The sequence below is a fragment of the Salvelinus namaycush genome, unplaced genomic scaffold (assembly GCF_016432855.1).
Source record: "Salvelinus namaycush isolate Seneca unplaced genomic scaffold, SaNama_1.0 Scaffold865, whole genome shotgun sequence".
Taxonomy (NCBI): Eukaryota; Metazoa; Chordata; class Actinopteri; order Salmoniformes; family Salmonidae; genus Salvelinus; species Salvelinus namaycush.
In genome coordinates this window covers 1-109,602 of record NW_024061603.1, presented here as the reverse complement: position 1 = coordinate 109,602, position 109,602 = coordinate 1, and the positions used below count along the sequence as shown (strand labels likewise).

At 45.4% G+C, this 109,602-nt stretch overlaps 1 protein-coding gene across 1 annotated transcript; it reads right to left on the bottom strand.

Annotated features, from left to right (window-relative positions):
* Positions 1-15,247: 15,247 nt before the first annotated feature.
* On the bottom strand, positions 15,248-86,381 carry grin3a (glutamate receptor, ionotropic, N-methyl-D-aspartate 3A; the record flags this gene model as incomplete). The annotated part of the gene is made up of 8 exons (XM_038987819.1): positions 85,626-86,381; positions 62,374-63,014; positions 53,400-53,595; positions 51,991-52,845; positions 43,979-44,124; positions 31,790-31,905; positions 24,054-24,205; positions 15,248-15,409 (listed from the first exon to the last, which is right to left on the bottom strand). Coding segments are annotated over exons 1-8 (3,024 nt in total), but the record flags the coding sequence as incomplete, so codon positions are not given.
* Positions 86,382-109,602: the final 23,221 nt, after the last annotated feature.

The following is a 109,602-nucleotide window of genomic DNA, read 5'->3' as shown; positions in this document are numbered from 1 at the left end:
AATAGTAATAATAATAAAACTAATATGAATACTACTATTAATAAAAATAATAACAATACTACTACAACTACTAATACTAATATCAATAATAATAATAATGATAATACTACTACTAATAATAATACTAATAATAATAATATTACTAATAATAAAATAACGAATACATTTCTTTGATCTAGAATCTAGCTAATAAATCAACTTGCTTTTAAGGTTTAGGGTTTAGGGGGTAGTGGCGTCCCAAGGATCCATGATTGCACTAAACCTGCTCTCGGATAGTGTCCGCGATGGTGCCAAACGCCAGTTATGTTTGTGCAGGACACCTCATTTCCATATGTCGGGTAGATTTGAAATCCATTATTTTGTGTTTGAATTACAGAAAATCATTCTCCTCCTTGGCAGAAAGAGCTGTTAGATGTAATCTCTATTTAATCCTTATCTCTGTTGCTGTAGTCAGTATGTCTAGTGGTGTTGCTGTAGTCAGTAGGTCTAGTGGTGTTGCTGTAGTCAGTAGACCTAGTGGTGTTGCTGTAGTCAGTAGGTCTAGTGGTGTTGCTGTAGTCAGTAGACCTAGTGGTGTTGCTGTAGTCAGTAGACCTAGTGGTGTTGCTGTAGTCAGTAGACCTAGTGGTGTTGCTGTAGTCAGTAGACCTAGTGGTGTTGCTGTAGTCAGTAGACCTAGTGGTGTTGCTGTAGTCAGTAGACCTAGTGGTGTTGCTGTAGTCAGTAGACCTAGTGGTGTTGCTGTAGTCAGTAGACCTAGTGGTGTTGCTGTAGTCAGTAGACCTAGTGGTGTTGCTGTAGTCAGTAGACCTAGTGGTGTTGCTGTAGTCAGTAGGTCTAGTGGTGTTGCTGTAGTCAGTAGACCTAGTGGTGTTGCTGTAGTCAGTAGACCTAGTGGTGTTGCTGTAGTCAGTAGACCTAGTGGTGTTGCTGTAGTCAGTAGACCTAGTGGTGTTGCTGTAGTCAGTAGACCTAGTGGTGTTGCTGTAGTCAGTAGACCTAGTGGTGTTGCTGTAGTCAGTAGACCTAGTGGTGTTGCTGTAGTCAGTAGACCTAGTGGTGTTGCTGTAGTCAGTAGGTCTAGTGGTGTTGCTGTAGTCAGTAGACCTAGTGGTGTTGCTGTAGTCAGTAGACCTAGTGATGTTGCTGTAGTCAGTAGACCTAGTGATGTTGCTGTAGTCAGTAGACCTAGTGGTGTTGCTGTAGTCAGTAGACCTAGTGGTGTTGCTGTAGTCAGTAGACCTAGTGGTGTTGCTGTAGTCAGTAGACCTAGTGATGTTGCTGTAGTCAGTAGACCTAGTGATGTTGCTGTAGTCAGTAGACCTAGTGGTGTTGCTGTAGTCAGTAGACCTAGTGGTGTTGCTGTAGTCAGTAGACCTAGTGGTGTTGCTGTAGTCAGTAGACCTAGTGATGTTGCTGTAGTCAGTAGACCTAGTGATGTTGCTGTAGTCAGTAGACCTAGTGGTGTTGCTGTAGTCAGTAGACCTAGTGATGTTGCTGTAGTCAGTAGACCTAGTGATGTTGCTGTAGTCAGTAGACCTAGTGATGTTGCTGTAGTCAGTAGACCTAGTGATGTTGCTGTAGTCAGTAGGTCTAGTGGTGTTGCTGTAGTCAGTAGACCTAGTGATGTTGCTGTAGTCAGTAGACCTAGTGATGTTGCTGTAGTCAGTAGACCTAGTGATGTTGCTGTAGTCAGTAGACCTAGTGATGTTGCTGTAGTCAGTAGGTCTAGTGGTGTTGCTGTAGTCAGTAGGTCTAGTGGTGTTGCTGTAGTCAGTAGGTCTAGTGGTGTTGCTGTAGTCAGTAGGTCTAGTGGTGTTGCTGTAGTCAGTAGGTCTAGTGGTGTTGCTGTAGTCAGTAGGTCTAGTGGTGTTGCTGTAGTCAGTAGACCTAGTGATGTTGCTGTAGTCAGTAGACCTAGTGATGTTGCTGTAGTCAGTAGACCTAGTGGTGTTGCTGTAGTCAGTAGACCTAGTGGTGTTGCTGTAGTCAGTAGACCTAGTGGTGTTGCTGTAGTCAGTAGACCTAGTGGTGTTGCTGTAGTCAGTAGACCTAGTGGTGTTGCTGTAGTCAGTAGACCTAGTGGTGTTGCTGTAGTCAGTAGGTCTAGTGGTGTTGCTGTAGTCAGTAGGTCTAGTGGTGTTGCTGTAGTCAGTAGGTCTAGTGGTGTTGCTGTAGTCAGTAGACCTAGTGATGTTGCTGTAGTCAGTAGACCTAGTGGTGTTGCTGTAGTCAGTAGACCTAGTGGTGTTGCTGTAGTCAGTAGACCTAGTGGTGTTGCTGTAGTCAGTAGGTCTAGTGGTGTTGCTGTAGTCAGTAGACCTAGTGGTGTTGCTGTAGTCAGTAGACCTAGTGGTGTTGCTGTAGTCAGTAGACCTAGTGGTGTTGCTGTAGTCAGTAGGTCTAGTGGTGTTGCTGTAGTCAGTAGGTCTAGTGGTGTTGCTGTAGTCAGTAGGTCTAGTGGTGTTGCTGTAGTCAGTAGACCTAGTGATGTTGCTGTAGTCAGTAGACCTAGTGGTGTTGCTGTAGTCAGTAGACCTAGTGGTGTTGCTGTAGTCAGTAGACCTAGTGGTGTTGCTGTAGTCAGTAGACCTAGTGGTGTTGCTGTAGTCAGTAGACCTAGTGGTGTTGCTGTAGTCAGTAGACCTAGTGGTGTTGCTGTAGTCAGTAGGTCTAGTGGTGTTGCTGTAGTCAGTAGACCTAGTGGTGTTGCTGTAGTCAGTAGACCTAGTGGTGTTGCTGTAGTCAGTAGGTCTAGTGGTGTTGCTGTAGTCAGTAGACCTAGTGGTGTTGCTGTAGTCAGTAGACCTAGTGATGTTGCTGTAGTCAGTAGACCTAGTGATGTTGCTGTAGTCAGTAGACCTAGTGGTGTTGCTGTAGTCAGTAGGTCTAGTGGTGTTGCTGTAGTCAGTAGGTCTAGTGGTGTTGCTGTAGTCAGTAGGTCTAGTGGTGTTGCTGTAGTCAGTAGGTCTAGTGGTGTTGCTGTAGTCAGTAGACCTAGTGGTGTTGCTGTAGTCAGTAGACCTAGTGGTGTTGCTGTAGTCAGTAGGTCTAGTGATGTTGCTGTAGTCAGTAGGTCTAGTGGTGTTGCTGTAGTCAGTAGACCTAGTGGTGTTGCTGTAGTCAGTAGACCTAGTGGTGTTGCTGTAGTCAGTAGACCTAGTGGTGTTGCTGTAGTCAGTAGGTCTAGTGGTGTTGCTGTAGTCAGTAGGTCTAGTGGTGTTGCTGTAGTCAGTAGGTCTAGTGGTGTTGCTGTAGTCAGTAGGTCTAGTGGTGTTGCTGTAGTCAGTAGACCTAGTGGTGTTGCTGTAGTCAGTAGACCTAGTGGTGTTGCTGTAGTCAGTAGACCTAGTGGTGTTGCTGTAGTCAGTAGGTCTAGTGGTGTTGCTGTAGTCAGTAGGTCTAGTGATGTTGCTGTAGTCAGTAGGTCTAGTGGTGTTGCTGTAGTCAGTAGGTCTAGTGGTGTTGCTGTAGTCAGTAGACCTAGTGGTGTTGCTGTAGTCAGTAGACCTAGTGGTGTTGCTGTAGTCAGTAGGTCTAGTGATGTTGCTGTAGTCAGTAGGTCTAGTGGTGTTGCTGTAGTCAGTAGACCTAGTGGTGTTGCTGTAGTCAGTAGACCTAGTGGTGTTGCTGTAGTCAGTAGACCTAGTGGTGTTGCTGTAGTCAGTAGGTCTAGTGGTGTTGCTGTAGTCAGTAGGTCTAGTGGTGTTGCTGTAGTCAGTAGGTCTAGTGGTGTTGCTGTAGTCAGTAGGTCTAGTGGTGTTGCTGTAGTCAGTAGACCTAGTGGTGTTGCTGTAGTCAGTAGACCTAGTGGTGTTGCTGTAGTCAGTAGGTCTAGTGATGTTGCTGTAGTCAGTAGGTCTAGTGGTGTTGCTGTAGTCAGTAGACCTAGTGGTGTTGCTGTAGTCAGTAGACCTAGTGGTGTTGCTGTAGTCAGTAGACCTAGTGGTGTTGCTGTAGTCAGTAGGTCTAGTGGTGTTGCTGTAGTCAGTAGGTCTAGTGGTGTTGCTGTAGTCAGTAGGTCTAGTGGTGTTGCTGTAGTCAGTAGGTCTAGTGGTGTTGCTGTAGTCAGTAGACCTAGTGGTGTTGCTGTAGTCAGTAGACCTAGTGGTGTTGCTGTAGTCAGTAGACCTAGTGGTGTTGCTGTAGTCAGTAGGTCTAGTGGTGTTGCTGTAGTCAGTAGACCTAGTGGTGTTGCTGTAGTCAGTAGACCTAGTGGTGTTGCTGTAGTCAGTAGACCTAGTGGTGTTGCTGTAGTCAACAGGTCTAGTGGTGTTGCTGTAGTCAGTAGGTCTAGTGGTGTTGCTGTAGTCAGTAGACCTAGTGGTGTTGCTATAGTCAGTAGACCTAGTGGTGTTGCTGTAGTCAGTAGACCTTGTGGTGTTGCTGTAGTCAGTAGACCTAGTGGTGTTGCTGTAGTCAGTAGGTCTAGTGGTGTTGCTGTAGTCAGTAGACCTAGTGGTGTTGCTGTAGTCAGCAGGTCTAGTGGTGTTGCTGTAGTCAGCAGGTCTAGTGGTGTTGCTGTAGTCAGTAGGTCTTGTGGTGTTGCTGTAGTCAGTAGGTCTAGTGGTGTTGCTGTAGTCAGTAGGTCTAGTGGTGTTGCTGTAGTCAGTAGACCTAGTGGTGTTGCTGTAGTCAGTAGACCTAGTGGTGTTGCTGTAGTCAGTAGGTCTAGTGATGTTGCTGTAGTCAGTAGGTATAGTGGTGTTGCTGTAGTCAGTAGGTCTAGTGGTGTTGCTGTAGTCAGTATACCTAGTGGTGTTGCTGTAGTCAGTAGACCTAGTGGTGTTGCTGTAGTCAGTAGGTCTAGTGATGTTGCTGTAGTCAGTAGGTCTAGTGGTGTTGCTGTAGTCAGTAGACCTAGTGGTGTTGCTGTAGTCAGTAGACCTAGTGGTGTTGCTGTAGTCAGTAGACCTAGTGGTGTTGCTGTAGTCAGTAGGTCTAGTGGTGTTGCTGTAGTCAGTAGGTCTAGTGGTGTTGCTGTAGTCAGTAGACCTAGTGGTGTTGCTGTAGTCAGTAGACCTAGTGGTGTTGCTGTAGTCAGTAGGTCTAGTGGTGTTGCTGTAGTCAGCAGACCTAGTGGTGTTGCTGTAGTCAGTAGACCTAGTGGTGTTGCTGTAGTCAGTAGACCTAGTGGTGTTGCTGTAGTCAGTAGGTCTAGTGGTGTTGCTGTAGTCAGTAGGTCTAGTGGTGTTGCTGTAGTCAGTAGGTCTAGTGGTGTTGCTGTAGTCAGTAGACCTAGTGGTGTTGCTGTAGTCAGTAGGTCTAGTGGTGTTGCTGTAGTCAGTAGACCTAGTGGTGTTGCTGTAGGCAGTAGACCTAGTGATGTTGCTGTAGTCAGTAGACCTAGTGGTGTTGCTGTAGTCAGTAGACCTAGTGGTGTTGCTGTAGTCAGTAGACCTAGTGGTGTTGCTGTAGTCAGTAGGTCTAGTGGTGTTGCTGTAGTCAGTAGACCTAGTGGTGTTGCTGTAGTCAGTAGACCTAGTGGTGTTGCTGTAGTCAGTAGGTCTAGTGGTGTTGCTGTAGTCAGTAGGTCTAGTGGTGTTGCTGTAGTCAGTAGGTCTAGTGGTGTTGCTGTAGTCAGTAGGTCTAGTGGTGTTGCTGTAGTCAGTAGACCTAGTGGTGTTGCTGTAGTCAGTAGACCTAGTGGTGTTGCTGTAGTCAGTAGACCTAGTGGTGTTGCTGTAGTCAGTATGTCTAGTGGTGTTGCTGTAGTCAGTAGACCTAGTGGTGTTGCTGTAGTCAGTAGACCTAGTGGTGTTGCTGTAGTCAGTAGACCTAGTGGTGTTGCTGTAGTCAGCAGGTCTAGTGGTGTTGCTGTAGTCAGTAGGTCTAGTGGTGTTGCTGTAGTCAGTAGACCTAGTGGTGTTGCTATAGTCAGTAGACCTAGTGGTGTTGCTGTAGTCAGTAGGTCTAGTGGTGTTGCTGTAGTCAGCAGGTCTAGTGGTGTTGCTGTAGTCAGCAGGTCTAGTGGTGTTGCTGTAGTCAGTAGGTCTAGTGGTGTTGCTGTAGTCAGTAGGTCTAGTCAGTAGGTCTAGTGGTGTTGCTGTAGTCAGTAGGTCTAGTGGTGTTGCTGTAGTCAGTAGGTCTAGTGGTGTTGCTGTAGTCAGTAGGTCTAGTGGTGTTGCTGTAGTCAGTAGACCTAGTGGTGTTGCTATAGTCAGTAGACCTAGTGGTGTTGCTGTAGTCAGTAGACCTAGTGGTGTTGCTATAGTCAGTAGGTCTAGTGGTGTTGCTGTAGTCAGTAGACCTAGTGGTGTTGCTATAGTCAGTAGACCTAGTGGTGTTGCTGTAGTCAGTAAACCTAGTGGTGTTGCTGTAGTCAGTAGACCTAGTGGTGTTGCTGTAGTCAGTAGACCTAGTGGTGTTGCTGTAGTCAGTATGTCTAGTGGTGTTGCTGTAGTCAGTAGGTCTAGTGGTGTTGCTGTAGTCAGTAGGTCTAGTGGTGTTGCTGTAGTCAGTAGGTCTAGTGGTGTTGCTGTAGTCAGTAGGTCTAGTGGTGTTGCTGTAGTCAGTAGGTCTAGTGGTGTTGCTGTAGTCAGTAGACCTAGTGGTGTTGCTGTAGTCAGTAGGTCTAGTGGTGTTGCTGTAGTCAGTAGACCTAGTGGTGTTGCTGTAGTCAGTAGACCTAGCGGTGTTGCTGTAGTCAGTAGGTCTAGTTGTGTTGCTGTAGTCAGTAGACCTAGTGCTGTTGCTGTAGTCAGTAGACCTAGTGGTGTTGCTGTAGTCAGTAGACCTAGTGGTGTTGCTGTAGTCAGTAGGTCTAGTGGTGTTGCTGTAGTCAGTAGGTCTAGTGGTGTTGCTGTAGTCAGTAGACCTAGTGGTGTTGCTGTAGTTAGTAGACCCAGTGGTGTTGCTGTAGTCAGTAGACCTAGTGGTGTTGCTGTAGTCAGTAGGTCTAGTGGTGTTGCTGTAGTCAGTAGGTCTAGTGGTGTTGCTGTAGTCAGTAGGTCTAGTGGTGTTGCTGTAGTCAGTAGGTCTAGTGGTGTTGCTGTAGTCAGTAGGTCTAGTGGTGTTGCTTTAGTCAGTAGACCTAGTGGTGTTGCTGTAGTCAGTAGACCTAGTGGTGTTGCTGTAGTCAGTAGGTCTAGTGGTGTTGCTGTAGTCAGTAGGTCTAGTGGTGTTGCTGTAGTCAGTAGGTCTAGTGGTGTTGCTGTAGTCAGTAGACCTAGTGGTGTTGCTGTAGTCAGTAGACCTAGTGGTGTTGCTGTAGTCAGTAGGTCTAGTGGTGTTGCTGTAGTCAGTAGGTCTAGTGGTGTTGCTGTAGTCAGTAGACCTAGTGGTGTTGCTGTAGTCAGTAGGTCTAGTGGTGTTGCTGTAGTCAGTAGGTCTAGTGGTGTTGCTGTAGTCAGTAGGTCTAGTGTTGTTGCTGTAGCCAGTAGGTCTAGTGGTGTTGCTGTAGTCAGTAGGTCTAGTGGTGTTGCTGTAGTCAGTAGGTCTAGTGGTGTTGCTGTAGTCAGTAGGTCTAGTGGTGTTGCTGTAGTCAGTAGGTCTAGTGATGTTGCTGTAGTCAGCAGGTCTAGTGGTGTTGCTGTAGTCAGTAGGTCTAGTGCTGTTGCTGTAGTCAGTAGACCTAGTGGTGTTGCTGTAGTCAGTAGACCTAGTGGTGCTGCTGTAGTCAGTAGGTCTAGTGGTGTTGCTGTAGTCAGTAGGTCTAGTGGTGTTGCTGTAGTCAGTAGGTCTAGTGATGTTGCTGTAGTCAGTAGACCTAGTGGTGTTGCTGTAGTCAGTAGGTCTAGTGGTGTTGCTGTAGTCAGTAGACCTAGTGGTGTTGCTGTAGTCAGTAGGTCTAGTGGTGTTGCTGTAGTCAGTAGGTCTAGTGGTGTTGCTGTAGTCAGTAGGTCTAGTGGTGTTGCTGTAGTCAGTAGACCTAGTGGTGTTGCTGTAGTCAGTAGGTCTAGTGGTGTTGCTGTAGTCAGTAGACCTAGTGGTGTTGCTGTAGTCAGTAGACCAAGTGGTGTTGCTGTAGTCAAATCAAATCAAATCAAATTTTATTTGTCACATACACATGGTTAGCAGATGTTAATGCGAGTGTAGCGAAATGCTTGTGCTTCTAGTTCCGACAATGCAGTAATAACCAACAAGTAATCTAACCTAACAATTCCACAACTACTACCTTATACACACAAGTGTAAAGGGATAAAGAATATGTACATAAAGATATATGAATGAGTGATGGTACAGAACGGCATAGGCAAGATGCAGTAGATGGTATAGAGTACAGTATATACATATGAGATGAGTAATGTAGTGTATGTAAACATAAAGTGGCATAGTTTAAAGTGGCTAGTGATACATGTATTACATAGAGATGGCAAGATGCAGTAGATGATATAGAGTACAGTATATACATATACATATGAGATGAGTAATGTAGGGTATGTAAACATTATATTAAGTGGCATTGTTTAAAGTGGCTAGTGGTACATTTTTACATAATTTCCATCAATTCCCATTATTAAAGTGGCTGGAGTTGAGTCAGTATGTTGGCAGCGGCCGCTAAATGTTAGTGGTGGCTGTTTAACAGTCTGATGGCCTTGAGATAGAAGCTGTTTTTCAGTCTCTCGGTCCCTGCTTTGATGCACCTGTACTGACCTCGCCTTCTGGATGATAGCGGGGTGAACAGGCAGTGGCTTGGGTGGTTGTTGTCCTTGATGATCTTTATGGCCTTCCTGTGACATCGGGTGGTGTAGGTGTCCTGGAGGGCAGGTAGTTTGCCCCCGGTGATGCGTTGTGCAGACCTCACTACCCTCTGGAGAGCCTTACGGTTGTGGGCGGAGCAGTTGCCGTACCAGGCGGTGATACAGCCCAACAGGATGCTCTCGATTGTGCATCTGTAGAAGTTTGTGAGTGCTTTTGGTGACAAGCCGAATTTCTTCAGCCTCCTGAGGTTGAAGAGGCGCTGCTGCGCCTTCTTCACAACGCTGTCTGTGTGGGTGGACCAATTCAGTTTGTCTGTGATGTGTACACCGAGGAACTTAAAACTTTCCACCTTCTCCACTACTGACCCGTCGATGTGGATAGGGGGGTGCTCCCTCTGCTGTTTCCTGAAGTCCAGAATCATCTCCTTTGTTTTGTTGACGTTGAGTGTGAGGTTATTTTCCTGACACCACACTCCGAGGGCCCTCACCTCCTCCCTGTAGGCAGTCTCGTCGTTGTTGGTAATCAAGCCTACCACTGTAGTGTCATCCGCAAACTTGATGATTGAGTTGGAGGCGTGCATGGCCACGCAGTCGTGGGTGAACAGGGAGTACAGGAGAGGGCTCAGAACGCACCCTTGTGGGGCCCCAGTGTTGAGGATCAGCGGGGTGGAGATGTTGTTACCTACCCTCACCACCTGGGGGCGGCCCGTCAGGAAGTCCAGGATCCAGTTGCACAGGGCGGGGTCGAGACCCAGGGTCTCGAGCTTGATGACGAGTTTGGAGGGTACTATGGTGTTAAATGCTGAGCTGTAGTCGATGAACAGCATTCTCACATAGGTATTCCTCTTGTCCAGATGGGTTAGGGCAGTGTGCAGTGTGGTTGCGATTGCGTCGTCTGTGGACCTATTGGGTCGGTAAGCAAATTGGAGTGGGTCTAGGGTGTCCGGTAGGGTGGAGGTGATATGGTCCTTGACTAGTCTCTCAAAGCACTTCATGATGACGGAAGTGAGTGCTACGGGGCGGTAGTCGATTAGCTCAGTTACCTTAGCTTTCTTGGGAACAGGAACAATGGTTGCCCTCTTGAAGCATGTGGGAACAGCAGACTGGGATAAGGATTGATTGAATATGTCCGTAAACACACCAGCCAGCTGGTCTGCGCATGCTCTGAGGACGCGGCTGGGAATGCCGTCTGGGCCTGCAGCCTTGCGAGGGTTAACACGTTTAAATGTTTTACTCACCTCGGGTGCAGTGAAGGAGAGCCCACAGGTTTTGGTAGCGGGCCGTGTCAGTGGCACTGTATTGTCCTCAAAGCGAGCAAAAAAGTTATTAAGCCTGTCTGGGAGCAAGACATCCTGGTCCGCGACGGGGCTGGTTTTCTTTTTGTAATCCGTGATTGACTGTAGACCCTGCCACATACCTCTTGTGTCTGAGCTGTTGAATTGCGACTATTTTGTCTCTGTACTGGGACTTAGCTAGTTTGATTGCCTTGTGGAGAGAATAGCTACACTGTTTGTATTCGGTCATGTTTCCGGTCACCTTGCTCTGGTTAAAAGCAGTGGTTCGCGCTTTCATTTTCACGCGAATGCTGCCGTCAATCCACGGTTTCTGGTTTGGGAATGTTTTAATCGTTCCTGTGGGTACGACATCGTCAATGCACTTTCTAATGAACTCGCTCACCGAATCAGCATATTCGTCAATGTTGTTGTTGGACGCAATGCGGAACATATTCCAATCCGCGTGATCGAAGCAGTCTTGAAGCGTGGAATCAGATTGGTCGGACCAGCGTTGAACAGACCTGAGTGAGGGAGCTTGTTGTTTTAGTTTCTGTTTGTAGGCTGGAAGCAACAAAATGGAGCCGTGGTCAGCTTTTCCGAAAGGAGGGCGGGGGAGGGCCTTATATGCGTCGCGGAAGTTAGTATAACAATGACCCAAGGTTTTACCAGCCCTGGTAGCACAATCGATATGCTGATAGAATTTAGGGAGTTTTGTTTTCAGATTGGCCTTGTTAAAATCCCCAGCTACGATGAATACAGCCTCAGGGTGTGTGGTTTCCAGTTTACAAAGAGTCAGATAAAGTTCGTTCAGGGCCATCGTTGTGTCTGCTTGGGGGGGGAATATATACGGCTGTGATTATAATCGAAGAGAATTCCCTTGGTAGATAATGCGGTCGACATTTGATTGTGAGGAGTTCTAGATCAGGTGAACAGAATGACTTGAGTTCCTGTATGTTGTTATGATCACACCACGTCTCGTTAATCATAAGGCATACACCCCCCGGCCCCTCTTCTTACCAGAAAGATGTTTGTTTCTGTCGGCGCGATGCGTGAAGAAAACCAGCTGGCTGCACCGACTCCGTTAGCGTCTCTTGAGTTAGCCATGTTTCCGTGAAGCAGAGAACGTTACAATCTCTGATGTCCCTCTGGAATGTTACCCGTGCTCGGATTTCATCAACCTTATTGTCAAGAGACTGGACATTGGCGAGTAGTATGCTAGGGAGTGGAGCGCGATGTGCCCGTCTCCGAAGCCTGACCAGGAGACCGCTTCGTTAGCCCCTTTTACGGCGTCGCATAGGGTCGCCGGCTGGGATCAGATCCATTGTATTGGGTGGAAGGCAAAACACTGGATCCGTTTCGGGAAAGTCATATTCCTGGTTGGAACGATGGTGAGTTGACGTTGCTCTTATATTCAGTAGTTCCTCCCGACTGTATGTAATGAAACCTAAGATTACCTGGGGTACCAATGTAAGGAATAACACATAAAAAAACAAAATACTGCATATTTTCCAAGGAACGCGAAGCGAGGCGGCCATCTTGGTCAGCGCCGGAAGTAGGTCTAGTGGTGTTGCTGTAGTCAGTAGGTCTAGTGGTGTTGATGTAGTCAGTAGACCTAGTGGTGTTGCTGTAGTCAGTATGTCTAGTGGTGTTGCTGTAGTCAGTAGGTCTAGTGGTGTTGCTGTAGTCAGTAGACCTAGTGGTGTTGCTGTAGTCAGTAGGTCTAGTGGTGTTGCTGTAGTCAGTAGGTCTAGTGGTGTTGCTGTAGTCAGTAGGTCTAGTGGTGTTGCTGTAGTCAGTAGACCTAGTGGTGTTGCTGTAGTCAGTAGGTCTAGTGGTGTTGCTGTAGTCAGTAGGTCTAGTGATGTTGCTGTAGTCAGTAGGTCTAGTGATGTTGCTGTAGTCAGTAGGTCTAGTGGTGTTGCTGTAGTCAGTAGGTCTAGTGGTGTTGCTGTAGTCAGTAAGTCTAGTGGTGTTGCTGTAGTCAGTAGGTCTAGTGGTGTTGCTGTAGTCAGTAGGTCTAGTGGTGTTGCTGTAGTCAGTAAGTCTAGTGGTGTTGCTGTAGTCAGTAGGTCTAGTGGTGTTGCTGTAGTCAGTAGGTCTAGTGGTGTTGCTGTAGTCAGTAGGTCTAGTGGTGTTGCTGTAGTCAGTAGGTCTAGTGGTGTTGCTGTAGTCAGTAGGTCTAGTGGTGTTGCTGTAGTCAGTAGACCTAGTGGTGTTGCTGTAGTCAGTAGACCTAGTGGTGTTGCTGTAGTCAGTAGACCTAGTGGTGTTGCTGTAGTCAGTAGGTCTAGTGGTGTTGCTGTAGTCAGTAGGTCTAGTGGTGTTGCTGTAGTCAGTAGACCTAGTGGTGTTGCTGTAGTCAGTAGGTCTAGTGGTGTTGCTGTAGTCAGTAGGTCTAGTGGTGTTGCTGTAGTCAGTAGGTCTAGTGGTGTTGCTGTAGTCAGTAGGTCTAGTGGTGTTGCTGTAGTCAGTAGGTCTAGTGGTGTTGCTGTAGTCAGTAGACCTAGTGGTGTTGCTGTAGTCAGTATGTCTAGTGGTGTTGCTGTAGTCAGTAGGTCTAGTGGTGTTGCTGTAGTCAGTAGACCTAGTGGTGTTGCTGTAGTCAGTATGTCTAGTGGTGTTGCTGTAGTCAGTAGGTCTAGTGGTGTTGCTGTAGTCAGTAGGTCTAGTGGTGTTGCTGTAGTCAGTAGGTCTAGTGGTGTTGCTGTAGTCAGTAGACCTAGTGGTGTTGCTGTAGTCAGTAGGTCTAGTGGTGTTGCTGTAGTCAGTAGACCTAGTGGTGTTGCTGTAGTCAGTAGGTCTAGTGGTGTTGCTGTAGTCAGTAGGTCTAGTGGTGTTGCTGTAGTCAGTAGACCTAGTGGTGTTGCTGTAGTCAGTAGGTCTAGTGGTGTTGCTGTAGTCAGTAGACCTAGTGGTGTTGCTGTAGTCAGTAGACCTAGTGGTGTTGCTGTAGTCAGTAGGTCTAGTGGTGTTGCTGTAGTCAGTAGGTCTAGTGGTGTTGCTGTAGTCAGTAGACCTAGTGGTGTTGCTGTAGTCAGTAGGTCTAGTGGTGTTGCTGTAGTCAGTAGACCTAGTGGTGTTGCTGTAGTCAGTAGACCTAGTGGTGTTGCTGTAGTCAGTAGGTCTAGTGATGTTGCTGTAGTCAGTAGGTCTAGTGGTGTTGCTGTAGTCAGTAGGTCTAGTGGTGTTGCTGTAGTCAGTAGACCTAGTGGTGTTGCTGTAGTCAGTAGGTCTAGTGGTGTTGCTGTAGTCAGTAGGTCTAGTGGTGTTGCTGTAGTCAGTAGACCTAGTGGTGTTGCTGTAGTCAGTAGACCTAGTGGTGTTGCTGTAGTCAGTAGGTCTAGTGGTGTTGCTGTAGTCAGTAGGTCTAGTGGTGTTGCTGTAGTCAGTAGGTCTAGTGGTGTTGCTGTAGCCAGTAGACCTAGTGGTGTTGCTGTAGTCAGTAGGTCTAGTGGTGTTGCTGTAGTCAGTAGGTCTAGTGGTGTTGCTGTAGTCAGTAGGTCTAGTGGTGTTGCTGTAGTCAGTAGACCTAGTGGTGTTGCTGTAGTCAGTAGGTCTAGTGGTGTTGCTGTAGTCAGTAGGTCTAGTGGTGTTGCTGTAGTCAGTAGGTCTAGTGGTGTTGCTGTAGTCAGTAGGTCTAGTGGTGTTGCTGTAGTCAGTAGACCTAGTGGTGTTGCTGTAGTCAGTAGGTCTAGTGGTGTTGCTGTAGTCAGTAGGTCTAGTGGTGTTGCTGTAGTCAGTAGGTCTAGTGGTGTTGCTGTAGTCAGTAGACCTAGTGGTGTTGCTGTAGTCAGTAGACCTAGTGGTGTTGCTGTAGTCAGTAGACCTAGTGGTGTTGCTGTAGTCAGTAGGTCTAGTGGTGTTGCTGTAGTCAGTAGGTCTAGTGGTGTTGCTGTAGTCAGTAGACCTAGTGGTGTTGCTGTAGTCAGTATGTCTAGTGGTGTTGCTGTAGTCAGTAGGTCTAGTGGTGTTGCTGTAGTCAGTAGGTCTAGTGGTGTTGCTGTAGTCAGTAGACCTAGTGGTGTTGCTGTAGTCAGTAGGTCTAGTGGTGTTGCTGTAGTCAGTAGACCTAGTGGTGTTGCTGTAGTCAGTATGTCTAGTGGTGTTGCTGTAGTCAGTAGGTCTAGTGGTGTTGCTGTAGTCAGTAGACCTAGTGGTGTTGCTGTAGTCAGTAGGTCTAGTGGTGTTGCTGTAGTCAGTAGGTCTAGTGGTGTTGCTGTAGTCAGTAGGTCTAGTGGTGTTGCTGTAGTCAGTAGGTCTAGTGGTGTTGCTGTAGTCAGTAGACCTAGTGGTGTTGCTGTAGTCAGTAGACCTAGTGGTGTTGCTGTAGTCAGTAGACCTAGTGGTGTTGCTGTAGTCAGTAGGTCTAGTGGTGTTGCTGTAGTCAGTAGGTCTAGTGGTGTTGCTGTAGTCAGTAGGTCTAGTGGTGTTGCTGTAGTCAGTAGGTCTAGTGGTGTTGCTGTAGTCAGTAGACCTAGTGGTGTTGCTGTAGTCAGTAGGTCTAGTGGTGTTGCTGTAGTCAGTAGACCTAGTGGTGTTGCTGTAGTCAGTAGGTCTAGTGGTGTTGCTGTAGTCAGTAGGTCTAGTGGTGTTGCTGTAGTCAGTAGGTCTAGTGGTGTTGCTGTAGTCAGTAGGTCTAGTGGTGTTGCTGTAGTCAGTAGGTCTAGTGGTGTTGCTGTAGTCAGTAGACCTAGTGGCGTTGCTGTCTTGTTTAAGCAGTGAAGAGTGATTTGTCTAAATATTGTTACGGATTGAGTTTTTTATTGGATAATTATTTTATCGCTACGGTGCTCCCAAAATAAAAGTACCCCATTGGTCGTAGTTTATAGCCCTGGACGTACACTACACAAAGTTTTTGATATTGGAGACAAAACATCCACATCGTTGCTCGGGTTAATGTGAGCAGGTCAGAGATGAATCCTGTGCTTTTCTAAACCAAAGCCAAAGTGTCAAACGTCCTTTCAACTCTGAAGTTAAACAAGCACTGTCATTCAATTCAAAATGTATTGGCTCTGTATGGCAGGCGTCAACGTCTTACTGGAAACGTCTCTGAGACTGCTTTGAGCCACAGCTCCTTGTTGCTACATCAACAATCTAATCACATCATCACATAATTGTTTTATAGAGACAGGGTGGTATTGAAAATCCTCATGACCAAGTGAAGAATCTTGTAGTGTGTGACTGCCTGTCTGTGGCACAATGTTTAGTGTGAGCAACACTATGTAAACAAGACAAAAAAAAAAAACTACAGGAAAGATGTTTGTTTAATGTGAGAGGCTCAGCAATGTTATGATTTTGCAAGTCGTGTAGTGTATGTATGCCCGGCATTACCTGACTAGTATGCAGCCAATACTTGAACTTGGGGTCCTTGACTCTGGGTATGACAAAGCGGTAGATGATGTGTTCAGCCAGGGTGGTGAGGAGAGACAGAACCAATCCGACACACAGCATCAAAAACAGGCCTGAGAAATGCTTTATGCCCATTTGTAAGGTCTGGAAAGAGACAAGACAGACAGGATCAGCATATGTCCCATCCAAACGGTCGGAAGAGAATAGAGCCAAACACACAGGATCTATTTAAGAGTAAAGTGTAATGTATTGATTCAGCAGCACATCACTATTACACATCACCATTACACATCACTGTTTACTATTACACATCACTGTACACTATTACACATCACTGTACACTATTACACATCACTATTACACATCACTATACACTATCACACATCCCTATTACACATCACTGTTACACATCCCTATTACACATCCCTATTACACATCCCTATTACACATCCCTATTACACATCCCCATTACACATCACTATCACACATCCCTGTCACACATCACTGTTACACATCACCGTTACACATCACTATTACACATCACCGTTACACATCACTATACACATCACCGTTACACGTCGCTTTTACACATCACTATTACACATCGCTATTACACGTCGCTATTACACGTCGCTATTACACATCACTATTACACATCGCCATTACACTATCACACATTGCTTTTACACATCACTATTACACATCACTATTGCACATCGCTATTACACGTCGCTATTACACATCGCTATTACACTATTACACATCGCTATTACACTATTACACATCACTATACACATTACTATTACACATCACTGTTTACTATTACACAACACTATTACACATCACTATTACACATCACTGTTTACTATTACACAACACTATTACACATCACTATTACACATCACTGTTTACTATTACACAACACTATTACACATCACTATTACACATCACTGTTTACTATTACACAACACTATTACACATCACTATTACACATCACTGTTTACTATTACACAACACTATTACACATCACTATTACACATCACTGTTTACTATTACACAACACTATTACACATCACTATTACACATCACTGTTTACTATTACACAACACTATTACACATCCCTATTACACATCACTGTTTACTATTACACAACACTATTACACATCACTATTACACATCACTGTTTACTATTACACAACACTATTACACATCACTATTACACATCACTGTTTACTATTACACAACACTATTACACATCACTATTACACATCCCTATTACACATCCCTGTTTACTATTACACATCACTATTACACATCCCTATTACACATCCCTGTTTACTATTACACATCACTATTACACACCACTGTTTACTATTACACATCCCCATTACACATCCCCATTACACATCCCCATTACACATCACTATTACACATCCCTGTTACACATCACTATTACACATCACTATTACACATCACTGTTGCACATCGCTATTACACATCACTGTTGCACATCACTATTACACATCACTGTTTACTATAACACACCACTGTTTACTATTACACATCACTATTACACATCACTATTACACATCACTGTACTCTATTACACATCACTGTACTCTATTACACATCACTGTTTACAATAACACATCACTATTACACATCCCTGTTACACATCCCTATTACACATCCCTATTACACATCACTGTACTCTATTACACATCACTGTACTCTATTACACATCACTGTTTACAATAACACATCACTATTACACATCACTGTTTACAATAACACATCACTATTACACATCACTGTTTACAATAACACATCACTATTACACATCACTGTTTACAATTACACATCCTATTACACATCACTATTACACATCACTGTACTCTATTACACATCACTATTACACATCACTGTACTCTATTACACATCACTATTACACATCACTGTACTCTATTACACATCACAATTACACGAGTACACATTACTATTACACATCACTATTAGACATCACTGTACACTATTACACATCGCTGTACACTATTACACATACACATACACATACACATACACATACACTATTACACATCGCTGTACTCTATTACACATCACAATTACACGAGTACACATCACTATTACACATCACTATTACACATCACTGTACACTATTACACATCGCTGTACACTATTACACATCGCTGTACACTATTACACATCGCTGTACACCATCACACATCACTGTACAATATCACACATCGCTGTACACTATTACACATTGCTGTACACCATCACACATCGCTGTACACTATTACACATCACTGTACACTATTACACATCGCTGTACACTATTACACATCGCTGTACACTATTACACATCACTATACACTATTACACATCACCATACACTATTACACATCACTATTACACATCACTATACACTATTACACATCACTATACACATCACTATACAATCTATACTATTACACATCACTATTACACATCACTATATACTATTACACATCGATATTACACATCACCGTACACTATTACACATCACTATTACACATCACTATACACTATTACACATCACTATACACATCGATATTACACATCACTATCCACAATTACACATCACTATATACTATCCCACATCACTATCTACTTTTACACATCACTACACACTATTACACATCACTATTACACCGTTACACATCGCTATACACTATTACACATCAATATTACACATCACTATACACTATTACACATCACCTATTACACATAACTATTGCACATCGCTATACACTATTACACATCACCTATTACACATCACTATACACTATTACACATCACCTATTACACATCACTATACACTATTACACATCACCTATTACACATCACTATGCACTATTACACATCACCTATTACACATAACTATTGCACATCGCTATACACTATTACACATCACCTATTACACATCACTATACACTATTACACATCACTGTACACACCACTATTACGGTTCACCGTACACTATACACTACTATACATCACTGTACACTATTACACATCACTATACATCACTGTACACACCAATATACACTATTACACATCACTATTACTACAATATCTATTATTTAGGCCCATTTTTAGTAAGCTTCCATCATTTATAATGGACTCCATCATTAGTAAGCTTCCATCATTTATAATGGACTCCATCATTAGTAAGCTTCCATCATTTATAATGGACTCCATCATTAGTAAGCTTCCATCATTTATAATGGACTCCATCATTAGTAAGCTTCCATCATTTATAATGGACTCCATCATTAGTAAGCTTCCATCATTTATAATGGACTCCATCATTAGTAAGCTTCCATCATTTATAATGGACTCCATCATTAGTAAGCTTCCATCATTTATAATGGACTCCATCATTAGTAAGCTTCCATCATTTATAATGGACTCCATCATTAGTAAGCTTCCATCATTTATAATGGACTCCATCATTAGTAAGCTTCCATCATTTATAATGGACTCCATCATTAGTAAGCTTCCATCATTTATAATGGACTCCATCATTAGTAAGCTTCCATCATTTATAATGGACTCCATCATTAGTAAGCTTCCATCATTTATAATGGACTCCATCATTAGTAAGCTTCCATCATTTATAATGGACTCCATCATTAGTAAGCTTCCATCATTTATAATGGACTCCATCATTAGTAAGCTTCCATCATTTATAATGGACTCCATCATTAGTAAGCTTCCATCATTTATAATGGACTCCATCATTAGTAAGCTTCCATCATTTATAATGGACTCCATCATTAGTAAGCTTCCATCATTTATAATGGACTCCATCATTAGTAAGCTTCCATCATTTATAATGGACTCCATCATTAGTAAGCTTCCATCATTTATAATGGACTCCATCATTAGTAAGCTTCCATCATTTATAATGGACTCCATCATTAGTAAGCTTCCATCATTTATAATGGACTCCATCATTAGTAAGCTTCCATCATTTATAATGGACTCCATCATTAGTAAGCTTCCACAATTTATAATGGACTCCATCATTAAGACTTCAAAACACACAAATAAACACAGACTGATGAAGATGATTAAGTATTGACATGTATTTCATTAATATTGAAGTAGTGTGATGTACAGTGCCTTGCAAAAGTATTCATCCCCCTTGGCGTTTTTCCTATTTTGCTGCATTACAACCTGTAATTTAAACGGATTTTTATGTGGATGTCATGTAATGGACATACACAAAATAATTCAAATCCGTGAAGCAAAAAGAAAAAAAAAACATTTGTTCAAAAATAATTACAAAAATTCAAAACGGAAAGTGGTGCGTGCATATGTATTCACCCCTTTGCTATGAAGCCCCTAAATAAGATCTGGTGCAACCAATTACCTGTGTGCAATCTAAGTATCACATGATCTGTCACATGATCTCAGTATATATACACCTGTTCTGGGTCTGCAACACCACCAAGCAATGGGCACCACCAAGCAAGGGGCACCACCAAGCAAGGGGCACCACCAAGCAAACAGGTCAGGGACAAAGTTGTTGAGAAGTACAGATCAGGGTTGGGTTATAAAAAATATCCAAAACTTTGAATATCCCACGGAGCACTATTAAATCCATCATTAAAAATGGAAAGAATATGGAACCACAACAAACCTGCCAAGAGAGGGCTGCCCACCAAAACTCACGGACCAGGTAAGGAGGGCATTAATCAGACAGGCAACAAAGAGACCAAAGATAACCCTGAAGGAGCTGCAAAGCTCCACCGCGGAGATTGGAGTATCTGTCCATAGGACCACTTTAAGCCGTACACTCCACAGAGCTGGGCTTTATGGAAGAGTGGCCAAAAAAAAGACATTACTTAAGGAAAAAAATGTGCAAACATGTTTGGTTTTCATCAAAACATATGTGGGAGACTCCCCAAACATATGAAAGAAGGTACTGGTCAGATGAGACTAAAACGTAGCTTTTAGACTATCAAGGAAAATGCTATGTCTGGCACAAACCCAACACCTCTCATCACCCCGAGAGCACCACCCCTACAGTGAAGCACGGTGGTGGCAGCATTATGCTGTGGGGATGTGTCACGTTCCTGACCTGTTTTCTCTTGTTTTTGTATGTGTTTAGTTGGTCAGGGCGTGAGTTGGGGTGGGCATTCTATGTATTGTGTTTCTATGTTGGGTTTAATGTGTTGCCTGATATGGTTCTCAATTAGAGGCAGGTGTTTGACGTTTCCTCTGATTGAGAACCATATTAAGGTAGGCTGTTCTCACTGTTTGTTTGTGGGTGATTGTCTTCCGTGTCTGTATGTATGTTCGTACCACATGGGACTGTAGCGTTTGTTTGTAGTCTGTACCTGTTCGTGCGTTCTTCGTGTATTTGTAAGTTCTCATGTTTTAGGTCAGTCTACGTCGTTTATTTGTTTTGTAGTTTGTTTAAGAGTTTTCGTGTTTCGTTGTTCTGTTAATAAATATTCATTATGTCTTCATCACCCGCTGCGCCTTGGTCCGCTCATTCACCACAAGACGACCGTTACAGAATCACCCACCAACGAAGGATCAAGCAGCGTGAGAAGCAACAGCAGCGATCGCAGGATTTCTGGACATGGGAGGAAATACTGGACGGGAAAGGTCCATGGGCTCAACCTGGAGAATATCGCCGCCCTCGTGAAGAGCTGGAGGCAGCTAAAGCCGAGAGGCGGCGGTATGAGGAGGCAGCACGGAAGCAGGAGAAGGATCTGGGCTACACTACGTGGGAGGAGATCGACAGGTGGGCAATCGACCCAAGGAGAGTGCCGGAGCCCGCCTGGGATTCTCTGGCACAGTGTGAGGAGGGATACCGGCGAATGGAGGCAGCACGACGACGCGGTAGGAAGCCTGTTAGTCAAGCCCAAAAATTTCTTGGGGGGGGGGGGGCTAAAGGGTAGTGTGGCGAAGTCAGGTAGGAGACCTGCGCCAACTTCCCGATCTTACCGTGGAGAGCGAGAGTACGGGCAGACACCGTGTTATGCGGTAGAGCGCACGGTGTCTCCTGTACGTGTGCATAGCCCGGTGCGGGTTATTCCACCTCCCCGCACTGGCCGGGCCAGATTGAGCATTGAGCCAAGTGCCATGAAGCCGGCTCTACATATCTGGCCTCCAGTACGTCTCCTCGGGCCGGCATACATGGCACCAGCCTTACGTATGGTGTCCCCGGTTCGCCTACATAGCCCAGTGCGGGTTATTCCACCTCCCCGCACTGGTCGGGCTACGGGGAGCATACAACCAGGTAAGGTTGGGCAGGCTCAGTGCTCAAGGGAGCCAGTACGCCTGCATGGTCCGGTATATCCGGCGCCACCTCCCCGCCCCAGCCCATTACCACCAGTGCCTACACCACGCACCAAGCCTCCTGTGCGTCTCCAGAGTCCTGTGCGTCCTGTTGCTGCTCCCCGCACTAGCCTGAAGGTGCGTGTCCTTGTTCCGGTACCACGCACCAGGCCTACAGTGCGCCTCAGCCGGCCAGAGTCTGCCGTCTGCCCAGCGGCGCCTGAACTGCCCGTCTGCCCAACGCCGTCTGAGCTGTCCGTCTGCCAAGCGCCACCTGAACTGCCCGTCTGTCCTGAGCCTTCAAAGCCGCCCGTCTGTCCTGAGCCTTCAAAGCCGCCCGTCTGCCCTGAGCCTTCAAAGCCGCCCGTCTGCCCTGAGCCTTCAAAGCCGCCCGTCTGCACTGAGCCTTCAAAGCCGCCCGTCTGTCCTGAGCCTTCAGAGCCGTCAGCCAGACAGGAGCCGCTAGAGCCGTCCGCCAGACAGGAGCCGCTAGAGCCGTCCGCCAGACAGGAGCCGCTAGAGCCTTCCGCCAGACAGGAGCCGCTAGAGCCTTCCGCCAGACAGGAGCCGCCAGAGCCTTCCGCCAGACAGGAGCCGCCAGAGCCTTCCGCCAGACAGGAGCCGCCAGAGCCTTCCGCCAGACAGGAGCCGCCAGAGCCTTCCGCCAGACAGGAGCAGCCAGAGCCTTCAGCCAGCCGTGACCTGCCAGAGCCGTCAGCCAGCCATGACCGGCCAGAGCCGTCAGCCAGCCATGACCGGCCAGAGCCGTCAGCCAGCCATGACCGGCCAGAGCCGTCAGCCAGCCATGACCAGCCAGAGCCGTCAGCCAGCCATGAGCAGCCAGAGCCGTCAGCCAGCCATGAGCAGCCAGAGCCGTCAGCCAGCCATGAGCAGCCAGAGCCGTCAGCCAGCCATGAGCAGCCAGAGCCGTCAGCCAGCCATGAGCAGCCAGAGCCGTCAGCCAGCCATGAGCAGCCAGAGCCGTCAGCCAGCCATGAGCAGCCAGAGCCGTCAGCCAGCCATGAACAGCCGTCCCTCAGTCCGGAGCTGCCGTCCCTCAGTCCGGAGCTGCCGTCCCTCAGTCCGGAGCTGCCGTCCCTTAGTCCGGAGCTTCCCCTCATTCCGGTATTGCCCCTTAGTCCGGTGCTGCCCCTTAGTCCAGTGGGGTTAATTTGGAGGGTGGTCATTGGGAGGAGGCTACAAAAGCGGGGATTGACTATGGTGGGATGGGGACCACGCCCAGAGCCTGAGCCGCCACCGTGGACAGATGCCCACCCAGACCCTCCCCTAGACTTTTGGTGGTGCGCCCGGAGTTCGCACCTTGAGGGGGGGGTTATGTCACGTTCCTGACCTGTTTTCTCTTGTTTTTGTATGTGTTTAGTTGGTCAGGGCGTGAGTTGGGGTGGGCATTCTATGTATTGTGTTTCTATGTTGGGTTTAATGTGTTGCCTGATATGGTTCTCAATTAGAGGCAGGTGTTTGACGTTTCCTCTGATTGAGAACCATATTAAGGTAGGCTGTTCTCACTGTTTGTTTGTGGGTGATTGTCTTCCGTGTCTGTATGTATGTTCGTACCACATGGGACTGTAGCGTTTGTTTGTAGTCTGTACCTGTTCGTACGTTCTTCGTGTATTTGTAAGTTCTCATGTTTTAGGTCAGTCTACGTCGTTTATTTGTTTTGTAGTTTGTTTAATAAATATTCATTATGTCTTCATCACCCGCTGCGCCTTGGTCCGCTCATTCACCACAAGACGACCGTTACAGGATGTTTTTTCACGGCAGGGACATGGAAACTGGTCAGAAATGAAGCAATTATGGATGGCGCTAAATACAGGGAAATTCTTGAAGGAAACCTGTTTCAGTCTTCCAGAGATTTGACACTGGGACGGAGGTTCACCGTCCAGCTGGACAATGACCCTAAGCATACTGCTAAAGCAACACTCGAGTGGTTTAAGGGGAAACATTTAAATGTCTTGGAATGGCCTAGTCAAAGCCCAGACCTCAATCCAATTGAGAATCTGTGGTATGACTTAAAGATTGCTGTACACCAGCAGAACCCATCCAACTTGAAGGAGCTGGAGGAGTTTTGCCTTGAAGAATGGGCAAAAATCCCAGTGGCTAGATGTGCCAAGTTTACAAAGACATACCCCAAGAGACTTGCAGCTGTAATTGCTGCAAAACGTGGCTATAAGTATTGACTTTGGGGGGGTGAATAGTTTTGCATGCTCAAGTTCTTTTTTTTGTCATATTTCTTGTTTGTTTCACAAGAAAAAATATTTTGCGTCTTCAAAGTGGTTGTAAATCAAATGATACAAAAAATATATTTTAATTCCAAGTTGTAAGGCAACAAAATAGTAAAAATGCCAAGGGGGTGAATACTTTCGCTTGCTACTGTATTTCATTAATATTAAAGTGGTACGATGTACATTACCTCAGTGACGGCGAAGCTCCGTTTTCCACAGGGCACCACCTTGTACCACTTGTCATGCAGCATATCCATGAAGCCGTCTGACTTGTACTGGCTCACCAGCTCTGAGATGTTAGAGGACAGGGGAGAGTTCTGACGCAGGCCGATGCCATAACCTGAGAACAGATACACACATAGAATGACTTAGACAACACAGCAGGCCGATGCCATAACCTGGGAACAGATACACACACAGAATGACTTAGACAACACAGCAGGCCGACGCCATAACCTGGGAACAGATACACACACAGAATGACTTAGACAACATAATCGTCCCTGTCTTCCTCTGTACTATGGGTATGGTATGGGTGATGAAGACATCATCGTCCCTGTCTTCCTCTGTACTATGGGTATGGTACGGGTGATGAAGACATCAACCTCCCTGTCTTCCTCTGTACTATGGGTATGGTACGGGTGATGAAGACATCATCGTCCCTGTCTTCCTCTGTACTATGGGTATGGTATGGGTGATGAAGACATCAACCTCCCTGTCTTCCTCTGTACTATGGGTATGGTATGGGTGATGAAGACATCATCGTCCCTGTCTTCCTCTGTACTATGGGTATGGTACGGGTGATGAAGACATCATCGTCCCTGTCTTCCTCTGTACTATGGGTATGGTACGGGTGATGAAGACATCATCGTCCCTGTCTTCCTCTGTACTATGGGTATGGTACGGGTGATGAAGACATCAACCTCCCTGTCTTCCTCTGTACTATGGGTATGGTACGGGTGATGAAGACATTAACCTCCCTGTCTTCCTCTGTACTATGGGTATGGTACGGGTGATTAAGACATCATCGTCCCTGTCTTCCTCTGTACTATGGGTATGGTACGGGTGATGAAGACATCAACCTCCCTGTCTTCCTCTGTACTATGGGTATGGTACGGGTGATGAAGACATCATCGTCCCTGTCTTCCTCTGTACTATGGGTATGGTATGGGTGATGAAGACATCATCGTCCCTGTCTTCCTCTGTACTATGGGTATGGTATGGGTGATGAAGACATGATCGTCCCTGTCTTCCTCTGTACTATGGGTATGGTATGGGTGATGAAGACATCATCGTCCCTGTCTTCCTCTGTACTATGGGTATGGTACGGGTGATGAAGACATCAACCTCCCTGTCTTCCTCTGTACTATGGGTATGGTACGGGTGATGAAGACATCATCGTCCCTCTCTTCCTCTGTACTATGGGTATGGTATGGGTGATGAAGACATCAACCTCCCTGTCTTCCTCTGTACTATGGGTATGGTATGGGTGATGAAGACATCATCGTCCCTGTCTTCCTCTGTACTATGGGTATGGTACGGGTGATGAAGACATCATCGTCCCTGTCTTCCTCTGTACTATGGGTATGGTACGGGTGATGAAGACATCATCGTCCCTGTCTTCCTCTGTACTATGGGTATGGTATGGGTGATGAAGACATGATCGTCCCTGTCTTCCTCTGTACTATGGGTATGGTATGGGTGATGAAGACATCATCGTCCCTGTCTTCCTCTGTACTATGGGTATGGTACGGGTGATGAAGACATCATCGTCCCTGTCTTCCTCTGTACTATGGGTATGGTACGGGTGATGAAGACATCATCGTCCCTGTCTTCCTCTGTACTATGGGTATGGTACGGGTGATGAAGACATTAACCTCCAAGTCTTCCTCTGTACTATGGGTATGGTACGGGTGATGAAGACATCATCGTCCCTGTCTTCCTCTGTACTATGGGTATGGTACGGGTGATGAAGACATCAACCTCCCTGTCTTCCTCTGTACTATGGGTATGGTATGGGTGATGAAGACATCATCGTCCCTGTCTTCCTCTGTACTATGGGTATGGTACGGGTGATGAAGACATCAACCTCCCTGTCTTCCTCTGTACTATGGGTATGGTACGGGTGATGAAGACATCATTGTCCCTGTCTTCCTCTGTACTATGGGTATGGTATGGGTGAATAAGACATCATCGTCCCTGTCTTCCTCTGTACTATGGGTATGGTACGGGTGATGAAGACATCAACCTCCCTGTCTTCCTCTGTACTATGGGTATGGTACGGGTGATGAAGACATCATCGTCCCTCTCTTCCTCTGTACTATGGGTATGGTATGGGTGATGAAGACATCATCGTCCCTGTCTTCCTCTGTACTATGGGTATGATATGGGTGATGAAGACATCATCGTCCCTGTCTTCCTCTGTACTATGGGTATGGTACGGGTGATGAAGACATCAACCTCCCTGTCTTCCTCTGTACTATGGGTATGGTACGGGTGATGAAGACATCATCGTCCCTGTCTTCCTCTGTACTATGGGTATGGTACGGGTGATGAAGACATCAACCTCCCTGTCTTCCTCTGTACTATGGGTATGGTACGGGTGATGAAGACATCATCGTCCCTCTCTTCCTCTGTACTATGGGTATGGTATGGGTGATGAAGACATCAACCTCCCTGTCTTCCTCTGTACTATGGGTATGGTATGGGTGATGAAGACATCATCGTCCCTGTCTTCCTCTGTACTATGGGTATGGTACGGGTGATGAAGACATCATCGTCCCTGTCTTCCTCTGTACTATGGGTATGGTACGGGTGATGAAGACATCATCGTCCCTGTCTTCCTCTGTACTATGGGTATGGTATGGGTGATGAAGACATGATCGTCCCTGTCTTCCTCTGTACTATGGGTATGGTATGGGTGATGAAGACATCATCGTCCCTGTCTTCCTCTGTACTATGGGTATGGTACGGGTGATGAAGACATCAACCTCCCTGTCTTCCTCTGTACTATGGGTATGGTACGGGTGATGAAGACATCATCGTCCCTCTCTTCCTCTGTACTATGGGTATGGTATGGGTGATGAAGACATCAACCTCCCTGTCTTCCTCTGTACTATGGGTATGGTATGGGTGATGAAGACATCATCGTCCCTGTCTTCCTCTGTACTATGGGTATGGTATGGGTGATGAAGACATCATCGTCCCTGTCTTCCTCTGTACTATGGGTATGGTACGGGTGATGAAGACATCATCGTCCCTGTCTTCCTCTGTACTATGGGTATGGTACGGGTGATGAAGACATTAACCTCCCTGTCTTCCTCTGTACTATGGGTATGGTATGGGTGATTAAGACATCATCGTCCCTGTCTTCCTCTGTACTATGGGTATGGTACGGGTGATGAAGACATCATCGTCCCTGTCTTCCTCTGTACTATGGGTATGGTACGGTTGATGAAGACATTAACCTCCCTGTCTTCCTCTGTACTATGGGTATGGTACGGGTGATGAAGACATCATCGTCCCTGTCTTCCTCTGTACTATGGGTATGGTACGGGTGATGAAGACATCAACCTCCCTGTCTTCCTCTGTACTATGGGTATGGTATGGGTGATGAAGACATCATCGTCCCTGTCTTCCTCTGTACTATGGGTATGGTACGGGTGATGAAGACATCAACCTCCCTGTCTTCCTCTGTACTATGGGTATGGTACGGGTGATGAAGACATCATTGTCCCTGTCTTCCTCTGTACTATGGGTATGGTACGGGTGATGAAGACATCAACCTCCCTGTCTTCCTCTGTACTATGGGTATGGTACGGGTGATGAAGACATCATCGTCCCTCTCTTCCTCTGTACTATGGGTATGGTATGGGTGATGAAGACATCATCGTCCCTGTCTTCCTCTGTACTATGGGTATGATATGGGTGATGAAGACATCATCGTCCCTGTCTTCCTCTGTACTATGGGTATGGTACGGGTGATGAAGACATCAACCTCCCTGTCTTCCTCTGTACTATGGGTATGGTACGGGTGATGAAGACATCATCGTCCCTCTCTTCCTCTGTACTATGGGTATGGTATGGGTGATGAAGACATCATCGTCCCTGTCTTCCTCTGTACTATGGGTATGGTATGGGTGATGAAGACATCATCGTCCCTGTCTTCCTCTGTAATATGGGTATGGTACGGGTGATGAAGACATCATCGTCCCTGTCTTCCTCTGTACTATGGGTATGGTACGGGTGATGAAGACATCATCGTCCCTGTCTTCCTCTGTACTATGGGTATGGTACGGGTGATGAAGACATCAACCTCCCTCTCTTCCTCTGTACTATGGGTATGGTACGGGTGATGAAGACATCAACCTCCCTGTCTTCCTCTGTACTATGGGTATGGTATGGGTGATGAAGACATCATCGTCCCTGTCTTCCTCTGTACTATGGGTATGGTACGGGTGATGAAGACATCAACCTCCCTCTCTTCCTCTGTACTATGGGTATGGTACGGGTGATGAAGACATCATCGTCCCTGTCTTCCTCTGTACTATGGGTATGGTATGGGTGATGAAGACATCATCGTCCCAGTCTTCCTCTGTACTATGGGTATGGTATGGGTGATGAAGACATCATCGTCCCTGTCTTCCTCTGTACTATGGGTATGGTATGGGTGATGAAGACATCATCGTCCCTGTCTTCCTCTGTACTATGGGTATGATATGGGTGATGAAGACATCATCGTCCCTGTCTTCCTCTGTACTATGGGTATGGTATGGGTGATGAAGACATCAACCTCCCTGTCTTCCTCTGTACTATGGGTATGGTACGGGTGATGAAGACATCATCGTCCCTCTCTTCCTCTGTACTATGGGTATGGTACGGGTGATGAAGACATCAACCTCCCTCTCTTCCTCTGTACTACTACCCTGAAGGGGGGGAGAACCCCCCCCTTCAGCCACCCCCCTCCCCCCCAAAAAACACCATTCTGAACTATCTGTAATTTTAATTCAGACATTTGAACAAAACAAAATAAATAATCATAATATTTAAAACTATATAAATATAAAAATATATACAATAAATAAGTCAAAAATATCAAAAATAACTAACAGACAAATAGAAACACATTTTAGTATATAAATACAAATAAAAAAGAGAATTGAGTTATTACACTATTACCCTATTACAAAAAACATACAAATAAAATAAAATTGCACAAATCCTACATCACACAAATACACAAATAGAATAACACACTTATAAAGAAGAGAACCTGATTATTACACTATTGGTCTCCAAACAAGAAACACACAAACTAAATTGCACACCTAATTGCATTACTAATTGCATTAGTACTGTACAAAGTTAGAGGTGCGCTATTTGATAGATTCCCCCGCTCCCCCTACCTCGAGCTTCCAGTGGGGAGACCTGAGGTCAAACTACCCCCGCCCCCCTCCCCATCTCGTACTTCTGAGTTGGAGACCTTCCCAGGCAGTAGCCTGCCTAGCTCACAAACTAGAATCAGGGCGCCCACTCCGACAAGGTTAATTGACCCGCAGTCCCACACGGTGACACGATATCATTGACGTGACGTGCAAATGAGCGATAAAAAACCCATCACGCAAATGTCACCATTCGGAATATTAATATTATAATTATATACATTTGAAGTGGGAAGTTTACATAGACTTAGGTTGGAGTCATTAAAACTCGTTTTTCAACCACTCCACAAATGTCTTGTTAACAAACTATAGTTTTGGCAAGTCGGTTAGGACATCTACTTTGTGCATGACACAAGTAACTTTTCAAACAATTGTTTACAGACAGAATATTTCACTTATAATTCACTGTGTCACAAATCCAGTGGGTCAGAAGTTTACATACATTAAGTTAACAGCTTGGAAAATTCTAGAAAAGGATGTCATGGCTTTAGAAGCTTCTGATAGACTAATTGACATCATTTGAGTCAATTGGAGGTTTACCTGTGGATGTATTTCAAGGCCTACCTTCAAACTCAGTGCCTCTTTGCTTGACATGATGGGAAAATAAAAAGAAATCAGCCAAGACCTCAGAGAAAAAATGTGGGACCTCCACAAGTCTGATTCATCCTTGGGAGCAATTTTCAAACACCTGAAGGTACCATGTCCATCTGTACAAACAATAGTACACAAGTATTAACACCATGAGACCCCGCAGCCGTCATACCGCTCAGGAAGGAGACGCGTTCTGTCTCCTGGAGATGAACGTACTTTGGTGTGAAAGTGCAAATCCATCCCAGAACAACAGCAAAGGACCTTGTGAAGATGCTGGAGGAAACGGGTACAAAAGTATCTATATCCACAGTAAAATGTGTCCTATATCAATAAATCAGTGGGGGGGGGGGGGGGGGGGGGGTGCTCCCGGATCCGGGTTTCTGAGTCGCTAGAAGTAAATATTCATGTCGTATCACAACGCTGCGTTTTGGTCAAATCCCTACTCCTCCTCTTCGTCTGAAGAGGAGGAGGAAAACCGTTACAAATACAAATATGTATGTAAACTTCCGACTTCAACTGTATTATCTTCGTGCGGGCGCCCCATGCCGCCCCCGGTAAGATTCTGCCCCGGGCGGCTGCCCATGTCGCTCCCGGTAAGATGCCGATGTCGCCTAAATCCACCCCACAGGATGTAGAATTATAATTAATTATAATTTGGTTTGAGTGACAGCAAGTATAATTTAATTCAGTACAATTCAAAGAAATTCCACTCCGTCATAGAAGATGATGGGTGTCATATTGAATCTGACAGGTCACACTTCCAGAGAACAAAGAATATATCACTTTTCTCTGGAAACAATGTTCATAACCTCGTTTAACCTTTAACCTTTGAATAGCCAATTACACCGAGTGTACAAAACATTAGGAACACCTTCCTACTATTGAGTCGTACCCCCTTTTGCCCTCAGAACAGACTCAATTCGTTGGGGCATGGACTGCAAGGTGTTGAAAGCATTCGACAGGGACGCTGGCCCATGTTGCCTCCAATTCTTCCCACCGTTGTGTCAAGTTGGCTGGATGTCATTTGGGTGGTGGACCATTCTTGATACACACAGGGAAACTGTTGAGTGTGAAAAACCCAGCAGTGTTGCAGTTCTTGACACACTCAATCCGGTGAGCCTGGTACCTACTACCATACCCCTTTCAAAGACACTTAAATATTATGTCTTGCCCTTTTACCCTCTGAATGGCACACGTACACAATCCATGTATCAGTTGTCTCAAGGCTTAAAAAACCCTTCTTTAACCCGTCTCCTCCCCTTCATCTACACTGATTGAAGTGGATTTAACAGGTGACATCAATAAGGGATCATAGCTTTCACCTCGATTCACCTGGTCAGTCAGTCTATATCATGGAAAAAGCAAGTTCCTAATGTTTTGTACACTATATTTCTACCAACCATTTCATTTGTTTGGCTTATTTTTTTAAAGGTTTTAGGGTCAACTTCAGGGTTAAATAAATGCATTCTGGGAAATGTAGTATTTTCCACATATTGAAAAAAAATTAAGTAATTAATTAAATATAAATTAGAATTTTCTCATACAGGTCTTGTCTTCCTTGATCTTATAAAAATAAATTACTTCATCAATATTGTATATAATGATATCTTTGATGTTTTCTGTGATTTCAATTATATTTCCTTTAATTTAAATTATAATTGCACTTCTGTATCCTGTTTAAAACTTAAATTCAAATTCAATTCAAATTCAAGAATTGAACTGGAATTTGATGCATTCAAGTCTGAATTGAGCACAACCCTGGTGGGTCTGTCTTACTATATTCTTGGGTCAATATCCCGTGTGAAAAGGAGAGGGAACAGAGGGCGTTCCTGTATGGTTCCTCTTTAGTATGGATATAGCATTAACACGTTATTTCATGTCAATATACTTGCCTTCGATCGCAAAGGGTTTCCCCACAGTGAGTGTCTTGCATTCTGCATCTATAGACACCTCGTAGTCTAGTAAGGCCTTGTCCATGATGAAAGCATCCAGTTGCTGTGGATCATGCCTGAAACAACAGAAGAAGAATTACTACTGAATTGCACCTCTATCTAACATTGACTAAGATTAAGGGATGATTTTTTTTTTTCAATTCAATTCTTTAAATGTAGACGTTGTCACGTTCTGACCATAGTTCTTTTGTGTTTCCTTGTTTTAGTGTTGGTCAGGACGTGAGCTGGGTGGGCATTCTATGTTTTGTGTTTCTATCTTGGGTTTGAGGTTTGGCCTAATATGGTTCTCAATCAGAGGCAGGTGTTTGTCATTGTCTCTGATTGGGAACCATATTAAGGTAGCCTGTTTTGTGTTGGGATTTGTGGGTGGTTGTTTCCTCTCTTTGTGTTCATTGCACCAGAGAGGACTGTTTCGGTTTGCCACGTTTGTTATTTTGTATTTTTGTAAGTGTTCACGGTTTTCGTCTATTAAACATGTTGAGCACTGGCTACTCTGCGTGTTGGTCCGATCCCTGTTACACCTCCTCTTCTCGTGAAGAGGAGGAAGGCTGCCGTTACAGACGTTCAAAATACATAATTTGTTGTTTCATGTCCTGGCGGTTCTAGTTCAAGTGTGAGAATACTGAAGTTTATATTTTTCAAGAAAAAAAAAGTTCCTTGCACCCAAGTGGGTTACCCAGTAAAACGTGCTTAGTAATATATTGTGTTGGAAATCAATGACCCAAGCCCAGCTCAGTTAATGCCTACCATTGTGTTGCTCAGCAAATGTACATTATACCAGGGGTGTTGGAAAACACAATGTAAGTCACCTAATTTATGTCCCTCTAACTGCCCTGAATGCCTCTGCTGATCCCACAGCTATTGTATACAGTAATAATGTGCCTATGAACCAGAGTATTACTGTTATCACTGAGGTGGTGTGCCCTAGGAGGAAGTCCACTGTGTGCAGCTCACCCTGGACTAATAAAAATAACCTGAGCATGTCTACCTCTGCTAAGCTTCCCAGTAAAGCAATGAAAACAATCAAGCATCCCAGAAAAGTGCTAAAAATAGCCCATATTAACATATGTAGCCTAAGAAACAAGGTCCATGAAATCAATAACTTGCTTGTAACAGATGACATTCATATTCTGACTATCTCTGAAACTCACTAAGATAATACCTTTGATGATAGAGTGGTAGCAATACATGATTATAACAGCGACAGAAAAGACAGAAATGCCAATGGGGGAGGTGTTGCTGTTTATATTCAGAACCACATTCCTGTAAAGATTAGAGAGGATCTCATGTTAAATAATGTTGAAGTAATATGTCTACAGGTTCATCTAACTCACCTAAAGCCCATTCTGGTGGGAAGCTGCTATAGACCACCAAGTGCTAACAGTCACTATCTGGATAATATGTGTGAAATGCTTGATAATGTATGTGATGTCAACAGAGAGGTATATTTTCTGGGTGATTTAAATATTGACTGGCTTTCATCAAGCTGCCCACTCAAGAAAAAAGCTTCAAACAGTAACCAGTGCCTGCAACCTGGTTCAGGTTGTCAGTCAACCTACCAGGGTAGTTACAAACAGCACAGGAATGAAATCATCAACATTTATTGATCACATCTTCACTAATGCTGCAGAAATGTACTCTAAAGCAGTATCCAAATCCATGGGATGTAGTACATCACAATATAGTAGCCATATCTAGGAAAACCAAAGTTCCAAAGGCTTGGCTTAATATAGTGTATAAGAGGACATACGAGAAGTTATGTAGTGATTATTATGTTGTTGATTAAAATATTATTTGTTGGTCTTTGGTGTGTAATGAGGAACAACCAGATGCTACACTTGACATATTTAGAAAATGTCTTACTTCAGTTACCAATAAGCATGCGCCCATTAAGAATATGACTGTAAAACTGTTAAATCCTCATGGATTGATGAGAGGTTGAAAAAGGGTAAGGTTGAAGGGATGAGGCAAAAGGAATGGCAAATAAGACTGGCTGCACAACCGATTGGCAAATATACTGCAAATTGAGAAATCATGTGACTAAACTGAATAAAAATAAGAAGAAACTATACTATAAAACAAAGATAAATTATTTAAAGAATGCTAGTAAAAAGCTTTGGAGCACCTTCAATAGAATTTTGAGCAAAAAGGCAAACTCAGCTCCATCAGTCATTGAATCAGATAGCTCATTCATCACAAAACCCACATTATTGCCAACTACTTTAATATTATTTTTATTGGCAAGATGAGCAAATTTAGGCATGACATGCTATCAATAAGCACTACACATCCAAGTACAACTGACCAAATTATGAAAGACAAGCATTGTAATGTTGAGTAAAGTGAAGTGAGTGTGGAAGAGGTGAAACAATTACTGTTGTCTATTAACAATGACAAGCCTGACAACTTGAATAGAAAGTTACTGAGGATAATTGCGAATGATATTGCCACTCATATTTTGCCATATCTTCAATCTACTAGAAAGCCTACTAGAAAGTGTGTGCCCACTGGCCCGGAGGAAAGCAAAAGTCATTCCGCTACCCAAGAATAGTAAAGCCCCCTTTACTGCCTTAAATAGATAACCAATCAGCCTGTTACCAACCCTTAGTAAACTTTGAGGAAAAAATGTGTTTGACCAGGTACAATGCTATTTTACAGTAAACAAATTGAACAACAACAAGCAAGCAAGCACAACAACAAGCACAGCACTTACACAAATGACTGATGATTGGCCGGGAGAAATTGATAATAAAAATATTGTGTGGGCTGTTTTGTTAGACTTCAGTGCAGCTTTGGACAATATCAATCACAGTTTGATCCTGGAAAAACTTATGTGTTATGGCTTTACACCCCCTGATATAATGTGGATAAAGAGTTACCTGTCTAATAGAACACAGAGAGTGTTCTTTAAGGAGAGGTATATCTATAATTCCATGTTTATAACTTGTATTATCATCTACATTTATGATGAGTATTTCTGTTGAAACGATGCGGCTATGCAAAATCACTTGATGTTTTTGGAACTAGTGAATGTAACGCGCCAATGTAAACTCAGATTTTTTGATATAAATATGAACTTTATCAAACAAAACATGCATGTATTGTGTAACATGAAGTCCTATTAGTGTCATATGATGAAGATAATCAAAGGTTAGTGATTCATTTTATCTCTATTTCTGCCTTTTGTGACTGCTATATTTCGCTGGAAAACTGGCTGTGCTTATTGTGGTTTTGTGGTGACCTAACATAATCGTTTGTAGTGCTTTCGCTGAAAAGCATATTTGAAATCGGACACTTTGGTGGGATTAACAACAAGATTACCTTTAAAATGATATAAGACATGTATGTTTGAGGAATTTTAATTATGAGATTTCTGTTGTTTGAATTTGGCGCCCTGCACTTTCACTGGCTGTTGTCATATCGATCCCGGTAGCGGGATGCAGCCATAAGAAGTTAATGGAAGCCTCTCAAACATAATCCAGGTAGAATCAGGAATTCCCCAGGGCAGCTGTTTAGGCCCATTACTTTTTAAAATCTTTTCTAATGACATGCCACTGGCTTTGAGTAAAGCTATGTATGCGGATGACTCAACACTATACACATCAGTGACTACAGTGACTGAAATTACTGCAACACTTAACAAACAGCTGCAATTAGTTTCATAATGGGTGGCAAGGAATACATTAGTCCTAAATATTTTTTAACTAAAAGCATGGTATTTGGGACAAATCATTCACTAAACCCTTAATCTCAAATAAATCTTGTAATGAATAATGTGTAAATTGAGCAAGTTGAGGTGACTAAACTGCTGTCAGTAACCCTATATTATAAACTGTCATGATAAAAACTGATCATGGTCAAAACATGTTGATACAACAGTAGCTACGATGGGGAGAAGTCTGTCCATTAAAAAGCACTGCTCTGCCTTCTTAATAACACAATCAACAAGACAGGTCAGTACTACATAGAGCCATGACTACATGGAACTCTATTCCACATCAGGTACCTGATGCAGCAGTAGAATCAGATTTAAAAAACAGATAAAAATACACCTTATGGAACAGCGGGGACTGTGAAGAGACACACCCACAGGTACAAACATAGGCATACACACTAGCACAACCACTCTACACACACCTACATTGTAATAATTTTGTATATTGATATAAAACATTTTGTATTATAGATACAGTGGGGCAAAAAAGTATTTAGTCAGCCACCAATTGTGCAAGTTCTCCCACTTAAAAAGATGAGAGAGGCCTGTAATTTTCATCATAGGTACACTTCAACTATGACAGACAAAATGAGAAAAAAAAATCCAGAAAATCACATTGTAGGATTTTTAATGAATGTATTTGCAAATTATGGTGGAAAATAAGTATTTGGTCAATAACAAAAGTTTATCTCAATACTTTGTTATATACCCTTTGTTGGCAATGACAGAGGTCAAACGTTTTCTGTAAGTCTTCCCAAGGTTTGCAGTTCCTTATCAAAATGAATGGATCTTAACATTGCAAAGCAAGTGCCAGTCTTCCCATGGAATAGTCCTCTCCTCTCACACAATGGGAGAAAGATATTGTATATTCCGTCAACCCGATCTCAGCGCCCAGCTCCATTAACTCGGCTCTGCTCTGCTCCACAGAAGATGTGAGATGACTTGAGAAACAGTTTCAGATTTCAAATAGCAAAAAGTGAACAAAGCAAAGGGCCACTAATGAGGTTACTTCCGGAAGTATAGTTTGATATTGATGATGCCTGGAGACAGTTTCAGATTAACTAGCAGAGATGGAGACAGTTTCAGATTGGGTAGCAGAGTTGGTAACAGTTTCAGATTGAGTAGCAGAGTTGGTAACAGTTTCAGATTGGGTAGCAGAGTTGGAGACAGTTTCAGATTGGGTAGCAGAGTTGGAGACAGTTTCAGATTGGGTAGCAGAATTGGGGACAGTTTCAGATTGGGTAGCAGCATTGGGGACAGTTTCAGATTGGGTAGCAGAATTGGTGACAGTTTCAGATTGGGTAGCAGAGTTGGTGACAGTTTCAGATTGGGTAGCAGAATTGGAGACAGTTTCAGATTGGGTAGCAGAATTGGGGACAGTTTCAGATTGGGTAGCAGAATTGGAGACAGTTTCAGATTGGGTAGCAGAGTTGGAGACAGTTTCAGATTGGGTAGCAGAATTGGGGACAGTTTCAGATTGGGTAGCAGAATTGGGGACAGTTTCAGATTGGGTAGCAGAGTTGGAGACAGTTTCAGATTGGGTAGCAGAATTGGGGACAGTTTCAGATTGGGTAGCAGAGTTGGTGACAGTTTCAGATTGGGTAGCAGAATTGGAGACAGTTTCAGATTGGGTAGCAGAGTTGGAGACAGTTTCAGATTGGGTAGCAGAGTTGGAGACAGTTTCAGATTGGGTAGCAGAGTTGGAGACAGTTTCAGATTGGGTAGCAGAATTGGGGACAGTTTCAGATTGGGTAGCAGAGTTGGAGACAGTTTCAGATTGGGTAGCAGAATTGGGGACAGTTTCAGATTGGGTAGCAGAATTGGGGACAGTTTCAGATTGGGTAGCAGAGTTGGAGACAGTTTCAGATTGGGTAGCAGAATTGGGGACAGTTTCAGATTGGGTAGCAGAGTTGGTGACAGTTTCAGATTGGGTAGCAGAATTGGAGACAGTTTCAGATAGGGTAGCAGAGTTGGAGACAGTTTCAGATTGGGTAGCAGAATTGGGGACAGTTTCAGATTGGGTTGCAGAGTTGGAGACAGTTTCAGATTGGGTAGCAGAATTGGAGACAGGTTCAGATTGGGTAGCAGAATTGGAGACAGTTTCAGATTGGGTAGCAGAGTTGGTAACAGTTTCAGATTGGGTAGCAGAATTGGGGACAGTTTCAGATTGGGTAGCGGAATTGGACAGGATCAAAAAGGCGGGGTAGATAGATACCACCCCAGTAGACCTGGGTTTTAACTTTATCTGTTTAAATTAAATATACCAATCAAAAAAACAGCAAATCCCATTCTAGCCAGATTCAAGCTCTCCAGACAGACTCAAGACAACTCCATGCAGATTAAAGCTCTCCAGACAGACTCAAGACAACTCCATGCAGATTCAAGCTCTCCAGACAGACTCAAGACAACTCCATGCAGATTCAAGCTCTCCAGACAGACTCAAGACAACTCCATGCAGATTCAAGCTCTCCAGACAGACTCAAGACAACTCCATGCAGATTCAAGCTCTCCAGACAGACTCAAGACAACTCCATGCAGATTCAAGCTCTCCAGACAGACTCAAGCCAACTCCAGACGGACTCAAGCCAACTCCATGCAGGCTCAAGCTAACTTTAACCCATAAGAGTCTAACTCTGTCTAAGTTGTGGGGGAGAAGGGGGGGAGGGTCTACTAAGCTATATGGAATTGTTTTAAGAAGGTCATACAAAGGATCATTTAGCTCCTTGATTTAGAATTAGAAGACCCCTTGAAGTATAAAAAAAATATATATTAAACAATTATTTGATGAAAAACGCATTGAATAACAGATTCACTACATGGAATAACAAATAGTCCCCAAAACATGTTTTAAAGGAAGTTTTTTCTGAAGTGTCTGTCCTATATCTGAGAGAAAAAGAAAAAATTCAGAAAACATTGGTTATTTTTTTGCAATGTATTTAACCCTTTATTTTTGGTACTAAACAGTCTCCATATATACTTCCATGACTTTTTTCAACTGGTACCGGGGGACCTTCAGACAAGTCTTGTGAGGCCTGTGGGAAGAGCAAAATGACCGACATGTACGTGTTTGTGAGATTCTCACCTTTCCACAGAGTGGTCAAATTAGTGCGTAGTCCAAAATGTTCGGACACTATACACAGAAGTTGGCAGATCGGCTGTACCAACTACAGATGAGTCCCAAGACGCTTGTGAGGGTGTCATTGAGCAAAATGGAGAATATTGTAGTGTTCTTGAGAGTCTCATCTTTCCATGGAGGGGTCATAATATGTAGGCCAAACCATTCGGAACACTACAGATGATTTTGTGAGAAGACCAATTTTCAGGATGTCTCATGGTCTGACAAACACCGGTCTAGCTCTGTCACCTTTCACCGCAGATGCGGAAGTACGACATAAGCAGATGCGGTGGATTGAAACGCATCCAATGCAAAAACATATATCTCTCTAGCATAAACTGACAGATTTCTATGGGGACTTTTGTATTATGCTAATTAGATGCCCGTGGGAGTGCTGACATCGGCCTTAAGGTTTTTTAATTAACTTCACTAGGGTAGGGGGCAGCATTCGGAATTTTGGATGAAAAGTGTGCCCAAATTAAACTGCCTGATACTCAGGCCCAGAAGTTAGGATATGCATATAATTTGGATAGAAAACACTCTAAAGTTTCCAAAACTGTTAAAATAATGTCTGTGAGTATAACAGAACTGATATGGCAGGCAAAAACCCGAGGAAAATCCAACCAGGAAGTACTATTATTTTGAAAGGCTATTTTTCCATTGAAAGCCTATCCACCATACAAAGACTTAGGACCCAGTTCATGAGCTGCTATGGCTTCCTCTACATGTGTCCAGTCTTTAGGCATTGTTTCAGGCTTTTACTCTGAAAAATGAGGGAGATACAGCACTTTCAATCAGTGGCCAGAGGAAATTTCCAGACATCAGCCATGCGCCCTGATCGGGAACGCGCCTTTCTTGTTTCTCCTTTCCTATTGACGAAGCTTTTGTACGGTTGAAATATTATTGATTATTTATGACAAAAACAACCGGAGGATTGATTTTAAACATCGTTTGGCATGTTTCTACTAACTTTTATTGTACTTTTCTTTGACTTTTCGTCTGGACTTAGTTCACACGCCTTGTAGATTCGGATTACTGGACAAAACAAAAAGGAGGTTTTTGGTCATAAAGAGGGACATTATTGAACAAAATTAACATTTATTGTGTAACATGGAGACCTGGGAGTGCCACCAGATGAAGATCATCAAAGGTAAGTGATTAATTATAATGCTATTTCTGACTTTTGTGAGCCCTCTTCTTGGCTGGAAAACGGCTGTATGGGTTTCTGTAGCTAGGCGTCTGAAACTGTTTGAATTATGTCTGTGAGTATAACAGAACTCATATGGCAGGCAAACTTCCAAACAGGAAGTGAGAATTCTGAGAAGGGTCGATGTGAAAGTCATCGCCTATTCAATTCCCTGTAATATATGGATCTGTTTGCACTTCCTACGCCTTCCACTAGATGTCAACAGTCAGTAGAACGTGGAATGAAGCCTCTAGTGTGATGTGGGGCCGGATGGGAGGTATTTGAGTCAGTTGTCTGGCAGATTGCCAGTTGCTGGTCACGCGCGCTAGTCATGGAATGGCCATGTGTGCCATTACTTATACAGACATGAAGAAATGCTCTGTTTGGAACGTTATTGGATATATATGATAACAACATCCTGAAGATTGATTCTCTACTTAATTTGACCAGTTTATTCGACCTGGAATATAACTTTTTGAAGTTTTCGTCCGAGTTCGCCTGGACCGGAGCCAGCGTTTGGACATGTGAACTACACATGCTAGCTAAAGTTGCTAATTGGACATAAGTAATGGACATTATCAAACTAAACAATGATTTATTGTGGAACTAGGATTCCTGGCATTGCATTCTGATGAAGATAATCAAAGGTAAGGGAATATTTATGATGTAATTTCGTATTTCTGTTGACTCCAACATGGCGGAGAAATGTTGTTAAATCTGAGCGCCGTCTCAGGTTATTGCATGGTGTGCTTTTACCTAAAGTTTAAAAAAAATCTGACACAGCGGTTGCATTAAGAACAAGTGTATCTTTAATTATATGTAAAACATGTATCTTTCATCAAAGTTTATGATGAGTATTTCTGTTATTTGACGTGGCTCTATGTAATTACTCCGGACATTTCTGAACATGGCGCCAATGTAAACCGAGATTTGTGGATATAAATATAAACATTATCGAACAAAACATAAATGTATTGTGTAACATGATGTCCTATGAGTGTCATCTGATGAAGATTATCAAAGGTTAGTGATTCATTTTATCTCTATTTCTGCTTTTGTGTGACTATCTTTGGCTGGGAAAAATGGCTGTGTGTTTTTTGGATTTGGTGGGGATCTAACATAAATATATGCTGTGTTTTCGCTGTAAAACATTAAAAAAAATCAGACACGATGGGTAGATTAACAAGATGTTTATCATTCATTTGCTGTATTGGACTTGTTATTGTGTGAAAGTTACATATTTTGAAAAAATATTTTTGAATTTCGCGCGCTGCCTTTTCAGCGGAATGTTGGGGGGGTTCCGCTAGCATAATGTAATTGGTTCAGAGTTTGTTTTGATATTTTAACCTGCGTGTCGTGATCGTGTTTGGTGTGGGGGGACAATATTACTGTTTGCACGATGGCGCACGATGGCGCACGCGTGCAGCCGGTTTGGCTTCCGTGTTACGCAGATTGTTCAACGTTACGCAGATTGTTCTATGTTCCGCAAATTGTTCAACGTTACGCAGATTGTTCTAAGTTACGCAGATTGTTCTACGTTACGCACATTGTTCTACGTTACGCACATTGTTCTACGTTACGCACATTGTTCTACGTTACGCACATTGTTCTACGAAATGCAGATTGTTCTATGTTACGCAGATTGTTCTACGTTACGCATATTGTTCTACGTTACGGACATTGTTCTACGTTACGCACATTGTTCTACGTTACGCACATTGTTCTACGTTACGCACATTGTTCTACGTTACGCACATTGTTCTACGTTACGCACATTGTTCTACGTTACGCACATTGTTCTAAGTTACGCACATTGTTCTACGTTACGCACATTGTTCTACGTTACGCACATTGTTCTACGTTACGCACATTGTTCTACGTTACGCATATTGTTCTACGTTATGCAGATTGTTCTGCCCCAATGCAGCTATCTAGGCAGCATATCAAACACAAGTATGTTCGTTCAAATAGCCCCAGGGTTATTACTTCTGCTGTTCAGAAACATGCGGAAGAAACATAGGTGATGTCATCATGTCAATCAAATTAGTTGAGGTTTCAAAAAGAGGGTGAGTAAAGCGAGAGACATGAAGGGGGAAAGTTGAGCAGCAGATACGTAAAACTATGAGTGTGTAAAATAACACGTGCAGAACATGAATCGGGTCTTCAGCTCTGGGGGAAAAAAATCCAGGGGAGCCGGGCGGTTACCTACGGATCTGGAGTCTCAGATAACATTAATAACATGATGTAGCTTTGTGGGCGGTTACCTACGGATCTGGAGTTTCAGATAACATTAACATGATGTAGCTTTGTGGGCGGTTACCTACAGATCTGGAGTCTCAGATAAAATTAACATGATGTAGCTTTGTGGGCGGTTACCTACGGATCTGGAGTCTCAGATAACATTAACATGATGTAGCTTTGTGGGCGGTTACCTATGGATCTGGAGTCTCAGATAACATTAACATGATGTAGCTTTGTGGGCGGTTACCTACGGATCTGGAGTCTCAGATAACATTAACATGATGTAGCTTTGTGGGCGGTTACCTATGGATCTGGGGTCTCAGATAACAACAGCTTTGTGGGCGGTTACCTACGGATCTGGAGTCTCAGATAACATTAAGATGATGTAGCTTTGCGGGCGGTTACCTACGGATCTGCAGTCTCAGATAATATTAACATGATGTAGCTTTGTGGGCGGTTATCTACGGATCTGGAGTCTCAGATAACAGTAACACGATGTAGCTTTGTGGGCGGTTACCTACAGATCTGGAGTCTCAGATAACATTAACATGATGTAGCTTTGTGGGCGGTTACCTACGGATCTGCAGTCTCAGATAACATTAACATGATGTAGCTTTGTGGGCGGTTACCTACGGATCTGCAGTCTCAGATAACAGTAACATGATGTAGCTTTGTGGGCGGTTACCTACGAATCTGCAGTCTCAGATAACAGTAACATGATGTAGCTTTGTGGGCGGTTACCAACGGATCTGCAGTCTCAGATAACATTAACATGATGTAGCTTTGTGGGCGGTTACCAACGGATCTGCAGTCTCAGATAACATTAACAGCTTTGTGGGCGGTTACCTACGGATCTGGAGTCTCAGATAACATTAACATGATGTAGCTTTGTGGGCGGTTACCAACGGATCTGCAGTCTCAGATAACATTAACAGCTTTGTGGGCGGTTACCTACGGATCTGGAGTCTCAGATAACATTAACATGATGTAGCTTTGTGGGCGGTTACCTATGGATCTGGGGTCTCAGATAACATTAACATGATGTAGCTTTGTGGGCGGTTACCTACGGATCTGGGGTCTCAGATAACATTAACATGATGTAGCTTTGTGGGCGGTTACCTACGGATCTGGGGTCTCAGATAACATTAACATGATGTAGCTTTGTGGGCGGTTACCAACGGATCTGCAGTCTCAGATAACATTAACAATGTAGCTTTGTGGGCGGTTACCTACGGATCTGCAGTCTCAGATAACATTAACATGATGTAGCTTTTTGGGCGATTACCTACGGATCTGCAGTCTCAGATAACATTAACAATGTAGCTTTGTGGGCGGTTACCTACAGATCTGCCGTCTCAGGTGTAGCTTTGTGGGCGGTTACCTACCGATCTGCAGTCTCAGATAACATTAACATGGTGTAGATTTGTTTAACTAGAGTGCTGGCCACAGATTTTGTAAATATGTCTCTCTGTGTCAGAGTATTTTATGTGGGACTTTCTGACCTATTCAGAACAGTTATGAAGTCTCCCATTGCCGGTATTATGCCTGTACTGGGGAGGCAGGTAGGCTAGTGGTTAGAACGTTCCGCCAGTAACCGAAAGGTTGCTAGATCAAAGCCCCGAACTTACAAGGTATAAATCTGTCATTCTGCCCATGAACAAGGCAGTTAACCCAATATTCCTAACCCACTATTCCTAGGCCGTCATTGTAAATAAGGATTTGTTCTTAACTGACTTGCCTAGTTAAATAAAGGTTAAATAAAATACTGTATTATTTTGGTACCCGTGTTAAAACTGTGATGAGTCAGTGTTGCTTAATCTTGGTACCCATGTTAAAGCTGTGATGACTCAGTATTGTATAGTCATGACTCACTTCAGATGTTCTATTCCACCTGGGGTTGCTGGTACGTTGTACCGTCTCATGTATTCATGCATCTCTGGAAAGCTTTTCTTCAGGTAATCCTCGGCACTGCTCTCCCGGACCGTGGCGAAGCGGAACCCCTGTGATGGGTGATGAAGCTAGAAGAACAGAAAATACAGAACTGTTACTGTGGTCTAACACCTCCTGTAACTGTTACTGTGGTCTAATACCTCCTGGAACTGTTACTGTGGTCTCATACTTCCTGGAACTGTTACTGTGGTCTAATACCTCCTGGAACTGTTACTGTGGTCTCTAACCTCCTGGAACCGTTACTGTGGTCTAGTACCTCCTGTAACTGTTACTGTGGTCTAATACCTCCTGGAACTGTTACTGTGGTCTCTAACCTCCTGGAACTGTTACTGTGGTCTCATACCTCCTGGAACTGTTACTGTGGTCTCTAACCTCCTGGAACTGTTACTGTGGTCTCATACCTCCTGGAACTGTTACTGTGGTCTCATACTTCCTGGAACTGTTACTGTGGTCTCTTACCTCCTGGAACTGTTACTGTGGTCTCATACTTCCTGGAACTGTTACTGTGGTCTAATACCTCCTGGAACTGTTACTGTGGTCTCATACCTCCTGGAACTGTTACTGTGGTCTCATACCTCCTGGAACTGTTACTGTGGTCTAATACCTCCTGGAACTGTTACTGTGGTCTCTAACCTCCTGGAACTGTTACTGTGGTCTCATACCTCCTGGAACTGTTACTGTGGTCTAATACCTCCTGGAACTGTTACTGTGGTCTAATACCTCCTGGAACTGTTACTGTGGTCTCTAACCTCCTGGAACTGTTACTGTGGTCTCATACCTCCTGGAACTGTTACTGTGGTCTAATACCTCCTGGAACTGTTACTGTGGTCTAATACCTCCTGGAACTGTTACTGTGGTCTAATACCTCCTGGAACTGTTACTGTGGTCTCATACCTCCTGGAACTGTTACTGTGGTCTCATACCTCCTGGAACTGTTACTGTGGTCTAATACCTCCTGGAACTGTTACTGTGGTCTCTAACCTCCTGGAACTGTTACTGTGGTCTCATACCTCCTGTAACTGTTACTGTGGTCTCATACCTCCTGGAACTGTTACTGTGGTCTAATACCTCCTGGAACTGTTACTGTGGTCTCATACCTCCTGGAACTGTTACTGTGGTCTAATACCTCCTGGAACTGTTACTGTGGTCTCATACCTCCTGGAACTGTTACTGTGGTCTAGTACCTCCTGGAACCGTTACTGTGGTCTAGTACCTCCTGGAACCGTTACTGTGGTCTAGTACCTCCTGGAACCGTTACTGTGGTCTAATACCTCCTGGAACTGTTACTGTGGTCTCTAACCTCCTGGAACTGTTACTGTGGTCTAATACCTCCTGGAACTATTACTGTGGTCTCATACCTCCTGGAACTGTTACTGTGGTCTAACACCTCCTGGAACTGTTACTGTGGTCTCTAACCTCCTGGAACTGTTACTGTGGTCTCATACCTCCAGGAACTGTTATTGTGGTCTATACTACCTCCTGGAACCGTTACTGTGGTCTAGTACCTCCTGGAACCGTTACTGTGGTCTAGTACCTCCTGGAACCGTTACTGTGGTCTAATACCTCCTGGAACTGTTACTGTGGTCTCTAACCTCCTGGAACTGTTACTGTGGTCTAATACCTCCTGGAACTGTTACTGTGGTCTCATACCTCCTGGAACTGTTACTGTGGTCTAATACCTCCTGGAACTGTTACTGTGGTCTCTAACCTCCTGGAACTGTTACTGTGGTCTCATACCTCCTGGAACTGTTACTGTGGTCTAGTACCTCCTGGAACCGTTACTGTGGTCTCTAACCTCCTGGAACCGTTACTGTGGTCTAGTACCTCCTGGAACCGTTACTGTGGTCTAATACCTCCTGGAACTGTTACTGTGGTCTCTAACCTCCTGGAACTGTTACTGTGGTCTCTAACCTCCTGGAACTGTTACTGTGGTCTAATACCTCCTGGAACTGTTACTGTGGTCTCTAACCTCCTGGAACTGTTACTGTGGTCTAATACCTCCTGGAACTGTTACTGTGGTCTAATACCTCCTGGAACTGTTACTGTGGTCTCATACCTCCTGGAACTGTTACTGTGGTCTCTTACCTCCTGGAACTGTTACTGTGGTCTCTAACCTCCTGGAACTGTTACTGTGGTCTCTAACCTCCTGGAACTGTTACTGTGGTCTAATACCTCCTGGAACTGTTACTGTGGTCTCATACCTCCTGGAACTGTTACTGTGGTCTCATACCTCCTGGAACTGTTACTGTGGTCTCTAACCTCCTGTAACTGTTACTGTGGTCTCTTACCTCCTGTAACTGTTACTGTGGTCTCTAACCCCCTGGAACTGTTACTGTGGTCTCTAACCCCCTGGAACTGTTACTGTGGTCTCTAACCCCCTGGAACTGTTACTGTGGTCTAATACCTCCTGTAACTGTTACTGTGGTCTCTTACCTCCTGTAACTGTTACTGTGGTCTCTAACCCCCTGGAACTGTTACTGTGGTCTCTAACCAACTGGAACTGTTACTGTGGTCTCTAACCCCCTGGAACTGTTACTGTGGTCTAATGCCTCCTGGAACTGTTACTGTGGTCTAATACCTCCTGGAACTGTTACTGTGGTCTCTTACCTCCTGTAACTGTTACTGTGGTCTAATACCTCCTGTAACTGTTACTGTGGTCTTTTACCTCCTGTAACTGTTACTGTGGTCTCTAACCTCCTGGAACTGTTATTGTGGTCTCTAACCTCCTGGAACTGTTACTGTGGTCTAATACCTCCTGGAACTGTTACTGTGGTCTCATACCTCCTGGAACTGTTACTGTGGTCTCATACTTCCTGGAACTGTTACTGTGGTCTAATACCTCCTGGAACTGTTACTGTGGTCTCTAACCTCCTGGAACTGTTACTGTGGTCTAATACCTCCTGGAACTGTTACTGTGGTCTAATACCTCCTGGAACTGTTACTGTGGTCTAGTACCTCCTGGAACTGTTACTGTGGTCTAATACCTCCTGGAACTGTTACTGTGGTCTAATACCTCCTGGAACTGTTACTGTGGTCTAATACCTCCTGGAACTGTTACTGTGGTCTCATACCTCCTGGAACTGTTACTGTGGTCTCATACCTCCTGGAACTGTTACTGTGGTCTCATACCTCCTGGAACTGTTACTGTGGTCTCATACCTCCTGGAACTGTTACTGTGGTCTAATACCTCCTGGAACTGTTACTGTGGTCTCTAACCTCCTGGAACTGTTACTGTGGTCTCATACCTCCAGGAACTGTTATTGTGGTCTAGTACCTCCTGGAACCGTTACTGTGGTCTAGTACCTCCTGGAACCGTTACTGTGGTCTAGTACCTCCTGGAACTGTTACTGTGGTCTAATACCTCCTGGAACTGTTACTGTGGTCTCTAACCTCCTGGAACTGTTACTGTGGTCTCATACCTCCTGGAACTGTTACTGTGGTCTAGTACCTCCTGGAACCGTTACTGTGGTCTCTAACCTCCTGGAACTGTTACTGTGGTCTCTAACCCCCTGGAACCGTTACTGTGGTCTAGTACCTCCTGGAACCGTTACTGTGGTCTAATACCTCCTGGAACTGTTACTGTGGTCTCTAACCTCCTGGAACTGTTACTGTGGTCTCTAACCTCCTGGAACTGTTACTGTGGTCTAATACCTCCTGGAACTGTTACTGTGGTCTCTAACCTCCTGGAACTGTTACTGTGGTCTAATACCTCCTGGAACTGTTACTGTGGTCTCTAACCTCCTGTAACTGTTACTGTGGTCTCTTACCTCCTGTAACTGTTACTGTGGTCTCTAACCCCCTGGAACTGTTACTGTGGTCTCTAACCCCCTGGAACTGTTACTGTGGTCTCTAACCCCCTGGAACTGTTACTGTGGTCTAATACCTCCTGTAACTGTTACTGTGGTCTCTTACCTCCTGTAACTGTTACTGTGGTCTCTTACCTCCTGTAACTGTTACTGTGGTCTCTAACCCCCTGGAACTGTTACTGTGGTCTCTAACCTCCTGGAACCGTTACTGTGGTCTAATACCTCCTGGAACTGTTACTGTGGTCTCATACCTCCTGGAACTGTTACTGTGGTCTCTAACCTCCTGTAACTGTTACTGTGGTCTCTAACCCCCTGGAACTGTTACTGTGGTCTCTAACCCCCTGGAACTGTTACTGTGGTCTCTTACCTCCTGTAACTGTTACTGTGGTCTCTAACCCCCTGGAACTGTTACTGTGGTCTAATACCTCCTGGAACTGTTACTGTGGTCTAATACCTCCTGGAACTGTTACTGTGGTCTCTAACCCCCTGGAACTGTTACTGTGGTCTAATACCTCCTGTAACTGTTACTGTGGTCTCTTACCTCCTGTAACTGTTACTGTGGTCTCTTACCCCCTGGAACCGTTACTGTGGTCTCTAACCCCCTGGAACTGTTACTGTGGTCTCTAACCTCCTGTAACTGTTACTGTGGTCTAGTACATCCTGTAACTGTCACTGTGGTCTCTGACCTCTTGTAACTGTTACTGTGGTCTCTGACCTCTTGTAACTGTTACTGTGGTCTCTTACCTATGGTAGCTGTTACTGTGGTCTCTAACCTCCTGGAACTGTTACTGTGGTCTCTTACCTCTTGTAACTGTTACTGTGGTCTATTATCTCCTGGAACTGTTACTGTGGTCTATTATCTCCTGGAACTGTTAGTGTGGTATATTACTTCCTGGAACTGTTACAGAGCTCTCCTAACTCCTGGAACGGTTACAGAGCTCTCCTACCTCCTGGAACGGTTACAGAGCTCTCCTAACTCCTGGAACGGTTACAGAGCTCTCCTACCTCCTGGTACGGTTACAGAGCTCTCCGACCTCCTGGAACGGTTACAGAGCTCTCCTACCTCCTGGAACGGTTACAGAGCTCTGCTACCTCCTGGAACGGTTACAGAGCTCTGCTACCTCCTGGAACGGTTACAGAGCTCTCCTACCTCCTGGAACGGTTACAGAGCTCTCCTACCTCCTGGGACAGTTACAGAGCTCTCCTACCTCCTGGAACGGTTACAGAGCTCTCCTACCTCCTGGAACGGTTACAGAGCTCTGCTACCTCCTGGAACGGTTACAGAGCTCTCCTACCTCCTGGAACGGTTACAGAGCTCTGCTACCTCCTGGAACAGTTACAGAGCTCTCCTACCTCCTGGAACGGTTACGAAGCTCTGCTACCCCCTGGAACAGTTACAGAGCTCTCCTACCTCCTGGAACGGTTACAGAGCTCTCCTACCTCCTGGAACGGTTACAGAGCTCTCCTACCTCCTGGAACGGTTACAGAGCTCTCCTACCTCCTGGAACGGTTACAGAGCTCTCCTACCTCTTGGAACGGTTACAGAGCTCTCCTGCCTCCTGGTACGGTTACAGAGCTCTCCTACCTCCTGGAACGGTTACAGAGCTCTCCTACCTCCTGGAACGGTTACAGAGCTCTCCTACCTCCTGGAATGGTTACAGAGCTCTCCTACCTCCTGGAACGGTTACAGAGCTCTCCTACCTCCTGGAATGGTTACAGAGCTCTCCTACCTCCTGGAACGGTTACAGAGCTCTCCTACCTCCTGGAACGGTTACAGAGCTCTCCTACCTCCTGGAATGGTTACAGAGCTCTCCTACCTCCTGGAAACGGTTACAGAGCTCTCCTACCCCTGGAATGTTACAGAGCTCTCCTACCTCCTGGAACGGTTACAGAGATCTCCTACCTCCTGGATACGGGTACAGAGCTCTCTACCTCCTGGAACGGTTACAGAGCTCTTCCTACCTCCTGGTACGGTTACAGAGCTCTCCTACCTCCTGGAACGGTTACAGAGCTCTCCTACCTCCTGGAACGGTTACAGAGCTCTCCTACCTCCTGGAACGGTTACAGAGCCTCTACCTCCTGGAACGGTTACAGAGCTCTCCTACCTCCTGGAACGGTTACAGAGCTCTCCTACCTCCTGGAACGGTTACAGAGCTCTCCTACCTCCTGGAACGGTTACAGAGCTCTCCCAAACCTAAATCTAAACTTACTGTCTGGTGTTCTTTTTATTTCTTATGAGTGGTGTTATTCTATCTGAACTTTTTGTTTTATATTACTACTGATATTGATTACTGTGTTGTTGGGAAAAAGCTAGAAAAAGGCTTCACTGTACTAGTGCACTTCAAACTAAACTATGATTATATATTTTTATTTTTTAAGAAGGGTGTTGGGTTGTCCCACTGCTTTCATATTGTTTTGACAGGACGGTGAAAGACTGACGGGACATATCAGAGGAGGGGGTGTGCTAGAATAGCAGGAGGTCGGACTCAAACCCACTTTCACACTGATACATGCTACCATAGCCTTGGGAAGAACGGGTGCTGAGAGAGCTGCAGCACCTCTCAAATATATTAATACAATTATTTATTGTTGTTGTTGAAAATTTTATTTTTTCACTAAAGTAGTGCACTGGGCCTTTACTAGTCCTGTATTAGCTGTACTAGTCTCCCCTCAGCCCTGTATTAGCTGTACTGGTCTCCCCTCAGTCCTGTATTAGCTGTACTGGTCTCCCCTCAGCCCTGTATTAGCTGTACTAGTCCTGTATTAGCTGTACTAGTCTCCCCTCAGCCCTGTATTAGCTGTACTGGTCTCCCCTCAGTCCTGTATTAGCTGTACTGGTCTCCCCTCAGCCCTGTATTAGCTGTACTAGTCTCCCCTCAGCCCTGTATTAGCTGTACTAGTCTCCCCACAGCCCTGTATTAGCTGTACGTCTCCCCTCAGCCTGTATTAGCTGTACTAGTCTCCCTCAGTCCTGTATTAGCTGTACTGGTCTCCCCTCAGCCTGTATTAGCTGTACTGGTCTCCCCTCAGCCCTGTATTAGCTGTACTGGTCTCCCCTCAGTCCTGTATTAGCTGTACTAGTCCTGTATTAGCTGTACTAGTCTCCCCTCAGCCCTGTATTAGCTGTACTAGTCTCCCCTCAGCCCCGCTAGTCTCCCCTCAGTCCTGTATTAGCTGTACTGGTCTCCCCTCAGCCCTGTATTAGCTGTACTGGTCTCCCCTCAGCCCTGTATTAGCTGTACTGGTCTCCCCTCAGTCCTGTATTAGCTGTACTAGTCCTGTATTAGCTGTACTAGTCTCCCCTCAGTCCTGTATTAGCTGTACTAGTCTCCCCTCAGCCCTGTATTAGCTGTACTAGTCTCCCCTCAGCCCTGTATTAGCTGTACTAGTCTCCCCTCAGTCCTGTATTAGCTGTACTAGTCTCCCCTCAGTCCTGTATTAGCTGTACTAGTCTCCCCTCAGCCCTGTATTAGCTGTACTAGTCTCCCCTCAGCCCTGTATTAGCTGTACTAGTCTCCCCTCAGCCCTGTATTAGCTGTACTAGTCTCCCCTCAGTCCTGTATTAGCTGTACTAGTCTCCCCTCAGTCCTGTATTAGCTGTACTGGTCTCCCCTCAGCCCTGTATTAGCTGTACTGGTCTCCCCTCAGTCCTGTATTAGCTGTACTAGTCTCCCCTCAGTCCTGTATTAGCTGTACTAGTCTCCCCTCAGTCCTGTATTAGCTGTACTAGTCCTGTATTAGCTGTACTAGTCTCCCCTCAGTCCTGTATTAGCTGTACTGGTCTCCCCTCAGTCCTGTATTAGCTGTACTGGTCTCCCCTCAGCCCTGTATTAGCTGTACTGGTCTCCCCTCAGTCCTGTATTAGCTGTACTAGTCTCCCCTCAGCCCTGTATTAGCTGTACTAGTCCTGTATTAGCTGTACTAGTCTCCCCTCAGTCCTGTATTAGCTGTACTGGTCTCCCCTCAGCTCCACAAGACCCTATGAACGCATCTTTCCATACTCACCAATCAGTCACCAAATCACAAATGAGGAACTATTTATGCATGTATTACAAGTAGTACTCATCTACATACCATTCATTTTTATCCCATATTTGATAGGTGTTAATACAGCTGAGTAGTCCTTACCTTAGGATCGTGTATTCCTGAGAGTTGCTCGAAGGTTTTCTCCCCCACCATGACGGCGGCCAGATTGGCTGTGTAGGTGGACAGACAGAATAGGCAGAAGATAGCCCAGAGATTCATGAGGAACCGCCCCGTCCAGCACTTAGGAGGTTTAATGGCAGCTGTACGGCCAAACAGGATGGCATAGCAGACGTTCAGAGCCGAGGAGAAGGAGAACACCTTATCTCTGTTCCTGCCTCGCGGCGTCATCCCAAACGGGCTGTTCCACTCGTAGATGGTCAGGAATACGGCAGTAACATGAAGCGAGACGAATATCCCCAGCCACATGGACCAGTGCAGGGGCCACATGAAGGCTCCGATGGGCGCGGCCGTGTCCCGGGTCCGTACCAAGATGCCCAGAGAGGTGGAGAAGAACGGGGAGGTGAAGTCTATAACCCTGCTCCGGGCCGAGTTTATACTGAAGGATGTGACCGCCAGGTGGGCCGCTCCACTGAGAAGATCCCCCACCAGCCCTGTCCAGCGTCCGTTCTTAAACCCACCGTACTTGCCGTCGCCTACAATATACAGGTCGAAGTCGAACCCCATGTCCTCCGCTAGTTTCTCCAGTAGATCGACGCAGTAGCCATAGCAACACTTCTTATACTCCATGGGAATGCTGTCGTTAGGCCCCCGCATCTGGAGGAAGAGGGACTGGAGCAGGGCTGTGTTGTTGGTGAGGGGATTCAGGCAAAGCTGACCAGCGGGACAGAGACCGTCCTCATCCACCTCCCGGGTGAAGACGAATGGGTGTTCCACTAACGTCACCACCCGGAGGTGAAGCCGCGACGGGTGCCGCCAGTCCCCTCTCTGGTGGGATATCTGATTGTTAGACCAGGCAGCACAGTCCATAAGGGAGAGAGACAGGGAGACAGGGAGACAGCGAGACAGAGAGACAGAGAGAGAGACAGAGAGAGAGACAGAGAGAGAGACAGAGAGAGAGAGAGACGGAGGGGGAGAGAGACGGAGGGGGAGAGAGACGGAGGGGGAGAGAGAGAGAGAGAGAGAGAGGGCGAGAGAGAGAGAGGGTGTGTGAGAGAGAGAAAAGGAAGGAAGGAGACAGGGAGGGTGTGAGAGAGAGAAAAGGAAGGAAGGAGACAGGGAGGGTGTGAGAGAGAGAGAGAGAGAGAGAGAGAGAGAGAGAGAGAGAGAGAGAGAGAGAGAGAGAGAGAGAGTGAGAGAGAGAGAAGGAAGGAAGGAGACAGGGAGGGTGTGAGAGAGAGAAAGAATGAGGGGGGTGGAGGAAGACAATATAGTAGTAGCATTAGCAGTATCAACATGTTTGGCATAAGTAAAGACATTGCAAGAAGTGGAATGATAGCACAAACACTGGTACTCAGGCTACAACGTTGTGATGACACAGACATGTTGGTCACCTGTTTGTTGGTCCAGGCAGTGTAGTCCATGAGCACCCTGTCATGCTTCCATCGGCCCAGCCTGGTCCACATGGGGTTCCCTATGGGGTCGTGTTGCAGGGACCAGATGAAGTGATGGCTCTCTGAGGAGATCACTGTCTCCTCCTGGGACGAGATGAAACCACTCAGACCGTCAAATGACATGTTGGACAGAAACCTACAGGGACGGGTGGGGGGACGGGTGGGGGGGGGCAGGTTAGGGATAGTCCAGCACACAAAACCACTCAGATTATACTGATGTAAGTGTCAGGTTAGAGTAATGTCAGATTAGGGTAATGTCAGGTTAGAGTAATGTCAGGTTAGGGTTAATGTCAGGTTAGGGTAATGTCAGATTAGGGTAATGTCAGATTAGGGTAATGTCAGGTTAGAGTAATGTCAGATTAGGGTAATGTCAGGTTAGAGTAATGTCAGGTTAGAGTAATGTCAGGTTAGGGTAATGTCAGGTTAGGGTAATGTCAGGTTAGGGTAATGTCAGGTTAGGGTAATGTCAGGTTAGAGTAATGTCAGGTTAGGGTTAATGTCAGGTTAAGGTTAATGTCAGGTTAGAGTAATGTCAGGTTAAGGTTAATGTCAGGTTAAGGTTAATGTCAGGTTAGAGTAATGTCAGGTTAAGGTTAATGTCAGGTCAGAGTAATGTCAGGTTAGGGTAATGTCAGGTTAGGGTAATGTCAGGTTAGGGTAATGTCAGGTTAGGGTAATGTCAGGTTAGAGTAATGTCAGGTTAGAGTAATGTCAGGTTAAGGTTAGTGTCAGGTTAGGGTTAGTGTCAGGTTAGGGTTAATGTCAGGTTAGAGTAATGTCAGGTTAAGGTTCATGCCAGGTTAGGGTTAGTGTCAGGTTAGAGTAATGTCAGGTTAAGGTTAGTGTCAGGTTAGGGTTAGTGTCAGGTTAGTGTCAGGTTAGGGTTAATGTCAGGTTAGAGTAATGTCAGGTTAAGGTTAGTGTCAGGTTAGGGTTAGTGTCAGGTTTAAAGATAGGTGTAAAGATAAGCCTAGCTACTGTGATGAGCTCTAACACGGGACAAGACAGGTTCGTTCGGTGCCCATTTGACAGTTTGACAAGGCCTGAGCCCATGCCAGGACGGGCAAGGACAGGGTTGGATCTGGTCAAACAGAACCAGCAGGCGGCCAGACGTGCTCCAGATCTGAGATAATAAGGGGATCTAGCACACTGATGATACAGACAGCAGGCGCTACAGCCAGCTGTGTGTGAGCTGGAAGACCTTTCCTTAAAGATAAACGCTTCCTATTTCATTGTTCTCTTGCAAACTGTGCTTTTTTTATTTTTATTATGGCAAACTGTGCTGTTGGAGTGACCAGTTGGTGGGTAACCAACAGCTGACTGTTTGTGTGTGTGTGTGTGTGTGTGTGTGTGTGTGTGTGTGTGTGTGTGTGTGTGTGTGTGTGTGTGTTGTGCTGGCTGCTACAGCCTAAATCTCCTCAGACCACAGGGAAGACAGAAGTCTGACACGGGTCAAAATCTGTCAGGAAGGAACACTGCAGAGAGCAGAATATTAAGAAACACTGCAGAGAGCAGAATGTTAAGAAACACTGCAGAGAGCACAATGTTAAGAAACACTGCAGAGAGCAGAATATTAAGAAACACTGCAGATAGGAGAATGTTAAGAAACACTGCAGAGAGCACAATGTTAAGAAACACTGCAGAGAGCAGAATATTAAGAAACACTGCAGAGAGCAGAATGTTAAGAAACACTGCAGAGAGCAGAATATTAAGAAACACTGCAGAGAGCAGAATGTTAAGAAACACTGCAGAGAGCAGAATGTTAAGAACACTGCAGAGAGCACTGCAGAGAGCAGAATGTTAAGAAACACTGCAGAGAGCAGAATGTTAAGAAACACTGCAGAGAGCAGAATGTTAAGAAACACTGCAGAGAGCAGAATATTAAGAAACACTGCAGAGAGCAGAATATTAAGAAACACTGCAGAGAGCAGAATATTAAGAAACACTGCAGATAGCAGAATATTAAGAAACACTGCAGAGAGCAGAATGTTAAGAAACACTGCAGAGAGCAGAATATTAAGAAACACTGCAGAGAGCAGAATATTAAGAAACACTGCAGAGAGCAGAATGTTAAGAAACACTGCAGAGAGCAGAATGTTAAGAAACACTGCAGAGAGCAGAATGTTAAGAAACACTGCAGAGAGCAGAATGTTAAGAAACACTGCAGAGAGCAGAATATTAAGAAACACTGCAGAGAGCAGAATGTTAAGAAACACTGCAGAGAGCAGAATGTTAAGAAACACTGCAGATAGCAGAATATTAAGAAACACTGCAGATAGGAGAATGTTAAGAAACACTGCAGAGAGCAGAATATTAAGAAACACTGCAGAGAGCAGAATGTTAAGAAACACTGCAGAGAGCAGAATGTTAAGAAACACTGCAGAGAGCAGAATGTTAAGAAACACTGCAGAGAGCAGAATATTAAGAAACACTGCAGAGAGCAGAATGTTAAGAAACACTGCAGAGAGCAGAATGTTAAGAAACACTGCAGAGAGCAGAATGTTAAGAAACACTGCAGAGAGCAGAATGTTAAGAAACACTGCAGAGAGCAGAATATTAAGAAACACTGCAGAGAGCAGAATGTTAAGAAACACTGCAGAGAGCAGAATGTTAAGAAACACTGCAGATAGCAGAATATTAAGAAACACTGCAGATAGGAGAATGTTAAGAAACACTGCAGAGAGCAGAATATTAAGAAACACTGCAGAGAGCAGAATGTTAAGAAACACTGCAGAGAGCAGAATATTAAGAAACACTGCAGAGAGCAGAATGTTAAGAAACACTGCAGAGAGCAGAATGTTAAGAAACACTGCAGAGAGCAGAATGTTAAGAAACACTGCAGAGAGCAGAATGTTAAGAAACACTGCAGAGAGCAGAATGTTAAGAAACACTGCAGAGAGCAGAATGTTAAGAAACACTGCAGAGAGCAGAATGTTAAGAAACACTGCAGAGAGCAGAATGTTAAGAAACACTGCAGAGAGCAGAATATTAAGAAACACTGCAGAGAGCAGAATGTTAAGAAACACTGCAGAGAGCAGAATGTTAAGAAACACTGCAGAGAGCAGAATATTAAGAAACACTGCAGAGAGCAGAATGTTAAGAAACACTGCAGAGAGCAGAATGTTAAGAAACACTGCAGATAGCAGAATATTAAGAAACACTGCAGATAGGAGAATGTTAAGAAACACTGCAGAGAGCAGAATATTAAGAAACACTGCAGATAGCAGAACAGAGGTGGCTGGTAAGGAGGAGGAGGAGGAGGAAGAGGAGGAGTAGGAGTAGGAGGAGTCTGCAGGCATAAGAGTCTATATGTCCCAAATGGCTCTCTATTATCTTTACAGTGCACTAATTATATAGTCCACTACCCTATGTGACCTGGTCAAAAGTAGTGCGCTATGAAGGGAATAGGGAGCTCTTTAGTACACAGAGGGATCCAGCAGGACAGAAGGGTCTACTCCGTAGAGCATGACTCTCCTCAGGTCACTGACATGCTCTGAATAGACAGTGGAACCACTGAACCGTGTTTCTACGGCAGCAGAATGTCAAGACACTTTCCACTGTCTAAAACTGTCACGCAGGGCTCGCTTATCTCAGTCACCTGCCTTCCCTGAATCACATTCTACTGAGCTCTGTTCAATGTCACGTCAGATTGTCTGCTGGCAGAATGTTTGTTGTTGATGTTGTTGTGGCATTTTAAAAGAGACATATGTCATGAAAAATGATACAGTACATCTAGTGTTGTCACCATACCAGAGTTATAACTTCAATATCTATTCTGGGTTTAGTACTATAATACTCTATAACATCATAATACTCTATAACATTATAATACTCCATAATACTCTATACCATCATAATATTCTATAACATTATAATACTATATAACACCATAATACTCCATAATACTCTATACCATCATAATACTCCATAATACTCTATACCATCATAATACTCCATAATACTCTATACCATCATAATATTCTATAACATTATAATACTATATAACACCATAATACTCTATACCATCATCATATTCTATAACATCATAATACTCTATAACATCATAATACTCCATAATACTCTATACCATCATAATACTCCATAATACTATATACCATCATAATACTCTATACCATCATAATACTCCATAATACGCTATACCATCATAATACTCCATAATACTCTATACCATCATAATATTCTATAACATTATAATACTCTATAACATCATAATACTCTATACCATCATAATACTCCATAATACTCTATACCATCATAATACTCCAAAATAATCTATGCCATCATAATACTCCATAATACTCTATACCATCATAATACTCTATACAATCAAGTTTCAAGTTTATTTTTATTTTATATAGCCCTTCGTACATCAGCTAATATCTCGAAGTGCTGTACAGAAACCCAGCCTAAAACACCAAACAGCTAGTAATGCAGGTGTAGAAGCACGGTGGCTAGGAAAAACTCCCTAGAAAGGCCAAAACCTAGGATGAAACCTAGAGAGGAACCAGGCTATGAGGGGTGGCCAGTCCTCTTCTGGCTGTGCCGGGTGGAGACTATAACAGAACTATGCCAAGATGTTCAAAAATGTTCATAAGTGACAAGCATGGTCAAATAATAATCATGAATAATTTTCAGTTGGCTTTTCATAGCCGATCATTAAGAGTTGAAATACAACAGGTCTGGGACAGGTGGCGGTTCCATAACCGCAGGCAGAACAGTTGAAACTGGAATAGCAGCAAGGCCAGGCGGACTGGGGACAGCATCATATACCATCATAATACTCCATAATACTCTATACCATCATAATACTCTATACCATCATAATACTCCATAATACTCTATACCATCATAATATTCTATACATCATGATACTCTATACCATCATACTATCATAATAATCCATAATACTCTATACCATCATGATACTCCATACCATCATAATACTCTATACATCATGATACTCTATAACACCATAATACTCCATACCATCATAATACTCTATACATCATGATACTCTATACCATCATAATACTCCGTACCGTCATACTACTCTATACCATCATAATACTCTATAACATCATAATACTCCATACTATCATACTATCGTAATAATCCATAATACTCTATACCATCATGATACGCCATACCATCATAATACTCTATAACATCATGATACTCCATACCAGCATAATACTCTATATCATCATACTACTCTATACCATCATAATACTCCATATCATCATAATACTCTATACCATCATAATACTCCATATCATCATAATACTCCATACCATCATAATACTCCATACCATCATACTATCATAATAATCCATAATACTCCATACCATCATAATATCATAATAATCCATAATACTCCATACCATCATACTATCATAATAATCCATAATACTCCATACCATCATACTATCATAATAATCCATAATACTCCATACCATCATATCATCATACCATCATAACCCTATGGTATAATACTCCATACCATCACAATACTCCATAATACTCAATAATACTCTGTACAATCATACTAATCCCCGCCATCATAATACTCCATAATACTCCATATCAGCATAATACTTCATAATACTCCATACCGTCATAATACCCCCTACCATCATAATACTCCATAATACTACATACCGGCATAATACTTCTTAATACTCCATACCATCATAATACCCCATACTGTCATAATACTCTATACCATCATAATACTCCATAATACTCCATACCATCATAATACTCCATAATACTCCATACCAGCATAATACTCCACGGTAATCCATACCATCATAATACTCCATACCATCATACTACTTCATAATACTCCATACCATCATGCTACTCCCTACCAGAGGCGGCAGGTAGTCTAGTGGTTAGAGGGTAGAGGCGGCAGGTAGTCTAGTGGTTAGAGTGTAGAGTTGGCAGGTAGCCTAGTGGTTAGAGGGTAGGGACGGCAGGTAGCCTAGTGGTTAGAGTGTAGAGGTGACAGGTAGCCTAGTGGTTAGAGTGTGGAGGTGGCAGGTAGCCTAGTGGTTAGAGTGTAGAGGTGACAGGTAACCTAGTGGTTAGAGTGTAGAGGTGACAGGTAGCCTAGTGGTTAGAGTGTAGAGGTGGCAGGTAGCCTAGTGGTTAGAGTGTAGAGGTGACAGGTAGCCTAGTGGTTAGAGTGTAGAGGTGGCAGGTAGCCTAGTGGTTAGAGTGTAGAGGTGACAGGTAGCATAGTGGTTAGAGTGTAGAGGTGGCAGGTAGACTAGTGGTTAGAGTGTAGAGGCGTCAGGTAGCCTAGTGGTTAGAGGGTAGAGGTGGCAGGTAGACTAGTGGTTAGAGTGTAGAGGCGTCAGGTAGCCTAGTGGTTAGAGGGTAGAGGTGGCAGGTAGCCTAGTGGTTAGAGTGTGGAGGTGGCAGGTAGACTAGTGGTTAGAGTGTAGAGGTGGCAGGTAGACTAGTGGTTAGAGTGTAGAGGTGGCAGGTAGCCTAGTGGTTAGAGTGTAGAGGTGACAGGTAGCCTAGTGGTTAGAGTGTAGAGGTGGCAGGTAGACTAGTGGTTAGAGTGTAGAGGTGGCAGGTAGCCTAGTGGTTAGAGTGTAGAGGTGGCAGGTAGACTAGTGGTTAGAGTGTAGAGGTGGCAGGTAGACTAGTGGTTAGAGTGTAGAGGTGGCAGGTAGCCTAGTGGTTAGAGTGTAGAGGTGGCAGGTAGACTAGTGGTTAGAGTGTAGAGGTGACAGGTAGACTAGTGGTTAGAGTGTAGAGGTGGCAGGTAGACTAGTGGTTAGAGTGTAGAGGTGGCAGGTAGACTAGTGGTTAGAGTGTAGAGGTGGCAGGTAGACTAGTGGTTAGAGTGTAGAGGTGGCAGGTAGACTAGTGGTTAGAGTGTGGAGGTGGCAGGTAGCCTAGTGGTTAGAGTGTAGAGGTGACAGGTAGCCTAGTGGTTAGAGTGTGGAGGTGGCAGGTAGACTAGTGGTTAGAGTGTAGAGGTGGCAGGTAGACTAGTGGTTAGAGTGTAGAGGCGTCAGGTAGCCTAGTGGTTAGAGGGTAGAGGTGGCAGGTAGCCTAGTGGTTAGAGTGTGGAGGTGGCAGGTAGACTAGTGGTTAGCGTGTAGAGGTGTGAGGTAGCCTAGTGGTTAGAGTGTAGAGGTGGCAGGTAGACTAGTGGTTAGAGTGTAGAGGCGTCAGGTAGCCTAGTGGTTAGAGGGTAGAGGTGGCAGGTAGCCTAGTGGTTAGAGTGTGGAGGTGGCAGGTAGACTAGTGGTTAGCGTGTAGAGGTGTGAGGTAGTCTAGTGGTTAGAGTGTTGGACTAATAACCGAAATGTTCCAAGATCGAATCCCCGAGCTGACAAGGTAATAATCTGTTTTTCTGCCCCTGAACAAGGCAGTTAACCCACTATTCCTAGACCAGTTAACCCACTGTTCCTAGTCCGTCATTGTAAATCAGAATATGTTCTTAACTGACTTGCCTAGTTCAATAAAGGTAAAGTAAATAGTGCACTAATGTTGACCAGGGCTCTGGTCAAAAGTATTTCACTACACTACATAGGGAATAGGGTTCCATAGGGCTCTGGTCTAAAGTAGTGCACTATATAGGGAATAGGGTTCCATAGGGTTCCCTGGTCTAAAGTAGTGCACTATATAGGGAATAGGATTCCATAGGGCTCTGGTCTAAAGTAGTGCACTATATAGGGAATAGGGTTCCATTTGGGTTGCATCCAACCAACACAAGTGTATTTATCATACTTGACAGTAACATCTCAGCATCCGTGTATTATCATACTTGACAGTAACATCTCAGCATCAGTGTATTTATCATACTTGACAGTAACATCTCAGCATCAGTGTATTTATCATACTTGACAGTAACATCTCAGCATCAGTGTATTTATCATACTTGACAGTAACATCTCAGCATCAGTGTATTTATCATACGTGGCAGTAACATCTCAGCATCAGTGTATATCATACTTGACTGAGTAATAACTCAGCATCTGTGTATTTATCATACTTGACTGTAATATCTCAGCATACGTGCAAATCATACTTGACTGAGTAATATCTCAGCAGGAGTGTATTATCATACTTGACTGAGTAATAACTCAGCATCTGTGCAAATCATACTTGACTGAGTAATAACTCAGCATCGCAGTATTTATCACACTTGACAGTAATAGCTCAGCATCGGTGTATTTATCATACTTGACGGTAGTATCTCAGCATCAGTATATTTATCATACTTAACTGTAATATCTCAGCATCAGTATATTTATCATAGTTGACTGAGTAATAACTCAGCATCCGTCTATTATCATACTTGAGTGAGTAAAGACTCAGCATCAGTATGGTACTGCACCAGGCCAGATATTTCCCTGAGATTATCATGTGTTAACAGGTATTGAATCATATAGACATACTGTACTGAATCATATAGACATATTGTACTGAATCATATAGACCTATTGTACTGAATCATATATACTTATTGTACTGAATCATATAGACCTATTGTGCTGAATCATATAGACCTATTGAAATGAATCATATAGACCTATTTAACTGAATTATATAGACCTATTGCACTGAATCATACAGCCATATTGTACTGAATCATATAGACCTATTGTGCTGAATCATATAGACCTATTTAACTGAATTATATAGACCTATTGCACTGAATCATACAGCCATATTGTACTGAATCATATAGACCGTACTAAATCATATAGACCTATTTTACTGAATCATGCAGACCTATTTAACTCAATTATGTAGACCTATTGAACTGAATCATACAGACCTATTCTGAATCATGCACTAGGACTAAATCACCACAAACATCTTTAATTATGTTTATATGAGTAGTGAATCAGCATCAGTACTGTACCTGGACAGATATTTCCCTGAAGTCATGTTCCTGTTCTGGCTGCTCTGTGTATCCATGCAGTTGGTGATGGAGGGGATGAGGGCTAGCTCAGGGGAGCGGTACGCAGCTGACCCCACCACCCGGGCCACCAGCTCCAGTCCATCCTGGACGTAATGATCCAGGGAGGGAGTCCCCATCCTGCCATGGGCCAGCAGTCCCGCTGGCAGCCCCTCGGTCCTCAGCTCCTCCACGTCCTGCGTGTCCCCCAACACCCAGTGGTACTTTGGCAGCATCAGGCCCAGCTTGGTCACCACATTAAAGATCCTCTTGATGTCCCGGATGTCGCAGCCGAATGTTACGACCGTAGACGTCGACTCCTTGATGGACTCCAGGTATCCCCGTAGAGAGGTCTGGAAGTCGACCTTGGAGACGGAGCTGTTGGGGTGAGAGTTGAGCGAGGTGCTGGAGGTGGTGATGTTGACCACAGAACCCAGGTGGAACTTGGTGTTGTTACGGAGACGAACCAGGAAGCTGGAGACGTTCCATTCCTGACAGAGCAGGAGGCTGACGTCATACCAGCTGTTGATCACCAGCAGGGAGTAGAGCAGCTCCACCTGGGGCAGGGCCGGGTTCTGCATCGGCATCTGGAAATGGAGAGGGTTCTGAAAGGAGGGAGAGAGAGGAAGGTAGAGAGAGAGAGAGAGAGGTGGGGAGGGAGAGGGAGAGAGGGAGAGAGGGAAGGAGAGGAGAGAGAGAGAGAAAGAGGGGAGGGAGGGAGGGAGGGAGGGAGGGAGGGAGGGAGGGAGGGAGGGAGGGAGGGAGGGAGGGAGGGAGGGAGGGAGGGAGGGAGGGAGGGGAAGGTAGAGAGGGAGAGAGAGAGAGAGGTGGGGTGGGAGAGGGAGAGAGGGAGAGAGAGAGGAAGAGGAGAGAAGAGAAAGAGGGGAGGGAGGGAGGGAGGGAGGGAGGGAGGGAGGGAGGGAGGGAGGGAGGGAGGGAGAGGAGCGAAGGAGGGGAGGGAGGGAGGGAGGGAGGGAGGGAGGGAGGGAGGGAGAGGAGCGAGAGAGAGAGAGAGAGTGAGAAAGAGGGGAGGGAGGGAGTGGGGAGGGAGGGGGGAGGGAGGGGGGATGGAGGGAGGGAGAGATTTGTTAATGATATCCAAGCTAACCATGTTTTGCGGGCCCTATTTAATGTTACCAAACCCCATTCAACACTATCTTCAGCTCCAACGAACCAGCCCTGTTATCAAACCCCATTCAACACTATCTTCAGCTCCAACGCACCAGCCCTGTGATCAAACCCCATTTAAAAGTAACTTCAGCTCCAACGCACCAGCCCTGTGATCAAAACCCATTTAAAAGTAACTTCAGCTCCAACGCACCAGCCCTGTTATCAAACCCCATTCAACACTATCTTCAGCTCCAACGCACCAGCCCTGTTATCAAAACCCATTCAACACTATCTTCAGCTCCAACGCACCAGCCCTGTGATCAAACCCCATTTAAAAGTATCTTCAGCTCCAACGCACCAGCCCTGTGATCAAACCCCATTTAAAAGTAACTTCAGCTCCAACGCACCAGCCCTGTTATCCTCACACAAAGCCCCGAATCTGTGTTGTGACTTTGAAACCAAAGCATAAAAAGAAGACGAGATTGATTAATTTGTAAAGGCACGGGTATAAGGGCCCCAAATACACTGTCTGATACAATCAACAAATTACTTTTTTATATCTTGTCATGAACATATTTCCTGAATATTTTCTTAATGCAATCCAACCTTGTTCATGCACGTGTGCTTTTGTTTTGGAATACGGCAAATAACTTGACCCTTGACCTGATTGGTTATATTATTATTATCATCTTTTTGGTTTCTACTTTGACAAAATAAGCTTTAACTGGACTTCATGATTGACTATAACTCTATTACTAATCGAATCTACAAATTAAGTTGATCACAATGGATTATACTGTAACGCTTTTATTGTCAGGGAAATGAAAACAGGCACCAGGCCAACGGTTTGTCTAGGACTTTGTAGAATTATACCAAACATGTCCTTGACATCCATCTAAACAAATGACTATTGTTGTTATGTTTATTTATTTATATCTTTTATTTCCACTAATATTTCTTCAAGCAATTAATCCTTTGCAATAGCGCGAGCACTATTTATCAAGCTTCGGTGCTCATCTTTGTGCACCTTGCGGGTTGATATGCCTCGGCAGACGTTATCTAGTGGGTTGATAAGCCTCGGCAGACGTTATCTAGTGGGTTGATAAGCCTCGGCAGACGTTATCTAGTGGGTTGATATGCCTCGGCAGACGTTATCTAGTGGGTTGATAAGCCTCGGCAGACGTTATCTAGTGGGTTGATAAGCCTCGGCAGACGTTATCTAGTGGGTTGATATGCCTCAGCAGACGTTATCTAGTGGGTTGATATGCCTCGGCAGACGTTATCTAGTGGGTTGATATGCCTCGGCAGACGTTATCTAGTGGGTTGATATGCCTCGGCAGACGTTATCTAGTGGGTTGATAAGCCTCGGCAGACGTTATCTAGTGGGTTGATATGCCTCAGCAGACGTTATCTAGTGGGTTGATATGCCTCAGCAGACGTTATCTAGTGGGTTGATATGCCTCAGCAGACGTTATCTAGTGGGTTGATATGCCTCAGCAGACGTTATCTAGTGGGTTGATAAGCCTCGGCAGACGTTATCTAGTGGGTTGATAAGCCTCGGCAGACGTTATCTAGTGGGTTGATATGCCTCGGCAGACGTTATCTAGTGGGTTGATAAGCCTCGGCAGACGTTATCTAGTGGGTTGATAAGCCTCGGCAGACGTTATCTAGTGGGTTGATATGCCTCAGCAGACGTTATCTAGTGGGTTGATATGCCTCGGCAGACGTTATCTAGTGGGTTGATATGCCTCGGCAGACGTTATCTAGTGGGTTGATATGCCTCGGCAGACGTTATCTAGTGGGTTGATAAGCCTCGGCAGACGTTATCTAGTGGGTTGATATGCCTCAGCAGACGTTATCTAGTGGGTTGATATGCCTCAGCAGACGTTATCTAGTGGGTTGATATGCCTCAGCAGACGTTATCTAGTGGGTTGATATGCCTCAGCAGACGTTATCTAGTGGGTTGATAAGCCTCGGCAGACGTTATCTAGTGGGTTGATATGCCTCAGCAGACGTTATCTAGTGGGTTGATATGCCTCAGCAGACGTTATCTAGTGGGTTGATAAGCCTCGGCAGATGTTATCTAGTGGGTTGATAAGCCTCGGCAGACGTTATCTAGTGGGTTGATATGCCTCGGCAGACGTTATCGAGTGGGTTGATATGCCTCAGCAGACGTTATCTAGTGGGTTGATAAGCCTCAACAGACGTTATCTAGTGGGTTGATAAGCCTCGGCAGACGTTATCTAGTGGGTTGATATGCCTCGGCAGACGTTATCTAGTGGGTTGATATGCCTCAGCAGACGTTATCTAGTGGGTTGATAAGCCTCGGCAGACGTTATCTAGTGGGTTGATATGCCTCAGCAGACGTTATCGAGTGGGTTGATATGCCTCAGCAGACGTTATCTAGTGGGTTGATAAGCCTCGACAGACGTTATCTAGTGGGTTGATATGCCTCGACAGACGTTATCTAGTGGGTTGATAAGCCTCGACAGACGTTATCTAGTGGGTTGATATGCCTCGGCAGACGTTATCTAGTGGGTTGGTAAGCCTCGGCAGACGTTATCTAGTGGGTTGATAAGCCTCGGCAGACGTTATCTAGTGGGTTGATAAGCCTCGGCAGACGTTATCTAGCGGGTTGATAAGCCTCGGCAGACGTTATCTAGCCGGTTGATAAGCCTCGGCAGACGTTATCTAGCGGGTTGATAAGCCTCGGCAGACGTTATCTAGCCGGTTGATAAGCCTCGGCAGACGTTATCTAGCGGGTTGATAAGCCTCGGCAGACGTTATCTAGTGGGTTGATAAGCCTCGGCAGACGTTATCTAGTGGGTTGATATGCCTCGGCAGACGTTATCTAGTGGGTTGATTATCCTCGGCAGACGTTATCTAGCCGGTTGATAAGCCTCGGCAGACGTTATCTAGCCGGTTGATAAGCCTCGGCAGACGTTATCTAGTGGGTTGATAAGCCTCGGCAGACGTTATCTAGTGGGTTGATAAGCCTCGGCAGACGTTATCTAGTGGGTTGATAAGCCTCGGCAGACGTTATCTAGTGGGTTGATAAGCCTCGGCAGACGTTATCTAGTGGGTTGATAAGCCTCGGCAGACGTTATCTAGTGGGTTGATAAGCCTCGGCAGATGTTATCTAGTGGGTTGATATGCCTCGGCAGACGTTATCTAGTGGGTTGATATGCCTCGACAGACGTTATCTAGTGGGTTGATATGCCTCGACAGACGTTATCTAGTGGGTTGATATGCCTCGGCAGACGTTATCTAGTGGGTTGATAATCCTCGACAGACGTTATCTAGTGGGTTGATATGCCTCGACAGACGTTATCTAGTGGGTTGATATGCCTCGGCAGACGTTATCTAGCGGGTTGATATGCCTCGGCAGACGTTATCTAGTGGGTTGATATGCCTCTCCTTCGTTTTGTTGACGTTGAGGCAGAGGTTATTTTCCTGGCACCACTCCGTCAGGGATCTCACCTCCTCCCTGTAGGCTGTCTCATCATTGTTATTGCTGTCTCATCATTGGTAATCAGGTCTACTACTGTTGTGACGCCTGCAAACCTGTTGATTGAGTTGGAGGCATGCGTGGCCATGCAGTCATCGGTGAACAGGGAGTGCTGGAGAGGGCTGAGCATGCACCCTTGTGGGGCCCCAGTGTTGAGGTTCAGCGAAGTGGAGAGATGTTGTTTCCTACCTTCACCACCTGGTTACAGCCTGTCAGGCAGTCCAGGACCCAGTTGCACAGGTCGGGGTTCAGACTCAGGGTCATGAGCTTAATGATGAGCTTGGAGGGTACTATGGTGTTGAAAGCTGAGCTGTAGTCAATTAACAACATTTTTACATAGGTATTCCTCTTGTCCAGATGGATTGCATCGTCTGTGCACCTATTGGGGCGGTAAGCAACTTGGAGTGGGTCTAGCGTGTCAGGTAAGGTAGAGGTGATATGATCCTTAACTAGCCCCTCAAAGCACTTCATGATGACAGAAAATAGTCATTTAGTTCAGTTACCTTTACCCTCTTGGGTACAGGAACAATGGTGGACATCTTGAAGCAAGTGGGGACAGCGGACTGGGATAGGGAGAGATTGAATTTGTCCGTAAATACTCCAGATAGCTGGTCTGCGCATTCTCTGAGTACGCGGCTAGGGATGCCGTCTGGGCCGGCAGCCTTGCGAGGGTTAACGCGCTTAAATGTCTTACTCACGTCGGCCACGGAGAACGAGATCCCACAGTCCTAGGGAGCGTGCAGCATTGATGGCATTGTGTTATCCTCAAAGCGAGCGAAGAAGGTGTTTAGTGTGTCCTGGAGCAAGATGTCTGTGTTTGCACCATGACTGGTTTTCACTTTGTCATCCACTTTGTAATTGTCTGTAGACCCTGCCACATACGTCTCGTGTCTGAGCCGTTGAAATGCGACTCCACTTTGTCTCTATACTGACATTTTGCCTGTTTGATTGACTTGCGGAGGGAATAACTACACTGTTTGTATTCTGCCAAATCCCCAGTCGCCTTGCCATGGTTAAATGCGGTGGTTCGTGCTTTCAGTTTTGCACGGATGCTGCCATCTATTCATGAGTTCTGGTTAGGGTTTTAATAGTCACAGTGGGAACAACATCACCTATACACTTCCTGGTAAACTCAGTCACCGTGTCCATGTATACGTCAATGTTATTCTCAGAGGCTACCCTGGAACGTATCACGTCCACATGATCAAACAACCTTGAAGCATAGATTACGATTGGTCAGACCAGCGTTGAATATACCTTAGCACGGGTACTTCCTGTTTGAGCTTCTGGCTATAGGAAGGAAGAAGCAAAATGGAGTGGTGATCTGACTTACCGAGGGAAGGCGGGGGAGGGTCTATTGTTTTTCCAGATCGACTGCTAATTTCAATGTGTTTGTTTGAAAACTTCAGTAGCATTTTCCTCAAATTTGCTTTGTTAAAATCCCCAGCTACAATAAATGCGTCCTCAGCATATATGGTTTCCAGTTTGCACAGATTCGAGTGAGGTTCCTTGAGGGCCGTCGTGGTATCGGCTTGAGGGGAAATATACACGGCTATGACTATAACCGAAGATAATTATTTTGGGAGGTAATACAGTCGGCATTTGATTGTGAGGTATTCTAAGTTGGATGAACAAAAAGACTTGATGTTCTGTATGTTGCCACAATCACACCATGAGTAGGTAATCATGAAACATACACCACACAACATACACTTCTTCCGGGAGAGATATTTATTTCTGCACCAATGCACTGAGAACCCAGCTGGCTATATGGACAGGGTTAATATATCCAGAGAGAGCCATGATTCCGTGAGTATGTTACAGTCCCTGATGTCTCTCTGGAAGGAGATCCTCGCCCTGAGCTCGTCTACTTTATTATCCAGAGACTGAACATTAGCAAGTAATATACTCGGAAGTGGTGGATGGTGTGCACACCTCCTGAGTTGGACTAGAAGGCCACTCCGAATACGTCTTCTCCGCCAGCGGCGTCTGGGAGTAGCCTCTGGAATCAGTTAAATTGCCCTGGGGGGTACGAACAAAGGATCCAATTTGGGAAAGTCGTATTCCTGGTCGTAATGCTGGTGAGTTACCGCCACTCTGATATCCCAAAGTTATTTCCAGCTGTAGGTAAAAACACAAAAAACGTTCTAGGCAACTAATACAATAAATAACACACAAAATAAAAAAATACTGCAAAGTTTCTTAGGAGCTAGATGCCTAGCTGCCATGTCTGTCGGCACCATCTTGACGCAACATAGTGGACGATACACTGAATTGCCTTGTTAAATAATACACGGAATTGGGTTCCAATTGGGACACAGCCGTTGTCTGGAGATGAGCTGGGGGTCTTTCCAGAGAGGCCGAATGAGATGCTTAGTGAGGCTAGGTCATTTCCCCAGGGGGCCGGGGCTAGAGTGAAGACTACCTCCTGTAATTGACAGACAGGAAACAGGCAAATGTGCTCAGACTAAAGAGGAGCTCTTCATCCCTTCATGAATGTATCTCCAGATGTCAAAACAAAGACAGGACGTTATGCCACTTTAGCTGCATATTAAAATATGAGTCCCAATTAACCTGATGGTAACGGTAATGTATTCATTAGGTGTTAAAGTCCTACTATATTGTCATTTTCAGCTCATTTGTCACCTGATTTACTTAAAAAAGGCACATCTCAACTGCTGGTCCAGTAAGTCATGACATACTGTAACACAAGTGGAGACTGGGCCTTTCCTCTCATAGCTGGTCCAGTAAGTCATGACGTACTGTAACACAAGTGGAGACTGGGCCTTTCCTCTCATAGCTGGTCCAGTAAGTCATGACGTACTGTAACACAAGTGGAGACTGGGCCTTTCCTCTCATAGCTGGTCCAGTAAGTCATGACGTACTGTAACACAAGTGGAGACTGGGCCAATCCTCCTTTTCTCTATTGCTCCTCTGTTGTTCTTCAAGGGGGAGGCTGACAAATCGTCAGACTAACTTCCTGAATGCCCTACTCCTTGAACTATGCTGAAAACGGATATTCACTTCCTCCTCTTCACTGTCTCCATTTTACTGCCTCCTTTCCACTCTTCTCTTCACTTCCTCCTCTGCACTGTCTCCTCTCCACTCTTCTCTTCACTTCCTCCTCTTCACTGTCTCCTTTTTGCTGTCTCCTCTCCACTCTTCTCTTCACTTCCTCCTCTGCACTGCCTCCTCTCCACTCTTCTCTTTACTTCCTCCTCTTCACTGTCTCCTCTTCACTGTCTCCTCTCCACTCTTCTCTTCACTTCCTCCTCTGCACTGTCTCCTCTCCACTCTTCTCTTCACTTCCTCCTCTGCACTGTCTCCATTTTACTGTCTCCTCTCCACTCTTCTCTTCACTTCCTCCTCTGCACTGCCTCCTCTCCACTCTTCTCTTCACTTCCTCCTCTTCACTGTCTCCTCTCCACTCTTCTCTTCACTTCCTCCTCTTCACTGTTCCTCTCCACTCTTCTCTTCACTTCCTCCTCTGCACTGCCTCCTCTCCACTCTTCTCTTCACTTCCTCCTCTTCACTGTTCCTCTCCACTCTTCTCTTCACTTCCTCCTCTGCACTGTCTCCTCTCCACTCTTCTCTTCACTTCCTCCTCTGCACTGTCTCCATTTTACTGTCTCCTCTCCACTCTTCTCTTCACTTCCTCCTCTGCACTGCCTCCTCTCCACTCTTCTCTTCACTTCCTCCTCTTCACTGTCTCCTCTCCACTCTTCTCTTCACTTCCTCCTCTGCACTGTCTCCTCTCCACTCTTCTCTTCACTTCCTCCTCTGCACTGTCTCCATTTTACTGTCTCCTCTCCACTCTTCTCTTCACTTCCTCCTCTTCACTGTCTCCTCTCCACTCTTCTCTTCACTTCCTCCTCTGCACTGTCTCCTCTCCACTCTTCTCTTCACTTCCTCCTCTGCACTGTCTCCTCTCCACTCTTCTCTTCACTTCCTCCTCTGCACTGTCTCCTCTCCACTCCACTGTCTCTCCTTCACTGTCTCATCTTAACTGACTCCTCTTCACTGACAGCAATGGAGTTGGCAAGATCACAAACAGATCTGGGACCATAATATTATTCCTGCAGTATAGTAATATAGTAACACTGCAGTGTGTAACCAGAATAGTAACACTGCAGTGTTTAACCAGAATAGTAACACTGCAGTGTTTAACCAGAATAGTAACACTGCAGTGTTTAACCAGAATAGTAACACTGCAGTGTGTAACCAGAATAGTAACACTGCAGTGTGTAACCAGAATAGTAACACTGCAGTGTTTAACCAGAATAGTAACACTGCAGTGTGTAACCAGAATAGTAACACTGCAGTGTTTAACCAGAATAGTAACACTGCAGTGTTTAACCAGAATAGTAACACTGCAGTGTTTAACCAGAATAGTAACACTGCAGTGTTTAACCAGAATAGTAACACTGCAGTGTTTAACCAGAATAGTAACACTGCAGTGTGTAACCAGAATAGTAACACTGCAGTGTTTAACCAGAATAGTAACACTGCAGTGTTTAACCAGAATAGTAACACTGCAGTGTTTAACCAGAATAGTAACGCTGCAGTGTTTAACCAGAATAGTAACACTGCAGTGTTTAACCAGAATAGTAACACTGCAGTGTGTAACCAGAATAGTAACACTGCAGTGTTTAACCAGAATAGTAACACTGCAGTGTTTAACCAGAATAGTAACACTGCAGTGTTTAACCAGAATAGTAACACTGCAGTGTTTAACCAGAATAGTAACACTGCAGTGTTTAACCAGAATAGTAACACTGCAGTGTTTAACCAGAATAGTAACACTGCAGTGTGTAACCAGAATAGTAACACTGCAGTTTGTATTACAGTCTTGTAAATCAGAATAAAAGTATGACTAACTGAGTGTTCATGGTGTTAGAGAGTCTGCCCTGGGATTGGAAGTTTGGTTATGACCAACCTTTGGGATGACCCCGGCCGAGTCATACCAAAGACTCTAAAATTGCCTCTGTGCTTGGCACTTTAGAAGTAATCCGATGGGGTAGGGGTAATGTCCTGCGACAGACTCATGTCCTACCCAGGGGTTCTACTTGTACGTGAAGCTGTCTCATGCTATGAATTACCCTCATACCCTGCAGATCATTATTATGTGGTCCTACAAGGATTCCTTGTAAATGTCTGGGGGCTTCAACCCTGAGATCAAACCTGACTCAAATGAACCTGACTCATATAAACCTGACTTTGATCAACCTGACTTGGATAAACCTGATTTAGGTGACCCCCTACACACACAGAAGCTATCTATGGTGCCAGCATGTGGCATGGTTCCCAGAACCCGTCAAGTTAACTAATTACAGAAATCTTCTGGTTAACTAATTGCAGAACCATTCCGGTTAACTAATTACAGAACCATTCCGGTTAACTAATTACAGAAACCTTCCGGTTAACTAATTACAGAACCATTCCGGTTAACTAATTACAGAACCATTCCGGTTAACTAATTACAGAACCATTCCGGTTAACTAATTACAGAAACCTTCCGGTTAACTAATTACAGAACCATTCCGGTTAACTAATTACAGAACCCTTCCGTTTAACTAATTACAGAACCATTCCGGTTAACTAATTACAGAACCATTCCGGTTAACTAATTACAGAACCCTTCCGGTTAACTAATTACAGAACCCTTCCGGTTAACTAATTACAGAACCCTTCCGGTTAACTAATTACAGAACCCTTCCGTTTAACTAATTACAGAACCATTCCGGTTAACTAATTACAGAACCCTTCCGTTTAACTAATTACAGAACCATTCCGGTTAACTAATTACAGAACCCTTCCGTTTAACTAATTACAGAAACCTTCCGGTTAACTAATTACAGAAATCTTCCGTTTAACTAATTACAGAAACCTTCCGGTTAACTAGTTACAGGATTTATTTTTATTTATCAGCCCAATCAACAGGAGGAAGCGCTGCTATTGAACAACATTTAAAATACCACCCTTGTTGCCCTCAGGGCGCTACTCTCATCCCCTTCCAACACAACTCTCAAGTCCCAAATGGAACCCTATTCCCTATATAGTGCACTACTTTAGACCACAGCCCTATGGAACCTTATTCCCTACATAGTGCACTACTTTTGAATAGGGCCCATAGGACCAGCCCATAGGATTCTACTCAAAAGTAGGGAATAGGGTGCCATTTGGGACGCAGATATCCACACACCACTGTTGTAATTGTAATTCGATGTATATTGATACACAGTAAATAGTTATTAATGGCTAATGAGCAGGAGGTGTTTTCCTGTGTTGCTATAACATAGCATGTGGCCTGGGTCTCAGCCTGGGTCTCAGCCTGGGTCTCAGCCTGGGTCTCAGCCTGGGTCTCAGCCTGGGTCTCAGCCTGGGTCTCAGCCTGGGTCTCAGCCTGGGTCTCAGCCTGGGTCTCAGCCTGGCCAGAGAAGTGTGCTTGTAGAACATAGATACCAATGATCTGATCATAACTGTCTAATCTAATGTTTGGTATGAGACAGAAAGAACTGTTAATTGCTCTATTTTTCCAATGTGCTTTGGCAATATGTATCAATACGTTATACGGTAAAATAATAAATCAAATTGAAATGGAGTTGGAGAGTGGGAGAGACAGAGAGAGAGAAGGGCAGAGAGAGAGAAAAACAGAGAGAGAGAAGGGCGGCAGAGAGGCAGAGAGACAGAGACAGAGATGAGCAAAGAGAGAGACAGAGATGAGCAGAGAGAGAGAAGGGCAGAGAGGCAGAGAGAGAGACAGAGAGAGAGAAAGGCAGAGAGACTGGCAGAGAAAAAGAGAAGGGCAGAGAGAGAAGGGGGGCAGAGAGACAGGCAGAGAGGGAGGGAGAGAGAGAAAAACAGAGAGAGAGAGACAGACAGAGAGACAGACAGAGAGACAGAGAGAGAGAAGAGCAGAGAGAGAGAAAAACAGAGAGAGAGAGACAGACAGAGAGACAGACAGAGAGACAGAGAGAGAGAAGGGGGGCAGAGAGACAGACAGAGAGACAGACAGAGAGACAGAGAGAGAGAAGGGGGGCAGAGAGACAGACAGAGAGACAAAGAGAGAGAAGAGCAGAGAGAGAGAAAAACAGAGAGAGAGAGACAGACAGAGAGACAGACAGAGAGACAGAGAGAGAGAAGGGGGGCAGAGAGACAGACAGAGAGACAGACAGAGAGACAGAGAGAGAGAAGGGGGGCAGAGAGACAGACAGAGAGACAAAGAGAGAGAAGGGGGGCAGAGTACAGACAGAGAGACAGAGAGAGAGAAGGGGGGCAGAGAGACAGACAGAGAGACAGAGAGAGAGAAGGGGGGCAGAGAGACAGACAGAGAGACAGAGAGAGAGAAGGGGGGGCAGAGAGACAGACAGAGAGACAGAGAGAGAGAAGGGGGGCAGAGAGACAGACAGAGAGACAAAGAGAGAGAAGGGGGGCAGAGTACAGACAGAGAGACAGAGAGAGAGAAGGGGGGCAGAGAGACAGGCAGAGAGGGAGGGAGAGAGGGACAGAGAGACAGAGAGAAAGAGAAAGAGAAAGAGAGACAGGATAATTCGATACCAGTGGTATGTACAGTAAGTCTAATATTTTTACCTTTAAGTCATCATACATTTTTCTGGAACGTGCTAATTTACATCATCCAACACTCATGATGATCTGGGGCACAACTACGGTAAGTCTGGAAGTGCAAATGGTACAATCCTAATATATAATAATAAATAAACAATAAATATAATATATAACATCTCCTCTTATGATGAACCAGTTTGTTACACTTTCACAGCTCCACTCTCTTGTTTTATATCCAATCCCTGTCACTTCCTGTTGAACGCTGAAACAGGGAGAGCTCGGTTTGTTGTTTTGGAAAGTGTGTTGTTTTAAATGTATATTGGAACATTTCTTAATAGCTAGCTAACTTTTTAGTTTGGATCCCACGACGCAGTTGGCATCAGTTGCTGGGACTGCCAGTCTCTAATCCGGGATCCGGGCCGACCAAGGCCGGGTCTGAGGAGTTATTTGGCGTAGCAGTTAGCCTAGCTGAAAGCTAGCTGCCTATCAAGCTAGTAGGGTTTCAAGAGGGCTTAAACGCAGCCCGGAACCCAGTGTTTGGGACCACGGATTATCCCGCGTTTGTGGCTGTCTAAGAACCCTGCTGTTTGTTGTTTTCAGTCTTCCCTGTGACCTGCCCTGTCTGGAACTGAAATGAAATAGAGATATCTAGAACCCTGCTGTTTGTTGTTTTCAGTCTTCCCTGTGACCTGCCCTGTCTGGAACTGAAATGAAATAGAGATATCTAGAACCCTGCTGTTTGTTGTTTTCAGTCTTCCCTGTGACCTGCCCTGTCTGGAACTGCGAGGAGTAAAGGTGTAAACGTTGCTAGCTACCATGACAAAGACCAAAGCCGGTGGGATTACCGTTGAGGACAGTGTTGTCTCTCTATCTCAGATAAAGGATATTTTAAACAAACAAAAACAAGCAGTTGTGACAACAACAACAAAATAGCTTCAAGTGTTTTGTCCAAATACTGGTTGAGTCAACTAATAAAAGAATGGGCGACCTGACTAGAGAGGTCCAAGACCTGAAGAACAGTTTGCAGTTCTCCCAGGGTCAGATGAGTGGAAACAGGAGAACGGCAAGGTGACAGCAATCTGTAAGTCATTGAGCGAGTTCTGTGTGTGAATCCATGATAACAATCAAGGTGGAACAACATGGTTGTGGACAGAATCTCCACATTAGACCTGGATGGAGTTTAGGACAAAGTGAGGGAAATGATCTCTGAGAAATTGAAGATGGACCACGGGAAGATTGAGGTGGCACGCGCCCACAGGACTGGAAAACCCACCAGGCCCAGGTGATAGGCCCAGGCAAATAGTGGTCTGGTTCCTGAGGTTCAAAGGGCAAGGTATCTGTTCTGGAAAGAGCCAAGAACTTGAGAGGAACGTATATCTTCCTCAACGAGGACTATCCTGAAACTGTGGCCAGAAGAGGAAAGAACTGATCTCAGCCATGAAAGCTGCCAGAGCGCATGGGGACATTGCTTACATCCGCTATGACAGACTCATTGTCCACCCTCCCTCCCAGAAGCCTGAAAGGGATGAGAGAGCCAAGCCTATGGGTTAGTAGCTTCAACCCCGCAGCAAAAGATTAATGGACTGCTGAATGTATATTTATTTTCTCTTGCTTTGTCTGCTCTTTTCAATATTTTGTCTATCCCTGAAAAGCTATGCAGGAAAGGGCTGAAAATAGCCCATTTTAATATACTGTACAGTTGAAGTCGGAAGTTTACATACACTTAGGTTGGAGTCATTAAAACTCGTTATCAACCACTCCACAACTTTCTTGTTAACAAACTATAGTTGTGGCAAGTCAGTTAAGACATCTACTTTGTGCATGAAACAAGTAACTTTTCCAACAATTGTTTAGACAGATTATTTCACTTATAATTCAATGTATCACAATTCCAGTGGGTCAGAAGTTTACATACACTAAGTTGACTGTGCCTTGTAACAGCTTGGAAAATTCCAGAAAAGGATGTCATGGCTTTAGAAGCTTCTGATAGGCTAATTGACATAATTTGATCAATTGGAGGTGTACCTGTGGATATATGTTAAGGCCTACCTTCAAACTCAGTGCCCCTTTGCTTGACATCATGGGAAAATCAAATATAATCAGCCAAGACCTCAGAAAAATAATTGTAGACCTCCACAAGTCTGGTTCATCCTTGGGAGCAATTTCCAAATGCCTGAAGGTACCACGTTCATCTGTACAAACAATAGTACGCAAGTATAAACACCATGGAACCACGCAGCCTTCATACCACTCAGGAAGGAGACGCGTTCTGTCTCCTAGAGATTAACGTACTTTGGTGTGAAAAGTGCAAATCAATCCCAGAACAACAGCAAAGGACCTTGTGAAGATGCTGGAGGAAACAGGTACACAAGTATCTATATCCACAGTAAAACGAGTCCTATATCAACATAACCTGAAAGGCCACTCAGCAAGGAAGAAGCCACTGCTCCAAAACCGCCATTAAAAAGCCAGACTACGGTTTGCAACTGCACATGGGGACAAAGATCGTAATATTTGGAGAAATGTCCACTTGTCTGATGAAACAAAAATAGAACTGTTGGCCATAATGACCATCGTTATGTTCGGAGGAAAAAGGGGGAGGCTTGCAAGCCGAAGAACACCATCCCAACCGTGAAGCACGGGGGTGGCAGCATCATGTTGTGGGGGTACTTTGCTGCAGGAGGGACTGGTGCACTTCACAAAATAGATGGCATCATTAGAAAGGAAAAATGTGGATATATTGAAGCAACATCTCAAGACATCAGTCAGGAAGGTAAAGCTTGGTCGCAAATGGGTCTTCCAAAGGGACGATGACCCCAAGCATACTTCCAAACTTGTGGAAAAATGGCTTAAGGACAACAAAGTCAAGGTATTGGGGTGGCCATCACAAAGCCCTGACCTCAATCCCATAGAAAAGTTGTGGGTAGAACTGAAAAAGTATGTGCGAGAAAGGAAGCCTACAAACCTGACTCAGTTACACCAGCTCTGTCAGGAGGAATGGGCCAAAATTCACCCAACTTATTGTGGGAAGCTTGTGGAAGGCTACCCGAAACGTTTGACCCAAATACTAAATGTGTGTATGTAAACTTCTGACCCACTGGAAATGTGATGAAAGAAATAAAAGCTGAAATAAATAATTATCTCTACTATTATTCTGACATTTCACATTCTTAAAATAAAGTGGTGATCCTAACTGACCTATGAAAGGGAATGTTTACTAGGATTAAATGTCAGGAATTGTGAAAAACTGAGTTTAAATGTATTTGGCGAAGGTGGATGTAAACTTCCGACTTCAACTGTATGGAGCCTTAGAAATAAGGTTCATGAAATCAATAACTTTCCAACATCAGATAACATTCATATATTAGCCATTTCTGAGACTCACTTAGATAATTCATCTGATGATACATCAGTAGCAATTCAAGGTTTTAACATGTATTGAAAAGACAGAAATTCTTATGGGTTGCTGCATATATTCAGAGCCATATCCCTGTAATGCTTAGAGAATATCTTATGTCAAATGTTATTGAAGTGTTGTGGTTGCAGGTTCACCTGGCACATCTAAAGCCTTCTCTTTTGGTGTGATGCTATAGACCACCAAGTGCTAACAGTCAGTATCTAAATAATATGTGTGAAATGCTTGATAATGATGTAAACAGAGGTCTAAACATGCACCTGTTAAGTAACTGACGGTTAGAACTGTTAAGGCTCCATGGATTGATGAGAAATGTAAAACTTGTGTGGTTGAAAGAGATGGGGCAAAAGGAGTGGCGAATAAGTCTGGCTGCACATCTGACTGGCTGACTTACTGCAAATTGAGAAAGTATGTGACTGAACTCAACAAAAAAAGAAGAAGAAACTGAATTATGAAGCCAAGATCATTGATATAAAGAATGATGGATAAAAACTTTGGAGTAATTTAAATTAAATGACGGGTAAAAACTATTTGCCAATTATTGGTGAAGTGGGCACAAAAAAAGGGATGCCAAAGTAATTCTGTGACTCAAGAGTGGTAAACCAGCCTTTACTGGTTCTAAGCTTGCTGCCAGCTATTCCCAAACTGTTGGAATAACATGTGATTAACCAAATACAATGCTATTTCTCTGTAAACAAATTCACAACAGACTTTCAGCATGCTTGTAGAGAAGGGCACTCACCATGTACTGCACTAACACAAATGACTGATGATTGGTTGAAATAAATTGATAATTAGAAGATTGTGAGATCCGTACTGTTCGATTTCAATGCAACCTTTTAATATTATTGACCATAACCTGTTGTTGAAAAAACGTATAGCTTTTCAACCTCTGCCATATCGTGGATTCAGAGCTATCTATCTAATAGAACTCAAAGGGTTTTCTTTAATGGAAGCTTCTCTAATGTCAAACAGTGTGGTGTACCGCAGGGCAGCTCTCTATGCCCTCTACTCTTTTCTATTTTTACTAATGACCTGCCACTGGCATTAAACAAAGCATGTGGGTCCATGTATGCTGATGATTCAACAATATACGCATCAGTAGCCACAGCTAATGAAGTCACTGAAACCCTTAACGAAGAGTTGCAGTTTGTTTTAGAATGAGTGGTCAGTAATAAACTGGCCATGAACATCTCTAAAACTAAGAGCATTGTATTTGGTACATATCATTCCCTAAGTTCTAGACCTCAGCTGAATCTGGTAATGAATGGTGTGGCTGTTGAACAAGTTGAGGAGACTAAATTACTTGGTGTTATCTTAGATTGTAAACTGTCATGGTCAAAACAATGGTTGTAAAGATGGGGAGAGGTCTGTCATTAATAAAGATATGCTCTGTTTTTTTGACAGCACACACAAAAGTCCTGCAGGCTCTAGTTTTGTCTTATCTTCATTATTGTGGTCGAGTGCTGGACTGTAGAGCTCAGTTCTCTTGAAAAGGCTTCAGTTTCTTAGCATGTCCTGCGGTGATGTCCATCACTTCACACTTCCACCGGGTTGTTTCTGGTGTTTCCCCACAATTGTCTGAAGTAGAAGACTCTGGTTTGACCACAGGCGTTGCATTGCCGTTCTGATTTGTGGTACTTGATGTTGTAGGTGTGTGCTGACAACAACAAAGCCACCTTTGCATTCTGCTGGCAGCAGTGACAGAATCCCAGTATGTGGTTCATCAGAGGATGATGATCTGTAAACTTCCTCCTGATACTAGTGAAACGTATGCTCTACTGTACTTTACTCCAAAAAACTCCATGCCTAGGCCTCCTCGTTCTATCTGTATGTAGTTCATTTCTGCTTTGTTCAATGTCCGATGCGAAAGCGATCGGCTTCTCTTCACCAGAAGGTATGATATGGGACAAAACTGTTTCCACACCGTAGGGACTAGCATCTCAAGCTAGTTGTGCAACGACAGGTAGAAGTGTGTCAAGTGTGTTTCCTTGGTTTTCACAAATGCTTTATTTTGTCAATTTCCATGATTTGTCCTGACAAAGCAACTGATGCAGCGACTTCAGCTTCACTGCTAATCTCGGAATTAAGTGTCTGTATAATTCCGTAACCCCAGGAAAGAATTTACTTGACTCACATTCTCAGGGGCTGGGGCATCCAAGATAGCCATTACCTTGGATGGAGCCTTGTGAAGGTATGTGTCGTCGACGATGATGTGTCCGAGGTATTCAACTGATGATTGGAAGAATGGACATTTTGTCCTTACGAACTCTTAGTCCGTCAATCTCTGTAAGGTTGCATGCAAGTTCAGGAGATGGTCCTCTTCGTCTTTACCAGTAACGAGGATGTCATCATTGTACTCCTGTAAATCCACTCAAGATCTGGTCCATCGCCCTTTGGAACAGTGCTGGTGCACTTGTAATTCTAAACAGTAGATGTCAGTACCTGAAGATCCCCTTGTTTCATCCATGTGCATCTGCAAGTAGGCAGAGTTCAATTTTGCTAAACTTTTGACCCCCCAGATGAGCCCGCAAGAAGGTTGTCGATGTGTGTTAGTCTCCTCATATCCTGATTCCACCATCCTTCTTAAGGACTGGTACGATGGGTGTAGTCCATTCACTCACGCTGACTGGCTCCAGTACTTTGTTCTTGACTAAAGCGTCCAAGTCAGACTCAACTTTTGGTCATAAGGTACGGGGTTGTGCTTTCAGGAATGTTACTTTGCTGTCAGGCTTAATGCTTTACTGAAATGTCTTTCATGCTACCCAGCTCTCCAATAAATAATCCTCCATGGTCCTTTAAGATGGCGGGTAAGCCTTAGTCTCCATGTGTCATTGTATGCAATGACGGCCAGCCCAGTGTGATAGTCTCCAGCCACGAATGCCCCAGTAGTGATGGACAGTCTCCTTTCACGACGTGTCAGCTTTTCAGTTTGTACGTTTAACTGAACTGTGACATCAGTGATGCCTCTTTCACGGCGACAGATTCACCTGTGGAAGTCTTTAACACGATGTCTAGTATGCTGGCTGAAGTGGAAGTCTTTAACACGATGTCTAGTATGCTGGCTGAAGTGGAAGTCTTTAACACGATGTCTAGTATGCTGGCTGAAGTGGAAGGTGTTTCAGTGTCTTTCTGTAGACTGTGTTTGACACAAGGTACAGCTGCCCCTGTGTCGATCAGAGTATGTGGTCTGAAATCCCAGTCATCGCTCACGGGGTACGCTCTAACCGCTAACTCCACGTCCTTTCCTACCGCTCCGCTAAAAACCACTCCTCGCTCATAGGGGGGAAAAAATGCAACTCCGTTCATCAAAATCTCAATTTATCAACACCCATCTATTTTTGTGACTACTTGGTTTTGAAGTATTGAAACCAAACCATATGATTTAAATGAAAAGTATTTTAATAAACAACATGAAGAGGTGACTGTAAGAAGTGCTCATCATTTCAAATAGGCTTTGTGTCGTATTAAACAGGGGCGGCAGGTAACCTAGCGGTTAGAGTGTAGAAGCGGCAGGTAACCTAGCGGTTAGAGCGTTAGACTAGTAACCGAAAGGTTGCAAGATTGAAATCTTGAGCTGACGAGGTAGTTAAACCCACTGTTCCTAGACCGTCATTTAAAATAATAATTTGTTCTTAACTGACTTGCCTTGTTAAATAAAGGAAAAACCAAAAATATATAAACACTGTAAATAGGTCAGGAGTCAGACAGGGAGACTAAGAAGGAAATTAATTATTTCGGCTATATTATTTAGATTATTTGAAGGCTATAGTTTACAAATAAATAACTTGTGAAGCATTTGTGAGTGTGATACACTTGGCTGGCCGGGATATTAAAGTGCTCATCATTTTAAAAAAAAACGTTGTTGTATTATTGTACTATATATAAGTTGCGCATATAGGTTGTGACTTAGAATGAAATACAAATTAAACAAAAAAATTGCAATACATATTTATTTTGTTTTGTTTGTTGTCAATACATTTTTTGAAACAGAAGTTTGGCCAGAGTCTGTGGCTCCAGGCTCATGTGGTGGTGCCTGGAGACCCGGCCAGCAGTGAAGAATACCCTCTCTCTGCTTGCATCACCACTGGGTAAACACCCTTTTGGACACTTTTGCCAGGCTGGGAAGGGATGCAGCTTTGTTAGATTGTCTTCATATAGGTTACCCTATAGGTTTATAGGTATAATTACCTAATATAAATGGAAAGCTCCTTGAAAGAGGTAATATGTCAGGCCTATTGGATCAAAATCAATGATAGCCTATTGTATAAATAATAGAACGAAAACGAACTAAACTTTTAAGAGATATGATTTTTTTGGTCTATAAATACTTTGCTACAATGACACACTTAGCTACCTACCTCGTTCCTTTGTGTTAGCATGTGCACATAGTAAGTACACCATCATGCTTCCAGGATACGTGTCTTTTCAGAATCCACAGTGATTCTTTAGTTGTGGACACTACTTCACCGCACTCCCTCCCTTTGCTCTTAGTCCTCATCTTTTGTAAGTCACCTTCATTTTTCACCTCTGTGTTTTATTAGTTTCTTTAATGAAAATATTTTGTGAACTCCATGACAGTAGCTAAAGCAAGGGGATATAGAAGCACACAAATAGACTACAAATGCATGCTGGGTCGAGCATGCCCTGAGCTTGTGAAGTGAGCACTACTTGGAGTGCTACTTGAGCAAAATTGAAGTGGGCGAAGAAATATCACTCCGCTCCAGCTCCTCTCTGCTCGAGTCTTCTTTGGTATGACGCTTACAAGCTTTGCACACCTGTATTTGGGGAGTTTCTCCCATTTTTCTCTGCAGATCCTCTCAAGCTCTGTCAGGTTGAATGGGGAGCTATTTTCTGGTCTCTTCAGAGATGTTTGATCGGGATCGATGGCATTCAGGCCAAAGAGTTCAATCTTGGTTTCATCAGAGCAGAGAATCTTGTTTCTCATGGTCTGAGAGTCCTTTAGGTGCCTTTTGACAAACTCCAAGCGGGCTGTCATGTGCCTTTTACTGAGGAGTGTCTTCTGTCTGGCGACGTGTACTTCTGGAGGGTTCTTCCATCTCCACAGAGGAAATGTGGAGCTCTGTCAGATTGACCATTGGGTTCTTGGTCACCTCCTTGTCCAAGGCCCTTTTTCCCTGATTGCTCAGTTTGGCCGGGTGTCCAGCTCTAGGAAGAGTGTTGGTGGTTCCAAACGTCTTCCATTTAAGAATGATGGAGGCCACTGTGTTCTTGGGGACCTTCAATGCTGCAGACATTTTTTGGTAACCTTCCCCAGTTCTGTGCCTTCGACCTCATGGCTTGGTTTTTGCTCTGACGTGCACTGTCAACTGTGGGACCTAATATAGACAGGTGTTTGCCTTTCCAAATCAAGTCCAATCAATTGAAATGACCACAGATGGACTCCAATCAAGTTGTAGAAACATGTCAAGGATGATCAATGGAAACAGGAGGCACCGGAGCTGAATTTTCGAGTCTCATAGCAAAGGGTCTGAATACTTATGTAAGGTATTTCAGATTTTAATTTTTAATACATTTGCAAAAATGTCTAAAAACCGTTTTTTGTTTTAAATGAACACAATCAATAGAATCCATTTTAGAATAAGGCTGTAACGTAACAAAATGTGGAAAAGGGGAAGGTGTCTGAATACAGTGTACTCTGGTGTCGAGCTCCATACGCACCGGCTTACCCTATAGTAAGGGAGAGACATAGTAGTTGTCAGTATATTCAGTGTGACTTCCTCATCTAGTTCCATTGACACACCATTTAATTTTAAATTTTATTAACTAGGCAAGTCAGTTAAGAACAAATTCTTATTTACAATGGCGGCCTACACCGGCCAATTCTGGACGTCGCTGGGCCAACCGTGCGCCGCCCTATGGGACTCTAAATCACGGCTGGTTGTGATACAGCCTGGAATCGAACCAGGGTCTGTAGTGACACCTTTAGCATTGAGATGCAGTGCCTTAGACCGCTGCGCCACGTGGAGCCCTATTCTAATGTACTTTACTGTACTGTGGAAACACTGAAAGGACACATTTCACCAAAACCACTAGCCATTGCTAAAATGTTTAGGTTCAAGAGAAGAAATCAGGAAGAGGGAGAGTCGGTGACAATGCTTGCTTCTGCATTAACTACCAGAGCACTGTGAGTTTAACGCTGTTCTTTATTACACCTTTACATACAGACTAGTATGTGGGCTACGAAGTGAAACAATATCCCCATACGTTTTATTAGCAGGTTGCGTAGCAAAAAAATAAAAAAATAAAAAAAACGTATTCACAATTCAGACCGTTCTGTAGGAGCGCCACTGCTCAATACTTCCATCAAACTGTCCAATGTTTCCAACAATTTCAGCCGTTTTACGTTTGTCAAAAGGCTCCTGGTTGTCACTCAATTTAGTCCTCAACCACTGCAACGTTCTGTTCTGCCACGGCGATATGTTCCTCGGTGACGTGTTCTTCACTCACTCACGGATGTTTCAGCCTCAATTTCGCTAATTTAGCAGTTTTTTATTTATTTCAACGTTCGTTTTAACAGTTGAATAAATGTCCTTTCCTTTACTCACTCTATATTCCTCCCTTTTTAATCACCTTGTTTTCCCGCTCCGACGTCCCTCTCTAATGCATTGTGAATGAAAAGCTTGCATTTACAAATCAAGCATGAATTCATTTTAGGCCTAAGTATTTTTCAGTTGGCATTGGTTTGTATTCCAACAGTCAACCTCTCAAAAGGCCTAATTGGCATATTTTGTAGTTCTCTAGTCTCCAGTTATTTCATGCTGAGGGAGATTACAAGGGGAGCGAGCTGAGGTCTCTCTCTCTCCGTGGGTGCTTGTGCGTGCATGCGCGCGTGTGTGCGTCCGTGCATGTGTCTGATGAGGAGAGGAAGGGGTTTATTCATATTATTTACCATATTATTGGTTGTTCACTTTGACATTTACACCCATATGTAACATTATATTATTATATGAGACATTACAGGAAATTACGCCATTTGTTTAATGAATATGGGCTTTTGGAGAAAAATGCACCTGTTGAAGGGTTGATGTTCATTAGTGTTTTAAAATCAATATCCGCCAGATGTGATGATGTGGTGCTATGTGCTGCTGCCGCAACGTGGAGCTATGCGGATGTTCTATAGGATATGTTTCGCCTGAGAGATAGCTACATGCATAGGTCGAATTTACAATTGTGGGTATAGCATATAATTTAATCTACTAATAATATAGCCTACCATTTTATGCTCTTTTGAATGACTGACTGACAATTTCCTTATTTGTTTATGCAGATAGTGTTTGTTGAGGCAGATATTGTTATTTTCGTTGACAGATTGTTCATGGAGTGTGATTGTACATTTAGCTCTTGTCTTACACAGGAGGGACATGGAAAGAAACATGTCGACATTTAGGTTGCATTGTAATCCCTACAGCAGCGGGCTGCGCTGTCCCCGTGATGCTGAAAACACACACAGCATTCCTTCCTCAACTCTTAGTTGTTCTAGCATCTAGTTTCCAAGCGCTCTGTTCCGTTCATGCACCAGAAATAGGCAAGACAACATTGACACCCGTGTTTATGCACAGGTGTATTGTGTTTGTACAGCGACAGTCGCCTTACCTTACTCTGCCGTTTGAATTCGTTCTGGACAACACTGATGACGGGAATCTGAAGCGCTGACGCGATAAATTCCAACTTCACCAGGTCGTCCCTCGTTTGAGGAAAAGCCATCATAGCAGAAACTCCTTGGACTATAACAGTATGACAAACACTCTGTAGAAACGACATGGGGTCTTCACACACAGGGGTAGGGGAAGATGAGAAGGAGAACGCGGGTAATTCCCCGAGCCCCGCTTCCACTGCCATCACCACCTCCAGTGAGAGATTATATGGTAACAAACCGACCATGCGGTTTAACGTCTCCATGGCTAATATGATAGAGTCCCTTGGCATAAACACACGATTCCCGCTGTCCACCTGTTTGTATATATTTTTACTTTTAGACCCCCTGTCCCTTTGGTGGTTGTTCCCCGTGCCTTTAGTCCTTAGGCTGCGTAATCCGTGGTCATTAACACTTTTGGTAATCTTTTCCAACTGTCTCTCCGCTGCCTCCCTCGAGCCTCCGTCCGCGTCCCATTCATCCACGGGGACAAGGGGTTCTTTCTTGCCCCTGAAGGTGGGATCGTGACTGAAGAGCCGTGGCTGTAGGTGCAGAGCCCCGACGCGCACAGTGTGTCCAATCCGTTTGAGAATCTGACAGGGCTGCGGGTGGGAGAAACATTCTGGAATCAGAAAGCAGAGCAGCACGGTGGATGGCGCGAGAAAAGGAAGCCGCGCAAACCGACCGAACGCACTCCGGATCCTGAGTCCCGTCATTACTCAGACCAGAGCCTTCCAACCACACCGAAACACCGAGTTCCACTCGTTCCCCTGCCCCCTGTGATGTCCCCGCGCAGCGCCAGTTAGATATCCGCTCCCTTCTAATAAATATCCCGGACAGAGCAAAGTTGTGCGCTTTTACACCAACAGGCGCGAATGCGGAGACAACTCGTGCACAGACACAGAAATCTTCACCACAAATGCGGCTTTTCATCTCCAAAGCTTTTCATTATATATATATATATAAAAAAACGAATTATAGAACATATCGAGTATTCCGTTTGGTTTCACATATCCATCCCAATGTAGGTCAATGGAAAACAACATAGAAAAAAACAATTTGGGAATAATGGACACAAGCTACTGCACATGATAATAGTTATGTTATTATTCATATCCATGACCTATAGTTAGGTTCTCTCTCAATTTCCGTTAGTAAAAGAAATATACCTCCCAAAATGTATTCCAATATCATCTATTTGATCTTGAGAAGAAAAACACCCATCTTCTCTTTCTCCTCTTGTCCCTCCGTCACTCTCCGAATATCCGCGCTCTTAACCCTGAGACCGTGCGCTTTACGGTAAAAACGGAACCCGTAATTTCCGGGCAGTCTGCAGCTGAAAAAAGAAAAACTGCAGTCCCTCTCCCTCGTTTCAAGGAACCAACCACATAAAATTACACTCTGCATTAGTGTGTGTGTGTGTGTGTGTGTGTGTATGTTTATTTTCTCCTAGAGTTTTTAAGGTGTTTGTAAAAACGAAATATTTCATTATTAAGGCTAACTATAGTGGATATGATAGTATAGCTACAGATGCCAGTTCTTAATTAGATCATCCTGTTGTTGCAGGATTTTTTTCCTGCACCGTAGGAAATGCAAACGTGTTGTGTATTCGAGATTTAAAAAGTCTTCTAAAGTTTGTAATTGCCACTTTAAAAATTCAGACTATAATCCACATAATAATTCACACATCCGGTTGCTGCAGGAATATTTCCCTGCTGTTACAGGATTATATTCCTGCTGTGAGAAACTGGGTCAAATTATGATACAGCATCTGTAGGCCCACTTGAGGTCAGGTAATATGATATTTGTGATGGTCTGCCAAGAGGTCTAGTAGAGTGAGTGAATAACCTGCTTAGTCTGAATGGTTATTCAGATACATGGTATGCCTAATGTTCCTCTTAACATCCTGCCCAGGGGTGTACTTCTACATCAAGCTGCCTCATGCAGAAACAGCTCCTGCCCTATGGGCCGATTTGGCTCGGACAAGGCTACTTTTTAATGTTCATCTCAGTAAGGACAGATGGACAACCCAAAGAAGGAGGTATCAGATGATTGATTGCTCTAATCGATCTCACATTTAGAACCATGGGATGAAAAGCTGACTGGTAATATGCAGAGTAAAAAAACGCAAAAGAGTGAGCGGCCAGGCAAACTATTAAACAAACAGAAAAATGCAGACAAAGAGTTGTGGTGACGGTGATGGTGATACATTAAAAATAACGATGTAAGAGGAGAGAAGAGAGAAGAGAGGAGAGGATAGGGAGAGAGAGAGAGGAGAGTGGTACAGGAGAAGAGAGGAGAGTGGTACAGGAGAAGAGAGGAGAGTGGTACAGGAGAAGAGAGGAGAGTGGTACAGGAGAAGAGAGGAGAGGATAGGATAGGGAGAGAGAGAGAGGAGAGAATAGGGAGAGAGAGGAGTGAGGACAGGAGAAGAGAAGAGAGAGGACAGGAGAAGAGAGGAGAGGAGAGGATAGGGAGAGAGAGCAGAGAGGGCAGGAGAAGAGAGGAGAAGAGAGAGAGGAGAGAAGAGAGAGAGGAGAGAAGAGAGAGGACAGGAGAAGAGAAGAGAGGAGAGGATAGGGAGAGACAGGGCCGACAGGAGAAGAGAAGAGAGAGGACAGGAGAAGAGAGGAGAGGATAGGGAGAGAGAGGAGAGGATAGGGAGAGAGAGCAGAGAAGGCAGGAGAAGAGAGAGGAGAGAAGAGAGAGAGGAGAGAGGAGAGAGGAGAGAGAAATGATAGGGAGAGAAGAAGAGAAGAGAGGAGAGGATAGGGAGAGAGAGGAGTGCGAACAGGAGAAGAGAGAGGAGAGAGGACAGGATAAGAGAGGAGAGAGGACAGGATAAGATAGGAGAGGCGCCAGGACAGGATAAGAGGAGAAGAGAGAGGAAAGTAGAAGAGAGGAGAAGAGAGAGGACAGAAGAAGAGAAGAGAGGAGAGAGGACATGAGAAGAGAGGAGATAGTAAAAGATAAGAGAGGAGAGGACAAAGGACGATGGAAGAGGACAGGAGAAGAGAGGAGAAGATAGAGGACAGTAGAAGACAGACGAAGAGAGAGGACCGGAGAAGAGAGGAGATGACAGGATTAGAGAGGAGAAGAGAGAGTACAGGAGAAGAGAGGAGAGGACAGGATTAGAGAGGAGAAGAGAGAGTACAGGAGAAGAGAGGAGAGGACAGGATTAGAGAAGAGAAGAGAGAGGACAGGATTAGAGAGGAGAGGACAGGATTAGAGAGGAGAAGAGAGAGGACAGGATTAGAGAGGAGAAGAGAGAGGACATGATTAGAGAGGAGAAGAGAGAGTACAGGAGAAGAGAGGAGAGGACAGGATTAGAGAGGAGAAGAGAGAGTACAGGAGAAGAGAGGAGAGGACAGGATTAGAGAGGAGAAGAGAGAGTACAGGAGAAGAGAGGAGAGGACAGGATTAGAGAGGAGAAGAGAGAGTACAGGAGAAGAGAGGAGAGGAGAGAGGAGAGGACAGGAGAAGACAGGAGAGAGGACATGATTAGAGAGGAGAAGAGAGAGTACAGGAGAAGAGAGGAGAGGACAGGATAAGAGAGGAGAAGAGAGATTCAGGAGAAGAGAGGAGAAGACTCTGTGGCTATATACAGGGAGTACCAGCTAATAACATGGCTATATACAGGGAGTACCAGGTAATAACATGGCTATATACAGGGAGTACCAGATAATAACATGGCTATATACAGGGAGTACCAGGTAATAACATGGCTATATACAGGGAGAACCAGGTAATAACATGGCTATATACAGGGAGTACCAGGTAATAACATGGCTATATACAGGGAGTACCAGGTAATAACATGGCTATATACAGGGAGAACCAGGTAATAACATGGCTATATACAGGGAGTACCAGGTAATAACATGGCTATATACAGGGAGTACCAGGTAATAACATGGTTATATACAGGGAGTACCAGGTAATAACATGACTATATACAGGGAGTACCAGGTAATAACATGGTTATATACAGGGAGTACCAGGTAATAACATGGCTATATACAGGGAGTACCAGGTAATAACATGGCTATATGCAGGGATTACCAGCTAATAACATGGCTATATACAGGGAGTACCAGCTAATAACATGGCTATATACAGGGAGTACCAGGTAATAACATGGCTATATACAGGAAGTACCAGGTAATTACATGGCTATATACAGGGAGTACCAGCTAATAACATGGCTATATACAGGGAGTACCAGCTAATAACATGGCTATATACAGGAAGTACCAGGTAATAACGTGGCTATATACAGGGAGTACCAGGTAATAACATGGCTATATACAGGGAGTACCAGGTAATAACATGGCTATATACAGGGAGTACCAGGTAATAACATGGCTATATACAGGGAGTACCAGCTAATAACATGGCTATATACAGGGAGTACCAGGTAATAACATGGCTATATAGATGGAGTACCAGGTAATAACATGGCTATATACAGGGAGTACCAGGTAATAACATGGCTATATACAGGGAGTACCAGGTAATAACATGGCTATATACAGGGAGTACCAGATAATAACATGGCTATATACAGGGAGTACCAGGTAATAACATGGCTATATACAGGGAGAACCAGGTAATAACATGGCTATATACAGGGAGTACCAGGTAATAACATGTCTATATACAGGAAGTACCAGGTAATAACGTGGCTATATACAGGGAGTACCAGGTAATAACATGGCTATATACAGGAAGTACCAGGTAATAACATGGCTATATACAGGGAGTACCAGGTAATAACATGGTTATATACAGGGAGTACCAGGTAATAACATGACTATATACAGGGAGTACCAGGTAATAACATGGTTATATACAGGGAGTACCAGGTAATAACATGGCTATATACAGGGAGTACCAGGTAATAACATGGCTATATGCAGGGATTACCAGGTAATAACATGGCTATATACAGGGAGTACCAGGTAATAGCATGGTTATATACAGGGAGTACCAGGTAATAACATGGTTATATACAGGAAGTACCAGGTAATAACATGGCTATATACAGGGAGTACCAGGTAATAACATGGCTATATACATGGGGTACCAGGTAATAACATGGCTATATACATGGAGTACCAGGTAATAACATGGCTATATACAGGGAGTACCAGGTAATAACATGGCTATATACAGGGAGTACCAGGTAATAACATGGCTATATACAGGGAGTACCAGGTAATAACATGGCTATATACAGGGAGTACCAGGTAATAACATGGCTATACACAGGGAGTACCAGGTAATAACATGGCTATATACAGCAGAATATGTGGCGCAGTAGCAGCTGAATATGTGGAGCAGTAGCAGCAGAATGTGTGGAGCAGTAGCAGTAGAATATGTGGAGCAGTAGCAGCAGAATATGTGGAGCAGTAGCAGCAGAATATGGGGAGCAATAGCAGCAGAATATGTGGAGCAGTAGCAGCAGAATATGGGGAGCAGTAGCAGCAGAATATGTGGAGCAGTAGCAGCAGAATATGGGGAGCAGTAGCAGCAGAATATGGGGAGCAGTAGCAGCAGAATATGGGGAGCAGTAGCAGCAGAGTATGTGGAGCAGTAGCAGTAGAATGTGGTGAAATGTGTGTGCGAGTGTGTGTGTGACGTAACTGTAAATGTGTGCACGGTAGGTATGCGTGTGAGTGTGTGTTTTTATTGGGGTGAAAGTGTAAGAATGTATGTGTGAGTGTGGGGGTAGAGTCCAGTGTGTGGATAGAGTCCAGTGTGTGAATAGAGTCCAGTGTGTCGGTAGAATCCAGTGCGGTGGTAGAGTCCAGTGTGTGGGTAGAATCCAATGCGGGGGTAGAGTCCAGTGTGTGGGTAGAGTACAGTGTGTGGATAGAGTCCAGTGTGTGGATAGAGTCCAGTGTGTGAATAGAGTCCAGTGTGTCGGTAGAATCCAGTGCGGTGGTAGAGTCTAGTGTGTGGGTAGAATCCAGTGCGGGGGTAGAGTCCAGTGTGTGGGTAGAATCCAATGCGGGGGTAGAGTCCAGTGTGTGGGTAGAGTACAGTGTGTGGATAGAGTCCAGTGTGTGGATAGAGTCCAGTGTGGGGGTAGAATCCAGTGCGGGGGTAGTGTCCAGTGTGTGGGTAGAATCCAGTGCGGGGGTAGAGTCCAGTGTGTGGGTAGAATCCAGTGCGGGGGTAGAGTCCAGTGTGTGGGTAGAGTCCAGTGTGTGGGTAGAGTCCAGTGTGTGGGTAGAGTCCAGTGTGTCGGTAGAGTCCAGTGTGTGGGTAGAGTCCAGTGTGTCGGTAGAGTCCAGTGTGTGGGTAGAGTCCAGTGTGTTGGTAGAGTCCAGTGTGTCAGTAGAGTCCAGTGTGTGGGTAGAGTCCAGTGTGTTGGTAGAGTCCAGTGTGTCGGTAGAGTCCAGTGTGTGGGTAGAGTCCAGTGTGTGGGTAGAGTGCAGTGTATGGGTAGAATCCAGTGCTGGGGTAGAGTCCAGTGCGGGGGTAGAGTCCAGTGCGGTGGTAGAGTCCAGTGTGGGGGTAGAGTCCAGTGCGGGGGCAGAGTCCAGTGCGGGGGCAGATTCCAGTGCGGGGGTAGAGTCCAGAGTTTGGGTAGAGTCCAGTATGTGGGTAGAGTTCAGTGTGTGGGTAGACTTCAGTGTGTGGGTAGAGTGCATTGTGTGGGTAGAGTGCAGTGTGTTTGGTACAGCCCAGTGTGTTGGGTAGAGTCCAGTGTGGGGGTAGAGTTCAATGTGGGGGTAGAGTCCAGTGTGTGGGTAGAGTTCAGTGTGTTGGGTAGAGTCCAGTGTGTGGGTAGAGTCCAGTGTGTTGGGTAGAGTCCAGTGTGTGGGTAGAGTTCAGTGTGGGGGTAGAGTTCATTGTGTGGGTAGAGTTCAGTGTTTTGGGTAGACTTCAGTGTGTGGGTAGAGTCTAGTGTGTGGGTAGAGTTCATTGTGTGGGTAGAGTCCAGTGTGTGGGTAGAGTCCAGTGTGTTTGGTACAGTCCAGTGGGTAGGTAGAGTCCAGTGTGTTGGGTAGAGTCCAGTGTGTTGGGTAGAGTCCAGTGTGTGGGGTAGAGTCCAGTGTGTGGGGTAGAGTCCAGTGTGTGGGGTAGAGTCCAGTGTGTTGGGTAGAGTCCAGTGTGTTGGGTAGAGTCCAGTGTGTGGGTAGAGTCCAGTGTGTTGCTAGAGTCCAGTGTGTTGGGTAGAGTCCAGTGTGTGGGGTAGAGTCCAGTGTGTGGGGTAGAGTCCAGTGTGTAGGGTAGAGTCCAGTGTGTGGGTAGAATCCAGTGCGGGGGTAGAGTCCAGTGTGGGGGTAGAGTCCAGTGTGTGGGTAGAGTCCAGTGTGTGGGTAGAGTCCAGTGTGTGGGTAGAGTCCAGTGTGGGGGTAGAGTCCAGTGTGTGGGTAGAGTCCAGTGTGTGGATAGAGTTCAGTGTTTTGGGTAGACTTCAGTGTGTGGGTAGAGTCCAGTGTGTGGGTAGAGTTCATTGTGTGGGTAGAGTCCAGTGTGTGGGTAGAGTCCAGTGGGTAGGTAGAGTCCAGTGTGTGGGTAGAGTCCAGTGTGTGGGTAGATTCCAGTGTGTGAATAGAGTCCAGTGTGTCGGTAGAATCCAGTGCGGTGGTAGAGTCTAGTGTGTGGGTAGAATCCAGTGCGGGGGTAGAGTCCAGTGTGTGGGTAGAATCCAATGCGGGGGTAGAGTCCAGTGTGTGGGTAGAGTACAGTGTGTGGATAGAGTCCAGTGTGTGGATAGAGTCCAGTGTGTGAATAGAGTCCAGTGTGTCGGTAGAATCCAGTGCGGTGGTAGAGTCTAGTGTGTGGGTAGAATCCAGTGCGGGGGTAGAGTCCAGTGTGTGGGTAGAATCCAATGCGGGGGTAGAGTCCAGTGTGTGGGTAGAGTACAGTGTGTGGATAGAGTCCAGTGTGTGGATAGAGTCCAGTGTGGGGGTAGAATCCAGTGCGGGGGTAGTGTCCAGTGTGTGGGTAGAATCCAGTGCGGGGGTAGAGTCCAGTGTGTGGGTAGAATCCAGTGCGGGGGTAGAGTCCAGTGTGTGGGTAGAGTCCAGTGTGTGGGTAGAGTCCAGTGTGTGGGTAGAGTCCAGTGTGTCGGTAGAGTCCAGTGTGTGGGTAGAGTCCAGTGTGTCGGTAGAGTCCAGTGTGTGGGTAGAGTCCAGTGTGTTGGTAGAGTCCAGTGTGTCAGTAGAGTCCAGTGTGTGGGTAGAGTCCAGTGTGTTGGTAGAGTCCAGTGTGTCGGTAGAGTCCAGTGTGTGGGTAGAGTCCAGTGTGTGGGTAGAGTGCAGTGTATGGGTAGATCCAGTGCTGGGGTAGAGTCCAGTGCGGGGGTAGAGTCCAGTGCGGTGGTAGAGTCCAGTGTGGGGGTAGAGTCCAGTGCAGGGGCAGAGTCCAGTGCGGGGGCAGATTCCAGTGCGGGGGTAGAGTCCAGAGTTTGGGTAGAGTCCAGTATGTGGGTAGAGTTCAGTGTGTGGGTAGACTTCAGTGTGTGGGTAGAGTGCATTGTGTGGGTAGAGTGCAGTGTGTTTGGTACAGCCCAGTGTGTTGGGTAGAGTCCAGTGTGGGGGTAGAGTTCAATGTGGGGGTAGAGTCCAGTGTGTGGGTAGAGTTCAGTGTGTTGGGTAGAGTCCAGTGTGTGGGTAGAGTCCAGTGTGTTGGGTAGAGTCCAGTGTGTGGGTAGAGTTCAGTGTGGGGTAGAGTTCATTGTGTGGGTAGAGTTCAGTGTTTTGGGTAGACTTCAGTGTTTTGGGTAGAGTCTAGTGTGTGGGTAGAGTTCATTGTGTGGGTAGAGTCCAGTGTGTGGGTAGAGTCCAGTGTGTTTGGTACAGTCCAGTGGGTAGGTAGAGTCCAGTGTGTGGCTAGAGTCCAGTGTGTTGGTAGAGTCCAGTGTGTGGTTAGAGTCCAGTGTGTTAGTAGAGTCCAGTGTGTTGGGTAGAGTCCAGTGTGTTGGGTAGAGTCCAGTGTGTGGGGTAGAGTCCAGTGTGTGGGGTAGAGTCCAGTGTGTGGGGTAGAGTCCAGTGTGTTGGGTAGAGTCCAGTGTGTGGGTAGAGTCCAGTGTGTGGGTAGAGTCCAGTGTGTGGGTAGAGTCCAGTGTGTTGGGTAGAGTCCAGTGTGTGGGGTAGAGTCCAGTGTGTGGGGTAGAGTCCAGTGTGTAGGGTAGAGTCCAGTGTGTGGGTAGAATCCAGTGCGGGGGTAGAGTCCAGTGTGGGGGTAGAGTCCAGTGTGTGGGTAGAGTCCAGTGTGTGGGTAGAGTCCAGTGTGTGGGTAGAGTCCAGTGTGGGGGTAGAGTCCAGTGTGTGGGTAGAGTCCAGTGTGTGGATAGAGTTCAGTGTTTTGGGTAGACTTCAGTGTGTGGGTAGAGTCCAGTGTGTGGGTAGAGTTCATTGTGTGGGTAGAGTCCAGTGTGTGGGTAGAGTCCAGTGGGTAGGTAGAGTCCAGTGTGTGGGTAGAGTCCAGTGTGTGGGTAGATTCCAGTGTGTGGGTAGAGTCCAGTGTGTTGGGTAGAGTCCAGTGTGTTGGGTAGAGCCCAGTGTGTGGGTAGAGTCCAGTGTGTGGGTAGAGTCCAGTGTGTGGGTAGAGTCCAGTGTGTGGGTAGAGTCCAGTGTGTGGATAGAGTTCAGTGTTTTGGGTAGACTTCAGTGTGTGGGTAGAGTCCAGTGTGTGGGTAGAGGCCATTGTGTGGGTAGAGTCCAGTGTGTGGGTAGAGTCCAGTGTGTGGGTAGAGTCCAGTGTGTGGGTAGAGTCCAGTGTGTGGGTAGAGTCCAGTGTGTGGGTAGAGTCCAGTGTGGATAGAGTCCAGTGTCTGGGTAGAGTCCATTGTGGATAGAGTCCAGTGTGGGGGTAGAGTCCAGTGTGTGGGTAGAGTCCAGTGTGTGGGTAGAGTCCAGTGTGTCGGTAGAGTCCAGTGTGTGGGTAGAGTCCAGTGTGTCAGTAGAGTCCAGTGTGTGGGTAGAGTCCAGTGTGTGGGTAGACTTCAGTGTGTGGGTAGAGTGCATTGTGTGGGTAGAGTGCAGTGTGTTTGGTACAGCCCAGTGTGTTGGGTAGAGTCCAGTGTGGGGGTAGAGTTCAATGTGGGGGTAGAGTCCAGTGTGTGGGTAGAGTTCAGTGTGTTGGGTAGAGTCCAGTGTGTGGGTAGAGTCCAGTGTGTTGGGTAGAGTCCAGTGTGTGGGTAGAGTTCAGTGTGGGGTAGAGTTCATTGTGTGGGTAGAGTTCAGTGTTTTGGGTAGACTTCAGTGTGTGGGTAGAGTCTAGTGTGTGGGTAGAGTTCATTGTGTGGGTAGAGTCCAGTGTGTGGGTAGAGTCCAGTGTGTTTGGTACAGTCCAGTGGGTAGGTAGAGTCCAGTGTGTGGCTAGAGTCCAGTGTGTTGGTAGAGTCCAGTGTGTGGTTAGAGTCCAGTGTGTTAGTAGAGTCCAGTGTGTTGGGTAGAGTCCAGTGTGTTGGGTAGAGTCCAGTGTGTGGGGTAGAGTCCAGTGTGTGGGGTAGAGTCCAGTGTGTTGGGTAGAGTCCAGTGTGTTGGGTAGAGTCCAGTGTGTGGGTAGAGTCCAGTGTGTTGCTAGAGTCCAGTGTGTTGGGTAGAGTCCAGTGTGTGGGGTAGAGTCCAGTGTGTGGGGTAGAGTCCAGTGTGTAGGGTAGAGTCCAGTGTGTTGGGTGGAGTCCAGTGTGTGGGTAGAGTTCAGTGTGGGGGTAGAGTTCATTGTGTGGGTAGAGTTCAGTGTTTTGGGTAGACTTCAGTGTGTGGGTAGAGTCCAGTGTGTGGGTAGAGTCCAGTGTGTTTGGTACAGTCCAGTGGGTAGGTCAAATCCAGTGCGGGGGTAGAGTCCAGTGTGTGGGTAGAATCCAGTGCGGGGGTAGAGTCCAGTGTGGGGGTAGAGTCCAGTGTGTGGGTAGAGTCCAGTGTGTGGGTAGAGTCCAGTGTGTGGGTAGAGTCCAGTGTGGGGGTAGAGTCCAGTGTGTGGGTAGAGTCCAGTGTGTGGATAGAGTTCAGTGTTTTGGGTAGACTTCAGTGTGTGGGTAGAGTCCAGTGTGTGGGTAGAGTTCATTGTGTGGGTAGAGTCCAGTGTGTGGGTAGAGTCCAGTGGGTAGGTAGAGTCCAGTGTGTGGGTAGAGTCCAGTGTGTGGGTAGATTCCAGTGTGTGGGTAGAGTCCAGTGTGTTGGGTAGAGTCCAGTGTGTTGGGTAGAGCCCAGTGTGTGGGTAGAGTCCAGTGTGTGGGTAGAGTCCAGTGTGTGGGTAGAGTCCAGTGTGTGGGTAGAGTCCAGTGTGTGGATAGAGTTCAGTGTTTTGGGTAGACTTCAGTGTGTGGGTAGAGTCCAGTGTGTGGGTAGAGTTCATTGTGTGGGTAGAGTTCATTGTGTGGGTAGAGTCCAGTGTGTGGGTAGAGTCCAGTGTGTGGGTAGAGTCCAGTGTGTCGGTAGAGTCCAGTGTGTGGGTAGAGTCCAGTGTGTCAGTAGAGTCCAGTGTGTGGGTAGAGTCCAGTGTGTGGGTAGACTTCAGTGTGTGGGTAGAGTGCATTGTGTGGGTAGAGTGCAGTGTGTTTGGTACAGCCCAGTGTGTTGGGTAGAGTCCAGTGTGGGGGTAGAGTTCAATGTGGGGGTAGAGTCCAGTGTGTGGGTAGAGTTCAGTGTGTTGGGTAGAGTCCAGTGTGTGGGTAGAGTCCAGTGTGTTGGGTAGAGTCCAGTGTGTGGGTAGAGTTCAGTGTGGGGTAGAGTTCATTGTGTGGGTAGAGTTCAGTGTTTTGGGTAGACTTCAGTGTGTGGGTAGAGTCTAGTGTGTGGGTAGAGTTCATTGTGTGGGTAGAGTCCAGTGTGTGGGTAGAGTCCAGTGTGTTTGGTACAGTCCAGTGGGTAGGTAGAGTCCAGTGTGTGGCTAGAGTCCAGTGTGTTGGTAGAGTCCAGTGTGTGGTTAGAGTCCAGTGTGTTAGTAGAGTCCAGTGTGTTGGGTAGAGTCCAGTGTGTTGGGTAGAGTCCAGTGTGTGGGGTAGAGTCCAGTGTGTGGGGTAGAGTCCAGTGTGTTGGGTAGAGTCCAGTGTGTTGGGTAGAGTCCAGTGTGTGGGTAGAGTCCAGTGTGTTGCTAGAGTCCAGTGTGTTGGGTAGAGTCCAGTGTGTGGGGTAGAGTCCAGTGTGTGGGGTAGAGTCCAGTGTGTAGGGTAGAGTCCAGTGTGTTGGGTGGAGTCCAGTGTGTGGGTAGAGTTCAGTGTGGGGGTAGAGTTCATTGTGTGGGTAGAGTTCAGTGTTTTGGGTAGACTTCAGTGTGTGGGTAGAGTCCAGTGTGTGGGTAGAGTCCAGTGTGTTTGGTACAGTCCAGTGGGTAGGTCAAATCCAGTGCGGGGGTAGAGTCCAGTGTGTGGGTAGAATCCAGTGCGGGGGTAGAGTCCAGTGTGGGGGTAGAGTCCAGTGTGTGGGTAGAGTCCAGTGTGTGGGTAGAGTCCAGTGTGTGGGTAGAGTCCAGTGTGGGGGTAGAGTCCAGTGTGTGGGTAGAGTCCAGTGTGTGGATAGAGTTCAGTGTTTTGGGTAGACTTCAGTGTGTGGGTAGAGTCCAGTGTGTGGGTAGAGTTCATTGTGTGGGTAGAGTCCAGTGTGTGGGTAGAGTCCAGTGGGTAGGTAGAGTCCAGTGTGTGGGTAGAGTCCAGTGTGTGGGTAGATTCCAGTGTGTGGGTAGAGTCCAGTGTGTTGGGTAGAGTCCAGTGTGTTGGGTAGAGCCCAGTGTGTGGGTAGAGTCCAGTGTGTGGGTAGAGTCCAGTGTGTGGGTAGAGTCCAGTGTGTGGGTAGAGTCCAGTGTGTGGATAGAGTTCAGTGTTTTGGGTAGACTTCAGTGTGTGGGTAGAGTCCAGTGTGTGGGTAGAGTCCATTGTGTGGGTAGAGTCCAGTGTGTGGGTAGAGTCCAGTGTGTGGGTAGAGTCCAGTGTGTGGGTAGAGTCCAGTGTGTGGGTAGAGTCCAGTGTGTGGGTAGAGTCCAGTGTGTCGGTAGAGTCCAGTGTGTGGGTAGAGTCCAGTGTGTTGGTAGAGTCCAGTGTGTTGGTAGAGTCCAGTGTGTTGGTAGAGTCCAGTATGTGGGTAGAGTCCAGTGTGTCGGTAGAGTCCAGTGTGTCGGTAGAGTCCAGTGTGTGGGTAGAGTCCAGTGTGTGGGTAGAGTCCAGTGTGTGGGTAGAGTCCAGTGTGGGGGTAGAGTGCAGTGTGTGGGTAGAGTCCAGTGTGGATAGAGTCCAGTGTCTGGGTAGAGTCCAGTGTGGATAGAGTCCAGTGTGTGGGTAGAGTCCAGTGTGTGGGTAGAGTCCAGTGTGTCGGTAGAGTCCAGTGTGTCGGTAGAGTCCAGTGTGTGGGTAGAGTCCAGTGTGTTGGTAGAGTCCAGTGTGTCGGTAGAGTCCAGTGTGTGGGTAGAGTCCAGTGTGTGGGTAGAGTCCAGTGTGTGGGTAGAGTCCAGTGTGTGGGTAGAGTCCAGTGTGTGGGTAGAGTCCAGTGTGTGGGTAGAGTACAGTGTGGGGGTAGAGTCCAGTGTGGGGTAGAGTCCAGTGTCTGGGTAGAGTCCAGTGTGGATAGAGTCCAGTGTCTGGGTAGAGTCCATTGTGGATAGAGTCCAGTGTGGGGGTAGAGTCCAGTGTGTGGGTAGAGTCCAGTGTGTGGGTAGAGTCCAGTGTGTCGGTAGAGTCCAGTGTGTGGGTAGAGTCCAGTGTGTCAGTAGAGTCCAGTGTGTGGGTAGAGTCCAGTGTGTTGGTAGAGTCCAGTGTGTCGGTAGAGTCCAGTGTGTGGGTAGAGTCCAGTGTGTTGGTAGAGTCCAGTGTGTGGGTAGAGTCCAGTGGGTAGGTAGAGTCCAGTGTGTGGGTAGAGTCCAGTGTGTGGGTAGAGTCCAGTGTGTGGGTAGAGTCCAGTGTGTTGGGTAGAGTCCAGTGTGTTGGGTAGAGCCCAGTGTGTGGGTAGAGTCCAGTGTGTGGGTAGAGTCCAGTGTGTGGGTAGAGTCCAGTGTGTGGGTAGAGTCCAGTGTGTGGGTAGAGTCCAGTGTGTGGATAGAGTTCAGTGTTTTGGGTAGACTTCAGTGTGTGGGTAGAGTCCAGTGTGTGGGTAGAGTCCATTGTGTGGGTAGAGTCCAGTGTGTGGGTAGAGTCCAGTGTGTGGGTAGAGTCCAGTGTGTGGGTAGAGTCCAGTGTGTGGGTAGAGTCCAGTGTGTGGGTAGAGTCCAGTGTGTGGGTAGAGTCCAGTGTGTGGGTAGAGTCCAGTGTGTCGGTAGAGTCCAGTGTGTGGGTAGAGTCCAGTGTGTCGGTAGAGTCCAGTGTGTTGGTAGAGTCCAGTGTGTCGGTAGAGTCCAGTGTGTGGGTAGAGTCCAGTGTGTCGGTAGAGTCCAGTGTGTCGGTAGAGTCCAGTGTGTGGCTAGAGTCCAGTGTGTGGGTAGAGTCCAGTGTGTGGGTAGAGTCCAGTGTGGGGGTAGAGTCCAGTGTGTGGGTAGAGTCCAGTGTGTTGGGTAGAGTCCAGTGTGTGGGTAGAGTTCAGTGTGGGGTAGAGTTCATTGTGTGGGTAGAGTTCAGTGTTTTGGGTAGACTTCAGTGTGTGGGTAGAGTCTAGTGTGTGGGTAGAGTTCATTGTGTGGGTAGAGTCCAGTGTGTGGGTAGAGTCCAGTGTGTTTGGTACAGTCCAGTGGGTAGGTAGAGTCCAGTGTGTGGCTAGAGTCCAGTGTGTTGGTAGAGTCCAGTGTGTGGTTAGAGTCCAGTGTGTTAGTAGAGTCCAGTGTGTTGGGTAGAGTCCAGTGTGTTGGGTAGAGTCCAGTGTGTGGGGTAGAGTCCAGTGTGTGGGGTAGAGTCCAGTGTGTTGGGTAGAGTCCAGTGTGTTGGGTAGAGTCCAGTGTGTGGGTAGAGTCCAGTGTGTTGCTAGAGTCCAGTGTGTTGGGTAGAGTCCAGTGTGTGGGGTAGAGTCCAGTGTGTGGGGTAGAGTCCAGTGTGTAGGGTAGAGTCCAGTGTGTTGGGTGGAGTCCAGTGTGTGGGTAGAGTTCAGTGTGGGGGTAGAGTTCATTGTGTGGGTAGAGTTCAGTGTTTTGGGTAGACTTCAGTGTGTGGGTAGAGTCCAGTGTGTGGGTAGAGTCCAGTGTGTTTGGTACAGTCCAGTGGGTAGGTCAAATCCAGTGCGGGGGTAGAGTCCAGTGTGTGGGTAGAATCCAGTGCGGGGGTAGAGTCCAGTGTGGGGGTAGAGTCCAGTGTGTGGGTAGAGTCCAGTGTGTGGGTAGAGTCCAGTGTGTGGGTAGAGTCCAGTGTGGGGGTAGAGTCCAGTGTGTGGGTAGAGTCCAGTGTGTGGATAGAGTCCAGTGTGTGGATAGAGTTCAGTGTTTTGGGTAGACTTCAGTGTGTGGGTAGAGTCCAGTGTGTGGGTAGAGTTCATTGTGTGGGTAGAGTCCAGTGTGTGGGTAGAGTCCAGTGGGTAGGTAGAGTCCAGTGTGTGGGTAGAGTCCAGTGTGTGGGTAGATTCCAGTGTGTGGGTAGAGTCCAGTGTGTTGGGTAGAGTCCAGTGTGTTGGGTAGAGCCCAGTGTGTGGGTAGAGTCCAGTGTGTGGGTAGAGTCCAGTGTGTGGGTAGAGTCCAGTGTGTGGGTAGAGTCCAGTGTGTGGATAGAGTTCAGTGTTTTGGGTAGACTTCAGTGTGTGGGTAGAGTCCAGTGTGTGGGTAGAGTCCATTGTGTGGGTAGAGTCCAGTGTGTGGGTAGAGTCCAGTGTGTGGGTAGAGTCCAGTGTGTGGGTAGAGTCCAGTGTGTGGGTAGAGTCCAGTGTGTGGGTAGAGTCCAGTGTGTCGGTAGAGTCCAGTGTGTGGGTAGAGTCCAGTGTGTTGGTAGAGTCCAGTGTGTTGGTAGAGTCCAGTGTGTTGGTAGAGTCCAGTATGTGGGTAGAGTCCAGTGTGTCGGTAGAGTCCAGTGTGTCGGTAGAGTCCAGTGTGTGGGTAGAGTCCAGTGTGTGGGTAGAGTCCAGTGTGTGGGTAGAGTCCAGTGTGGGGGTAGAGTGCAGTGTGTGGGTAGAGTCCAGTGTGGATAGAGTCCAGTGTCTGGGTAGAGTCCAGTGTGGATAGAGTCCAGTGTGTGGGTAGAGTCCAGTGTGTGGGTAGAGTCCAGTGTGTCGGTAGAGTCCAGTGTGTCGGTAGAGTCCAGTGTGTGGGTAGAGTCCAGTGTGTTGGTAGAGTCCAGTGTGTTGGTAGAGTCCAGTGTGTCGGTAGAGTCCAGTGTGTGGGTAGAGTCCAGTGTGTGGGTAGAGTCCAGTGTGTGGGTAGAGTCCAGTGTGTGGGTAGAGTCCAGTGTGTGGGTAGAGTACAGTGTGGGGGTAGAGTCCAGTGTGGGGTAGAGTCCAGTGTCTGGGTAGAGTCCAGTGTGGATAGAGTCCAGTGTCTGGGTAGAGTCCATTGTGGATAGAGTCCAGTGTGGGGGTAGAGTCCAGTGTGTGGGTAGAGTCCAGTGTGTGGGTAGAGTCCAGTGTGTCGGTAGAGTCCAGTGTGTGGGTAGAGTCCAGTGTGTCAGTAGAGTCCAGTGTGTGGGTAGAGTCCAGTGTGTTGGTAGAGTCCAGTGTGTCGGTAGAGTCCAGTGTGTGGGTAGAGTCCAGTGTGTTGGTAGAGTCCAGTGTGTGGGTAGAGTCCAGTGGGTAGGTAGAGTCCAGTGTGTGGGTAGAGTCCAGTGTGTGGGTAGAGTCCAGTGTGTGGGTAGAGTCCAGTGTGTTGGGTAGAGTCCAGTGTGTTGGGTAGAGCCCAGTGTGTGGGTAGAGTCCAGTGTGTGGGTAGAGTCCAGTGTGTGGGTAGAGTCCAGTGTGTGGGTAGAGTCCAGTGTGTGGGTAGAGTCCAGTGTGTCGGTAGAGTCCAGTGTGTGGGTAGAGTCCAGTGTGTCGGTAGAGTCCAGTGTGTTGGTAGAGTCCAGTGTGTCGGTAGAGTCCAGTGTGTGGGTAGAGTCCAGTGTGTCGGTAGAGTCCAGTGTGTCGGTAGAGTCCAGTGTGTGGCTAGAGTCCAGTGTGTGGGTAGAGTCCAGTGTGTGGGTAGAGTCCAGTGTGGGGGTAGAGTCCAGTGTGGGGGTAGAGTCCAGTGTGGGGGTAGAGTCCAGTGTTGGGGTAGAGTCCAGTGTCTGGGTAGAGTCCAGTGTGGATAGAGTCCAGTGTCTGGGTAGAGTCCAGTGTGGATAGAGTCCAGTGTGTGGGTAGAGTCCAGTGTGTGGGTAGAGTCCAGTGTGTCGGTAGAGTCCAGTGTGTCGGTAGAGTCCAGTGTGTGGGTAGAGTCCAGTGTGTTGGTAGAGTCCAGTGTGTTGGTAGAGTCCAGTGTGTCGGTAGAGTCCAGTGTGTGGGTAGAGTCCAGTGTGTCGGTAGAGTCCAGTGTGTCGGTAGAGTCCAGTGTGTGGGTAGAGTCCAGTGTGTGGGTAGAGTCCAGTGTGTGGGTAGAGTCCAGTGTGTGGGTAGAGTCCAGTGTGGGGGTAGAGTCCAGTGTGGGGGTAGAGTCCAGTGTCTGGGTAGAGTCCAGTGTGGATAGAGTCCAGTGTCTGGGTAGAGTCCAGTGTGGATAGAGTCCAGTGTGGGGGTAGAGTCCAGTGTGTGGGTAGAGTCCAGTGTGTGGGTAGAGTCCAGTGTGTCGGTAGAGTCCAGTGTGTGGGTAGAGTCCAGTGTGTCAGTAGAGTCCAGTGTGTGGGTAGAGTCCAGTGTGTTGGTAGAGTCCAGTGTGTCGGTAGAGTCCAGTGTGTGGGTAGAGTCCAGTGTGTTGGTAGAGTCCAGTGTGTCGGTAGAGTCCAGTGTGTGGGTAGAGTCCAGTGTGTGGGTAGAGTCCAGTGTGGGGGTAGAGTCCAGTGTCTGGGTAGAGTCCAGTGTGGATAGAGTCCAGTGTCTGGGTAGAGTCCAGTGTGGATAGAGTCCAGTGTGGGGGTAGAGTCCAGTTTGTGGGTAGAGTCCAGTGTGTGGGTAGAGTCCAGTGTGTGGGTAGAGTCCAGTGTCTGGGTAGAGTCCAGTGTGGATAGAGTCCAGTGTGTTGGGTAGAGTCCAGTGTGTGGGTAGAGTCCAGTGTGGATAGAGTCCAGTGTGGGGGTAGAGTCCAGTGTCTGGGTAGAGTCCAGTGTGTTGGTAGAGTCCAGTGTGTTGGGTAGAGTCCAGTGTCTGGGTAGAGTCCAGTGTGTTGGGTAGAGTCCAGTGTGTGGGTAGAGTCCAGTGTGTTGGGTAGAGTCCAGTGTGTTGGGTAGAGTCCAGTGTCTGGGTAGAGTCCAGTGTGTTGGGTAGAGTCCAGTGTCTGGGTAGAGTCCAGTGTGTGGGTAGAGTCCAGTGTGTTGGGTAGAGTTCGAGGTGTGTCCATAGACTTAGTGCAAGATTGATAAAACCGTCTAGGTAGTTATTTGATTTGCTATTTAGCAGCAATGTTCAGCAGTCTAATGGTTTTGGTGTAGAAGCTGTTCAGGGTCATTTTGGTTCCAGACTTGATGCACTTGTGCTGTAGCAGAGAGAACAGTCTATGGCTTGGGTGGATTGAATTCTTGACAATTGTTTGGGCCTTCCTCTGACACCGCCTGGTATAGATGTCCTGGATGGCATGGCCTGTGATGTACAATAGCTGGAGGCAGGGCTTTCTCCTATAGAGCTCCATTTGTATGGAATGGTCTGCCTTTCCATGTGAGAGACACAGACTCGGTCTCAACATTTAAGTCTTTATTGAAGACAGTAGGTCCAATGATTGAGTGTAGTCTGGCCCAGGGCTGTGAAGGTGAACGGAAAGGCACAGAAGCGACGAACCGCCATTGCTGTCTCTGCCTGGCCGGTTCCCCTCTCTCCACCGGGATTCTCTGCCTCTAACCCTATTACGGGGGCTGAGTCACTGGGTTACTGGTACACTTCCATGCCGTCCCTAGGAGGGGTGCGTCTATTGAGTGGGTTGAGTCACTGACGTGATCTTCCTGTCCGGGCTGGCGCCCCCCACGGGTATGTGCCTTAGGGGAGATTTTCTTGGGCTATACTCAGCCTTGTATCAGGGTAGGAGGTTGGTGGTTGAAGATTTCCCTCTAGTGGTGTGGGGGCTGTGCTTTGGCAAAGTGGGAGGGGTTATATCTCGCCTGGTTGGCCCTGTCCGGGGGTATCGTCAGTGTCTCCCGACCCTTCCTGTCCCAGCGTCCAGTATTTATGCTGCAATAGTTTATGTGTCAGGGGGCTAGGGTGAGTCTGTTATATCTGGAGTATTTCTTCTGTCTTATCCGGTGTCCTGTGTGAATTTAAGTATGCTCCCTCTAATTCTCTCTCCCTCCCATCCCAGAGGACCTGAGCCCTGGGACCTTGCCTCAGGACTACCTGGCCTGATGACTCCTTGCTGTCCCCAGTCCACCTGGTCGTGCGGCTGCTCCAGTTTCAACTGTTCTGCCTGCGGTTATGGAACCCTGACCTGTTCTCCGGATGTGCTACTTTGTCCTGGACCTGTAGTTTTCGACTCTCTCTATCGCACCTGCTGTCTCTAACTCTGAATGATCGGCTAAGAAATGCCAACTGTCATTTACTCCTGAGGTGCTGACCTGTTGCACCCTCTACAACCACTGTGATTATTATTATTATTTGACCATGCTGGTCATCTATGAACGTTTCAACATCTTGGCCATGTACTCTTATTATCTCCACCCGTCACAGCCAGAAGAGGACTGGCCACCCCTCAGAGCCGGGCTCCTCTCTAGGTTTCTTCCTAGGATCCAGCCTATATTTCCTGTTTGGGGTTTTAGGCTGGGTTTCTGTATAGCACTTTGTGACATTGGCTGATGTAAAAAGGGCTTTATAAATACATTTGATTGATTGATTGATGTACTGGGCTCTAAACACTACCGTCTGTAACGCCTTGCAGTCGGATACCATGCAGTCGCCATACTAAGTGGTGATGCAGCCAGCCAAGATGCTCTCGATGGTGCTGCTATAGACTTTCAGACCCATGCCAAATTTTGTCAGCCTCCTGAGGCGCCCTCATCAGAACTGTGCGGGTGTGTGGACCATCATATGTCCTTAGTGATATGGACACCAAGGAACTTTAAGCTCTCGACCCGCTCCAGTACAGCCCTGTCAATGTGGATGGGCTCACCCTTCTGCTTCCTGTTGTCCATGATCAGCTCCTTTGTCTTGCTGAATTTTGAGGGAGAGGTTGTTGTCCTGGCACCACACTGCCAAGTTTCTGACCTGTAAACTGCATGGTCGTCATCAATGATCAGTCCTATCGCCGTCGTGTCGTCAGCAAACTTGATGATGGTGTTGGAGTCGTGCGTGGCCACGCAGTCGTGAGTGAACAGGGAGTACAGGAGGGGACTAAGCACGCACCCCTGAGGGGCCCCTGTGTTGAGGATCAGCTTGGCAGATGTGTTTTTACCTACCCTCACCACCTGGGTGCGGGCCGTCAGGAAGTCCAGGATCCAGTTGCAGGGGGAGGTGTTTAGTCCTAGGGTCCTTAGCTTATTGATGTCTGCTTTGAGCAGACTATAGTGTTGAACGCTGAGCTGTAATCAATGAACAGTATTCTTACGTATGTAGGTGTTCCTTTTGTCCACGTGTGTGAGGGTCATCGTGGAGTGCAATAGAGATCATGTCATCTGTGGATCTGTAGAGGCGGTAGGGAAATGGGAGTGGATCCAGGGATGATGGTGTTGATGTGAGCCATGACCAGCTTTTCAAAGAATTTCATGGCTACAGACGTGTGCTACAGTCATGTTTTTATCTGTTCCATCCATCTCCTGTTCTCTCTCTCTCTCTTTCTCTCTCTCTACATTATTTGTTTATTTTCCTTCCATCACAACAACATTCCCAACGTGTCATATTGACTTCTCGGAGACATTTATCTTCTTGTTCAATAGTCTGCCTGCCTGTCCACTCACTCTCTCGGCTGTTTCAGTATGCAATTTTGTATTGGATTTTCCACTATACAATTTCAACTCATCCCCAGACATCGCTGATGTGAGATAGAATAGGTGCTGAGTTGAATTACATTTAAAATGCATGCACCTTCGAAGCTTCAATTTCAGAATACACTTTGTCTGAGTCTAAAAGGGCACCCTATTTCATAGGGCTCTGGTCAATAGCGATGTGCTATGTAAGTGAGTTTGATCAGAAACCTAGAGAGGTCTGCTGCATCATTGTACATCGCGTCACAGCACAGTCACTAAACTATCTCATTTATGAACCATGTGTTTCAGTGAGCTAACTCAGACACTGTAGAGGCTAGGGGAGAGTATTACTTTGGCTGATATTGAGGAAATCCTCTTGGGGAAAATAGTTATGCATAAGCTGTGTCTTCTCTTGGGATGCAGTCTATCCTAACACGCAGTTGCTGATTGGCTCACGAGATCAACAAAAGGGGAGAGCACAACAAATGTCCACCACAATCTGTACTACAATACAACAGCATAGAACCATCAATCTGTACTACAATACAACAGCATAGAACCATCAATCTGTACTATAATACAACAGCATAGAACCATCAATCTGCACTATAATACAACAGCATAGAACCATCAATCTGCAATACAATACAACAGCATAGAACCATCAATCTGTACTACAATACAACAGCATAGAACCATCAATCTGCACTACAATACAACAGCATAGAACCATCAATCTGCACTACAATACAACAGCATAGAAAAATCAATCTGTACTACAATACAACAGCATAGAACCATCAATCTGTACTACAATACAACAGCATAGAAACATCAATCTGCACTATAATACAACAGCATAGAACCATCAATCTGCACTACAATACAACAGCATAGAACCATCAATCTGTACTACAATACAACAGCATAGAACCATCAATCTGTACTACAATACAACAGCATAGAACCATCAATCTGCACTACAATACAACAGCATAGAACCATCAATCTGCGCTACAATACAACAGCATAGAACCATCAATCTGCACTATAATACAACAGCATAGAACCATCAATCTGCACTACAATACAACAGCATAGAACCATCCATCTACACTATAATACAACAGCATAGAACAATCAATCTGTACTACAATACAACAGCATAGAACCATCAACCTGTACTACAATACAACAGCATAGAACCATCAATCTGTACTACAATACAACAGCATAGAACCATCAATCTGTACTACAATACAACAGCATAGAACCATCAATCTGTACTACAATACAACAGTATAGAACCATCAATCTGCACTACAATACAACAGCATAGAACCATCAATCTGCACTACAATACAACAGCATAGAACCATCAATCTGTACTACAATACAACAGCATAGAACCATCAATCTGCACTACAATACAACAGCATAGAACCATCAATCTGTACTACAATACAACAGCATAGAACCATCAATCTGTACTACAATACAACAGCATAGAACCATCAATCTGCACTACAATACAACAGCATAGAACCATCAATCTGCACTACAATACAACAGCATAGAACCATCAATCTGCACTACAATACAACAGCATAGAACCATCAAGCTGTACTACAGTACAACAGCATGGAACCATCAATCTGCACTACAATACAACAGCATAGAACCATCAATCTGTACTACAATACAACAGCATAGAACCATCAATCTGTACTACAATACAACAGCATAGAACCATCAATCTGCACTACAATACAACAGCATAGAACCATCAATCTACACTACAATACAACAGCATAGAACCATCAATCTGCACTACAATACAACAGCATAGAACCATCAATCTGTACTACAATACAACAGCATAGAACCATCAATCTACACTACAATACAACAGCATATAACCATCAATCTACACTACAATACAACAGCATAGAACCATCAATCTACACTACAATACAACAGCATAGAACCATCAATCTGTACTACAATACAACAGCATAGAACCATCAATCTGTACTACAATACAACAGCATAGAACCATCAATCTACACTACAATACAACAGCATAGAACCATCAATCTGTACTATAATACAACAGCATAGAACCATCAATCTGTACTACAATACAACAGCATAGAACCATCAATCTACACTACAATACAACAGCATAGAACCATCAATCTACACTACAATACAACAGCATAGAACCATCAATCTGTACTACAATGCAACAGCATAGAACCATCAATCTACACTATAATACAACAGCATAGAACCATCAATCTGTACTACAATACAACAGCATAGAACCATCAACCTGTACTACAATACAACAGCATAGAACCATCAATCTGCAATACAATACAACAGCATAGAACCATCAATCTACACTACAATACAACAGCATAGAACCATCAACCTGTACTACAATACAACAGCATAGAACCATCAATCTGCAATACAATACAACAGCATAGAACCATCAATCTACACTACAATACAACAGCATAGAACCATCAATCTGTACTACAATACAACAGCATAGAACCATCAACCTGTACTACAATACAACAGCATAGAACCATCAATCTGTACTACAATACAACAGCATAGAACCCATCAATCTACACTACAATACAACAGCATAGAACCATCAATCTGCACTACAATACAACAGCATAGAACCATCAATCTGTACTACAATACAAACGCATAGAAACCATCACTCTGTACTACCAAATACAAACAGCATAGAACCATCAATCTACACTACAATACAACAGCATAGAACCATCAATCTGTACTACAATACAACAGCATAGAACCATCAATCTGCACTACAATACAGACAGCATAGAACCATCAATCTGCACTACAATACAACAGCATAGACCATCAATCTGGACTACAATACAACAGCATAGAACCATCAATCTGTACTACAATACAACAGCATAGAACCATCAATCTGCACTACTAATACAACAGCATAGAACCATCAATCTGTAACTACAATACAACAGCAATAGAACCCATCAATCTGGTACTACAATACAACAGCATAGAACCATCAATCTACACTACAAATACAACAGCATAGAACCATCAAT